Raw genomic sequence first — 144179 nt, 5'->3', positions numbered from 1 at the left:
AAAACTACTAGGGACATAACACAAAATTATTGCTTCTCTTTATATCTCTTTCAGAGTAGGACCAAATCAGATAAAAGCACAGATTTTGTGACCCAAATTGAAAAGGCAATGTACCTTCCTTTTACTTATTTTTGTGAATGAATGGTGAGTGGTGAGTCACGAAAAAGAACTAGTTCATTCCAGTGAGTGACCAGTTCTGATCCAGTCTCGAAAAAGAACTGTTTTGCCCATCTCTACTCCTACTGTACACGCCCCACACCATTACAGAGCTTTCACCAACATGAACAGTCCCCTGGTGACATGCAGGGTACATGAATTTATGAGATAGTCTCCATATCCAGACACATCCATCTGCTCAATACAATTTAAAACGAGACTCATCCGACAAGGCGATATCTTTCCAGTCATCAACAGTCCAATGTCAGTGTTGACGGACCCAACCAAGCTGCAAAGCTTCGTGTCGTGCATTTATAAAAATTACACGAGTGGGCTTTCGGCTCCAAACGCCCATATCGATGATGTTTCGTTGAATGATTCGCACGCTGACGCATGTTGATGGCCCAGCATTGAAATCTGTAGCAATTTCCAAAAGGGTTGCACTTCTCTCACGTTGAACGATTCTCTTCAGTCGTCGTTGGCCCTGTTCTTACAGCATCTTTTTCGGCAGCAGCGATGTCGATGATCTGATGTTTTACTGGATTCCTGATATTCACGGCACACTCATGAAATGGTCATACAGGAAAATTCCCAGTTCATCGCTACCTCAGAGATGCTGTGTCCCACCACTCGTGCGCCGACTATAACACCAAATTCAAACTCACATAAATGTTGATAACAGCCATTGCAGTAGCGGTAACCAATCTAAGAACAGCTCCAGACACTTGCTGTCTTATATAAGCATTGCCGATCGCGGCGCCGCATTCTGCCTGTTTAAATATCTCCGTATTTGAATACTCATGGCTATACCAGTTTCTTTGGTGTTTCATTACACTAAAACAATTCGATGCAGAAAAATTGTAATTCTCATCATCACCACGATAAACAATAGATATTTCCGCGTTTAATGGAAGAAAATGTGATCCAGGAGAGGAAATTAGTAATAGTCTACCAAAGGGCTCCTTCTTGGCCCCTCTATTATTGAACCTATATATCTCCGATCTCCCCAGTACCAGATCTCCGACAAACAGAGACAATTCTTACAGAATATTTAGCCATTATGAGCTTCTATTTTATAAAATGGCGACTTAAACCGAGTACAAGTAAATCTGAAGTATGTACATTCCTTTTCAAAAACAAACAAGCTAACAGAGAGCGCAGAGGGAAACACTCTTTGATATAGCAAGTACTGTAAGTACCTTGAAGTCACACTTGACTGCACCCTTTCATAATAAAAATATCCTGAAAATACCGCTTCCAAGATAAGAATACGTAACAATATAATTCAAAAATTGTGTTTAATGACGGGGAGCTTCAGCAGATACCTTGCACACATCGTCCACTGCGCTGGTCTTCTCAGCAGCCGAGTATTGCGTCCCCATATGGCTAAATAGCTGTCACACTATGTGGTTAATGAGTGGGACAACACTCATTTATTCGCTTCCTCTGCTGAGCAACATCTATCCACCCACAATCCATAGAAGTAACATCTTGCTTAGGGAATACCGCAATCTACAGGAGAACCTGTAATTACCCATACAGGAACACATATCATGTCTACGACGAAATAGACTCAATTCTAGAAACCCACTATTACGGTATCTAGAAGCGCTATATGCCAGAAATATCGAGCTGAGAGACCTATGAGATCAGAACTTCTGAAAATCCTGAAGAGCGTAATGGTTCCGAAAGTATAGCTGTGATAGCGCTGGCACAAAACTCGACAGGAAACTATGAGTCAAGTTGAACAGAGTTCACACAGTATGGTAGGTGCACAGACTCAGCTTACAAATGGTGTGCTATAGAGTCTCCACATTGTGACTATAGGGGTCTGAGTCAGACAATCTAGCACAGTGGAGATGAATGCCTCTTACATTCCTATCAGGGGAGTTGAAGCGAGCACATGAAAATTGACGATATGGCTCTTATACAGATTAGAAACTTAGATACTGACATTTAGTTAGTTTCATATGTAGTTTTGTCTTTCTGTATTCTTGTTACATACATACACTAACGTTATATACCTGTATTTTTACACTGCATTTGAGCCATACAAATAAATAAATAAAAATAAGCCAAAATGGGCATTTATGCGCAACAAAATGGTAGTCAGTGATGCAGCACCAGACTGTACAGTTGTAAGTTGTCTACAAAATTATTGGTCACTAATATAAAAATTATGGAAAAGTAATTACACCACAAACACTTCAAGAACCACGGCACTGGTCGGCAATATGGTGAGTCACTATTAGTCTGCAATGTTTGAGATCTGAGGAAAATGTGTAACATTTTTGTCACCATCAACTAAGAACACACAACTGCTACAAGGCAACAACTCTTGTGTAATTAAATAATTAACTGTATTTTATACAGACCAAAGTCATCTCAGTGCACATGTTCTATTTGTTTAATTTTGATCCATGTAGCTGATTTAATTTAAGTAGTTCTACATTTCAGAGTTACCTATGAATGTATATCATCCTCTCCATCTGTCATTTTGAAAAAATGTAATTTTTTGCTAAACAGTGTTTTCACAAAATGTTGAAATCTGAAACTACAGTGTGGAATGTTGTATACAACAAAGTACTGAATAGAACGAAATACAACTAAAGAAACCATATGAGTGGAACTTGTCACCTCTTTATCAACCTACTACAGTTAAATTTGTTTATGATCAAACAAATATTTAATGTTAATTATTTTCAATAATTATATCAGGTTAATGCCTAAAACTGTATTCGGAATGCTATAAAGTCACAGTGTCTGCTTGTGTCCATCTTGTCACCAACTAAATTTGCAACAGTAAAAGAAAGGCTTTCATTAAAATAATCCATTTCATTAGAAAAACTATTCAGTTTTTGTCCTGTCATGAAAGTTGACCTCCTTGTTTTATTTTAGTATATATTTCAGAAGGCTATGCTAATGGTAAGTTAGTTGCTGCTCCCATCCTAGCTCTTATCAATCATTACTAGTTTGGTGGATATTTCTAAATATCAGAACGATACTGCAGGTAAGACACAAAGAGTATTTAAATGCATATGATAGGTAAATGACCAACCCACATCCACCTTACACTTTGAAATTAAATATACATCTGCCTTTACCAATAAATTCAGTCCAGGTTTAGAAGAAGTTATAAATATTCAATATTGCTACTTGTTACGTATTTTTCCAGTGTAGTAACAATTATTTATCTCTGACATTTATTATAATCAGTATAAACTCTAAATTAATGGTTCTTTATGAGTGTAAATTTACGATACACTTGGAAATCGCTGTCACGAAGTGAAGTCACATAGCCAAACGCTCTGAGCTGGCTTATGTGTTACTGAAATATCATGTACTGTTATAGGATCAGGTTACACAAGATTTGTTACCATAGGTCTGTGGCATATACCTTTCCATATGTTTAACAAGAGGGAAGTGAGTGCAGTTACATGTGGCTGTCTCACGACAGGACTTTACGTTGTTGAGACTGTCGTGAAAGGAGAATTGCAAAACTTGGTAAAATCATTGGCATGAATTCACAAAAGTGTGGTGGAAAAAATTCCAAGACATTGCGCTGAATTGCTTTTGATTGTACACTCCTGGAAATGGAAAAAAGAACACATTGACACCGGTGTGTCACACCCACCATACTTGCTCCGGACACTGCGAGAGGACTGTACAAGCAATGATCACACGCACGGCACAGCGGACACACCAGGAACCGCGGTGTTGGCCGTCGAATGGCGCTAGCTGCGCAGCATTTGTGCACCGCCGCCGTCAGTGTCAGCCAGTTTGCCGTGGCATACGGAGCTCCATCGCAGTCTTTAACACTGGTAGCATGCCGCGACAGCGTGGACGTGAACCGTATGTGCAGTTGACGGACTTTGAGCGAGGGCGTATAGTGGGCATGTGGGAGGCCGGGTGGACGTACCGCCGAATTCCTCAACACGTGGGGCGTGAGGTCTCCACAGTACATCGATGTTGTCGCCAGTGGTCGGCGGAAGGTGCACGTGCCCGTCGACCTGGGACCAGACCGCAGCGATGCACGGATGCACGCCAAGACCGTAGGATCCTACGCAGTGCCGTAGGGGACCGCACCGCCACTTCCCAGCAAATTAGGGACACTGTTGCTCCTGGGGTATCGGCGAGGACCATTCGCAACCGTCTCCATGAAGCTGGGCTATGGTCCCGCACACCGTTAGGCCGTCTTCCGCTCACGCCCTAACATCGTGCAGCCCGCCTCCAGTGGTGTCGCGACAGGCGTGAATGGAGGGACGAATGGAGACGTGTCGTTTTCAGCGATGAGAGTCGCTTCTGCCTTGGTGCCAATGATGGTCGTATGCGTGTTTGGCGCCGTGCAGGTGAGCGCCACAATCAGGACTGCATACGACCGAGGCACACATGGCCAACACCCGGCATCATGGTGTGGGGAGCGATCTCCTACACTGGCCGTACACCACTGGTGATCGTCGAGCGGACACTGAATAGTGCTCGGTACATCCAAACCGTCATCGAACCCATCGTTCTACCATTCCTAGACCGGCAAGGGAACTTGCTGTTCCAACAGGACAATGCACGTCCGCATGTATCCCGTGCCACCCAACGTCCTCTACAAGGTGTAAGTCAACTACCCTGGCCAGCAAGATCTCCGGATCTGTCCCCCATTGAGCATGTTTGGGACTGGATGAAGTGTCGTCTCACGCGGTCTGCACGTCCAGCACGAACGCTGGTCCAACTGAGGCGCCAGGTGGAAATGGCATGGCAAGCCGTTCCACAGGACTACATCCAGCATCTCTACGATCGTCTCCATGGGAGAATAGCAGCCTGCATTGCTGCGAAAGGTGGATATACACTGTACTAGTGCCGACATTGTGCATGCTCTGTTGCCTGTGTCTATGTGCCTGTGGTTCTGTCAGTGTGATCATGTGATGTATCTGACCCCAGGAATGTGTCAATAAAGTTTCCCCTTCCTGGGACAATGAATTCATGGTGTTCTTATTTCAATTTCCAGGAGTGTATATATGTGATAGCAAGATAGGAAAGAGAGTATCATAATTTAAACTGCAAGAAAGAAATCTGAGTAGAATTCAAGATGGAACTGAGCACTGACTCAGGAGTTGGAACCAGTAAGTTCGTTAATGTAGAAGCTTCAGGTGGTGACCAACAGGTGACACCAGCAGTAGAATGTGTGGGTGTGAACGATGTTCTGGACTCAGTAAATAAAGCTAGTTTGTTTCAAATTAAAATTGAAACAGAATCAGGCAGTCCATGTCCAGTTAATATGAAAACTGAACCAGTAAATATGAAGATGCAAAAGAAGAACGGGACCAGAGTATAGTTGAAGTATAGCAGTCATTTGCTTCTGAAATCACACAAATATTAGGAAAAAAGTGTCTAAACAAACAATATGAAGAATAATATGAATATGCCAAATAATAATACAACATGATTTCACTAATAAAATGCACAAGCATAATAAAAACTTGGAGGCAAATATTAACAGTAAGCAAAACCAAAATGAAAGGGATGATGTCTGTGTTAGATACGAAGCTGTATTTACCAAATAGATGTCTCCTTCTCTATTTTGACCAAACAAATTAAGAGAATAAGTGAACTCAATAAGTTATACATAGAAACACCTATCTGAAGCTTAGACTCAATAGCTGATAGCAACAGTTGGTTCGATTCTGATGCACAGAGAACTGAAGAGAGTGTTGAACCAATTACAGAAAAATAAAGCATAATAATCTGTTTCTGCAATTAAAAACTGAAATAAATGTTTGAGTAGATGTGTGTCAACTTTGATATATTGCTTCAGAAATTTTTAATCTGGCAGAGTTGTCACGATTGCAGATACAAAATAGAACGAGTCGTCCACTACTACTGGAACACAGAAACTAACTTTTAAGTAAAGAAAAAAAAATCAGTCCTCAAACGAAGCAAAGGGGTCGATACCCATCAAATTTCATAAAGAACTGTGGCAGAGACTTACTAGATGAGTAACAAGAGGAAATCAACATAGTGATTGATGCTTTAGCAAGCAACGAAAAATGATGGGGCTTAATTTAAACCTGGCGAACCTGTCATTTACCGAATTCAAAAGAAGTTTTTGGAAGAATTTTGGTCTATCTCAAATTAACAGGTGGCTCGAATCTGTCGCCACAAGAAAGTCAGACATTCACAGGAGAAATTTTATGAAAGATTTCTGTGCACACTGGTTTAGGACACCAGAATGTTTAACTGGAAGATGATCAAAGTCAAAAATAGTGTGGAAGTTATGGAAAAAAACTGCCAGACAATTCGAAAAGATATGTCAGAAGTAGTTACAAAATTTAGATGCATTCATTACAGAAATAATGAGGAGCATTAGTATGAAACAAGCAACCAACGAAACTTCAGGTACAATAGTGTATCTGAAAGAGGTGGATGGAGTGGACAACAAATTAACGATGTGAGTTTTGCTAAACATGGCTATGGTAGCTACAGTTTTAACAGCTTACATAGTGACTTTGAAAACTAACAACCACACAGGTTGTAGACTGAATGGGTGCAGTCAATGGTTAATGGCCCATGAGCAACAGAAGGACAAATACTTTCAGAATAGAGACAAGAAATCAAAATGCTGTTACAATAAGAATGGATTTCAAAATAGAAACTGTAAAATGAGTGCAGTGGATGTACAAACTAGGGACACAAGAACAGAAACAATCGCAAAATAAGTACATAATGAAACTGATTATCGATCAGAAGTAATTGTAAATGGCGATGAAAGAACAGAAGTTCAGGACCAGTGTGTGGATATATCAATAGAAGCATATTGTCATGTCTTATGACTATAATTACCAACAAATGAAACATTTAGAATATATAAGAATGAACTCTGTCAGATGTGTGATAGGTTTAGAGAATGGGAAAATGATAAATATAAAGGGGGTTGAGACCAGAGGAAACTTCTACCAAAATTAAAGGGGAGAGAGACTGAGAGAGAGAGAGAGAGAGAGAGAGAGAGAGAGAGAGAGAGATAGAGAGAGAGAGAGAGAGACAGTGCCATAGCTCAAAGGTGTGTGAAGAACATGAAATTATTTCCTTCTCATGGGTTTAATGTGATATCAATTGAGTTAATGTGATAATTTTTTAAGATAATCAGCGTGATTATGGGACAGCCATTTTCTTCTTGATATTTGTGACGTAAAAGCAGAGGTATATAATTATTACAGTAGCTCCAGAAAATTCAGTGTTAATGAAAGATGATGTAAAAGAAAAAGAAATTATTGATGACAATATATGTGGTCAATGGGAAGAAAAGGCTGTAAAAGAAATAGTAGTTAGGAGGTGGAAAAAATCTGCAGACAAAGAGGAAGTGTTAAAGTAGGACAGATTTCATGGAACAATCCTGCTACACAGAGTGCCTTGTTACAGGAAAGTAGCGAGTGCAAACAAATGAACAATTGAATGCAGACAATAATTCCTGCAGATATATGGGGAAACGATTTCTATGTTCTCCTGAAGACATGTGCACAAATTAGTGCAATATCTAGTGCATATTTTGAGATCATTAAGGGCAAACCTTATGCATAAACACTGCCAAAAGTTATTTAGACAAGTTTTTAATAGAAGCAGAACTGACTGCAGAAGTAGTATTAGGAATAAGCTGGTTAATAAAGCAAAAAGTTATTACTTATAAAATCAAAAAGTAATTTTACATTATTACAAGTGGATTTTGAATCCATCAGTGAGATAGAAAAAGTACCAAATTTATGAATTAAAAATTTATGACTGACAAAAATAACAGTTAAGGAAATGTTTCGTGTTGAAACTATTAAAGATCCAGGTGAAGAAGAACATGGTTTTGGAAGAATTGTAAGTCAATTTGGTGAGTTGTCAAAAGAAGAAACAATAGTATTAGATCGAAAGCTAAAGGATAATGAAAAAGTTTTGTTGGATACGCCAGGAAAAGTTGTAGGTTATGAACACTGATTAGATGTCACTGAACTTGAACCATTTCTTGTGCCACCATATCCAGTTCCATTACCTAAGACCGCTGAAGTCTAAAAGAGAGAGAGACAGGGTGGGTGAGTGGAATGTAACTGATGGACCCAATACTCCTCACAACAATTCACTAATAATTGCAAACAAAAAGACAGAGATGTATGAATGGTTAGTGACACTCGCAGCCTGAATAAGATCATAGAACAGGAAACAGATCAATCTGAAAATTTAAATGAAATTTTTTTTAGAAATTTCATAATGCTGGTTATTGGCATCAGAATCTCGAAAGTTCACTATGTTTACAATTGAAAACATTACAATGTAGTGCCCTTTGGGTTTAACACTTCCACACCAGTGTTTACAACAATTTTAGGCAATGAAATAAGTTCAGAGATCTCAATGTATATGGACAACTTAATAATAAGTCACTGAAACCTGCAGAAACATTTGGGGATCATGAACAGACTGTTCAAGGCATTAATAAGAGAGATGACTTGAAAACTTAAAAAGTCTGATTTGTAAAGAGCCAACAGCTGAAGGTGTTAGGAAAGAACCACCATAAGCGTAAGCCATAAGAAATTGTCCTGTACTCAGGACAAGAAAAAAATTTTAAGCCTTTTATGCAGCGTTCTTTTTACTGCAAATACATAAATGCTCAATCAGTTAATCGTCGTCTGTCTGCATAGCTGAGTGTTCAATGTGACAGAATGTCATGCATGGGCCCAAGTTCTGTTCTTAGCTTCGTCGAAGATTTTCGTCGATTGAGGCTGGGTGTTGTATTGCCTTTATCATTATATCATCCACATAGACTCGCAAGTCACCAAAGCAGCGTCAAATAAAAAGACTTGCACCAGGTGACTTGTCTCACCAATGGGAAGCTCTCGCCACACGACATTTATTTTTATTTAAACGTCGAGTGAGCGTGCAGTTTTCTGTAACAAAAGTTGGCACATGACACACTTTGTACACATATATAGAATAGCTGCCTTTATGTTACCAACATAAACGTCTATAAGCAAAATCACAGTTTCAACTTAGTTCCATTGAACACCTATATAATAAATTTACATTACATGAGCTGAAGCTCTGTTTCTTTAAAAAATAATAAAATAAACATTCATTATATTACTCTGTTGCAACATACAAGTGTTACTCCACAGTAATGACCCACTTAAAGCAGTAAACAGTGCAGCTGCATCAGATCCCAGACAACCACTTATTTGGTCACCAATTATCTTGCAGAAGCTTCCTAATTATTAGACTTTGCTGCTAGCTTGTAATGTGGGTCAATTCTTTGCGCAGATCATAATTTTTTTCTTGTGTAGTTCGCTGCTTGTTTTATATTATGGATGCTTGCTTGAATATATGACAACACAGTTTATCACTGTGTTAGCTGAAGCAATCATGAAGGAATAGGTACAGGTCCAAAATCGTACAACAACATTGTTATTTGTGGTTGCCACACTTTCTACACACATGCTCTCTTGAGGTTAACAATCCAAGTTTGAACAACTTTTTGACCACCAATAGCGTTTTTATGTGGATCGGAGAATGTGGTTTAGTGTTCAAAAGATTAAAGCAGAAAAAATTATTTTGTATCTCCTAAATCTGAATGTACCTTTCCACATGGACACAGACAGTTCAGATGTTGCATTTGGCGTTGCCATTTTTCAAGAACACAAGGAAGGAGGAGAGATTGTACATAAACCGATCGCCTTTGCAAGTCATACGTTAAGTACATTTGAAAGAAATTACATTTTTATGGAAAAGGAAGCTATCGCAATAATCTGGGTTTCCAAAAAGTTTAAAAACTATTTGTGAAAGCACAGAAGGATTATCCATACTAATCAAAGGGCACTAACATTTCTGAAAGACTGTTGACTATTACATACTATATTAACTAGATGGACACTGTTCCTACAGCAATTTGAGATGGAAATCGAATATATAAAATTACAGAGAACTAAAAACCACTTGTCTTACCTAGACTACAAGAAAATGTTGAGAATTTAGATATGAACAAGGAAAAGGAAGGCATTTTTCAGATAAACTATTTTAAAGAAGTAGAAGGCAAAGACAACAGTTTGAATATCTGTAAAAACATGGAACAATATCGAAATTCAGACAATTGTCTGAAAGTGGTAAAAACAAGACTTGATAATATAAAAGCTGAAAAATTAAGGTATTTTACAAAATTTATGAAGATGTATAATACCTGGGAAGAAGAAATGATTCCAAAATGTGGAAAGTATGATGGCCTTCCCACTATGATAATGAATTAATTGATTGTTTTCATTCAGCCTATGGAATCTGTGGTGCAAGAAAGTGCACTGATAAAATCTACAAGTACATTACCGTTAATAATTTAGTATGGAAGATATAAGAAGATGTAAAAACTTGTAACCTATGCCAGAAAATGATGCTGCCAGTAAACAGCTGATGCAAACCATTAGATCAACTATTGTAATGGAATTAGTTGCTTTCGATCTGTATGGACCAATACCAGTGACAATTGGAAATTTTACATTCATATTTGTAATACGAAAAGCTTTTTCAAAATTTCTTAAATTTGGAAAGCAAACTCTGAGGCAGTTTATAATAAAATGTATGAAAACTACGTTGTATATGTAGGGAAACAAAAAAGATATTTGCTATACATTAAACCACAGTTTTCTTCAAAATTGTGGAAAGAAGGGATGGTAGAAAAATGAATCCAAGTTTGCAAATATCAGCATAGCATCCCACAAGCAATCCCTCAGTTAGCTATATGTAAGTACAGCCTTGACAATCACAGGTCTTGAGGAAAAAATTATTCTGAAAATGTTATGAATACTTTGAATTGTGAGAGAACAGGTTTTACTCCTGAAGAAATGTTATTGCATGTAAAAACAAAAATTTCGGTCGAAATTTAACAGTTTCCTGGAAGTTAAGGCGTTACTATTGATCAAAAGGAAAAGTTACTTAAAGACAAGATAAGTAAGCAACCTAAAGATAGGATCCACAGATATTATAAATACCAAATGGAAGTTCAGGAATTGGTGTTTGTTAAGATGCATGAGAAACTGTGAAAAAAATAAGTTTAAATCTGTGTACAATAGTCCATTTAAAATCAGAATTATTCCACATTCTGATGCACACTACTTGAAATTTATCAAATCAAAGAAAGATTAGGAGCACAGAACATTACTAATTTAAATCAGTATAAACGTAGAGCAAGAGAAGATGCCAATCAGACTTACAGAGCAGTATTGTCACACACACACACACACACACACACACACACACATGTAAACACACCTACTTAAAATATAGAGGTATAATTATTATTTAAACTATGATGTTTTTCAGGACATATCAAATATTGAATTTAAAAGTTCCTGAACAAATTTCTTAAAATGTGAATGAAAAGAGAACTGAAGCAATAGGAAAGCAAAATTTATAAATTGCGATATAAAGCTACCAGACAAGATGTTGCTTTTATGTGATGGTGTAAGCAGACAGGTTACTTAAAATATGAAGAGTGTTCTTTAATGAACTTGTTTATAGCGTTTAAGGAACATTTGAAGAAACAGTTATTTAACAACAAAACACTGAGAAAGGACTTGGTTAGTTACCAAAAGTAAAAAAGTGATTTATTGTAATAAAAAAATGACACAGGGAGAGGTGTTATCCTCTTAATAGACTGTTAAATTTATGTCATGAGGAAAAGTTATTTTCTGCTTGGGTTTTTAAGTAGAAATTGAAGTATTTGTATACATGTATTTATAGTAAATAAGAAATCGATTTAGCGCAATTTAGTAAAAGGACAGAACTTGTTGATTGGTAAGACATAGAAACTTACAGAATGTGACACTACATGCAGACAAACGGACATGATAGTTGATGATAAGTTAACGTTGTTTTAAATATATTCAGGAATACTTCTGTTAGGTTAAACTTTGTCAGCAAAGAAATTACAATAACATTTTATTGAATTCCGGTGCGTGTGTGTGATAGTGTTTAAGATGTATTTTTAAATATGATTTTGCATGTACATGAAAGAAACATTACAAATTATACATGTATTATTTAAATATTGTTGAGGATACACTTCCTTGAAGCTATACTTTTATTTTGATATTATGATAATTGATACTAACTGGTGGATGAAGTGTATAAAACTATGTTATTGTCTTTGATCTTAAATATATGAAAGATTTATTAATATGCATGAATTAATAATTTGAATACTAGGTGAACATAAGTTCTTAGTTGAAATCTACTGTTTAACTCCCAAGGGGACTTTGTAATGCTGCATTTGTAATTGCAATAGTCAGCCAAGTAAGCCAGAGTACTATACTGTCCTTACCAAGGTGCATTTTTCTGGACTACTTTGGTGCACTTTAGCAGCAAGGAGAGGGTAGAGTCGAGGTTCAGCGATCCCAGAGGGCACTTTGTGGACCCTTTCTATGGTCATTTGCAGAAGTGAGGTAGTTTTTTAAATAATGATAGCAGGAGATCAATATCGTTTCTGTATCAGATTTATGTGACAGACTATTACTTGAATGTGTTGTGAGTTGAGCGAGGCTAGTTAGTAGAAAGTAAAGTCAAGTAAATGACACTCTCAAGCAATAAGCTGAAATGGGCATTTATGAACAACGAAATGTTAATCAAATACCCTTGAGAGAGATGTGGTAACTGTCTGGAGGACAGTGATCACCAGTGCAAGGATTTCAAGACATATGTTCTGATGAAACTAGTCCACCATAAGCACTTAAAGTCCAATATTTGAGACATGAAGAATGATAAATCACGATCCATGGAGATTTCCACTAACAGGAAAGGTATCACTACAAGTTTGTTTCTCAAAAACAATTTTAATAAAATCCTCAGTGTATTATGCAAGTAAAATTTCTTTAAGTCTGAAATTAAACAAAATTCTTAGATGAATGAACAAACAAATAATAGACCTCCAGTGGCAAACACGCTTAAAGTACCTAAATTCCGCAAAACAAACAATTAATTTCTTTAACAAGTGAAATTAATCACAGCACTCTTTAAACGTGTGCAAAATCTTGAAAACTGAATTGTGTGAAGTGCAGCGTAAAGCAAGTCCATACTCTACCTTAAGTTGTAGAAACAAAACAATTTCAAAATATGGTGGCTCTGAGCACTATGCGACTTAACTTCTGAGGTCATCAGTCGCCTAGAACTTAGAACTAATTAAACCTAACTAACCTAAGGACATCACACACATCCATGCCCGAGGCAGGATTCGAACCTGCGACCGTAGCGGTCACGCGGTTCCAGACTGAAGCGCCTTTAACCGCACGGCCACACCGGCCGGCTTCAAAATATCTTACAGTAGCGCTTCAGAGGAGAAGCACCGATGATCAAACAGTAAAGAAAATTTTAAATCCAACAAGATTAGAAGCACAAAGTTAAGAATTAGTACTATCTTGTCAGTGAATAAAATAAAACAGTAGAAATTATACGAAGTGCCAGCTCGCAGTATGCCGATCACAGATAGAGTCCAGATTGAGGAGACAGCGTGCCTCGTGTACCAAAGTACCGTGATGTGTATTTAACAGTATTTTGCAGGATCGTCTTCAGAGCTTCGACACGATGTATTTGTTGTCATTTATTTTAGCGATGTGTTTTTTTAGTGCATTTTGCCATAATGTATTTCTGTTCCATGTGCACCTGGGAAGACAGCACAGTGGTTTGTGTGGGAGTGTACTTCAAACCAATTGTTTAAAGCAACATTTGCAAATGTATTGAGGCGTTAAACACTTTACCTAATATGTTAATGCATCCAAATATTCTGTAGTACTGGAGGAAGACTGAGAGGTTTCACAGGTGTGCCATGATCTCTTTTTAGAGTCAGTGGGTGTACACATTGCTCAATTGAAGCAGATTACTGTGCAGTGATCTTTTTGGAAGTGAATTTAGTGCCATATTCAACTTGGTTCCGTAACTCCGGAAGTACCTCGTGCTCAAATACAAGGGTATTTCTCGCAAGAGGGTACGAAGTGTTTCAGTTTGCTTTCACAAGCGTACCGCGATCTTTTCTTTTAGAGTCTGTGCTGAAGTGTGACAGTGGCGGTATTGCACGGAATCGTTTAAATATTCTTACGTATCTGCAAAGCTCTCCCTTTGTGGTATGGTACATTTAGTTCCTGTGATATCAAGTTATGTATGTGACGATATTCTGCAACACCAGATGCAAGAATTTCCGAAGCAGTTCGTGAAATGCAACACAAGAAAGTGCGTCAGGATGACTGGGGTAGTTTCGAGAACATGGCGGAATCGATTCTCTCTCGCGTGCCTCGAAATTCTGTATGGGTTTACCGGGAACACGCTGCTTTGTTTGCAGTTCAATCTGACCGCGACCAGCGGCGCATGCAGGCCCTGCAGTGGGACTCTGCGGGAGGAGAAATACAGGGTGTCCGAAAAGACTTTCCCTGATTACATAAATTGATAACTCAGGCTAGAAATAAGACACAAATATGAAACTTGTGTCGAATTGTTTACAACAATCAAAGTTTTTTTTCTGTTTTAGGTTCGCAGTACGTAAGTAGTGGATAAGGTGCAGTGCAAAAGAAGCCATGTTAACCAATCAGGAGAATGTACAGTGCGTCCTGTGGTACCATGAGACACGATTTCCAACCGCAGTGCAGAGACTCTTCCAGACAACATTTGGAAGGAATCCACCTGATGTCAAGAGCATTAAAGCCTGGTATGAGAAGTTCAAGAACACAGGATCGGTTGCTGACCTTCCGAGGTCTGGTCCACAGGGTGGAACAGCAGACAGGGTGGAAGCTGTAAGGCAGCCTTTTCTGCGAAGTCCGAAGAAATCGGTGCGCAGGTCCTCACGTGAATTACAGATGCCAGAAAGCTCTCTCCATGACATTTTACACAAACGTACAGTACATGTCGGTATGACTTTGTGGTCGAAATGCTATCACGTATTGAGGACGATGATGGTTATCTCAGACGAATTACCTTTTGCAACGAAGCGACCTTTTTTGTCAGTGGAGTAGTGAATCGCCATAATGTGCGCATTTGGGGTTCACAACCGCCTGGCGAAGTCATGGAGTGCACCAGAGGCAGTCCAAAGGTGAATGTTTGGTGCGCGCTATTGCACGGTCGAATTATCAGGCCATTCTTCTTCGCTGAGGCTACCATCACATCTGCAGTGTATCTGGACATGTTGCAACTGTATGCTGTTCCTCAGCTGCTTCATTATCATCCCGATGTCTTGTTTCAGCAAGACGGTGCACCGCCTCATTGGGGTTTGGACGTCCGTGCCTATCTCGATATGACCTTTCCTAGGCGATGGATTGGTCGTGATGGGCCAACGGTTTGGCCTCCACGCTCTCCTGACGTAACCCATTAGAATTCTTTTTATGGGCTTTATGTCAAGGACGAGGTCTACCGAACACGTGTACCAGATCTTGAAACCCTGCGGCAATGGATAACCACAGTCGTTGAATCGAACCCTCCAGTGATGTTGGCTACTGTGTGGACGGAAATTGAATATTTGCCTAGATGTGCTATGTGCTACCAAGGGTGCTCATGTGGAAGTTAACTGATGTGTCAAGAAAGCTTTTACAGTTTGTAAACAATTAGACGCCAGTTTCATGTTTGTATCTTACTTCTAGCCTGAGTTATCAATTTATGTAATCAGGGAAAGACTTTTCGGACACCCTGTAGAGAAAGAGCATGTGTTTCGGCAGGAATTTCTCGGGAGGTTTTGTTCGGGAATTAGCATGACATCTGGTCTGTCAGTCACTGGGCCCGAGCGGCTACTCCTGGACAGGCACGTGGTGCGGCTGATGATGGACACGTGGCCGCCTTGGGGAACACTGAAGAAGCTGCGTGTGCAGTGCCACGAGCCGGCATTCGGTGTGGGCCAGCAGACAGGGATCGGCGGACGGTGCATACTTTGCAATCGAACGGTTTTTAACAGCGTAATTATGTGTGATGAGTGTTTCATGATGATATTCCTTGCTGGTTGGGATGAAAGGAAATAGCGATGGATTTAATTACTTCTTTCAAAAATGTTCAAAAATGATCAAATGTGTGTGAAATCTTATGGGACTTAACTGCTAAGGTCATCAGTCCCTAAGCTTACACACTACTTAACCTAAATTATCCGAAGGACAAACACACACACCCATGCCCGAGGGAGGACTCGAACATCCGCCGGGACCAGCCGCACAGTCCATGACTGAAGCACCTTAGTCCGCTAAACGACTTTATTGTCATACATGAAATGTAAATTATCAAACTTATAATTTTATACGAAGACATTGTACACTGTATGCTGCAGGATTGCTTGAAAATGGAAAACTGTCGCACACACCCATGCCCAAGGGAGGACTCGAACCTCCGCCGGGATCAGCTGCAAAGTCCATGACTGCAGCGCCTTAGACCGCTCTGCTAACCCAGTGCGGCTTAATTACTTCTTTACAAGACCTGCATCTTCGCAAACAGCAGAGAATGACGAGCAAGGGAGATCCACCCCTGTCAACTGAATGTTTTATAAACAAACAATATACCCTCTGGTATATAATTGAATTTCCTGTCATGAAATTCATCCTCTCCAGCACAGCTCCCAGTTTCCAGGTAGCGGAGGGGCAGAGGGGAGGGTAGGGTTGGGGGTTTACCAGAGGGGGAGGGGTTAATTAATTGATCAATTTAATGAAGTAGACAATCAAACTGATAGAGTAAGAGGGGATATTTGAATAACTCAGACCCTAATGTGTGCCTGTATCAGCGAGGTGGACGGAGAAGGGTTGATGGCTTCCTGAAGTGTTGAGAGGAGGAGGGAGAGTGGGAGAGGTGGGGATCAATAGGTTAAGGACCTCTCAATGAAAGGGAAGGATTATCCCCAGGGGGTCACCATCCACTTAGCAGAATAGTAGTTAAGAACTTTTCAATCAAAAGAGAACAATAGGTATGCCTCTGAGTGCATATTTTCCCCTGATGTAGGCAACTCGCACTAGCAAAATGTCTCTGTGCGTACTTTGACTCCCTGCTTACACGATCCTTACACAATGTTATAGAAGCTAAAGAGGCAAATAGAGAAGTACATCTTCGGGTTGGTAAGAGAACAAAAAGGGATAACAAATGGAAGCTGGCAATGAAGAATATTCGAACCTGCCTCAGAGGTATGTCACCAGCTGCCTCTTTAGAACGCAAGCGGCTGGCGGTGTGTTCATCAGAGTCCTCTAGTATCCTGTGGACTTACATACAAACTATATACTGGGAGATTTTCCATGAGGATATCTATATCATTATTCATTCAATGCATTTTAGAAACTGACTGATGAACAAGAGAAGAGGTTCATGCTTCACATCTTACAGATTTCTCAAGTAGGATAAAGGAAATTTCAGGCATATATATCCTGAGGTGACGAAAGTCATGGGCTAGCGATATGCACATATACTAATGGCAGTAGTATAGTGTACACAAGGTATAAAAGCGCAGTGCTTTGGTGGAGCTGTGATTTGTTCTCGGGTGATTCATGTGAAAGTGGTCCTTAGTGGTTATGACCACACGACAGACTTTGACCGTGGAATGGTAGTTAGAGCTAGACGCATGGGACATTCCATTTCAGAAACATTAGGAAATTCAATATTCCGAGCTCCACAATGTCAAGAGTGTGCTGAGAATACCAAATTTCACGCATTACCTCTCACTATGTACATTGTAGTGGCCAAGGGCTTTCACTTTAGAAGTGAGAGCAGTGGCGTTGGCGTAGAGTTGCCATGGTAACAGACAAGCAATACTGCGTAAAATCAACGTAGGACGTACGACGAACGTATCTGTTAGAGCAGTGCTGCGAAATTCGACATTAATGGTCTATGGCAGCATCCGACAGACACGAGTGCCTTTTCTAATACCACAACATCGCCTACAGCGCCTTTCCTGGGCTCCTGACCAAATCGGTCGGACACTAGACGACTGAAATTTCGTGGCCTGGTCAGATGAGTCCCGATTTCAGTTGTTTAAGAGCTGATGATAGGATTAGAGTCTGGCGTCGACCACACGACTCTATGGACCCAAGTTGTCAACAAGGCACTGTGGAAGCTGGTGGTGGCTCCATAATTGTGTGGGCTGTGTTTACATGAAATGGACTGGGTCCTCTTGTCCAACTGAACCGATCATCGACTGGATATAGTTATGTTCGGCTAATTGGACACCACTTACGACCTTCATGGACTTCATGTTCCCAAACAACGATGGACTTTGTATGGATGCGCCACGTCACCAGGCCACAGTCGTTCGCAATTGATTTCAATAACATTCTGGACAGTTTGAGCCGATTATTTGGCCATCCAGATTGCCCAACATGAATCCAATCGAATATTTATCGGACGCAATCATGAGTTCAGTTCATGCACAACGTCCTGCACTGGCAACATTTTCGCAGTTATGGACGACTATAGAAACAGTATGGCTCGATATTTCTGAAGGGGATTCCAATGACTTGTTGATTCCATGCTACATTGAGTTACTGCACTACACCAGGCAAAAAGAGGTCTGATACGATATTAGGAGATACCCCACGACTTTTGTCACCTCAGTGTATAGTCTTCATGCTTTTGGAATTTTCACAAATGTTAGAATGGTTTCAGACGATGATCTGTTTCGTAGTCAGTGGCAAAGTTTCGACTTTCCATTTGTTCTTAATTCAAATGCACTGTATTTGTTTCTCCTGGCCAGTTACTAGAGTAAGTCACATTTTATTACAATGTTTCACAAACGTACAGATAAAATGTATTTTCGGCAGCAGCGACCACCTGCTCAACTCTCATCACAATAGGGGAGTTCTTCTTCTTGAGGATGACTAGACGGCCAGAACGACTGTGCCACGCGGTTGGCAGTTGCCACAAGCAGCTGTATAAGGTAGAGCACGAAGTACTGGGATGCCCGGACGAAGCTGCTCGCCACCCAACTAGCCGGCTTCATGAGTAGCATGGCGGCACTCAGGAGCTTTTCCACCATGATGGCAACGACCACAGCCGTCGACAGCAGCGCCACCACCGCCACCAGGGCCATCAGCTCCACCAGGCGCACCGCCACCGCCATGATTCTCTGTAATCACCACACACCCATGTGCTTTCCTCTGTAATCTGTGCGCACTTTTCTTTGGCCGATTTTACATGAGGGTGGAGGGTGTGCAAGAGTGACATGAATCTACACTGACGTGTGAGGAAAACCTGCCAACACCATATATTGAAATTTCAGCACTTGTGCGACATACTTCCTGCTGACTGTTTACTGTCACTGAGGACATGAACTCAAATGACGTGTTGGGTAGAAATGGTGGACAGCGATATAATTCAAATATCAAATGAGCAACAGGCGTCTGACTTCTATCAGTTCTTACATTGAGATGATGAGAAAAACTGCACCGACTGTTTGTGCATGTAGGTTGTTTACACACTGTAATCTACAAGTAAGCTGACGTCAATTCAAAAAAGTATTGATTGCAAGAAACCCTATACTAACGGAAATCAATGTTTATTGTCCACTTTTAAGCCTCATAGATCTATGACAATGGTCTTCCAATATTTACTTAACACATAACTCACATTTGAGATAGGGAACCAATGGCCATAAATACATATTTTTTGTGTCTGTACAAGGGAATGAACATGTAGACAATATTATAGACATGAAAGAGGAAGCAGATGAAGATCAGATGGGAGATATCATAATGTGAGAAGAATCTGACAGAGCACTGAAAGGCCTAAATCGGAACAAGGTCTCAGAAATAGACGACATTACGTCAGAGCTACTGATAACCTTAGGAAAGCCAGCCATGCCATAACTTTTCCATCTGGTGTGCAAGTTGTATGAGACAGACCAAATACCCTCAGACATCAAGAAGAATGTAATAATTCCAATTCCAAAGAAAGCAGTTGCTGACAGATGCGAAAATTACCAAACTATCAGTTCCAAAGTCCCATCTTGCCATGGTCACGAATGAGCAGACAACTTTGGACTGCAGGCTTAAATTAGAGGTCAGAATTCTGTCATTACGCAACATTGGCAAGGTATCAGTTTAGTTTACAGCAATGTTGTTGTTGTTGTGGTCTTCAGTCCTGAGACTGGTTTGATGCAGCTCACCATGCTACTCTATCCTGTGCAAGCTTCTTCATCTCCCAGTATCTACTGCAACCTACATCCTTCTGAATCTGCTTAGTGTATTCATCTCTTGGTCTCCCTCTACGATTTTTACCCTCCACACTGCCCTCCAATGCTAAATTTGTGATCGCTTTATGCCTCAAAACATGTCCTACCAACCGATCCCTTCTTCTAGTCAAGTTGTGCCACAAACTTCTCTTCTCCCCAATCCTATTCAATACCTCCTCATTAGTTACGTGATCTACCCACCTTATCTTCAGCATTCTTCTGTAGCACCACATTTCGAAAGCTTCTATTCTCTTCTTGTCCAAACTAGTTATCGTCCATGTTTCACTTCCATACATGGCTACACTCCATACAAATACTTTCAGAAACGACTTCCTGACACTTAAATCTATACTCGATGTTAACAAATTCCTCTTCTTGAGAAACGCTTTCCTTGCCATTGCCAGTCTACATTTTATATCCTCTCTACTTCAACCATCATCGGTTATTTTACTCCCTAAATAGCAAAACTCCTTTACTACTTTAAGTGTCTCATTTCCTAATCTAATTCCCTCAGCATCACCCGACTTAATTTGACTACATTCCATTATCCTCGTTTTGCTTTTGTTGATGTTCATCTTATATCCTCCTTTCAAGACACTGTCCATTCCGTTCAACTGCTCTTCCAAGTCCTTTGCTGTCTCTGACAGAATCACAATGTCATCGGCGAATCTCAAAGTTTTTACTTCTTCTCCATGAATTTTAATACCTACTCCGAATTTTTCTTTTGTTTCCTTTACTGCTTGCTCAATATACAGATTGAATAACATCGGGGAGAGGCTACAACCCTGTCTTACTCCTTTCCCAACCACTGCTTCCCTTTCATGCCCCTTGACTCCTATAACTGCCATCTGGTTTCTGTACAAACTGTAAATAGCCTTTCGCTCCCTGTATTTTACCCCTGCCACCTTCAGAATTTGAAAGAGAGTATTCCAGTCAACATTGTCAAAAGCTTTCTCTAAGTCTTCAAATGCTAGAAACGTAGGTTTGCCTTTTCTTAATCTTTCTTCCAAGATAAGTCGTAAGGTCAGTATTGCCTCACGTGTTCCAACATTTCTACGGAATCCAAACTGATCTTCCACGAGGTCGGCTTCTACCAGTTTTTCCATTCGTCTGTAAAGAATTCGCGTTAGTATTTTGCAGCTGTGACTTATTAAACTGATAGTTCGGTAATTTTCACGTCTGTCAACACCTGCTTTCTTTGGGATTGGAATTATTATATTCTTCTTGAAGTCTGAGGGTATTTCGCCTGTCTCATACATCGTGCTCACCAGATGGTAGAGTTTTGTCATGACTGGCTCTCCCGAGGCCATCAGTAGTTCAAATGGAATGTTGTCTACTCCCGGGGCCTTGTTTCGACTCAGGTCTTTCAGTGCTCTGTCAAACTCTTCACGCAGTATCTTATCTCCCATTTCGTCTTCATCGACATCCTCTTCCATTTCCATAATATTGTCCTCAAGTACATCGCCCTTGTATAAACCCTCTATATACTCCTTCCACCTTTCTGCCTTCCCTTCTTTGCTTAGAACTGGGTTGCCATCTGAGCTCTTGATATTCATACAAGTGGTTCTCTTCTCTCCAAAGGTCTCTTTAATTTTCCTGTAGGCAGTATCTATCTTACCCCTAGTGAGACAAGCCTCTACATCCTTACATTTGTCGTCTAGCCATCCCTGTTTCAATTCAATATTTCTTCTGTTACCCAAGGATTTCTATTAGCCCTCGTCTTTTTACCTACTTGATCCTCTGCTGCCTTCACTACTTCATCCCTCAGAGCTACCCATTCTTCTTCTACTGTATTTCTTTCCCCCATTCCTGTCAATTTGTTCCCTTATGCTCTCCCTGAAACTCTCTACAACCTCTGGTTCTTTCAGTTTATCGAGGTCCCATCTCCTTAAATTCCCACCTTTTTGCAGTTTCTTCAGTTTCAATCTGCAGTTCATAACCAATAGATTGTGGTCAGAATCCACATCTGCCCCAGGAAATGTCTTACAATTTAAAACCTGGTTCCTAAATCTCTGTCTTACCATTATATAATCTATCTGATACCTTTTAGTATCTCCAGGATTCTTCCAGGTATACAACCTTCTTTTATGATTCTTGAACCAAGTGTTGGCTATGATTAAGTTATGCTCTGTGCAAAATTCTACAAGGCGGCTTCCTCTTTCATTCCTTCCCCCCAATCCATATTCACCTACTATGTTTCCTTCTCTCCCTTTTCCTACTGACGAATTCCAGTCACCCATGACTATTAAATTTTCGTCTCCTTTCACTACCTGAATAATTTCTTTTATCTCGTCATACATTTCATCTATTTCTTCATCATCTGCAGAGGTAGTTGGCATATAAACTTGTACTACTGTAGTAGGCATGGGCTTTGTGTCTATCTTGGCCACAATAATGCGTTCACTATGCTGTTTGTAGTAGCTAACCCGCACTCCTATTTTTTATTCATTATTAAACCTACTCCTGCATTACCCCTATTTGCTTTTGTATTTATAACCCTGTAATCACCTGACCAAAAGTCTTGTTCCTCCTGCCACCGAACTTCACTAATTCCCACTATATCTAACTTTAACCTATCCATTTCCCTTTTTAAATTTTCTAACCTACCTGCCCGATTAAGGGATCTGACATTCCACGCTCCGATCCGTAGAACGCCAGTTTTCTTTCTCCTGATAACGACGTCCTCCTGAGTACTCCCCGCCCGGAGATCCGAATGGGGGACTATTTTACCTCCGGAATATTTTACCCAAGAGGACGCCATCATCATTTAATCATACAGTAGAGCTGCATGTCCTCGGGAAAAATTACGGCTCTAGTTTCCCCTTGCTTTCAGCCGTTCGCAGTACCAGCACAGCAAGGCCGTTTTGGTTAATGTTACAAGGCCAGATCAGTCAATCATCCAGACTGTTGCCCCTGCAACTACTGAAAAGGCTGCTGCCCCTCTTCAGGAACCACATGTTTGTCTGGCCTCTCAACAGATACCCCTCCGTTGTGGTTGCACCTACGGTACGGCCATCTGTATCGCTGAGGCACGCAAGCCTCCCCACCAGCGGCAAGGTCCATGGTTCATGGGGGGGTTTACAGCAATACCACCATGCAAAGACAGCAGCACCACCATGCAAAGACAGCAGCACTGGCCTCAGCGTGCAATGCCCTCATGACAGCCATACTGACCCACCCACATCTGACTGCTACCGACTGTGATGCCACTGGCTCCGCTAGGGGCAACGACCTTCATGTAGTTGTGTTAGCACAACAGACTACTGGCAGCATACAAGCAATGACACAGCTTGTTACAAGTCGTTTTATATGGTTGAAAATCAAGAAAGACTGCAATGAATGCACACATATGTGCATACCACATCAGTAACAAGAAGTGGGATGTTACGAAAAACCACCACGTGGACAGGTTACAATACCAATAGCAAAGTTCTAACATGGGCAGCTTGATTTGGTGCGACTCCTCTCTGAATCTGAAGGTTACTGAGACACACTCTCAACCATGGACCATGTAACACGGTGGGTAGAAGCCACCCCTCTGTGAGACAGGTCATCAGACTCAACAGCCAGGACCTCCATAGACACATTGATTATGTGATATGGGTGCCTGATGTCCATAACCATCACCCAAGGCTGACAATTTCAATCTGCCCTGTTCACTGATCTACGTACCATTTATGGCACCCACCATTATTGAACTACACTTATCTCGTTCAAAGCAATGGCCTTGTAGAATGGTGAGTTTTCATATTAAAAGCAGCTTATATGTGCCTTGGTGGACACTGGACAGAGGCTTTGTCAAGTCGTCTTTTAGGCATATACACCACACGCAGAAAGAAACTCCATGCCTACCTCGCTGAAGTCTTGTGGCCCTACTCACCATCTTTGGGCATCAGGTGCTGCCAGCGGAAACCACCGAACTTCCCGCCATTGTTACCAGGGTAAAACAACACATCGCACGTCTGAAAATACTGCCTCCAAAACCTCACAGCTTTCCTAATGTTTTCATCCAGAAGGTCATCGTGGACTGCATGCACATCATGCTTCATAACGATGTAATTCCGCTTGCCTTACAGTCTCTTTATGTATGTCCACAAAAGGTTCTAAAAGGTGGTGCACATACGTATGACACATCAGCCTCCACCAACCAGGCACAATGTGACAGCCATCGACTTTATTGTAAAGCATGACACCAAAGACTTCCGATCTAACGACCTGAGCGTCAAACTGCTTGACAAGTTCCAGGACGTCGAAGGTCAACATTTTGAATTGGACACTGGGAATAGTTTTTCAACTGGCAGTTCACACTGGATTAAGAACTGCCCAGTACTGTCGACGTGGGAGCCGTCACATCATGGAATCTTCCAGCAGTTTACTCACCACCATCATTTTTAAAACATCTCATCCCTTTTACCACCGCAATGAGGGAACACGAAGACCACCCAGTGCCTCAACGAAACGCGTCCACCACCTGACAGTCCACGACAAACTCACTGTGGTCGTATTCAATGCCCTCCCGTGTATCTGCAAAATTACCATTTTCCCAAAACTACCACGAGAACCACAACTCCTTTCCCCTGCGCACCGCTCTTTGTGTGTATGCGTTTGTGTGCTTTCATATACACTGAACCGCATGCGTATTCAAAGACGGAGATATGCAGACAGGCTGAATACGGCGGTGCGGTCGGTGACGCCTATACAGGGTGTTACAAAAAGGTGCGGCCAAACTTTCAGGAAACATTCCTCACACACAAGTAAAGAAAAAATGTTATGTGGACATGTGTCCGGAAACGCTTAATTTCCATGTTAGAGCTCATTTTAGTTTCGTCAGTATGTACTGCACTTCCTCGATTCACCGCCAGTTGACCCAATTGAAGGAAGGTAATGTTGACTTCGGTGCTTGTGTTGACATGCGACTCATTGCTCTACAGTACTAGCATCAAGCACATCAGTACGGTTAGTGTTCATCACGAATGTGGTTTTGCAGTCAGTGCAATGTTTACAAATGCGGAGTTGGCAGATGCCCATTTGATGTATGGATTAGCACGGGGCAATAGCCGTGGCGCGGTACGTTTGTATCGAGACAGATTTCTAGAACGAAGGTGTCCCGACAGGTAGACGTTCGAAGCAATTGATCGGCGTCTTAGGGAGCACGGAACATTCCAGCCTATGACTCGCGACTGGGGAAGACCTAGAACGACGAGGACACCTGCAACGGACGAGGCAATTCTTCGTGCAGTTGACGATAAACCTAATGTCAGCGTCAGAGAAGTTGCTGCTGTACAAGGTAATGTTGACCACGTCACTGTATGGAGAGTGCTACAGGAGAAACAGTTGTTTCCGTACCATGTACAGCGTGTGCAGGCAGTATCAGCAGCTGATTGGCCTCCACGGGTACACTTCTGCGAATGGTTCATCCAACAATGTGTCAATCCTCATTTCAGTGCAAATGTTCCCTTTACGGATGAGGCTTCATTCCAACGTGATCAAATTGTAAACTTTCAGAATCAACATGTGTGGGCTGACGAGAATCCGCACGCAATTGTGCAATCACGTCATCAACACAGATTTTCTGTGAACGTTTGGGCAGGCATTGTTGGTGATGTCTTGATTGGGCCCCATGTTCTTCCACCTACGCTCAATGGAGCACGTTATCATGATTTCATACGGGATACTCTACCTGTGCTGCTAGAACATGTGCCTTTACAAGTACGACAGAACATGTGGTTCATGCACGATGAAGCTCCTGCACATTTCAGTCGAAGTGTGCGTGCGCTTCTCAACAACAGATTCGGTGGCCGATGGATTGATAGAGGCGGACCAATTCCATGGCATCCACGCTCTCCTGACCTCAACCCTCTTGACTTTCATTTATGGGGGCATTTGAAAGCTCTTGTCTATGCAACCCCGGTACCAAATGTAGAGACTTCGTGCTCCTATTGTGGACGGCTGTGATACAATACGCCATTCTCCAGGGCTGCATCAGCGTATCAGGGATTCCATGCCACTGAGGGTGGATGCATGTATCCTCGCTAACGGAGGACATTTTGAACATTTCCTGTAACAAAGCGTTTCAAGTCACGCTGGTACGTTCTGTTGCTGTGTCTTTCCATTCCATGATTAGTGTGATTTGAAGAGACGTAATAAAATGAGCTCTAACATGGAAAGTAAGCGTTTCCGGACACATGTCCACAAAACATATTTTCTTTCTTTGTGTGTGGGGAATGTTTCCTGAAAGTTTGGCCGTACCTTTTTGTAACACCCTGTATAAGACAAGTGTCTGGCGCAGATGTTAGATCGGTTACTGCTGCTGCAATGGCAGGTTACCAAGATTTTCTCATATGACCATTCACCTTGCCTAGGCCCGTCAACACCGACGGAAACATGTTGATGACTGGAAACATGTTGCCTCGTCGGACGAATCTCGTTTCAAATTGTATCGAGCGGATGGACGTGTATGGGTATGGAGACAACCTCATGATTCCATGGACCCTGCATTTCAGCAGGGGACTGTTGATGCCGGTGGAGGCTCTGTAATGGTATGGGGCGTGTGCAGATGGAGTGATACGGGGCTCCTTAAACGTCTAGCTACGTAATCATCCTGTCTGATCACCTGCATACATTCATGTCCACTGTGCATTTCAATGGACTTGGGCAATTCCGTCAGGAGAATGCGACACCCCACACGTCCAGAATTGATACAGAGTGGCTCCAGGAACACTCTTCTGAGTTTAAACACTTCCGCTGGCCATCCAACTCCCCAGACATGAACATTATTGAGGACATGAACATTATTGAGGATATCTGGGATGCCTTGCAATGTGCCGTTCAGTAGAGATCTCCACCCTCTTGTACTCTTACGAATAATTTATGGTCAGCCCTGCAGGATTCAAGGTGTGAGTTCCCTACAGCACTATTTCAGACATTAGTCGAGTCATGCCACGTCGTGTTGTTGTGCTTCTGCGTGTCGCGGAGGTCCTACACGATATTAAGCGGGTGTACCACTTTCTTTGGTTCTTCAGTGTAGAACGGACATGCTCTCCTCATTGGATGCCAGTCACAGAAAATATATTACCATACTGTTCGATGTTGTACGTATCCCTCAGCATACCTACGCCATAGAGATCAATAAGTGTTCTAATATGTTTTTAAGTGTGTCAACTATAGTGTTCTCTGCCTCAGTGAATAAACCGTTTCAGACTAATGTTTCTTGCTCGCAGCCAAGCTCTTCTGTCAGTTTCCTCAACAGGTTCAAATGGCTCTGAGCCCTATGGGACTTAACATCTATGGTCATCAGTCCCCTAGAACTTAGAACTACTTAAACCTAACTAACCTAAGGACAGCACACAACACCCAGCCATCACGAGGCAGAGAAAATCCCTGACCCCGCCGGGAATCGAACCCGGGAACCCGGGCGTGGGAAGCGAGAACGCTACCGCACGACCACGAGATGCGGGCTCTCAACAGGTTGTGGGACCAGAGACAGATAGTAAATAGCTGGAAGTGTAAAACGTAACTAGCGCAAACGTCTTTGTATTTCTAGTTCATCAGCTTGGAACGCCAAAATGTCAGAAAACTATGAAAGAAAATATCGAGATCGACTTTTCAATGGAAACAATTCGGAAATTAGAAATTTCAAATGGAAGGCATTCCAGACGAATTATATTTAACCGAATCTCACTACAGAAGAATTCACGGAAATGGGAAGTTTCCAGAAAGTGACACAGGAAAGGAACGAACTGAAAAAGTCGAAGTGCTCAAAAATCTCTCGAAATATGATAAGAAGTGCCGTTCAACCATAATAGAACAAACTCCGGACAGCCATGTGGAATACATGAACGACCGCAACATTACATTTCGAAAGTGAACAAACTTGTGCAACACATTTGAAAGAAAACCCATCGCTGGTCAGTTTCGTCTACGTAAATAGCTCCTAAAATTGAAGTTAAATTCAGCAAAACGTACAGTGAGTGAGTATTTCATAGAATTTGACATGTTGGTAAGCGATCTTCGATCGACAGGTGCGGCAGCTGAATAAACTGATGCTCTGTGTCACCTTCTGTTAACAATGCCACAAAAATATGATAACATTGTAACTGCAATCGAGACATCTACGGAATACCTTAAGTTGCGCTTCGTGAAAAACTGGCTCGTGGATCACAAAAGTAAACGTGCAATCTCTAACAAGAAGGCTGCAGTAAACTGGGCACACAATGTTTTATACTTACAGAAACAGTTTCAGTCGAGGGAAAACTCAGCGGAAAACAAATTCCTGAACGTCAAAAGCATGGTTCAGACGGAGAAAAACAGTTTAGTTTTAAATGTCGTAGCTTTTGTGAATTTGGATGCAAAAGAACTGACAGTAATAAAGGAAACAGAAACAGGGAAGACCCTGCATATTCGGTAAATTCTGACTCTCACGATGTTTCTGTGAGTTCGTATGCACGTTGTTTTTCGACTAGTACATTTAATGAGTGGGTTTCGTTGTGTTTGGATTCTGGTGTAATTGAGCACTTTATGAGTGACTTTAAAAACGTGATGAAGTGCGAGCGCTTGAAATGCAGGCAGTGTTTTGACGTTTCAAAAGCTGGATCTGTTTTGATGGCAATGGTGAAATGAATGTTGTCAGTTATGTACCATATTTAATTAAAATATTTTATTTGTTCCTGGACTAGCTCACAGGATACTGTCACTGGACAGACTTGAGACAAATTGTTTTAAAGTTACATTTAAAAACGGAAGTGCAACTTTTCAAAGAGAAAAGGATGTCGGTCCCACTGCAAAGAAAAATGAGGTACGCTCTGAAATCATGCGTTTCTTACTGAAATACTGAAAATCTGACATCAAATTTGTGACACTTGACTAGTGTTTGTTTTGAATACAGTCCGGAGACAAGTAGTGCTATTTTCATTGTTTTCTACAAGAAGTGTCTAATAGCCACAGTTCAGTCAACTATCAGCCGCCTTTGGTGAATTAGCAGTCTAGTTAAAAGTTGATTAACTCTCTACAGTAAATCGATTTCTTAGGATGGATAGATATGTGTGACTGCTGTGTACGGACGCAGGAGGAGCTGGCCACTGTTCGCGAACAGCTGAACGTGTTGATGGTCGCGGTCAGCCGTCTTCAGGCTGCTGCCTCGGAGTGTAGCGGCAGTGGGGAGTCTGATGCGTCGCATGGTATACCCCAGGTGTTACATGCTTCGCCCACTGTCCCTGCTGTCGAGACATCTTCGCGGGTACCGGGCGCGGTTGGGCCACTCTCTCCCCAAGGGGAGTGGCGGGTTCAGTGGCGTTCGCGGCGCACGAGGCGGAGGGTCAATATGGAGGCTGGCCGTGTGGCATCGCCCGATCTGCCTGTGAGTGGACATGTGGCCGCTCCTTCAGCAAGGTCCGAGCAGGCACACAAGGGGAGAGGTTTGTTAGTGATTGGGAGCTCCAACGTTAGTCGGGTTATGGAGCCCCTTAGGGAAATAGCGGAAAGGTCGGGGAAGAAGTCCAGTGTTCACTCTGTCTGCTTGCCTGGGGGTCTCATCCGAGTTGTGGAGGAGGCCCTGCCGGTGGCGATAGAGAGCACTGGGTGCACCCGACTGCAAATTTTTGCTCATGTCGGCACCAGTGACTCCTGCCGTCTGGGTTCAGAGGTCATCCTCAGTTCATACAGGCGGTTAGCGGAGTTGGTGAAGGCGGAAAGCCTCGCTCGCGGGGTGGAATTTGAGCTAACTATTTGTAGTATCGTTCCCAGAACCGATCGCAGTCCTCCGGTTTGGAGCCGAGTGGTAGGTTTAAACCAGAGGCTCAGACGATTCTGCGGAGATCTGGAGTGCAAATTTCTCGACCTCCGCTATCGTGTGGAGACATGTAGGGTCCCCCTGAATAGGTCAGGCATGCACTACACGCCGGAAGCGGCTCCAAGGGTAGCGGAGTACGTGTGGAGTGCACGTGTGGGTTTTTTAGGTTAGAGAATTCCCTCCCTAGGCCCGACAAGACGCCTCCTGAGACGCGGCATGGTAGGAGTAGGCAAAATGCAACAGGGAATAACAATATTAATGTGCTAATAGTAACCTGCAGGAGCGTCTATAGAAAGGTCCCAGAACTGCTCTCATTAATAAACGGTCACAATGCCCACATAGTACTAGGGACAGAAAGTTGGCTGAAACCAGATGTAAACAGTAATGAAATTCTAAACTCAGATTGGAATGTATACCGCGAATACAGGCTGGACAGTGAAGGGGGAGGCGTGTTTATAGCGATAAGAAGTGCAATAGTACCGAAGGAAATTGACGGAGGTCCGAAATGTGAAATAATTTGGGTGAAGGTCACGGTTAAAGCAGGCTCAGACATGGTAATTGGATGTCTCTATAGGCCCCCTGGCTCAGCAGCTGTTGTGGCTGAGAACCTGAAGGATAATTTGGAAAATATTTCGAGTAGATTTCCCCACCATGTTATAGTTCTGGGTGGAGATTTTAATTTGCCGTATACAGACTGGGAGATCCAAACGATCATAACGGGTGGCAGGAACAAAGAATCCAGTGAAATTTTTTTAAGTGCTTTATCTGAAAACTACCTTGAGCAGTTAAACAGAGAACCTACTCGTGGCGATAACATATTAGACCTTTTGATGACAAACAGACCCGAACTATTTGAAACAGTTAACGCAGAATAGGGAATCAGCTATCATAAAGCGGTTACGGCATCGATGATTTCAGCCGTAAATAGAAATATTAAAAAAGGTAGGAGGATTTTTCTGTTTAGCAAAAGTGACAAAAAGCAGATTTCAGAGCACCTGACGGCTCAACACAAAAGTTTTGTCTCAAGTACAGATAGTGTTGAGGATCAGTGGACACAGTTCAAAACTATCGTACAATATGCGTTAGATGAGTATGTGCCAAGCAAGATCGTAAGAGATGGAAAAGAGCCACCGTGGTACAACAACCGAGTTAGAAAACTTCTGCGGAAGCAAAGGGAACTTCACAGCAAACATAATCATAGCCAAAGCCTTGCAGACAAACAAAAATTACGCGAAGCGAAATGTAGTGTGAGGAGGGCTATGAGAGAGGCGTTCAATGAGTTCGAAAGTAAAGTTATATGTACTGACTTGGCAGAAAATCCTAAGAAATTTTGGTCTTATGTCAAAGCGGTAGGTGCATCAAAACAAAATGTCCAGAGACTCTGTGACCAAAATGGTACTGAAACAGAGGATGACAGATGATACTAAATGTCTTTTTCCAAAGCTGTTTCACAGAGGAAGACTGCACTGTAGTTCCTTCTCTAGATTGTCGCACAGATGACAAAATGTTAGATATCGAAATAGACGACAGAGGGATAGAGAAACAATTAAAATCGCTCAAAAGAGGAAAGGCCGCTGGATCTGATGGGATACCAGTTCGATTTTACACAGAGTACGCGAAGGAACTAGCCCCCCCTCTTGCAGCGGTGTACCGTAGGTCTCTAGAAGAGCGTAGCGTTCCAAAGGATTGGAAAAGGGCACAGGTCATCCCCGTTTTCAAGAAGGGACGTCGAAAAGATGTGCAGAACTATAGACCTATATCTCTAACGTCGATCAGTTGTAGAATTTTGGAACGCGTATTATGTTCGAGTATAAAGACTTTGCTGGAGACTAGAAATCTACTCTGTAGGAATAAGCATGGGTTACGAAAAAGACGATCGTGTGAAACCCAGCACGCGCTATTCGTCCAGGAGACTCAGAGGGCCATAGACACGGGTTCCCAGGAAGATGCCGTGTTTCTTGATTTCCGCAAGGCGTTCGATACAGCTCCCCACAGTCGTTTAATGAACAAAGTAAGAGCATATGGACTATCAGACCAATTGTGTGATTGGATTGAAGAGTTCCTAGATAACAAAACGCAGCATGTCATTCTCAATGGAGAGAAGTCTTCCGAAGTAATAGTGATTTCAGGTGTGCCGCAGGGGAGTGTCGTAGGACAGTTGCTATTCACAATATATATAAATGACCTTGTGGATGACATCGGAAGTTCACTGAGGCTTTTTGCGGATGATGCTGTGGTATATCGAGAGGTTGTAACAATGGAAAATCCTACTGAAATACAGGAGCATCTGCAGCGAATTGACGCATGGTGCAGGTAATGGCAATTGAATCTCAATGTAGACAAGTGTAATGTGCTGCGAATACGTAGAAAGAAAGATCCCTTATCATTTAGCTACAATATAGCAGGACATCAACTGGAAGTAGTTAATTCCATAAATTATCTTGGAGTACCCATTAGTAGTGATTTAAAATGGAATGATCATATAAAGTTGATCGTCGGTAAAGCAGATGCCAGACTGAGATTCATTGGAAGAATCCTAAGGAAATGCAATCCGAAAACAAAGGAAGTAGGTTACAGTATGCTTGTTCGCCCACTGCTTGAATACTGCTCAGTAGTGTGGGACCCGTACCAGATAGGGTTGATAGAAGAGATAGAGAAGATCCAACGGAGAGCGACGCGCTTCTTTACAGGATCATTTAGTAATCGCGAAAGCGTTACTGCGATGATAGATAAACTCCAGTGGAAGACTCTGCAAGAGAGACGCTCAGTAGAGCTTTTGTTAAAGTTTCGAGAACATACCCTCACCAAGGAGTCAAGCAGTATATTGCTCCCTCCTACGTATATCTCGCGAAGAGACCACACAGAGGCATACCGACAATCCTTCTTTCCACGAACAATACGAGACTGGGGTAGAAGGGAGAACCGATAGAGGTGTCAAGATACCCTCCGCCACACACCGTCAGGTGGCTTTCGGAGTATGGATGTAGATGTAGATACCGATTTATAAGTGCTTGCAAAATACATGGAAGGAATGAACATTGAAAGTATGAAGATATCAGAATCGCGCACAATCTGAGTGAAAGGCAAGAAAACAAAACTTCCACACAATCAGAAGAATAGACAGAGACTTCCTCTGGAGCTACTAGCCCTTCGCAGTGATGTGGATCCTACTCGTATTACTCTCACATCTTACGGTGGGAGAGCGGTAGATCATTGAATTTATAAAAACTTCGCATTTTTCAGCTGTGCATGTGACGTAAAATAAATCCAACGTGCTGGAATGTGTTAAAGAGTATGAAACTATGACAACTGGTCATTTCAGGTTGAGAGTTTGTAGATTTCACTGTGATAATAGAGAAGAATATCTGTCAAACGAAATGAAAAGCTTCTTCATAGGGAAGAGAATCCAGCGGGGCTGATTGGAAAATATTTTTCCGCACAAGAGATTGATCATTTGGCGCCCCACCACTGCCTCCTTTTCCATTGTATACTTCAAACCGTGTCCGATGCCGCTACTAATTATGATGAGCACTATATACAAATCTCGGACATCTTTGCCGTCTCTCTCAGCTTGGCGATCCAAGCGGCTGCTAGTAAACCTAATTGGGATTCGTCATGTGTAGTAATCTCTAGTGCGCCTTACACGCTCAGATATTTGCACTGAGTTGTCTGTACAAACTTCTTTTCATAGGCATATCGCGGCGTGTGAATAAACCGTCTGAGGCGTAGCGCCGTATAACGATCCTGCCTTGGAGGCGGTTAAGTGGGAGATGTGTCTCAGAGCTGGATAGTGACATATGGTGACGCGAGACTGGACACGCACGTAGTTTATGTATCAGCCGCTAGTGGACAATATTGGATAGGGTGACTGTGATTTTAGTTTCGATTGTGCCCACTAGACTGCACTAAAGAAATAGAATGTTTTTCATATACTGTTCTAGAATTTTTATAAAGTGTTATTACGTCTTTGTGTGTGTGTAAAATGTTATGTGTTTTAGCAATATGAATGATGGGTGAGTGTGGTTTAAGGTTAATATGAATATAATTGTTTAACGAGTTATGTAGTAGGATTTAGTGTGGGAACATTTCGAAGGAGTATGGATATGAAAAAAGGGGGTTTTTGTGGAATAGATTTGTAAAGTAAGTTTATGGTAAAGGGAAAGTTAGTTCAGGTATAAATAACAATAGTAAATAACTTTATGCATAAACAAAACTTCAGCATTTTAGATAATTACGTCGGTAAAAGGTGCAGTCGTTAAGTTTACTATTTTGCGATTGGTTACTGATGAAAAACGCGGACTGACGCGGGAGAATGTTGTTTTGCTAATGGCTGTTGAGTAAACTGACCAATGGTAAAGCAATATTCTTCGCGCGCCTTTCTTTGGTGGTAGAGAAGACTTAGAGTATTCTAGAGAGGAGTCGAAGCCTAGCCATGAAACAGATCGGACGTGTGTAGTAGTAGTTCCGATGGAAACCATAAATTGCCGGATCTAGCAGTGTTTCACACATCAAAAGTGTTGGAAAGTGACGGCATAATTATTCCGATGTGTGTGTGTAGAAATTTCGGAATTTTTAAGTGAATTTTGTGATGAGAAAAGACATATATTCCGCGTGGCGTATTGAGCAGTTCGGTGGCTCAAAACTGAGACTGCATTAGGTACCGACAAACTTAATATTTGGTGAGCATTCTCAATCAAAAACAATCAGTATTTTTGTAGCTATTACGTTTTCTGGAAATGGAACACCATAATCTTGTTAACGTGAGTGAAATGGATTATGAGTGACTGTGTTAAGACTAGCACGGGCTTGGCAGTGATACTTGTTCACCTAAGTTTCAGAATATATTAATTGAGGACAAAATTTCCAACCTTTCATTTCGTGTTTCTCCCGAAACTTAGATTAGTGACTTTAATTGCAGCCTCGTTCACGTCGAAGTACAGTAGGTTTCACTCGGCTTTCCTACTGATGATCTGCTGAGACAATGTTCACATGTAGATGCAGGTCCGTCGTAAAGGGACGGAAAGAACCGCGCCGCCGCACGTCGAGTGAAGCTGTGCTCGGATTTGGCCCTAGAAATCGGCATACCCCTGTCGTCGGTTCCCGAGATGTCGTGTAGGTGGATGTGCCAACAGCGTCATAAAGGACAACACGAGAGGTGGTCCCAGCATACAACTGGTAAGGCAGTATTTGTACTTCTCAGGAGTGTCAGCACAGGCGCCCTGCTTCCAAGCTGAACAGTTAGCACAAGGGCAGATCCGTTCTTCATTCACGGAAGATAGGCCCCTACCTCACCTTCGGTAGGAATGCACATTGCGCAGTTGAAGGTCCCAGCCAGACGGATGTGGATTCGTAGCAGTAGACTCTAAGCTGGCAGTGGCTGGTGACACTTCGTCGTATTCACCAGGTCGTCCTGCAACTATAAGGCTGGCCAAATGGGCGCAGCTTCAACAATTCCGCCCTGGGCGCAGGATCATCTCGGTACGGCTCTGCAATGCACAAAGCATCCGGCTACAGCGCAATTGTTGGCAATGGTGGTTCAGGCCCGACTTCCTCCGGTATCCTAATTAAAATGCCATTTAAAGTGTTTGCATCTTTTATGTTGTGATTGACTGTCGACAACAAACTTCATTAGAAAGTAAAATGTACTATGAGACTGCTGTCAGTATGTCCAACTGTTGAAAGAGGGGTCGGATAAAACAGAGCCTTCGATATCATTAGTTGACGTCATAACAACCACCAAAACGCAACAAAAACATGATTTCAAAATAGCGACCAGTGACATTACCCGTTCCGACGGCACCTCTGTATAAACATCCAACACAAAATCGTATAAATTCTTACTAACAGATATTGAAGTTAAAGGGATAAATGCGAGAAACTGGGAGTTTGTGGGGACACACTAAAATAACAACGGCGAAAATCACGTCAATAGCGAAATATACACAACAAAACAACCAGTGAAACACGATACAAGTATTGGTTTCTAGGACATAAAATTAGCTCAAACCAACTTTAACAGGCATCGAAAACATCAGTTGAGGTATGTAGTTCATCTTACAAGACCGTTACCAATACGAAAAGCTACAACTCGACAGCAAACAAAACGTCAAAAAGCGATATCAATAAAGGTATCAAAAATTTCGGCAATAAGCGAAACCAAACAATCGTGAGAACAAATGAAACGCCGTCTTCGAAAACATCACTTGAGCTATGTAACTCAGTTTAAAACACCGATACCAATACAGAAAGTTAAAAACCGATAGCGGTACAAAATGGGATTCTAATACTCCTAGCCAAAACTTGCGACAGTCATCGAAACACGGTATCGAAATTTAAAAAAAAAGGTTTAGAGATTAACATTATTATACTAATAAACAAACTGAGCCTTAATCTTTCAAAACAAGTAACAAATCAGAGAAGAATATTATATTCGAGAGAAAAAAGTATTCGTAAATAAAACCAAATTAATGTAAATTGTAACCATTGGTTTCGCTTGTTTTTTCTACGTCCAACGATAATGTGTAATATCTGACTGATGAATAACGTCACCTATCACAACAGTACTACCATAGTCTAACATATACAGTCACGCAGCTCATTGGTGTGAAAGTTGTTACCGTCCTTCGATCATAAATATAATAGACTGGCCCTGACGTCATTTTCGTGGCTCCAACATCTCTGGGCTAAAGTCACGTGAATGTTGGCAAAACATGGTTGTTTCGTGTTGCGCTTATGGCTGTACTCAGCGTTTTGTCGGGGGAAATGGCATTACATTTCACGTGTGTTTCTATGATAATGCAGATGCGTTTATTGAAATCTGCTGAAGTGACTTTTACATGTCTTTTTACACTTGAAATAGAGTATCACGTAAATTAAAGTGTTGAAAGTGATGCCTGTAAAGTCAGACTCATATTACATTTTGGAAAGTATCTGTGATAATTCGGTTACAGAAGTACGTATAACTGTTTCTCGTTCCTACTCATAGGTTCCCTAAGGATGAAAACCGAAGACAGATTTGGATACAGGCCCTGAAACGGAAAAACTTTAAGCCATCTGCACATAGGCGCCTTTTTGTATATGCAAGTGACATTATAATAAGGTAAGAGCACCTATAGTCGACACATGAAGAGCATTCTTTTCTACCTTCTAATACTATTAAATAAATGTAGGTTCCAAAATTATTTTCTGAAACTTCAGAGTCTCACCTTTCAACTAAAATGTCATTTTTTTAAACTGATAGTTTAAACTTTTGTAAAAATAGTAGGAACTGAACCTCTGAAGTGCACCTAAAATTGATACTCTGAAATGGACCTGCTCCTAAAGTCGACAATTTTGGGACCTATAGTTGACATAATTCCCATATCCCATTTTCTTTTATAAGTGACCTCAAAACGCGGCGAATCCAATATTTAAAGTTTTGACACGAGCCCACTCTTACTGTTTCAAAGAATTTTAACGACATTTTACTTTAACTGATAGTTTATAGTAATTTAGTCCCACTGCCCACCAGAGGGGCCTTCGATATATTTTTTAGATTTTATAAATGGTACTGTGAACAAATCCAGGTCAAATGTAGTTCTGACATAATTTTTCGCAAATAAAAAAGTAATTTTTGTTGGAAGCGTTTGGCAGTCAATTGAGAAATGTGGGTAAAATACGATACAAACACAGGATGGCAGACCGCTCATTTGAAATCCCGCCACGTTTTGCCAACAGTCACGTGGTTTATGTTGGAGCCACACCAGCGCTATAGCTTCTGCACAGTAAGGCCAGTCTACTAGTATCTATGGTCGAAGTTATCGTCTAACACTTGAAATAACACTAGCGCCAGAGTTCTTAGTAAACTAAAGAAAGACAAATGTACTGTTAGTTTTTAGTTAGTACCGATTTTTACGGAGGTACATTCGCTACGTTACAAATCAATATATACGATACTATTGAATTCGCACACATCTGAGATCGCATTCAGAAGTGTAGCTTTCTGTCCGCTTGGAGCGCTTCTGTCACAATCTATAACGAAAGCGAGAGGTGTGCTGTGACTGTACGTGCGAGACTGTGGCAGTACGGCCTGACTCAAATAGACAGACGGTATTTACTGTGGACAACACACAATGTTATTCTTAAAATTTGTGTCATGGTTACACTAATTGTATTTAATATGTAGTTGTTGCAGGACACTAACTCATATTTTTGTTATTCGTTTATACACGTCTTATATTCTTTATTTTGTTTTTCGAGTTGTCGCTCTTCTCGTTCTCTAAAATACGAAGTTACTATCGGATTGCTTTGCAAGCGCAATGAGAACGGGAGGCAAACTTAACCACTATAAGAGTTACATACCAGTATCACTACAACCAAGATGTCAGATGATCGGAAACAGGAGGGCAAGGGGTGGAGGGGCGACTGCACTATCACATTATAGACCTACTTATCTACAGTCATGATGGGTGTTCAGAAGATAAGTTACGAAACAACACTGTCGGTATAAATGAGGCCTTTATTCAAAAGTAATCACCAGAGGCCTGAGAGCAACTACCCCACTGTTGCAAGAGCCGAAGTATTCCCTGTTTCCAGAATTCTTGTGGTTGTGGCAGAGCCCGTCCTTGGCTGTGACCTCAGTTCGTCGTCCGAGTTGAAGCTCTTCCCTTTGAGTTGCTTTTTAGAAGCGACATGTTCGGGTTATAGGGCGGATGCTCACGCTGCTCCCACTTGAACTTGGTTTTACACGTTGTGTGACCTTGGAGAAGTGTGAACGCATGTTATTATGGAGCAGAATCACTCCCTCACTGAGCAGCCCAGGGAGTTTGGCTATCGATGGTCTTGCGTTCGCTACGGATTGTCTCTCAATACACGTTAACAGTTTTTTCATGCTTGAGGAATTCGATGGGTATTGGAAGTCGAAAAAGACGGTGACCATCACCTTGCCTGCTTTGGGCAAAGGCCTCACTACGTTATCCTAAAGCAGCATATGGAACTTTGAACCAGTTTGGTTTTACGTTTCGTTCCCTTTAGTTTGAACACTCATATAATCTGAAAGGTACTCGTTCGTTCTGCGTACCTTGGCTCGTACAAATAAACAAGTCAGTGTGTCAATAACCCCATCAGAGACGAGACCACCGTGACGTATTATGAGAGGAAATGTTCAATCAGTATGACGTTATGCTGTAGGTTTTAGACATAAGACTCAGAAAATTAATAATTTCAGCGATAAAATTGCACGTAAAGTGTCCGCGCCCTTTAAGTCACATGCTGCTGTTGATAAACGCTCCCGTAGTAACCAACGGGAACTGTACAGAGCTAATGGCTCTGAGCACTATAGGGCTTAACATCTTAGGTCATCCGTCCCCTAGAACTTAGAACTACTTAAACTTAACTAACCCGAGGACATTACACACATCCATGCCCGAGGCAGGATTCGAACCTGCGACCGTAGCGGTCGTGTAGTTCCAGACTGAAGCGCCTAGAACCGCTCGGTCACACCGGCCGGCACGGAACTAATCATCAATATGATGTGAGTAGTCAATCATATTGTCGTTCGTAATTTCCTATGCCTCATAAAAGAAGTTAGCTGGTATTTTGTTTCGCTCGCAGAAATTTAAGCTGCTCTATTAGGTTCCACCCTAACTACAGCCACGGAAATATCGATACGGAAAAACAAGCAAATATTTGTGACTACCAAGCTTATGAATTTTGTTGCTGCTCGTTTCACTAGCAGCAATTTAAGCTGTGCTATTATACAGGGTGAGTCACTTAACGTTACCGCTGGATATATTTCGTAAACCACATCAAATACTGACGAATCGATTCCACAGACCGAACGTGAGGAGAGGGGCTAGTGTAATTGGTTAATACAAACCATACAAAAATGCACGGAAGTATGTTTTTTAACATAAACCTACGTTTTTTTTAAATGGAACCCCGTTAGTTTTGTTAGCACATCTGAACATATAAACAAATACGTAATCAGTGCCGTTTGTTGCATTGTAAAATGTTAATTACATCCGGAGATATTGCAACCTAAAGTTGACGCTTGAAACCTCCGACGTTCTGTTGCGTGTTGTAACAAACACGGGCCGCGGTCGGCGAGCAGTGTCATGCGCATGCTGCATCGTCACCGCTTTCACCCGTTTCACGTGTCGCTACATCAGCAATTACATGTTGATGACTTTAATCATCGAGTGCAATTCTGTCAATGGGCATTAACAGAGAATGCGTTACAGTTCTACCTGTTTACCGATGAAGCGGGTTTCACAAACCACGGGGCAGTGAATCTACGGAACATGCATTACTGGTCCGTGGACAATCCTCGCTGGCTCAGACAGGTAGAGCGACAGCGACCGTGGACTGTAAATGTATGGTGCGGAATCATTGGCGACCACCTCATTGGTCCTAACTTCACTGCAGGGGCCCAAACAGCTGCAACATACATCGCGTTTCTGCAGAATCATCTGCCAACGTTGCTCGAAAATGTCCCACTGGAAACGCGTCGACGTATGTGGTATCAGCATGATAGTGCACCTGCACATTCCGCAATTAACCCTAGGCTGACCCTTGACAGGATGTTCGACGGGCGTTTCATAGGACGTGGAGGATGCATAAATTGGCCAGCCCGTTCTCCTGATCTTACACCTCTGGACTTCTTTCTGTGGGGTACGTTAAAGGAAAATGTGTACCGTGATGTGCCTACAACCCCAGAGGATATGAAACAACGTATTGTGGCAGCCTGCGGCGACATTACACCAGATGTACTGCGGCGTGTACGACATTCATTACGCCAGAGATTGCAATTGTGTGCAGCAAATAATGGCCACCACATTGAACATCTATTGGCCTGACATGTCGGGACACACTATTCCACTCCGTAATTGAAAACGGAAGCCACGTGTGTACGTGTACCTCACCCCTCATGGTAATGCACATGTGCGTCAGTGAAAAAGACCAATAAAAAGGTGTTAGCGTGTGGACGTAATGTGCTGTTCCAGTCTCTTCTGTACCTAAGGTCCATCACCGTTCCCTTTGGATCCCTACGTAATTCGGTGCTCTCCGATACACACGATCGAACAGCGGAGGAGTGGTACTCAAGCGTCAACTTTAGGTTACAATATCTCCGGATATAATTAACATTTTACAATGCGACAAACGGCACTGATTACGTATTTGTTTATATGTTCAGATGTGCTAACAAAACTAACGGGGTTCCATTTAAAAAACGTAGGCTTGTGTTAAAAAAAACATACATCCGTGCATTTTTTTATGGTTTGTATTAACCAATTACACTAGCCCCTCTCCTCACGTTCGGTCTGTGGAATCGATTCGTCAGTTTTTGATGTGGTTTACGAAACATATCCAGCGGTAATGTTAGGTGACTCACCCTGTATACAGTCCTAGCCACATCCTCGTAAATCGTCATATATGTCGGAGAAAACGGCTAAATATTAACAAAACAAGATTACCAATGACATTTGGGTCTCATCCTAACCAAAACCTCGGAAATCAAGACATTCTGAAAAAAAAAGATTAGGCCTACATTGAGCAATTCTCATTGGCTACCGTATGCTATCACCCAAATGCAGTAGTTCCCAACCTGGAGGTCATTACCCCCTAAGGGTTAAAATGAAATTTTCTGGGAGGTTAAAACAAAAAGGTTCAATTGTGTTTCGGTAATGAAACTAAATTCTTTTCAATAGATCATTACTTGTATTATCATTTCATACTGACTACTTAACCTAACAAATAACTACATATTTTTCAAATACCAGCATCAACGCGTGACGTAATATTGTGGAAGTTACAGTTTGTAAAAATGGATGAGAACGCCCTCAGGTAGTCAACCCACTAGACACAAAGGCCTATCGTCCACTTTGTATAATGCAGCTATGACAGTAAAATTGAGGCATATGCATTACATTTGCTTAAATATCTCCTGAAAATGCCTACTTCGAATTAACAGATGTTACCCAAAATGGAACAGAAATTGCTTCATTATTTACTTTGAACAGCTAAATGAACTAATGGATAGCAAAACACTACAGTAATTATGAACTTGCTGCTACACTGCTGTAGAGCCTAAACTGTGTTATCGTTATTATTATTATTAGTCTAAGTGGTCACACACAAAGGAGTGGCAGCCTGAAGTCTTCCACTTTCTATCAGTTTGCAAGTAAAGAGCCCAGTAATGAAGTGATGAACAAGCAGTAAGTATCGCGCACACATTTTAACTTGGTTGCTCTTAAATCGGAGTGCATCGTATCGAAGTGAGTGTGAGAAAGAGTTGCGACGCCCTGAAAATTGCTTTATCATTCTATAAGAAAAGGTTGTTAGAAACAAGCAGCACCAATTGTCTCATTGACTCATTACTTCGCGGTTCAATAAATCTCACGCAATAGCTAAATAATGATTTATCGGTTTGTCTTTCGTCATTTTGATAATGAAAGTGTTCAAAGGAAATTGTTTTTCATTCTGAAGTTTGGTAAAATATTAATGTTCGTGGTCGGAGGGGGGCGGGGGTGTTACCAGCAATACACTTACGGGTAATTGTCTCAGAAAGGTTGGAAAACACTGCCCTATTGTCTACGTTCAACGACAACCAATTGGCAACACCAGCACGCAGCGGATGAGCCACGTACACGGTAAACGTACTTTACCCTCAGTGGTGCTGCTATTATCGCGTATTGCTTCTAAAAGCTTCTGTTTAAAATATTACATATCTGTGGTATAACGCACATTCCATAAATATCCAAAATCTAGCTAGCGTGTAGGTATACCGCTCAAAAACTCAAATATTGACACAGAAAATAGACTCTATAAATACGTAACATTTCTTCTGAGACGGAGCGATTTGACATTAATTTTTTTCTATGTACTTACCAAAAATCCGTAGAAGTTAAATTTATTCTTCAGTTGCTGTCTGCATCTTCTTGCGGCATCCTTTCCTAAGTCGCTCAGTCGTAGAAATACGAAGCCACATAGCTGATCATTTTACAGTTTTTACACCAAAACAATTTGTTGTCATTAAGCAATATAATTTATAACGACTCGTGAAAGAAAGAGCACTCAGGAGGAAATTGAGTCTGTGAAACTGATCAATTAGCCTGCGGCGTGCGCTACAGTGAGACGAATAATGTGAACGAACTGTAGCTCATGTGCCGAACAAGTTATCCAACGGCTCCATGTTTCGCCACAGGAACTTTTGTCATAGAGTCCACAACCATGGAATACTTTTTTCCTTCAGAAATCAGTTCCAGAGATAAAGCAGTTTTCAATAAACTGGCTTCACATTTAAGAAAGGGTTGATTCTTAGTCGCTTCTCAGTAACTTTTAAGGATTGACACTGGATAAAAATTTGAGCATGAACGGAAGATTTATTTTTATAGCTGAAAAGTCACTAATTTTAGGTTAGGTTAGTGTTGTTTAACGTCCCGTCGACAACGAGGGCATTAGAGACGGAGCGCTAGCTCGGGTTAGGGAAGGAAATCGGCCGTGCCCTTTGAAAGGAACCATCCCGGCATTTGCCTGAAACGATTTAGGGAAATCACGGAAAACCTAAACCAGGATGGCTGGAGACGGGATTGAACCGTCGTCCTCCCGAATGCGAGTCCAGTGTGCTAACCACTGCGCCACCTCGCTCGGTCACTAATTTTAGGTCCCAGGTCTTGACTGTAGCAGTAGGCTCCGTTCACATTCTTCCACTGACATTAATTTTTTTTCCTAAAATAGCAACTTAACTAAATTACTCCACGTTTCGCAGCAAACGTTTTTATCATTGCTAACCTCAGGCAGTTTTTTTTTCACACGCAGTACGTGAACTACTCTCACATCCATGTTACCGCGTACGATTTATTCATCAGCTCGCTTGATAATAAAATAAATGCACAATAATGTATAGTAATGTAATGCCGGTGTAACACGCCTGAGCGAATGAACATACGAAGAAAACTCGCCAGTGCTCAATACCATTCGTTTGCGTCTGTGAACTAGCGTTTACACAGGAGAGAACGGACGAGGACACCACAAAGCGAGTACAGTCAACGAACGCTGTGGCTTTTTTCTGCTAATAATAGGCACACAGTCCAATACATACAGTAGCGATATTCTCTGCTGAGAAAGTTGTTACCATTCGACAGCTGGCGCGACACTAGCGCCCCAAGCGATGAGAAAGAAGACACACTCGTTGTTTTGCTTCCAAGAGTTAATGTAATATCAGAAGACACGAATTAAACAGCCAAATCTATCTGATGTTGTTACCTGAGGTACTAGCTACTCATGAAGAAATACAGTCGAGTATATGTATAATTGCTGGTTATTCTGTTGATAGCAAGATAATACAAATACATATTTCAAACGTAAGAAGCACATATTTCTAATGTTGCCTGTTCTTATTCCGATACGCACTCTTCTTGACACGTAACAATTATGTATAGTGTTTAATGATTCGCACATTCTTACACTTCATTTGACTTTCTGATACACGAATATTTCTATAAAAGTAATTACTTTCGCTTCAAAAGCGAGTGTGTGAAGATCCTTCTGCCGTTTGCGGCTCAGGCGTAGCAACAAATGCGCAATTGGTGTCTTCTGCTTTAGAAAACAGTTTTATTGGTTTTGGCGTTTTATTATCACGTCTGTGCGGTTTTGCCTTCAGCTGCAGTTGTGGTGGCTTATATGGTACATTGCAAACAAGTTTCCTAAATTTTCAAACGGATAAAAGATGTATTTCTGCAAAAATCAGGCCTTCTGCTGTTTCTTAGCCACTTTTTATGTTCTTAAATGAAAACGACACTCTTTAAGCAAATTCCTGTAGGTTACAAGAAAAGCGTAGATAAACTGTCCTGTAATGCCTCGCTTCACACCTCTCATGTTACCGATTCATACTTCTCATGTTCCTTAGGAAACCTAAAAGAAGACGAGAGTGGTATCTTTATCCTGTTGTTGCTGAAATTTACTGCACTACAAACCAATATAAACAACTGAGATTCAATTTCGCTTTCAGAAAGTCCCGTCGAACTCAACAGCGTGACTTGCTAGCCGTTTGGAGCGCTACTTTTGCAGTGGGTATCAAAAGCAAGATGGCCTCTCGCAGGTGTTTTGTTAGACCGTGATTCAACATTCTGTAGTTAGATACATGATGCTTAACTTTGATATGGGGATTATTTTTCATGTCAAGCGTAGTATTTTTGACGAAGTAAGCAAATGGTGTAGGAAAAGAATAATTTATTCGCTAAATTTGCGGGTGAACATGACATGTCGTGGAGCTATTGTAAGTAACAAATTAAGCCCCAAGTTTCCTTAATATTATTCCAAAACTTCGAACGTTGACACTCTTCACCGGCTTCTCATTACAGTTGGGTAGGAAATTTAAAAGCAGTACTCTAACTGCCGACGAACAACATATTCTGATTAACCATTTAGACTATGGTTATTACCAACTAGAGATATTGTGTTAGAGATGGTTTCGTATTTCAATAACTGTTATATCTCAGGTAGTATCTGCTGTCTGCAGTGACTTACACGAAGAACTTCAAGAACTTTACTACACTGATGGAGTGAAACGGACAACTCGTGAATAATAAAAAGCAGGTGTACGACAACATTTTCAGAAGATGTAAAAGTCTGAGTCTATGTTGCCAACCTAAAGTCAAGGCGTGAGATTCAAAATATGCTAGAAGAAACAAGAAAAATTAACAAAAATAGGCCACATTATGAACCAAAAAACCGAAACCAAGGGGTGAAACAACTTTTTTAATTTTCTGTAGTGCACAGTATCAAACACCTTCTAATGTTCTCATTTTGTACCAATTCTCACGGTCCTATGATGAGCCACTTTTGAGCTAAACCATTTTCCCCTTAAAAACATTAGGTGATCAATCATCATTTTTTAAAACGTTAAAATTAATACCTTATAAACTATTTGGGTTAGAGCTTTTTTCTCGCTTTTTCCAAAATGCTTCGACAAGAAGGCAGAATAAAACAAATTTGATATGAAAGTAAATTAAAAGCAAGTTTAAGTGTAGCATTGAAGTAAGAGATATTAGAAGGTGGTCTTTAATTTTTTGCAGTACTGTACATATGAGGGACATAATGTCAATAAAAAATGATCAATGAAATTTGTCATGCAGTCACATAGGCTATTTGACAAAAATCTGTTATACCGTTTCCTAGAGGACAACTAGCATGATTCCGGGTAATTTATTTTTATTTATCATCAAAACGTCTAGCATAAAATCAATACATCAGTCATGTAATTACTGTTACCACGAACCTAAGCAAAGAGAATGATCAAGTATTTTGTAATTATTTTATATTAATCAGCAAAATAAGTACATAATCTTTCAAATTATTTTTTCCTTTGGCTGTTTTGCTCTGGATCTCGTTGATCGCAGAAGCACGTACGATGTCTATAACTTCTGTTAGCAACATGGCATTCACTTCACACCAATTCGTCGCTCACGCACCTCTTATCAACGACAGAAGCAGGCGAAAACATTATGTACTGCTAGCGCCGAAACGGAGAGGAGACTATCTTTCAAATGATGGTTCAAATGGCTCTGTGCACTATCGGACTGAACTTCTGAGGTCATCAGTCCCCTAGAACTCAGAACTACTTAAACCTAACTAACCTAAAGACAACACACACATCCAAACCCGAGGCAGGATTCGAACCTACGACCGTAGCGGTCGCGCGGTTCCAGACTGTAGTGCCTAGAACCGCTTTTTTTTCCCTCTTCATTTTGTTCGTTGTTGATCGTTGTGTTTGGTCGTTGCGGACGTCACAGTGACATCCGTTCAAGTGTGTTTGTTGACCCTTCCACTCAGTTTTTTATTACAGAGGCCAACCGGCTCTCTGACCGAACACGATGAGCTACCGTGCCGGTTGCATGGCCACATCGGCCCGCGCACTATCTTTGCTTTCATGGTTTGCTAAGAGACTGACAGCCAGCGGAACAGAGCGAACACTAGTGAATAAGAACCGAACACGACTGGATGCAGTTCTCTCGCACTATCACTTAAACAAAAGAATATTTGAGTTTGTTGATGCTCGTCCGCTTGGGTTTGCACCGGCGTAAACAAGGCTTCCTACACTCTAGAACGGTAATTAGCACCAAACAGTCTGCTTCAGCTGCACTCACTTCAATGTTTACGCTAATAAATGAAGCTCAAGTGTGTTACGGGGTTAAAGCCATGAAGCAGTTTCAACAATTTTTTGTTTTTAGAAAATAACGTCTTAGCGATGTAATCTATGTACCATTCAGTGCAATTTATCTACTGAATCAAATGTTTACGTCTTGAGAGAAATCGACTGCATAGTGTGTGGAAATGTTTTCTGTTGGTACTTTATTCGTGCCATCAATTTTTTTCTCCAAACGTTTTTACTTTTCTCACGATAACGAAAGATTTACTGGTGAGCTTACTATGTCTCAGTGGCACATGGCATTCATCTTCAGTTTCTTCGAGTGGGGTCACACCAGTACTTGGTCTACAAAACAACGTCTGAGTACATATTAGTATGTTGTCATTCTTGCTTTTTCAGGTAGGTACGAGCAGGAATCGTGTAGTTTACGTGTATGTCCTTGCCACGTAGGCCACCGCACGGATTTTGGCGTAGGGTCGATTTTTAAGTGAAAGGAGGCCTGTAACTGCCTCTAATGACGTGACATCACACGCACTGGTGCGATGGCTCTAACGCCTCACAGTTTCATTCCCAATATGAAGTTTTTCTGAAAAAGTATAAATTGTCATATATTGTGCATTTCATTTCACACAGATTACATTACCCTGCAAATAAAACGGGAAGAGAGAATAAAAATTACAAACACACTTCAACGTATTGCTTTAAACACATTCTTCCTTCAAGATGATAACTTCCCTTATTTTCGAGCTTTTTTGAAACGTACAGCTTTAGGAGATAGATCTTGCGTCAAAAATACAATGATAAATGGCTTTATTTTCGAACTTTGTGAAATGTGCAGCTTTGGAGCTAGAGCTTGTGTCAAAAATACAGTTTTTTTCGCGTGATACAGAAAAACAAACATTCCTAACGGACAGCTAGTAAGATAATGACAGATCACTACACAGAAAGCTGCATTTTTGACTTCTGTTGGTTACAAGCCGGTCGCTCCTTATTTTAAAATCATTGTTTGCGAAATTATTTCCCAAGATGTATCATGCTTTTTAAAGTGATTTCTTTCGCAACTTTACCATAAGTACGTGTCCGAGGCCAAAACTGCTTGTACCCACATAGAAATGAAAACTTTGAAATATTTCTTTCCTTCTTCGTCCTATAATTTACAGTACAACCAATTACAAGACAGTTACGCTCTGTGTTAAGTACCTAGCACAAGTAACAGACCGATGCACTCTTTCAAAATAAAGGAAAAAACCTACAGCACAAAGTGGAAAAGGGACTTCTTATATAATAGATTTACGTACCTAGCCTTTCTGTCTGTCCGTGGACAGTTGCGTGATACGAAGACACTGACATTTTGAAAAAAGTTCAACTCTTAAATCTCGTACGCAGTCAGTGATCCTTGCGCAAACGTTCGTCAATGACCGAACGCGTACAGCGCATAATTATAGGCCTAAGGGATTGGAAATCCACGTTAAAAGCGGGATTTCGCATAGGATTCACCTGGGTGCTCCACGGTTTCTTGACGCTACACAGATTACCTGGCAGTTGTCACAGGCTGTTTCCTGTACTCTCTGCCTACCTCTGCTGGATGATATAAGGGAAGAAATATTGTCCCTGCATATGTCTCATTTCTGTAATTCTAGTTTTGTGGTTATTATATGAGGTGTTTGTTGAAGAAGGTATATGTTTCTTGACTTTTAATAGAAGATAGGCTTTCAGTATTTTGACAGTTATGCTCTCCATGACGCACAGCACCTTTCTTACTGTGTCTTTGATTTTATTGCATGGAGCATTTTGACACAAGAAAACGCGACGAAGGGCACACCTCTTCTTTGGACATCTCCTGTCTCTTACATTAATATAACATGAATAGGGCCGCAGAAGCGGTGAAGATCCAAGCTTCGGTTCTGGGGGGAGGGGTCACAGCTAGTTACTGTCTCGTCTCCCCTCAAATATAAATCGTCATCGCCCCCTCTTTTAATGTGCCACATTTTTATATCATTTTCATAATAATAATAATAATAATAATAATAATAAAGTATTTAATTACAATGAGATACTAGTGTATAAAATGTATTAATTGTAGTGTAATGTAGCAGATTAGTTCGCCACTTGATCCTCGTCTTTAGTGAGGCATGCGTTCCAAATATACTGAGTATAATGATCTCACATAATCGTACTTTAAATGTTACATGCGTTTTCTAATAACAATATGTAAATTATTACTGTTGGATGTAAAACTGTTTTATGGGGCGTTTTCAAGGTTGCATGAAAACATGAAATTGCTTTAAAATATGTACGATGTGCTAACTGATTGTAATAATTTGCTCAACAATTCTTCTGTATTCTATGAGAAAGTTGGGAACCATAATCATTAAGTAATTTAAGTATAAGTCAACATTAATAAAAAGTAAATGAACATTTGAAGTAAAAAAGACTTAAAGAGCTGCAATCACGAATTTGAGAAAATGAGTTTTAATTATAGTAGGCAATTAATGGTCATAATTTCAATTTTAATAATTTTTATTTGAAAGTTCTGCATAGTAAGGATCTTTTTCGAAAGGAACTTATAAACATTACATTGCAGTAGTATGACAAGCTTGATGAAAGTGGAAATTCAGAGACCCTAAGGTCCATCATTCAATAGTCAGCAAAAAGGTAGTAAAGAGAACAAACGAATAAAAAGAATAGTTTTATGTTCTCACTCTGAAGGTCATTCCTTAACGCTGTCATAGAAACGTTTAGAATTATTCATTGTCACTAGATAATTTGTGTCAAATATTTCTTCCTTTCTACGGAAATGTGTCTTGTAACATCCAGGACATGTAGCTGCATTTTCTTGATCTCCTGCTTTTTTTTAAACAGTGGTAGCTTCCCAGCCGTTAGTATCGCATAAGCTTCTCTTGGTCTTAACTCTTACTCTTTGGAAATGTTTAGTTTTGCTGTGTTTATATCAAGATATGCTCGATGTGCTGCTGTCTTGAAATCTAAGAAGTCAGATGCGTATATGTTACTGACAACAAATGGCTTTACTTATCTTGATTAGTATATCATGTCCTTTACGCCTTCTGGAACAATACAATTAGTAACAGTTTTTCTTTTCTCAGTAAGGTCGAAACTGCTGTCATGACTTAAAAACAATGACCTGACAAAAGGAACTTGTGGATTATTTCTTCAAAAACACTGGTCGTAACTAGATACATCCAAAGACAGTGAATTACTCTGATTTTGTTATGCTCCAACGATTGTCACTCCATATTATCAGCTTTTCCTTTAAAGATGCGCCCTTTTGCAAATATTTTAAACAAACATCGTGTCCTGTCAAACTTCCGTGCCACCAAGTCATCAATGATATCAGCAGTATACACACGAGAGTTGTAAACTGCAAGCTGGCTGAGGTAAAACATTTGACTACATGTCAAAGTTGGAACGAACAGGACTTGTGCGGAAATCAACAGATGCTGTTTAGGTAACATTACTAGGCTTCTGGGATTCATCTTGCTTCATTATAGTCGTAGTGTTTTCAACCTTGTGTTGATGGAACTCCAGCAGGGCTGTCGGTTTCTTTTCCTAATGCTGGTTAATGAGAATCTGTACGTGTAGTCGATCAAGTGTGCCGTGCCACAAGTGTTTGAACGAGGATGGTGAAAAGAGGAGTTAGGCAAATGTTTATTAAAAGTATAACAATACAAACAGTATTCCACTTTTGAATCACTCTTTATGTTCTTGAAGGCTTTGAACATTCGTTATACATTAAGAGTGGACTGAGATATTCCTTTTTTATCTTGCACCTGCAGCGGAGTGTACACTGATGTATGCCAGGAAGTTTCATATTAGCGCACACTCCGCTGCAGAGTGAAAATCTCACTCTGGAAACATCCGACAGGCTGCTGTGGCTAAGCCATGTCTCTACAATATTCTTTCTTCCAGGAGTGCTAGTTCTGCAAGGTTCGCAGGAGAGATGTCTGCTGTTAAATCATTCCTCACTACAACTCCTCTCAACCAATTATTCCATCTACTTTCTGTCATCCTTTAATGGAGATCAACGTCAGTTTAGAAGCAGATGTTTCTCTCTTTCAGGAAAGCATCCAAGACAGCAGTCGACTTGCACATATTCCTGTTACCTCAGTAGACGTGTAGCAGAATGTCGTTAAAAACCATGCAGCAATTGTTTTGCAAGGCTTCCGTTAGCTGACACCACACGGCTTCGATAGGTAACGAGTACAGAAGAGCACATTGTAAATACTGTTTGATAGAGTTTAAAATACTGAGCCAATCATGCACAGGGGAGTCAAATACACGTTGCATTCGGTAGTTGCATATTGCAGTCCCCAAGCTGGTAGGACAATGCTCTTTAGCTAAGGAGAACGCAGAGTTTGTCATAGAAACTTGTTCAGACACTTTATAAAAATCTATATAGTGGTTGCCGATAACTTTGGGGTCGCACCGGGGCTTGTGAAAAGATATATTTAAATTTATTACTCTATATCTGGTGGTCACCCGCGTTAAACAATCTATTCCAGCCTTCTTATTGTGGTCCGTGAAACATTAGTTTTCCGTCATTCCCAGTGCATACATCTCGGCTTTTCCTCGTATTCCTCTTGCTGTCACACACCTGTTCCTAAGTACAAGAATTTTCCTACACCAAGCACACATTTAAGGCTCTCTCATTCCCCTCAATTTTCCTGAATTTTAGCGTGTTTTCCCTAAATTTATACATATTTTCCGTCAGTTTTTGCGACCATAATGTCGTTGTAGCTTCTATGTCAGTGGAAGTTGCAAAAAATCCAAAGAAACAGCGTAGAGTTTTCTTGTTTGGGAAAGCAAATAAAAGTGTCATTAATGAATATCTTCTCAGTCAGCTCCAAGCATTCACCGCGAGACACAAATATATTGAGATCTTTGATCGGAATTTAAAAGTACTGTCCACCACGTACTAGAGAAGTATGTGCCTAGCAAAAATATAGGGGAGGGAAAGGATCCACCTTGGCACAATAAACATATTAGGAAGTTGCTGAGAAAGCAAAGCATTTTTCACAGTCGTTTTAAACGTAGTCACTGCTCCTCTGACAAACAGAAATTATGCGAAATGAAAATAACTGTCAAAAGGTCAATGAGAGATTCATTTAACGAATTTGAAAGCAATATTTTATCTGCAGATTCTAAAAATAACCCCAAAAAATTTTGGTCGTACGTAAAATCTATGAATGCTACAAATAATTCTGTTGCTGACAGGACGGGTAATGTAACGGATGATGATAAACAGAAGGCCGAAATTCTAAACCTAGCTTTCAAAAACTCGTTGACGGTAGAGGACTGCAGCACCATTCCCCCTTCCAATTATAGAACAAACGCAAGGATGGCTGACATAGTGTTTAGTGTATCTGGGATTGTAAAACAGTGAAGATCCTTAGAGGCCAGGAAGGCATCTGGCCCAGACGGTATCCCCGTAAGATTATGTGTTGACTATGCTACAAATATAGCACCATTCTTATCCATCATCTATCAGATATTATTGGAAGAGCGGAAAGTTCCACGGGACTGGAAGAACGCCCAGGTCATAGCAATCTACAAAAAGGGTAGAAAATCGGATCCACATAATTACCGGCCAATTTCACTGACATCTATTTGTTGTAGCATCATGGAACATATTATGTATTCAGACATAATGACCTTTCTAGGCTTTGAGAAGCTCATCTGCAGAAACCAGCACTGTTTTAGGAAACAGCGCTCTTGCGAGACACAGCTGGCCCTCTTTGTGCATGATATACAACAGGCTCTAGACACTGGTTCCCAGGTTGATGTCATATTTCTCGACTTTCGAAAGGCGTTCGACCTAGTTCCGCACTGTCGCTTGCTCCAAAAAGTGCGCACTTACGGTCTATCTGGTGACATATGCGGTTAGATAGAAAGTTTTCTAACAGACAGGGAGCAATATATTGTCCTGAATGGGGTGACTTCAACAGAAACAAGCGTAACTTCAGGTGTGCCCCAGGGCAGCGTAATAGGTCCGCTGCTTTTTACGATTTACATAATCGATCTGGTTGATGGTATTGACAGCGCCATTAGTCTGTTTGCCGATGATGCTGTAGTCTATAGGAAAATAGTATCACACGAAAGTCGTGAACAAATTAATGAGGATTTGCAGAACATAAATGCGTGGTGTAATGACTGACAGTTATCTCTCAATATTAGTAAATGTAACCTATTGCGTATAACAAGGCAAAAATCCCCATTAACGTACGAATACAAAATAAATGCCCAGTCTTTGGAAGCAGTAACATCCGCGAAGTGTCTGGGTGTGACTATTCGAAATAATCTCAAATGGAATGATCTGATTACACAAGTAACAGGCAAGGCGAACTCTAGGTTGCGGTTTATTGGTAGAATTCTGAAGCGATGCAGTCCTTCAACAAAGGAAATTTCTTAAAATACGTTAGTTCGTCCAGTCTTGAAGTATTGTTCGTCTATATGGGACCCTTACCACTTGGATCTGATTCAAGAGATCGAGAAGGTCCAAAGAAGAGCGGCAAGATTCATGACTGGTACATTTACCCATCGCAAGAGCGTTACAAATCTCACAACAAGTTTGAAGTGGGACACACTTGCAGATAGACGGCGCGCTAAACGGAAGGAGCTGCTCATTAAATTACGAAATCCGTTCTTCGCCGAGGATGTAGAGCATATATTATTATCACCAAATTTCAAATCGCGTAATGATCTTCATTCAAAGATAAGGGAAATTAGAGCACGTACTGAGGCGTTCAGACAGTCGTTTTTCCCTCGCGCGATCAGGGAGTGGAACAGACCGGGGGGGGGGGGGGGGGATATCACTGGCACGATTTGTGTCCTCCGCCACACACTGCTTGGGCGGAGTATATATATGTGGATCTAGAATTTTCTTAATTTTTCGATTTTATGTCACTTCTCCTCATGTGATCATGAACTCATTCTGGCCATGTATTCGGAAATTGCTTGTAAGTTTAGTACAGTTGTCAACAACTAGCGCAACGGTAAAAGTCTCTCCGGCCTCTGAGTATCCGGAACGATCAGTGTGTGGCTTATATCTCTCTGACGCCAACATGAGTTCAATGAAGTCCAAGTGCACTTGGTGGAAACCATTGTGCAGTATATCGAAGATGCAAAAAGGCGTTGGCGCATGGCAGACCATTTTACTGCACTGTCACTCGAGACACGTCTGCATCCATGTACAGTAACTGCGCCTGTCCAAGAGAAGTGTTCAGTGACGTGCTAGATCGTAAGTCGAACTCCCGTATGAGACGATCAAAGACTGGCTGTCGCTTCAGTGTAGGGAGGAGCAGTCGAAGATCGTGTTGGGACACATGGCAGAGGACGCTGACCTCTCCAAACTGGAAACTGATTTGCATTCAGTTTTGAGATTGCAGGAATTGTCGTCGTGTAAGGCAGAAATTGTTGGGTCTCACTCTTGTACTCAGCCAGTCTATTGTAATCGAGAGTGAGGGAAATCGTGTGCATGTGTGAGAGGTAGTTAGTGACAATGTTTTCTGCTTTGTGCAGATGCGCAATGAGAACGAGATGGCGAAATTGTCGTGGCTTGACAGTCATTGACAGGTGACATATGACATCTGCCAGTGCTTTGTGGTCAGTGTGGATTACAATGTGGCGACTTTCAATGTCTTCCCAAAAGCAGCCTTTTGTACAGTGAGATCCTCACACTCAAATGTCGACAATTTCATTTGGGAGATCGTGAGTTTATTGGAGAACAAATGGAGCGGTTGCATGTCACCTGTGACCTCTTGCTGGAGGACTGCACCATTGGCCAAATTACTCTCGTCCATGGTGATGATAATCTGGGCGTCTGGTATACAGTGCGCCAGGTAAACAGCCATCACAAGACACTCCTTGGAGTGGTCGAATGCCTTTTTTATTTCCGTAGTCCAGATACGTTACACTTTGTCCTGTGTTTGTTAGCCTGCAAGGGCGTAGGCCTGGGAAGTGTCACCAGTAGAAATTCAGGATGCACAGAAACTGGCAAAGGTTGTGATAGGATCGAGGCAGTGGCCACAGGTGAACGAGTCTAGCATGGTCTGGTGTTGGTTTGATCCCATTAGCATTGAGGGTGTCCGAGAGAAATTTCACCTCCAGCTTCCGAAATTGCACTTTTTCCTCGTTGATGGTCAGCTCTGCATCACAGAGGGCAGCGAGAGTGAGTTTGAGGTGTAGTTCATAGCTTTGAGAATTGGTGGAGAAAATTATAATTTCATTTAGATACATGTAACAGCAATCAAGTTTGAAAAGCGCCCCATGAATAAATCAATAAATCGTTACCATGTCTGAGATGCATTCTTCAGACAACGGGAACTCAAACATGCCAAAGGGTGTAGTAACAGCTGTCTTGATGACAACGACCGGATGCAAGCGGATCTTACAATAGGCCTTACCGCAATCAGTAACAATAAAAATAGCTGCCCACATGAGAAAATGCGTGAAATCTTGGATGTAAGGGATGAGGTGGCTGTTAAGAACCACGTAGGAGTTAAGAGTGCTATAGTCACCACAGAGCTGGATGGAACTATGTTTTTTGGGGACCAACTTTATGTGTGAGACCAAGTTCTCTCTGACAGACGAAAGATACCCAGGTACAACAGTTCATCCACCAGCACCTTAGCTGCATGGAAGATAATAAGTGCAAGACACCATGCTTTGAGATGAATGGCCAGATCCAGGGTCACATTGATGTGGTATGTTCTACCTGTTTTGAGAACCCACTGACAGAGCTTAATCCAAGATGTGTTGTGTGGGAGATGGGATGTGTTTGCTTAAACAGGAGGCATGAAGCAGAAAGTGCTGTACTGAGTGAAATGATCGTATGGCATTGATGGCTGGGAGACCCTACCTGGGGAAGTTCGTCCACTAAGTTCAAAGTCTTTTCAGCTGACGCCACATTGGACGACTTGCGTATCGATGGTGATGAGAACACCACCTATTCCCCAAGTGGAGAAATCTACGACCTGGCCAGAAACTGTATGGCAGTCAGATGCGCTAACGACTCGGCTAAGGCGACAAACCAGGGCTTTACTGACCAGTGGCGAGTGTCATCATTATGTGTCCTGCGGGGTGGCTTCATCAAGCTGCAGCGAGGGGGTGTGCCTGGATGTTGGGGACATGGTCAAATTGCCAGAGGAAGCTCGCAAATATGCATGAGTGCAAGAGACTTCTATTGTATCTGTCAATGTTGGTCATTAACAATGGGGCACAGCAACCATAAGTCACTGTGGGCCGCAAGGACAGGTTCCTCGATTGTAGTAATAGCTTCAATGTTGCAACACACTCTTGAAGACTTAAAGAACACTTGGATTGGCAGTGACGTAGGTTGCAGGTGAGTACATGGTGGAGCTGGGGCAAAAAGCCCCAAGATGGACTGATGTGTCGTCATGTGGTGGAATAAGGAAGCATTCTTGAGATCTTGGGAGAGACGAAATCTGTGGAGAAAGTCGATCTCCAGAACAGGTTCAGCAACATTAGGAATGGAGAAAGTCCAGGAACAGCATAAATTGTCCATGAATTGTATGACATGATCCACAGTGCTGTGCACATGAATGCTAACATTGTTAGCTGCATGGGCCTGAGCCCAAGGGCTTCAGAGTGCAGTTCAAACATTTGTCGAGGCTCTGTGCATACATTTGAAATTGTGTCAATAAGAAGTACATGTTTGTAGATTGGTAATAAATATGCAGACTTCCTTCAGCAGATGTCGAGTCGTGGAAAAGAGGTAACTTAATGTTTTGGTGCAAGCCAGTGCGCAGACTGTAGCCCATGTCTGCAACTTTGGGAAAGAACAGGAGGGCTGCTCGAAGTTGCGAGCGGTGGCGCCAAATTACAAGTGGTACCAATCAGGGGAGAAATCACCTGCTAGCGGTGTGGCATCATGTGCATTCCACAGTCCACAACAGGTATCCATGACATCAGCTTCGCACAGAGTTGGGACCGCAATGGGTTTATTTGGGGTGCGTGTCAGTTGACAAGGGGGCAGAGATGGGCTCTTCCAGATTGATGTGCTGACTATTCTGCATAAAACACAAACATAGTGTCCGCTAAGGCCAGTATTTAGTCCCGTGATTTTGCCCCATATGCGATCATGGTTAGCTGTAGTTGAGGTGAAAGTTTAACGATACACAGCGTCCAGGGCGTAGTGTCCTGTATCAAACCGGGATCCGTCAGGGAACGTAGTTGGCGCCGCAATTGGGAAGGACCTCCCCCCCCTGCGAGGTGTTCATCATAGATGACTTGGCGCACATGTTGCTCTGTGATGCAATGAGGCTTTGTAGCAAGGCTGCCTTCGCTGTGTTGCACTCGTTGCAGGCGGGAGGGCCGAGTTTGATGTCGCTAATTAGTTCAGCATATTATCGAGAAGGCAGATCAGCATTACAAACTTCGACCTGTCATTCACTATGCCGAGCGAAGAAAGGACGCACTCTACTATCACAAACCAGAATGTCACTTTGTCTGGATGGAAAGGCGGAAGTTCAGGTTGAGGCGTAGATTGGCATTGTGCTGTATATTCTGGTGGTGGACGTATCGAGGGAGCTGGAAAGTAAGGTAGGAATGGGGGCCACTAATGGCATCAGCGACATGGTTGTAGTACCAAAAATGGCGTCGACATTGGACAGTGGTTGTACATGAGAACAGTTTGCATCGAATGACAGCGATCACGATGCAACATGCGTGGAAGACGAAGCTGGTACAATATCTGACCACCTGAACACTGACGCGGTGTATCGCTGAAACTTGCCAGAGTATGTTGAGAGTGCTAGTTCATTAATAGTGGCTCTCCTGGCGGCCATTGTTGCGTCACACTTACTGTGTCTTACGGAACAACATTTGCACTGGCATCCTGGTCGGTTTTCCACATTGTCTGCTGTTGAAGACAATGAGACCACTGAGTTGTGGCACATCCTGATGAAATCAGAACAGTGGAGCCGTTTAGGGCAGTTAATGTAACAGGTTTCTTGTCTAATGGCTGCATTTTTAACACTCAATAAGGCGACTCAGGACTAAATTTCACGATTATGGCGCGGCATTCACAGTAGCTGGGGTCACCAATGCAGCTACTCGTAGTTTCCTTCTTATAGGATAGTAATATACTGGACACGATACATGGATACAAAGTTTTTGTTCACACACGACACAATAGAATGCCTACACCTCATAACATTTTATAGAGTGAACTGCCTCTCACATACCACACTTCCACGTGAGAACGCTGTTCAGCGATACTATTTGTGGCGGTGTTCCAACGCATTGTTGGCAATAGAGGGAATCGATGTTCATCATCATTAACACGGAAAAGCACGGTGAATTTTGCTTCAAAATTGATTCAAAAGATAACGTTGTGTAGATGTTAAGTTTTGAAAATTCTCTTTCAGTGATGTTAAGTTGTGCAAAACTCTACAATATCTCACATGTATTTAATGTCTCATATGTCGAGTTTTGTTAAATTTTAACAAGTTCAATCGACTCCTCTCATTTTAAAATATAGGAATTCAGAAACAAATCAAAATCGAAAATTTTTTAGATGTTAAGCTTTGTTCTCCACTACGTCTGTGGTAAGAAGGGGGTGAAATTTGAGAAAAGACAACTATTTAATACACACAACAAGGTGCTGAAATGGGACTGTGAACGATCGCTACAAATCTTTGAGTAGTCAAAGATTCACTCTAGTTAATCTTTGAATTTACAGTTTTCAAGCTGGGGTGGTCTCCTTTCTTTATGCAATATAGCAAAGGCCGTCATCTTTATGTTATAGACTAAGACCATCTAATGATAATAGCTTCAGATGTTATGAGCTGGGAAAACTAGTAGTTTGAGTTGATGTCTCTTAGAAGCAGCGGCCATCAGCTGCCGTGTGGGATATTCCTCGGCTGCAACCCCGCTACTGCCTCTGGCATCTGCACGTCGCGCCCACCAACAATGGCCCCTTTCAGGCGTCTTCTCTGACAAAGACGCCTTCTCTAACGTCTCTTAAGGAAGTCTCGTAGTTTCTTTTTGGTTCTGAATGAATAACGCCTCACTATTTCTCCGTATGATGTGCGAAAGCACTGAGCGTGTCCATCTTGGTATACTTTAGGTACATCGAGTAGGTGGTGCAGTGGTTATCACACTGGATTCGCATTCGGGAGGATGACAGTTCAAACCCGCGTGTAGCCGTCCTCATTTAGGTTTTCCGTGATATCCCCAAATCGCTTCAGGTAAATGCCGGGATTGTTCCCTCGAAAGGGTACGGCCGATTTCCTTCCCTAATCCGAGCTTTTGCTCCGACTCTGATAACCTCGTTCTCAGTGGAACGTTGAACACTTATCTCTTCCTCCTCCTCCGTTAGCTACGTCGCACAATGATAGGTAAAAAAACTTTTTTAAGACAGTATAAATATCATTACAACAGAACTCTATAAACTCAACATTCCAGCAAAGTATTCTTTGTGTATTATGAGTCCATTGAGACCTATGTGGTGAATTCGCAATAACTTTCGCAGTCACAAGGGCATCACATAATTCTATAGGGATATTCTTCACAATGTTCACAATACACAATAGGCGTGTTTGCTTGACACATTCATCTGAAACAGAGGCCGATATGGTAGTCTCTCTTCAAGGAGCATTGTCCTTTAACAGTATAATGTAGCACAAAGTTCATATATCCAGCAATGTTGATGAACTGCATGTAAGATCTCAGAGGGAAAACAACAGCTCACAGAGTTGCGTACATATGGTACTTACAAAACAAATCACGTATATAGGCATACTCGTTATTTCTGACACTGGACTCCATCTCAAAGCGTCCTATAAGCGATATTACAAATGTCTGGTTATCGCACCATGGAGTAATTTGTGGCAAGAGTCAATGGCACACAGACATTTTTCTGTAGACTGCAATGTAACAGAACATTTGATCGAAGAGACAAGTGGGTAGACTGGGCCAGTTCTGGTGCAAAATATGGCACCGATGACATCACTCATGAATCATCACATTTCTGCACCCCTCCATCCTCCATGCATCTGTCAAAGGCTCATTGCCCTATGTATAAAATGGGGAGAAGTACAAATATTGGTGGAAAATGGAAAAAAATGGGTTTTCTTCCTACTCCAATGAGTCACTGTGGAAGTAGGTCTGTTGTCCTAAGTATGAATTGCAGGAAAATTCAGCAATCGAATACGGGACTTTGTCATGTTGGTGGAAGCTGACACTTGTTCTAAGTATAGAATTAAAGATGGCCAACTCGGGATACAGGTGCAGCTCTATGAAGTCAGAATCCAAGATGCTCCCACTAAAGGAAGTAACGTGCCTGCCAGAAAGCGTCCAGTCCTGTAGAGACCTGTTGGGTTACTTATAGCATTCAGGTCACTTGTTCCACATCTGGAATTCATCTACATCTACATAGATAGTCCGCATGCCACCACATGTTGCGTGACGGAGGGTACCTTCTACCACTATTGCTCATTTCCTTTTCTGTTCCACTCGCAAGTTGAGCGAGATGAAAACGACTATCTACACTCCTGGAAATGGAAAAAAGAACACATTGACACCGGTGTGTCAAACCCACCATACTTGCTCCGGACACTGCGAGAGGGCTGTACAAGCAATGATCACACGCACGGCACAGCGGACACACCAGGAACCGCGGTGTTGGCCGTCGAATGGCGCTAGCTGCGCAGCATTTGTGCACCGCCGCCGTCAGTGTCAGCCAGTTTGCCGTGGCATACGGAGCTCCATCGCAGTCTTTAACACTGGTAGCATGCCGCGACAGCGTGGACGTGAACCGTATGTGCAGTTGACGGACTTTGAGCGAGGGCGTATAGTGGGCACGCGGGAGGCCGGGTGGACATACCGCCGAATTGCTCAACACGTGGGGCGTGAGGTCTCCACAGTACATCGATGTTGTCGCCAGTGGTCGGCGGAAGGTGCACGTGCCCGTCGACCTGGGACCGGACCGCAGCGACGCACGGATGCACGCCAAGACCGTAGGATCCTACGCAGTGCCGTAGGGGACCACACCGCCACTTCCCAGCAAATTAGGGACACTGTTGCTCCTGGGGTATCGGCGAGGACCATTCGCAACCGTCTCCATGAAGCTGGGCTACGGTCCCGCACACCGTTAGGCCGTCTTCCGCTCACGCCCCAACATCGTGCAGCCCGCCTCCAGTGGTGTCGCGACAGGCGTGAATGGAGGGACGAATGGAGACGTGTCGTCTTCAGCGATGAGAGTCGCTTCTGCCTTGGTGCCAATGATGGTCGTATGCGTGTTTGGCGCCGTGCAGGTGAGCGCCACAATCAGGACTGCATACGACCGAGGTCACAGGGCCAACACCCGGCATCATGGTGTGGGGAGCGATCTCCTACACTGGCCGTACACCACTGGTGATCGTCGAGGGGACACTGAATAGTGCACGTTACATCCAAACCGTCATCTAACCCATCGTTAACCATTCCTAGACCGGCAAGGGAACTTGCTGTTCCAACAGGACAATGCACGTCCGCATGTATCTCGTGCCACCCAACGTGCTCTAGAAGGTGTAAGTCAACTACCCTGGCCAGCAAGATCTCCGGATCTGTCCCCCATTGAGCATGTTTGGGACTGGATGAAGCGTCGTCTCACGCGGTCTGCACGTCCAGCACGAACGCTGGTCCAACTGAGGCGCCAGGTGGTAATGGCATGGCAAGCCGTTCCACAGGACTACATCCAGCATCTCTACGATCGTCTCCATGGGAGAATAGCAGCCTGCATTGCTGCGAAAGGTGGATATACACTGTACTAGTGCCGACATTGTGCATGCTCTGTTGCCTGTATCTATGTGCCTGTGGTTCTGTCAGTGTGATCATGTGATGCATCTGACCCCAGGAATGTGTCAATAAAGTTTCCCCTCCCTGGGACAATGAATTCACGGTGATCTTATTTCAATTTCCAGGAGTGTATATGCCTCCGTATGAGCTCTAATTTCTCGTACCTTATGTTCGTGGTCCTTACGCCAGTCTATGTTAACAGTTGTAGAATCATTCGGCACTCAGCTTCAAATTAAAACTAAACTCCTCCCGCACAGGCCATGATGGCCCAAAGGTACCGACTGGCCGCCGTGTCATTCTCAATCCACAGGCGTCACTGGATGCGGATATGGAGGGGCACGTGGTCAGCACACCGCTCCCCCGGCCGTATGTCAGTCTCCGAGACTGGAGCTGCTACTTCTCAATCAAGTAGCTCCTAAGTTTGCCTCACAAGAGCTGAGTACACTCCGTTTGCCAATAGCGCTCGGCAGACCGGATGGTCACCCATCCAAGTGCTAGCCCAACCCGACAGTGCTTAACTTCAGTGATCTGATGGGAACCGATGTTACCACTGTGGCAAGGCCGTTGGCTCAGCTACAAATGCCAGGTCTCTAAATTTTCTCAATAGCGTTTCTCGAAAAGAAAGTCGCCTTCCCTCCAGGGATTCCCATTTGAGTTCCAAAAGCATCTCTGTAACACTTACATGTTGCTCAAACCTATCAGTAACAAATCTCGCAACCCGCCTCCGAACTGCTTCGATGTCTTCCTTCAGTCAGACCCGGTATGGATCCCAGACACTCGAGCAGTACTCAAGAATAGGTCGCACCAAGTCCTATATTCGGCCTCCTTTACAGGTGACCCACTGTTTCCTAAAATTCTCCCAATAAACCGAAGTCGACCATTCGCCATACCTACCACAGTTCTCACACGCTCGTTCCATCTCATATCGTTCATGGAATGTTACGCCCAGATATTTAAACGACTTGACTGTGTCAATCAGGACACTAGCAATACTTTATCCGAACATTACAGGTTTGATCTTTCTGCTCATCCGGATTAACTTACATTTTTCCACATTTAGGGCTATCTGCCATTCATCACACCAACTGGAAATATTGTCTAAGTCGTCTTTCAGAGTCACTGAACTTTGACACCTTACTGTGCACCATGGCATCATCAGCAAATAACCGCAGAGTGCTGCCCACCCTGTCCGCCAAATCAGTTATGTATGTAGAGAACGAAAATGGGCCTATCACACTTCCCTGGGGACAATCATGACGATACTCTTGTCTCTGATGAACTCTCGCCGTCGAGAACAACATACTGGGTTCTACAATTTAAGAAATCTTCGAGTCACTCACACATCTGCGAACTTATTCCATATGCTCGTACCTTCGATAACAGCCTGCAATGGGGCACCGTGTCAAATGCTTTCGGGAAATCTAGAAATATGGAATTTGCTTGTTTCCTTTCATCCATAGTTCGCAGTGAATCACGTGAGAAAAGGGCAAGCTGTGTTTCGCACGAGCGATGCTTTCTAAAACCAAGCTGATTCGTCGGCATAAGCTTCTCAGTCTCAAGAAAGTTTTGAAACGTCCCCTTAGAAGAATTATACATGACTGTGCTAAAACTGACACACAATATTTTTTAGCGCAACGCTATCTGACTTTCAAAAATCCCTACAAAAGAATGGCCCTAACTAACATTAACCTATACCTTTCACAAATCACTTACCTCACAAAAATCTTCATTACTCGAACTACTGCAATACAGCGAGCGCCACTGCTGCCAGCTAAATAAAAGATTCAAACTATGGAAGGCACTAACTACTGATAGGTATAGTTAGCAAATGAAAGATTTTAATAGAGAACAAACAATGTATTTACCTTAATAGTGTTCAAAAAAATAAGAGAACACATTAACATAGCACTGAAAAATGATATCTAATTAATTGCAAGCGCAGCTGCGAAATACTTAGTGCAAATTTACATACGTGCCACACCTGTTTTACTGTACAACAATGAAAGACTGCAACTACAAAGGATATTCTCTCTACAATTACGCGCTAGCAGTAAACAAAATCTACACTAATTACACAAACTACAACTGCCCAACGCTACAATGGCAGACAACAATGCAAACTAGCCACAGACTGCACACAGCACAGCCAGTGATTTTCATACAGAGCGCTACGTGGCGTTACCAATATAAAAACCTAAACAGCCTACTTACAGTTTATTATATTCGAACTGAGAACATGTTCAAGGATTCTGCAGCAAACAGAAGTTAGGGATATTGGCTTGTAATTTTGCGGGTCCGTTCCTTTACTCTTCTTATATGCTGGAGTCACCTGCGCTTTTTTTTTCCAGTCGCCTGGAACTTTGTGCTGGGCGAGAGATTCACGATAATGCAAGCTAGGTAAGGAGCCTGTCTGGTCGTAACTAAAAACTGCTGTCACCCTAAGTTAAAATTAGTCAACACATATGTCTTACAGCATAATGTTGTTCCAATTTAAAAATCAGGAGCCCATATTTTCCCCAAGTCCACTTATACTATGCAAATACAGTCTTCCCCAACTCTTCGGCATTACAGTATAAAGTAATCGCCTTCCACACCAGTTACCATAAGTTCAAAATGGCGAGAAAACCAACGTAAAAAAAGTTTAAAATAATTGGGATGTCTTCTGGCTGTCAAAACTATGGAGCAGTGGTCCTAACTTTAAAACTGAATATACTACTGATGCAGGCCGCTTAGTTGTCAGCATCATGTTTGGTAGAAATAGGAATTCATCACACTAGGGAGGCTCTCTTCTGTGAAGTTCGCCACCTGTGGACCATGAACTACCGTCTGCACTCATCGGGCACTGCTGGAAATGCCGTTGCCGTGCTCCACAATCAGCCGCACCCACTGCTGCCTGACTTCAGCTGGTAGTCGCTATCACCAGGAACCTCAGCTGTGCTCCACATGACGTCATGCAGCGTCTGAGTGTACCCCTACAGATAGGGTGCTTTCACCTATGTGACTAGAACAGTGAGCACCACGTCATATGGTTAGTTGTCCCAATGGACATACCTCGCCTTTCGTCCGGTACAGGCTGTGTGACCCCAACACACTCGGCACACTCAAAAAGATGACGCAGCTTTCAGACATATTCCTAAGACTACACGATCGTACTCTTAAACTTACACTAGTTTTAGAACAGGACTGCATCCTGTTGTGGTAGAGGAAGGCTATGTAACAGTTCCGAAATTCTGCAGCTGGAGCAGTGTACATGAATCTCTCTAGAATGTTATTTAGTTTTCAACCACTGTTTGGTGCCAGTTCAGTATAGTTATCTGATGGTTTGAGCACCCCCTTGCCTGCATGATGAAATACTCTAGCGCCATTTGTGATAACTGTTGAAGTCATGTTAATAATTTTTTACAGATGAAGCCTGAATCCGATTCAATGAAAGTATACACCACCCATAATAAAGATCTATATTATCTTTAACTATCGCCGCTTTTTATTGTATGTGTACAGTATGAATAGCACAAGTGAACATCTGATTGGCATATATTTTACATCGAGTATAGCTATGATTCTGCGTGACCTAGGCCCTTGGTAGGTTTCTGGAAATATAAGGATTCAAATGGTTCACGAAATTCATGTAAATTCCATGCGCAGAGTGGTATCCCTGCAGAATGGGTGGTGACTTCAAAGAGAGAAAAAATTAGGACTCGTATTCTGAAGCAGACACTGGTTTTCCCCACACTTAAGTATCGTTACTTTATGGTTTGATAAATTTTTACGCAAAGTGCAATGACGTCAATGATATTAGACACTGATTGTACAAGGAGGGAGCATGAGACCTAAGACAATCATTGGGAACGTGTGCTGAAATCCGAATACATATGCGATTTATTGCCAGGTCCATGGCAGTTATGTCACAGAACTTTTACAACTAAGGGTTCCAGTTTGACTATGTGTCTTACACTGCACGCATAGTGTTAGACGTAGCTGTAGAATTTCTAAATGCAGGCAGCTAACACACATACAGGAAATCATAGAATTTTCACGTCAGTTATGGTGAAATCAACGAATAATGTATCCAAAAAAAAATGAAATTTCAACTTAAATAACTGTTAAGTCCCTCTCCAATAGTAGTCTTACGCTTTTGAAACGAATATTGAACCGACGACAACTGAATTTTCCATTGAAAACCGAATATAGTTCCAAAACCAATGAAATTTGTACTTAATGAAGCATAAAGTTAGGGATATTGGTTTGTACAGCGAGTATTTTACCGACAGCACTGAAACTTGCCTTGAAATCAGTGAATATACTATAAAATAATATTCTACATAAATCAGAAATCTATCAACCTCGCATTGGAAATATGCATCAAAGAATGAAATGTAGGTACCCACTCGGCAAACGACACATGACAGCAACTACGTAACAGAATTTCACATCTACAGGTTCCCACCTCACCATGTGTTCCACGTTATACAGGGTGTTACAAAAAGGTACGGCCAAACTTTCAGGAAACATTCCTCACACACAAAGAAAGAAAATATGTTATGTGGACGTGTGTCCGGAAACGCTTACTTTCCATGTTAGAGCTCATTTTACTACTTCTCTTCAAATCACATTAATCATGGAATGGAAGCACACAGCAACAGAACGTACCAGCGTGACTTCAAACACTTTGTTACAGGAAATGTTCAAAATGTCCTCCGTTAGCGAGGATACATACATCCACCCTCCGTCGCATGGAATCCCTGATGCGCTGATGCAGCCCTGGAGAATGGCGTATTGTATCACAGCCGTCCACAATACGAGCACGAAGAGTCTCTACATTTGGTACCGGGGTTGCGTAGACAAGAGCTTTCAAATGCCCCCATAAATGAAAGTCAAGATGGTTGAGGTCAGGAGAGCGCGGAGGGCATGGAATTGGTCCGCCTCTACCAATCCATCGGTCACCGAATCTGTTGTTGAGAAGCGTACGAACACTTCGACTGAAATGTGCAGGAGCTCCATCGTGCATGAACCACATGTTGTATCGTACTTGTAAAGGCACATGTTCTAGCAGCACAGGTAGAGTATCCCGTATGAAATCATCATAACGTGCTCCATTGATCGTAGGTGGAAGAACATGGGGCCCAATCAAGACATCACCAACAATGCCTGCCCAAACGTTCACAGAAATTCTGTGTTGATGACGTGATTGCACAATTGAGTGCGGATTCTCGTCAGCCCACACATGTTGATTGTGAAAATTTACAATTTGATCACGTAGGAATGAAGCCTCATCCATAAAGAGAACACTTGCACTGAAATGAGGGTTGACACGTTGTTGCGTGCGGTAGCGTTCTCGCTTCCCACGCCCGGGTTCCCGGGTTCGATTCCCGGCGGGGTCAGGGATTTTCTCTGCCTCGTGATGACTGGGTGTTGTGTGACGTCTTTAGGTTAGTTAGGTTTAAGTAGTTCTAAGTTCTAGGGGACTGATGACCATAGATGTTAAGTCCCATAGTGCTCAGAGCCATTTTTTTGACACATTGTTGGATGAACTATTCGCAGAAGTGTACCCGTGGAAGCCAATCAGCTGCTGATGGTGCCTGCACACGCTGTGCATGGTACGGAAACAACTGTTTCTCCTGTAGCACTCTCCATACAGTGACGTGGTCAACGTTACCTTGTACAACAGCAACTTCTCTGACGCTGACATTAGGTTTATCGTCAACTGCACGAAGAATTGCCTCGTCCATTGCAGGTGTCCTCGTCGTTCTAGGTCTTCCCCAGTCGCGAGTCATAGGCTGGAATGTTCCGTGCTCCCTAAGACGCCGATCAATTGCTTCGAACGTCTACCTGTCGGGACACCTTCGTTCTGGAAATCTGTCTCGATACAAACGTACCGCGCCACGGCTATTGCCCCGTGCTAATCCATACATCAAATGGGCATCTGCCAACTCCCCATTTGTAAACATTGCACTGATTGCAAAACCACGTTCGTGATTAACACTAACCTGTTGATGCTACGTACTGACGTGCTTGATGCTAGTTCTGTAGAGCAATGAGTCGCATGTCAACACAAGCACCGAAGTCAACATTACCTTCCTTCAATTGGGCCTACTGGCGGTGAATCGAGGAAGTACAGTACATACTGACGAAACTAAAATGAGTTCTAACATGGAAATTAAGCGTCTCCGGACACATGTCCACATAACATCTTTTCTTTATTTGTGCGTGAGGAATGTTTCCTGAAATTTTGGCCGTACCTGTTTGTAACGCCCTGTATATGTAAATCACATGTCCCCATACAATTTACAAATCTAGGTTTCTGACATACATACAGAAAATTCTTGGGTGTACGTCAAAATTGGCTAATTTTGTGTTGAAATAAAAAAAATATAGTACCGTTGGGGCGGGGGGGGGGGGGGCGGGGAGCGGGGGGGGGGGGGGGGAAGGGGGGGCAGCAGTAGTCACGGGAATGTACGGTCACAAGAAGACCGGGCTCCGGACGGCCACGTGGTACTACATAGAGGGAAGACCATCATGTTCGGAGTACGGCTCTGGCGTATTGTACTGCATCTGCAGCGGCAGTTGACACCACAGTGACACAACGAACTGACTCCAAACCACCGCCTTTGCGACATCAGTGAAGTCAAGCGAGAGCTCACAAGAGGCCAGGGTGGAGGTCTGTTGTGTTCTATGATGAAAGCTGGTTCTGCTTCGGTACCAGTGATGCTCGTGTGTTGGTTAAGAGGAGGCCAGATGAGGGCCCGCAACCAACCTGTCTGCACCGCTATACACATTGGACCTATACCTGGTGTTATCGTCTGGGGAGCTATTTCGAACGACAATATGAGCACTCTCTTGGTTATACCACGCTGGCTGACTGCAAAATTGTACGTCACTCTGGTGATTCGACCTGTTGCGCTGCCATTCATAAACATCATTCCAAGGAGGGTTTTCCAACAGAGTAACACTCGCTCACATACCGCTCTTGTAATCTAAAATAGTCTACAAAGTGTTCATATGTTGCCTTGACAGCTCGATCATCAGATCTATCTCCAATAGAACCCCTTGGAACACCACTCGATGACAACTCAAGCGACTTCCGCAAACAGCATTAATTCTTCCTGTTTTGACTGACCAGTGCAACAGACATGGAATTTCATCCCAAAAACTGACATTCGGCATCTGCACGTTTGCATGCGGCCAATCAACATTCTGGTGGTTACACCTGCTATTACCGGACCAGCATTTCACATTTGCAACCGCTTATTTCGCCCTCTCATTGACCTGTGATCTTGCAATGTTAATCAGTCAAATATGTTACCTAGACAAATTTATTACCAAAATTTCATTACTCTACATTAATTATTTTCTGGTATTCCGCGTTTTTCCGTCAGTGTATAGACAGTATCTTTACAACCATGTAAAAAGCTAAAAGCTTTCTCCATTGTGGCAAATACACCCATGCTCATAATTTAAGGATAACTGCAGAATGTGGTGCCACACAACATGGCACTACACCAAATTGGCGCCAATAGCATAGGCACATAGGGAACACACACGACACAGATCTGTAAGTCCACGGTATTGGTGATGAGTTGAGAAAGCCGTCCCGAAACATGCACCGCGACGTCAATATGGGATATGATCGCCATGCACACGTAACGGGCCGCACAAAGAGTTGGCTTACTCTGGATCAGGTACTCGAGCAGCTGCTGGAGTATAGCCTCCCATTCTTGCACTAGTGCCTGTCGGAGCTCCTGAAGCGTCGTAGGGGTTTCAAGATGTGCAGCGATACGTCGACCGAGAGCATCCCAGACGTGCTCGATGGGGTTTAGGTCTGGAGAACAGGCAGGCCACTCCATTCGCCTGATATCTTCTGTTTCAAGGTACCCCTCCACGATGGCAGCTCGGTGGGGCTGTGCGTTATCATCCATCAGGAGGAAGGTGGGACCCATTGCACCCCTGAAAAGGTGGACATACTGGTGAAAAATGACGTCCCGATACACCTGACCTGTTACAGTTCCTCTGTCAAAGACGTACAGGGGTGTACGTGCACCAATCATAATCCCACCCCACACCATCAAACCACGACCTCCATACAGGTCCCTTTCAAGAACATTAAGGGGTTGGTATCTGGTTCCTGATACACGCCAGATGAAAACCCGGCGAGAATCACTGTTCAGACTATACCTGGACTCGTCTGTGAACATAACCTGGGACCCCAGTTCCAATGACCATGTACTGTGCTCTTCACACCAGGCTTTACGGGCTCTCCTGTGACTAGGGGTCAGTGGAATGCACCTTGCAGGTCTCTGGGCGAATAAACCATGTCTGTTCAGTCGTTTGTAGACTGTGTGTCTGGAGACAACTGTTCCAGTGGCTGCGATAAGGTCCCGAGCAAGGCTAGCTGCAGTAATCCGTGGCCGTTGCGGGCACTGATGGTGAGATATCAGTCTTCTTGTGGTGTTGTACACTGTGGACGTCCCGTACTGTATCACCTGGACACGTTTCCTGTCTGCTGGAATCGTTGTCGTAATCTTGAGATCACAGTTTGTGGCACACGGAGGGCCCGTGTTTCGACCTGCTGTGTTTGATCAGCCTCCAGTCGCCCTAGTATTCTACCCCTCATAACGTCATCAATATGTGTTCTTTGAGCCATTTTCAATACACAGTCTCCATTAGCATGTCTAAAAATGTCTGCACACTTACTAGCTGCACTGTACTCTGACATGTACTATCACACCTCTGCGCATGTGGACTGCTGCCAGCGTCACCGCCCACCAGAGGGTTGTATCACCATGTATCAGCATTATCCTTAATTTATTAGCATGAGTGTAAATACTAAACTAATAGTTTGGGTCTGTGAGAAAATAAGCTATAGAATATCAGATATTATAAATACAGTAAACAAAGTATTGATGTACCACTGAATACTCCATACCTTGTACACCAATAATAAGCTTTCCAAAATACTGCTACGCAACATGAAAACAAGACGTGATAAATTTTCGATCGTCAGATTTACAAGAGTTAATTTGAAAAGTAGGATGTTTTGGTTAGAAGTACAGTCAGATTACAAGAGCATCTAAAGGTACTCTGATAGAACACACCGTATACATCTGCAATAGGCAGTGTTATGAATGACCTGTGACTCATTTTCTATGCCATTGACAGTAATGGTACAGATTAAGCCAAGGTCACAAAATGAATATTTCTTAGTAACTTGAGACTGTCGTATGGAACTAGAGAAAAACAGCATCAACCTGAGGTCCGCAATGAACTGCCTTCTCGATCTCTTGAGCCAAAAGATCAAACTGAATTTCACATGAGTGTTGCATGAGGAAATGGATCCCGGAGTGAAAGTTGTTCGCTCTGCAGATAGGTTATTACAAACAGGCACCGTTTCCGTGAACTATTTCAGCCGAGCACCACCTAGGAGACGAACTGCAGCAGGATGATGGTATAGCTGGCAATGGTGGCAGCCATGGCGGTCAGCAGGTGGGCGTCCACGGTGAACAGGCGGCAGGCGCTGAAGGAGACGGGACGGTGGCGCGCCTGCCGGGACAGCTGCCGAAGCTGCCGACACACCTCGGGGCCTGTGGGCAAACACAGAGCGCAGGCAAGTGCTGTGGTCGATGTAGAGCTGCTACACTGTCAGCCAGACGAATAGCAAAAAGTGCTCAATATAGTTAAAAACTTTATGTATACTTATTTCCAAAAAAATGTTCAAATGTGTGTCAAATCTTATGGGACTTAATTGCTAAGGTCATCAGCCCCTAAGCTTACACACTACTTAACCTAAATTATCCTAAGGACAAACACACATACCCATGCCCGAGGGAGGACTCGAACCTCCGCCGGGATCAACCGCACAGTCCATGACTTCAGCGCCTTTGACCGCTCGGCTAATCCCACGCGGCATACTTATTTCCTATCGTGTCGTCAGTAGCATTGTCAGTAGGTGATATAAGCTATATCAACTGTTCAAAGTTAGTCGACATAAAAGTCTTGCACCAATTACGTAAATGCTAACGTGTATAGATTCAAGAAAACCGCCAGATAAATGAACAAACTGCAACAATACACTACTGGCCATTAAAATTACTACACCAAGGAGAAATGCATATGATAAACGAGTATTCATTGGACAAATATATTATACTGGAACTGACATGTGATTACATTTCACGTAATTTGGGTGCATAGATCCTGAGAAATCAGTACCCAGAACAATCACCTCTGGCCGTAATAACGGCCTTGATACGCCTGGGCATTAAAGAGCTTGGATTGCGTGTACAGGTACAACTGCCCATGCAGCTTCAACACGACACCACAGTTCATCAAGAGTAGTGACTGGCGTTTTGTGACGAGACAGATGCTCGGCCACCATTGACCAGACGTTTTCAATTGGTGAGACATCTGGAGAATGTGATGGCCTGGGCTGCAGTTGAACATTTTCTGTATCCAGAAAGGCCCATACAGGACCTGCAACGTGCGGTCGTGCATTATCCTGCTGAAATGTAGGGTTTCGCAGGGATCGAATGAAGGGTGGAGCCACGGGTCGTAACACACCTAAATGTACGAGGCCATTGGGATCCAGCACGGCGTTCCGTATTACCCTCCCGAACCCACCGATTCCATATTCTGTTAACACTCACTGGATCTCGACCAACGTGAGCAGCAATGTCGCGATACGATAAACCGAAATCGCGACTGGCTACAATCCGACCTTTATCAAAGTCGGAAACGTGATGGTACCCATTTCTCCTCCTTGCATGAGGCATCACAACAACGTTTCACCAGGCAACGCCGGACAACTGCTGTTTGTGTATGAGAAATCGGTTGGAAACGTTCCTCATGTCAGCACGTTGTTGGTGTCGCCACCAGCGTCAACCTTGTGTGAACGCTCTGAAAAGCTAATCATTTGCGTATCACAGCATCTTCTTCCTGTCGGTTAAATTTCGCGTCTGTAGCACGTCATCGTCGTGGTGTAGCAATTTTAATGGCCAGTAGTGTATAAATGCGAGTGTGTGTGTTAGTATGTTCGTTACTTCTTCACGCCGAAATGGATGGATGGATGCGGATGAGATTTGGTATGGAGATAGCTTATCCCTGACTTAACACATAAGCTACACACACACACACACACTAAATTCAGGATAATTTTTTCCACTTAGTACAAACTATAAGGATTGATCGATGAGAGGATACGGAACAAAAAGGAGGCGATAAACTTACGTCCGGAAAGGCATGGTTTCCATGCTAGAGACCTTTTATTCAATTATACTTTGTTACAGATACTGTGGTCTAATACGCGCTGTACCATGCAACCACAGTGAAATTATGCATGGTTTCTCTAGTACCTTCCACCACGGAAGTCGAACACGCGACAGAACAAATGGACGTGGTCAGCCCATAGAGTGCTCCGCCTCCACGGCGGCTATTCCGCGCAGCGGCTCTTGCGCAGCGAGGGCGCCACCGCTAAGCCACGTGCAGACAGCGGCCAATAGCCGCTCCCTCTGGTTTCGTATATAGGGACCCGCTCTGCCCTAGTCCAGCCTTCACCTTCACCCCCCCCCCCCCACCACCCTCGTCTAACTCTCCCTCCCATGGTACAACAACCCTACCGTATCCTGTACCACAACATTCGCTCCCTGCCCACCCACGAACTCCTCTTCCTCTACACCCTCCGTCAGCACCGCGTGGATACCTTCGTCCTAAATGAAACCTTCCTTCAACCCAGTATCTCCATCTCCACGGCTCCTTACACCCTTCACCGCACCGATAACCCGTACCCTCTGGCGCGTAGCGGAGTTGCTATAGGCCACCTCAAGCACCTCCATGTCCGGCCCCAACCTCTCCTTAACAATCCTGCCGATCATCTCACCCTCAGCCTCTTCTTCCCCACCCTTACCATCACCTGTGCCACCATTTATGTCCGCCCTCGCACCCCCATCCTGTACAATTTCCTGGCCCACATTGACCGCACCTTCTCCACTTACGTGATTGCCGCCGACCTCAATATCCACAGCCGTGATCCTGCCGACCTCCAGCGGAGGCATCAGTTTCTCACCACCTTCCAGGGAGACCCGGTTCCCCTGCCTCAGCACACCCGACCCGAATCCAACACCACTCCTGATGTGGTCCTTGCCTCTCCCAACCTCCTTGGGCACATCACCGCAGATGTCCTTGACCTCATTGGCAGTGACCATGCTCCTGTTCTCCTCACTATCACTAATGGTCGCCATCCCTGCATTGCTCCTCGGCCTGATGTCCCTGCTAAACTTGTCCATGATTACTCTCGTGCCAACTGGGATGCCTACCGGGATTCCATTCACACCCAGGTTGACGGCCACGACCTTACCCTCCAATCTCCTGATGACATCTCTCGCACTGCTGCCTTCCTGCACCAGACCTTGTCTGACGCCGTCGCCACCCATATCCCCACCAAAGCCATCCACCCTCACCGCCCTGCCCTGCTTCCACAGGCCGTCCTTCTCCTTCGAGAGTCCCGCCGCCTCTACCGCTCTTTTCTCCGCACTCATGACTGTTATACACTTACCCGCCACCGGCAATTACAACGACACATCCGCAACCTGCTTACTGCGAAGAAACGCCGTGCCTGGCGCCAGACATGTACACAACTCAACACCATGCTCCCCATAAACTCTTCCAAGTATTGGTCTGCTTTCCACCGCCTTACTGGGAACCGCCCCACCCCCCAGTACCCTCTCCTCCTTAATGACCGTCCCTTTCCTGACAACCTCAGTAAGGCCAACCACTTTGCCTCTCACCTCTCCGAAGTTTTTTCCATCCAAGATTATCCCCACTTTGATTATTCCCTCTTCCCTGACGACATGGACCGTACGAATACCTCTGTTCCTCCCCTTGCTCCTAGCTTCCAGTACTTGGGCCACACACCACCATCTGAACTTAACATTCCAATCACTACACAGGACATCAGCCTCACACTCCGCACTAAACGCAACACTGCTCCTGGCCACGACTGCATTACCTACCGCCACCTCCTTCCTTTCAATCCTTGCCACCCCCTACAATGTCATCCTTGCCACTGGCTTCTATCCCGACCTGTGGAAAACCTCCCGTATCCTGATGTTCTCCAAACCCAACAAGCCTCCATCTGATGCCTCTTCCTATCGTCCTATCTCTCTCACATCGGTGTTCAGCAAGCTCTTGGAATCCATCCTTTCCCGGCGCATCCATCACCACCTCCGACAAAACCACCTCCTCCCCAACACCCAAAGTGGCTTTCGACCTTCCTTCTCTGTTGATTACCAACTCCTCTGCCTCACTCATCTCCTCTCCCTCCAGCTTAACTCCCGTCACTCCACCATTTTTGTCTCCCTTGACCTCGAAAAGGCCTACGACCGTGTCTGGCATCCCAGTCTCCTGTTTAAACTCCAAACCTACGCCCTTCCTATCAACTACATTCGTCTGATGGCCTCCTTCCTCTCCCACTGCCCCTCCTATGTTACTATCCATAATGGCAATTCCCACACCTTCTACCCCTCTGCAGGTGTGCCCCAGGGCTCTGTCCTCTCCCCTCTCCTATACCTGCTGTGCACGGCAGATATGCCCCAACCCCCCCTCCAGTACACCTCTTGCAATATGCTGATGACACCGCATTCCTCCCCCTCGCTCCTACCCTCCAACGGTCCCAACGCCTTCTCCAGAATCACCTTGACCTTTTTGCTGCATGGTGTAACCAGTGGCTCCTGAAAATCAATCCTTCCAAGACCCAGGCAATCATCGTAGGTCGTACCACTCCCTCCTTCCGGCTCCTGGATTTCTCCCTTACTGTCTGCGCCCGTCCTGTCTGCCTCACCCCCACCCTCACCTACCTTGGCCTCACCATTGACCGTCACTTCACCTGGATCCCTCATCTCCGCTCCATCCAATCCAAAGCCCACAACCGCCTCAGACTCCTCAAACTCCTCTCTGGCCGGACATGGGGGTTGCACCCCTCTACCATCCCCCACACCTACAAATCCTTAATCTGTCCCATCCTCTATTATGCCACTCCTGCCTGGATATCTGCCCCCCCCCTAAATAAGTCCCTCCAGATCCTTGAGCGTCAAGCACTCTGCCTTGCCTTCCGTATACGCCTCCCATCCCCCACATGGATCCTCTATGATCTCATTCCTTTCCCCCATCTGCTCCTATTCCTCGAACATAGCCGCATCCTCTACACCTCCCGCCACCTTGAACCCCCTCACCCCCTGGTTGCTCCTCTCCTCTCCCATCCCCGCCCCCTGCCACTTCTTCACTGTTGTGTCCCCCATACCCTCCATCTCTAAACCCTACATCTCCTTTCCCAAGGTGGCTTCCATCAACTGCCCCTCCCGGATGATGCCCTCTCTCCCTCCATTTATCCCTCCTATCAACTCTGATCCTCACTCCCCCTCCTTTCCTCTGTCCTTTTCCCGGGCTCCCTCTCCCCCCTTCCATCCTTTTTCTTCCCCACCTCCCCTCTCTTTGCCCCCTTCTCTCCCCCGAGTCCTTTTACATTTCCCTCCTCTGCCTCCTCTCATTCCCTCTTGCGTCTGCCCTTCTCCCCCTTTATTAGTCCTCTCCCTCCTTGGACCCCCCCTTTTTCGTTTTTTTCCTTCCTCCCTCCTTGTTCTTCCCCCTCCTCCAGGTCCCCTCCCCCATCTACCTTTGGCTCGGAAGGAAGTGTCATCTTTGTGCCGCCACTTTCGTGCAGTGTTCTACATTGAGTGTTCTACAGTGAGTGTTTTACAGTGGGTGTTCCGTGTTGTGTTTTTTGGGAAGTGTTGCGAACGGCCATCATACTGTCGCTGAGTGTGCCTTTTATCTCTTGCGAACAGAAACCAGACTGTCGCCGTGTTTTTTAATTGTGTGTGTGCGATGTTACTTGTCTGATTCCTGTGTCTTTTACTAACGTTGCCAACCACTTTTGCTTTCTGTTTTAACTTTCCGCATTTTTCCGCCATTTTACACTTGACATCACCGTTTTATCGCCTGTTTTTCTTGTTTCTTTTCTTCTTCCGTTTTTTAAAATAAAAGTCTGTAGGCTGTAGAGCAGCGTACTAAGCTGCTGCCAGCCCGGCTCCTTCGGGGGGAATTGAAAATCAATAAAGGAAGAAAAAAAACCCTAGTCCAGCCAGTCTGGTACTCGCTCTGGATTTGGTTTCTATCTCGGCGGTACTGCGTTCTGGTCGTTGCTCGTTGTTGACATTTGCCTGGCTCTGGTTCCGAGTGGATTTACGTTTGGTGTTTGGTGTTGTGGTTTCCACAAGCCTCCGTTGTTTATCTGTTCCTTGTTATGTCGCTCATAGTCGGTTGTGGTCGGTTGTTGTCAGTTGTCGTTGGTCTGTCGTCCGACTCGTCCTGTGTTTTCCCGGTGGTGCGTGCTCCATCGCCGGTGGCTTCCCCGTCTGGCGGCTCCGATCCGCAGCCTAAGGCGTTCCCGCTGTTGATTGTGGTTACAACATTTGGCGACGAGGTAAACGGAACATAGGAGTATGGAAGAGAAATTACTCACTCTCTTAGAACAACAGCAGCAGCTCATGCGACAGCAGCAGCAGCAGTTGGAGGTCTTACAGGCCTCACTGCAGTTGCTCTCGGACAGGGTCAATAAGCGGGATTCCCTTCCACCTCTTTCCCCAGGTGCCCCACTTTCAGACACGTTCCCACGTCCGCCGTCGCTCCCACCGTTCAACGACGCAAAAGAGGATTGGGAAACGTACCTGCATCGTCTGAAGCAACATTTCACGGACTTTCAGGTGTCGGATGACTCTCTGCAGCGGTCGTTGTTCTTGTCTTGGGCCTCACCGGACACGTTTTTCTTGCTCCGCAAGTTGGCACCGTTGGCCGACCCTGTCGCTCTCTCCTTTCACGAGATCTGTGTGTTGCTAACTAACTATTATTCCCAGCGATATCACATGGTTGCGTCTCGCTTGGAATTCCATCAATACCACAAGCAGCCGGGTCAGTCCTACCATTCTTGGGTGACGGATTTGCAAGGTCTCAGCCGCAAATGCAACTTCACGTGCACCAATCAGTAGTGCAAGGCGTCATATGCAGATTCGTTAATTCGGGATGTGGTCGTTCAACTGGCGCCCGATCCAGAGGTCCGCACTGCGGCGTTAAAGTTGGACAACCTCTCGTTGGAAGACATTCTGCGTGTTGCCCATTCCTTCGAAATTGCTCAAACGGCGAACGAACGTCTCATGGCGCGGCCCCAGGTGGCAGCGGTCGAGTCCATTTCCCGCTCCACTTCTTCTCGCCGTCGACGGGGCGCAGTCTCCAGAGGGCACCGCCGTCGAGATTCCTCGCTGTCTGACGTCTCTATGGCGTCCAAACCGCAGGTCGCCCCTCGACGTCGGCCGCGTGGCCCCCTCCCGTCGTGCCCCCAGTGCTTCTCGGCCCACACTCGAGCTGACTGTCCCCATGGCTGGAAGACCTGTTCGCTCTGTGAGAAAGAGGGCCACCTTCGATCTGTCTATCGTAGCCGCTCGACCCGCCCCCGTCCCGCCCCTGCGGGTCAACAGGAGGCCGTCCATGCTTTACACGCAGTCGCCCCTCGGACCGACACATTGGCTCAAAAGTTATTCCTCACCGCATCTTTGACGAGGACGTCCGTTTCCAGGTCGATACGAGGGCCACAGTTTCTGACGACATATGCACGTCTCGGGTCTCCAGAATTGTCCCCACCCTCTCGGAGGTTGGTCGCCTACAGCGACGGTTCCATCCCTCTCCGTGGGCAGTTTTCTGTCATGGCCATCTACAAAAACGTTCCCTGGCCCCTTACCCTATTTGTGGTGGACCACCCGTCGGCTTCGGACATTTTTGGACTAGACGCGTTTACACGGTTTGGCTTTTCCATTCAAGACAAAGTGCAGTTCGTTTCAACTACGGTTCCATTTCAGGACCTAGACGATCTGTGCGCGTCCTTTTCCTCCTTGTTCTCGGCAGACCTGGGCTGCGCTTCCGATTTCCAGGCACACATCACTTTACTGCCGAACGCACGGCCTCGCTTTTGTCGGGCTCGGCCTACCCAGTAGCTTTGTGTGCGGCCGTCAAGCAGGAACTCGCTCGGCTCCAGGCTGCGGGGGGTTATCGAGCCAGTACAATCGAGTGCCTGTGCAACGCCCTTAGTGGTCATCAAGAAACTCAATGGATCGCTTCGTCTTTGTGGCGATTTTGGGGTTACGGTCAACACTCAGTCTTTGGTTGAAACTTATCCCATTCCTCGACAGGAAGACCTTCTCGCTAAACTGGCAGGTGGCGAGTACTTTTCTAAGATTGATCTGGCAGAAGCCTATCACCAATTGCCGTTGGATGAGGAATCGCAGGCCATCGTCGTCATCAACACGCCTTTCGGTCTCTATAAATACAAGCGTCTTCCGTTTGGCATTTCCTCTGCCTCTGCGATTTTCCAGCGGTATCTCGAGCAACTTACACAACCAATACCGGCTTGTGTCAATTACCTCGGTGATATCTTAGTCACGGGGCGCGCGCTAGGAACATCTGGGCAACCTCAGTAACTTATTTCACGCCCTGCAGGCTGCGTGTTTACATTGTCGACTGGAGAAGTGCAGTTTTTCTCAACTGGAAGTGGAGTACTTAGGAGATTGGCTTAGTAAAGATGGCATTCGCCCTTCGGACCGCAATGTCGCAGCCATCGATGTCCTTCCCCGTCCACAAAACTTATCCGAACTCCAGGTATTTTTGGGGAAAGTCAATTATTACTTAAAGTTCTTACCCCAAGCCGCTCACGTCGCGCATCCCCTAAATCGCCTGCGTCGCAAAGTGGTACCTTACACGTGGACTTCTGCCTGCGATCAGGCTTTCACCCGCCTGAAGACGATGCTGAAATATGCCCCTTGCCTGACGCCTTTCTCTCCGGATCGTCCCTTGGTGGTGGCGGCCGATGCCTCAGCGTACAGGATTGGGGCAGTCCTGGCACACAGGAATGAGGATGGGTCGGAACAACCTGTGGCATATGCATCCAAGACATTAACCCCTGTGCAAAGGAATTACTCTCAGATCGAAAAGGAGGCTCTTGCCATTATTTTTGCAGTTCAGAAATTTCACATTTACCTGTCTGGGGCGCAGTTCACCCCCCTCACGGATCACAAGCCCTTACTGTCGCGTTTCGGGCCCCATTCGCACCTCCCAGAACGGACAGCTCAGCGTCCTCAGCGCTGGGCGTTGCTCTTGCGTAATTACACTTACACCAGTCAACACACTAATGCAGATGCCTTGTCTCGTCTCCCAGCAGGACCCGATCCGGCGTTAGACCTTCAGGAAGTCCTGTGCTTCCACATCGACTCTGCCCGCCGGGAAACTATCGATGGATTTCCTCTGACAGCCACGCAAATCGCCGCTTCCACGCGCAGGGACCCCATTCTGCGGCAAGTCCTCCGCTATGTGACCCATGGTTGGCCTCCCTACCTTACCTGCCGTTTGAAAACTGACTTCAGCCCGTGGCGTCACGTCTCACACAGATTTTAGGTGATGAGGGACGTCCTCCTGTTGTCCACGGACTCGGACGCCCATCGGGTGATCATCCCTCCAGACTTTCGCCACCGTGTCCTGCACTTATTACACTGCGGACACTGGGGGATGTCTCGCATGAAGGCGTTGGCTCGACGACATGTCTATTGGCCAGGGATTGATGGAGACATTGATCACCTGGTCTGTGGTTGCACAGTGTGTGCGCATCATCAGTCTAGTCCTCCACAATCTTTCGCGCCCTGGCCAACACCCAGCCAATCCTGGGACAGGATCCATCTCGATTTTGCAGGCCCCTTCTTAGGCTCCATGTGGCTCCTCATCATTGACACCTATTCCAAATACCCGTATGTGGTTCACATGGCGTCCACCACCACTGACGCCACCTTCACCGCCTTGGCCCAGGTGTTGGCCATTGAAGGCCTTCCTCAGACGTTGGTCACAGATAATGGGCCCCAATTCATGGCGTCCTCGTTCCAGACCTTCTGCTCCACTAACGGCATCAAACACATTCGCTCTCCCCCCTTCCATCCTACATCCAATGCCGCGGCGGAACGCCTGGTCCGCACTTTCAAACAGCAGCTGGTGAAATCAGTGGAGCCGTCGGCCACCACCTCGGCCCTCACCTTGTTTCTAAGCACCTACCGCACTACACCGGTGGCCGGTCATAGTCCTGCTGAACTCCTTCACGGGCAACAACCTCGGACCCTCCTCCACCTGCTGACACCATCCCCTTCTGGGCCCCACTCTCGCTCCTCCCGGCGCTACGCCCCGGACATGGCCGTGAGGGCCCGCTCCAATGGCAGCACACCTGCATGGACGCCTGCTACGGTGACAGCGGCTCATGGGCGGCGAGTGACGACCATACAGACACACAGAGGGCTCGAGCGTCGCCACCATAACCAACTCCGCCCTCGGGCCCCTGCCTTGATTCCTCCCCCACTGTCTTCCCTGCTTCCTGGTGCGGACACGTCCCTCGAGGTGGAGCCCTTCCCTTCAACCTCCATCTCCTCGCCGGCTCTGCAGACACCCCTTCCGCCTCGCCGAGGTATAGAGACGCCCACTGACCCCCTGCCCTCTGGTGACACCTTGATGGATGCCGCAAACAGTCTGCCTCCCCTCCCCCAGTGGTCCCTCCGGACATTTCACAACCCGTGTCCTCGTTCCGCCCGCCTCGGCATCGTCCGGGGCAATTCCGCCCCTATGCACTAATTTCGGGGGGGGGGGGGGGATCTAGTACCATCCGCCGCGGAAGTCGAGCACGCGGCAGAACAAATGGACGTGGTCAGCCCCTAGAGGGCTCCGCCTCCGCGGCGGCTATTCCGCACAGCGGCTCTCGCGCAGCGAGGGCGCCACCGCTAAGCCACGTGCAGACGGCGGCCAATAGCCGCTCCCTCCGGTTTCGTATATAGGGACCCGCTCTGCCCTAGTCCAGCCAGTCTGGTACTCGCTCTGGATTTCGTTTCTATCTCGGCGGTACTGCGTTCTGGTCGTTGCTCGTTGTTGACATTTGCCTGGCTCTGGTTCTGAGTGGATTTACGTTTGGTGTTTGTTGTGGTTTCCACAAGCCTCCGTTGTTTATCTCTTCCTTGTTATGTCGCTCATAGTCGGTTGTGGTCGGTTGTTGTCAGTTGTCGAGGTCTATCGTCCGACTCGTCCTGTGTTTACAGCGGTGCTGCGTGCTCCACCGCCGGTGGCTTCCCCGTCTGGCGGCTCCGATCCGCAGCCCAAGGCGTTCCCGCTGTTGGTTGTGGTTTCAACAGTTTCCTCCTGGAGGATGATACTGTTTCTCATACTTCATGTGCTAGCACCAAAAATGTCCAAATGTGTGTGTATTCCTATGCGACCAAATTGCTGAGGTTATCGGTCCCTAGACTTACACAGACACTTATGCCCGCGGGAGGACTGGAACCTCCGCAAGGAGTGGCTGCCCGATTCGTGACAAGGCGCCTCTAACCTCGCGGCTCACAGCGCGGCGTGCTAGCACCCTCTCCTGCCGCGGTACGTGGGTTACCCAGAAAGTAACACACCGCATTTTTTTTTCTCAGCTAAAAACAATGCTGCGAATGCGAAACGTTGCGTATATAGTATCTGAAGTTTCCTGAATGAGCGCACCAAGTTTCCGTCACTTCTGACAGATAGTGTAGCGGCAGGTCAGTTTCAAAAGGGCGTCAGTAGATGATGTACATTACAAGCAACGTGCCATCACTAAATTTCTCACTATAGAAAAAGAAACTGCGGAGAATATTCACAAACGCTTGTGCAAAGTCTGTGGAGCACCTGCTGTCGACAGTACAGTTAATCGCTAGGCACGGAGGGTGAGGTCATCAGAAGGTGGTTCGGCGGAGCTCCACGATTTGCAGCGGTCGGGAAGACCATCCACGGCTGTCGCACCTGACATGTTACAGCGAGCTGGTGTCATTCACGGGGACAGATCCATTACGACGCGGCAGTCGGCGCTACATCTGTCAGTCAGCAAAGGAAATGTGGATGCAATTATCCGCACTCTTGGATATTCGAAAGTGTGTGCAAGATGGGGTCCAGCGGTGTCTAACGGTGGATCGCAAATCGCACAGAAAAAGCATTTATCTTGACTTATTGCAACGTTTTGAAGCTGAGGGGTGGGGCCTTCTTGTGCCGGATTGTGACAGGTTATTAAACCTATTTTGAGCCTGAAACAAAACTACAGTCGATGGAGTGGAGCCATTCCCACTTCCCACCGAAGAAAAAATTCAAAGCAACTGCTTCCACCGGAAATGTCATGATCACAATGTTCTGGAAGTGTGAAGGTGTGATTCTCATTGATGTGATGCCAAGAGGCGGTACCATTGAGTCAGAAGCGTATGTCAACACATAAAAAAAACTCAAAACGCCCTTCTGGCGACTTAGGCGCCGCAGCAACCCAGGAGATGTTCTGCTGCAACACGATAACACTCGGTCCCATACAAGTCTGAGGACTGCTGAACACATCGAAAAACAGAGTTGGACGATGTTACCCCATCCACCCTACAGCCCTGACCTAGTCCCCTCGGACTTCCACTTGTTTGGGCAACTAAAGGATGTCATTCCTGGAAGACATTTTGAGGACGATGAGGAGGTGATTCACTCATTATCAGTGAAGCACTGGCTCCTCGACCAAGACAAGGACTGCTACCGACAAGGCATGCACGCCCTTGTTTTGCGCTAGAGGGAGGCATAGAACGGGGGCATAGAACGGGATGGAGATTACGTGGAAAGATAGGGTGTGTAATTCTCAGTATGTTCAATAAAGAATTGTTGAAGAAAAAAAATTCGGTGCATTACTTTCTGGGCAACCGGTAATGTTGCTTCTCTTTCTGATTCACCATGTAATGGTACACAGTGGTTCCGTATTCGAATCGAGAGTATGCCGATATGGCGTTTTGTTTCGAAAAGGCAAATGGCAAAGGGCAGTGGTCAGCAAGGTTGTTTCAGGAGACCTATCCCCGCGGAAAACAACCACCGCATTCAATGTTTGCAACAGTGTTTCGCCGTTTGCCTGAGACAGGGTCGTTTCAAAAGCAGGAAATCGGAAAGGACATACCCGAAATGTTGGGACTCCAGACGTGGAGGTAAATGTGGTTAACACTGCGGAAGGCGACAGCCGTGTCAATACCAGGCAGTTGGACCGCCAGTAGGATAGACGAGACGATCGTGTCAAACGTTCTCCACGACAATTGGTACTAACCTTATCACGTACAGTGTGTGCAGGGCTTAGTGGCGACAGACTTCTTACATCAGGAGCAGTTTCGTTACTGGTTTCTTCATCACACAACTATGAGTCCAGGGTTTGCGCCATCCATCCTATTCACAGATGATACCACCTCTACACAGAGTGGTATCTTCAACTTTCATAGCCGGCCGCGGTGGTCTAGCGGTTCAGGCGCTCAGTCCGGAACCGCGCGACTGCTACGGTCGCAGGTTCGAATCCTGCCTCGGGCATGGATGTGTGTGATGTCCTTAGGTTAGTCAGGTTTAAGTAGTTCTGAGTTCTAGGGGACTGATGACCACAGAAGTTAAGTCCCATAGTGCTCAGAGCCATTTGAACCATTTGAACCAACTTTCATAATAGTCATCTGTGGATAGCACGCAGAAGCCCCATGGCATGGTGACAGCAAATCATCAGCATCGTTGCATCTGGAATGTGTGGTTCGGTATAATTGGCGACTGTGTTTTGGGACCAGTCTTCCTTCCACGTCACCTAACAGCCCTGACGACTTTGCCTCTCCGGCAGGAAGAAGTGCTATTCATGATTCGCAGGGTTACGTGGCTGCTACATGATGGCGCGTCAGCCCACTTCACTGTTTAAGTCCTGATGCATCTCAGTCGTGTCTTCCCTGGTCGATGGATTGGACGAGGGAGTCCAGTTGCATGGTCAGCTCGTTCATCAGATCTCAACTCGTGCGATTTGTGGTTATGTGGCCATCTCATAAGTATCGTATCGTATATGGAGAACCGATTCCAGATGTGGAGATACTGAAGCAGCGTGTTCGTGATGCCTTTGACACTGTTCACATGCAGCCTGGCCGATGAGAACGTGTGGGACAAAACATGCTATGGCGTCTACATGCATGTGTTGAGGCACATGGAAACACATACTGTAACTGTGGCTGCTTGGTGCAATCTCTGTAACAATGTATGACTGAATAAATGGTCTCGTGCAAGGAAACCATGCATTTCTGGACATGAGTTCATCAGAGTTTGTACACAGTGGAAAAATAATCACCCTGGGTATAATTCTCGAAGGGGTGGGATGGGGGTAAAAAGGATGTGTAGCCCGCAACACGTGAATGCCCTCACTTTATTCATTCAGTAATTGAGAATGAGAGCACTTAGTGATTTGAAACGTACTTTACACATAATATAAAACATTTTCGGTATTCACAAAACTGTTGCACGAAGTATGACATTTTAACTTATTACTGTTTTACTACTAATTGTAAGCACGACCCATTTTGTATACAGTGTTTACATGTACCACTGAATGTTCCAGCAAAATTATTTAACCGTAAAACAAGTAGTTCAGGAGATATGACTCATAAACACTGAGGTGTGTGAAAAGCTGCCGCATCATGTATGACGTTTAAACTTGTTATTTCTTTGCTACTAAGTCTATTCGCAACACATTTCGCAGACAGTATGCACATATGTCACTGCACGTACATACAAAAATCTATTATTGTATGACACATAGTTCAGGAGATGTGACTCCGTAAGCAGCGATATGCGTGAAAAACTGCAGCATAATGCATGACGTTTTAATATATTATTTCTTTACTACTAACTGCATTCACGACACATTTCGGAGACAGAAGCCACATATACCAATGCATATATACCTGTAAAATAATATCACTGTACGGCACATAGTTCAGGAAATGCAGCAACATAAACATTCAGCTACGTGAAAATGAAACGACAGGGCGGAATTCTCCAGAGATACAGATGAAATATGTGTAAATTACGTATGAAACATTTTATCTATATCTGAAATAAATTTTACATGTGCGTAGGCTTTCAAACCAACTTTTAAAAAGCTCGTCCTAAATGATTTCAGACAAATTTGGTAGACATATTATAAGGAGCAATCAAAAGGTTTCCGTTTGAGGGCGTTGCTTCTGATGTGGGTATATAAGCACCGACATGTAGGCAAGGTATAAATCAGGCATTCACGTATTTCGAATGTGCATGCAGTAAATGCACAAAAGTGAAATTGTGGCGACGTTATTAACAAATGCAACCAAGCGGGACGAACGTGCTGTTATTCATTTCTTGCCAGTCGAAGGGCAAAGACCGGTAGACATCTATCGGAGAATGGAGAATGGAGAATGAGAATGGGGCAGCACATCTGTCGATAACCAACATTGTGGAATGGCGCACCAAGACCGTACAGCTTCATGACAATGCATGTCCCCATAGTGCAAATGTCGTAACGCAGAAGTTACACCAATTCAAGTGGGAGACACTTGAACACCCGCCTTATACTCGTAGTCCTGACTTCACCCCATGCGATTATCACGCTTTGGTCCCTTAACAAAAGGCCTTGAAGGGTCGACAATTCCTGTCGGAAGAGGATTGTAGCAAACAGCTGCGGACTTCTTTGCGCAGCAGGACGTGGTGTTTTACGAATTTGGTACCTCTAATTCGGTGCATTGACGGGATGATTGCCCCAGCGCTCAAGGCGATTTTACGTGATTGGCATACCGATTCTGGACTGTACGGCATTCGAACGGAAACACTTCGACCGCCCCTTGTAGTTACAATCTGGAAAAAAATATTGTGGGGCAAGAACCATCAGCCTCCTATTGAGGTCATGGTGATAACATGGAGAGAGAAAGGGGAGGAGGAGAAGTACAGACAGAATGTGGGAAGGAGGAGATGGACACAGTAGAGGGACAGATAGAGGGGAGGAGAGAATGGACAGAGAAAGGGTTCAAATGGTTCAAATGCCTCTGAGCACCATGGAACTTAACATCTGAGGTCATCAGTCCCCTAGAACTTAGAACTACTTAAACCTAACTAACCTAAGGACATCACACACATCCATGCCCGAGGCAGGATTCGAACCTGCGTCCGTAGCGGTCGCGCGGTTCCAGACTGAAGCGCCTAGAACCGCTGGGCCACTGCGGCTGGCAGGCAAAGAAAGGGAACTTGAGTATATGCAAAAGGGAGTAATAGGGCAAAGGGGGTGCGGCCCCACTCTGTATTGTTGCCAAATTTATTCAAGATGGCGGATACAACGTTGCACCAACACCATGGTGGTAAGCTCAAATTTTGGCAGGAAAATAGGTTAGTTGAGCTACCTCCACTAACCTAACCACATCTCCCTCTCCTCCCCTCACCCTTCCCTCCCCCATCTGGTAATTGGCGGTAAAATGACTCAGTCTGTGCTGGGTTGCTGGAAGTCTTTATTTTGTATGCATTGTGGTATATTGTTTATTTAAACAGTTTGAGTTGTCATAGACTATAGCTGCATCCAGTGTGTTCACCCTGAGGTCTGGAACCCAACTGACCTAGTTCACAACACCACCAACAGAGGACGCTGTTGGCCTCCTCCCCACCCCTTCCCTCTGGCTCCCATCCCGTGATGTGATCCAAGATGGCGGTCTGGGGGAAAATGGTGGACAATTCGCTCAGTTTGTGCTGACCTTCCCAAGAGGATGGATGCAATTTTACTATGTGTTCAATGGATGAGATGTCTTTCCTGTAAAAGGAGGAGTCTAACAGGTATGTGATCTGTAATCATGAAGTTTATGATTGTGTCACAATGCTTAAAAAGCAATGATATTTGGCAACTGTATGAAGAACTAATACTTAGTATGTGTTGGGCGGCTTTCGTGATCGAGTGGATATTTGAGAAGAATGTGTATGGAAGTGTGTTTGAGCTGGAGTGCTATTTCCTCCCATGTAAATTGTTTGGTTGACTGCTTCTGCACATTTCGCATCTTTATTTAATTGAGAGAAGATCGATTGTGGTGTGTGCATCTGGCATATGGAAGACACGTTTACCTGTTCTTTAGACATGGGAATGACCTAAGTTGACTTGTAAATTATAGGGAAGATTTGGAATCTGTTACATCACCGATTTCGGTATTCGAGAATGGAAATATCAGTTTCATCTATTTGTTTCTAGTTACTCAGTGGCTTACAGCACGCTGCACCTTGCTAAAGTTTGGGGTTTGTAGAGAAATAATTTCCAGTCTGTATCTTGGGAATTATGTTGCACTAGCGATCGGTAGGATGCTGCCTAGTGCTTGATATCGAGAAGTACTGTACAAATGGTATAATATTATGGTGGACCATGCGAAAATACGTGTGTCCTTGTAATCCCCGAGTCTGGCGATGTGCATAGAAAAGCAAGCGAGCAAGGAAGCAGGTTCAGAGCAGAAAGAGTAACGTGTTCATGCCAAGGGAAAATGAGTGCACGTTAGTACATGTTGTTCCCGTTGGGACAATTTAGTGTACGTTAGTACACGTTTATGTACGTTAATGTATGTGACACTCTTTCCTTGAAATATACCACTTGGAGTTCATTCTATCATGAAGCCACTGTAGCTCAATATTCAAGCTCCTGTCCTCAGTGGGAGAGTAGTGTAATTGAGTAAGAGTCTTTCCGTATTTGACGATATCTATGGCACTTTGCGAGGTTTAGTTGTCGGTTCAATATGCTGATCAGTGTAAAATACGCGCTGAAAATCTCGTCTCCAGAAGGAGAAAAGGCAGACGGTGCTTCAACACCGGGGGCATCAGTAATTCGGCGGGTAAACTCGATAAGAGCCAATCATAATGCTCGATTCATTCACATCCTTTGTGATGGGATATAGGAGCCTCTACATAGTGGTGCAAACATTTGCATATGTTGAGAGCAGGAAGGCTATCACGTTAGGAGCTCTGGGAAGAGTGCCTTTGATGTTAGTTTCGTAAACAAGTTATGTTAGAGCAAGAATTTCCGTGCATACAAGCCGAGACATCAAGAAGGCGAACGTTAACTATTTCTGGGGCACTATACAATTCCTGTTATTATTTTTTTACAAACCCATGTGACGTAAGAATAACATTGAGAACCTTTTAGACGACGAGTCGCCACACGGACGTTTCGTGGCAAGGTGTCAGTCACGCTGGGGTGGGTACGGACAGCTGAACGCAGCTCGTATGTTCCATTAGGGGGAAAGCAGTCTGTGCTTTTCTGTCATCAACAGTAAAGACAAGTGCTGTCCAAAGGTGTCTCGCATATGGGTGTTGCGCCTTGGAGTTCTGTGAGGTCAGTATAACAGTGACTTTATACTCGAAAATAGAGTTTTGGGTTGGGTTGTTTGGGGAAGGAGACCAGACAGCGAGGTCATCGGTCTCATCGGATTAGGGAAGGATGTGGAAGGAAGTCGGCCGTGCCCTTTCAAAGGAACCATCCCGGCATTTGCCTGGAACTATTTAGGGAAATCGCGGAAAACCTAAATTAGGATGGCCGGACGCGGGATTGAACCGTCGTCCTCCCGAATGCGAGAAAATAGAGGCAACTTTCACCTGTGTCCAGCGGCGTCTCGTGGCTGCGCTCCTGCCCAATCACGTCAGCAATTTATCTGGTGTCAAGTATGAAAGGGATGTCGCCGTCTCATGCGTGCAGGTCCCTGTGTGTAGTTTGACAGCTGACAGCCGCGTCACTATGTGTGGGTTGCTGCTAACCCCCTTTGCGCTCTACTGGACAGGGGGTGGCAGGTGGTGCTTGCGCGCATTGATTGCATTATTTTGCAAGCGGGTCTGTAGGCTGTGCTGTGCGCAATTTGGACAGTTTACGAGTACTGAGCATGTCTGCACATCTGGGTACTGCATTATTTAGGAACAGTTTGCAGGTTGTACTGAAATTATTTCGGAAAATTAGGAGTTGTTTGCGTGTCTGCAGACTGTGTATTGTGACCCTAACATGTGTTTTGTGTTGGTGTGATAAATATACTTCATCCCTAAATATAATGTTCCAAAATAAATTGTGTGCACTCTTTCCCTATTCTTCCTAGCAGCCCAGAGCAGTCTGAGTCATTTTCAGGAAATTTTCTCCCTCCAGGCAACCATCTTGGATTACATTACAGGAGGGGTGACAGCACCATCTTGTGGCAGTACTGTGTACTAGGTCAGTTGGAGTCTAGATCTCGTGGTGGAGGGACTGCCTGCAAAGTAAAGACTCATGTCCAGAGTCATTTTCCCACCTTCCCCCCCCCCCCCCTACCATCTTGGATTATGTCACAGGAGGGATGACAGCACCCTCTGGTGACAGTATTGTGTACTAGGTCCAGATCTCATGGTGAACACAATATTTTCCGCCATCTTGGATAATGGTACTTGTATCAGCAGTTGACATCAAGGCTGTCATCTTGGACGACAGACGACAGCGCCCTCTGGTGCTGGTAGTGTGTACTAGGTCAGTTGGGGTCTGGAGCTCGTGGTGAACACACACACTGGATGGCTGTACTGCATGAAATAAAGACTTCAGTCAAAGTCCTTCCCCCCCCCCCCCTCCAGTTCATAGGAAGATGTAAGGTTAGTTCAAGTGCCCTTTCTTTCCCACCATTCTCTTAGCAGTAGTAGAGATACATCAAAATTCAAACTTCTCATCAGCTCCTAGGATGAGATGACAGGTTAGTGGAGGTGACCCAAGTGCCCTTTCTTTCCCGCCATTTTCCTAGGTGTGATGCATTGTCCTGATGGAATTTGTACTTCCCGCCATTTTCTGGGGCAGGGGAGGGGAGGAGGAGTTAGGTTAGTGGAGGTATCCCAATTTACCTATCTTCCCACCCAAATGCGCCATCTTGAATGACGTCACGGAATCCATCTGGGATGATTTCACGGACCCCATCTTGGATAACGGTACTTGGTGTGTCGTTGTTGTTGCCCCACTACTGACTGTAACTACAGGTCCAGTGTGTCTAACACAGAGATGGGTTGGTTGCAGTCCCTCACTTGGCCACCTCCTCCTGACCAACACATGGCCATCACTGGTACCAGCGCAGAATCAGTTTTCATCATAAAACACGACTGATCCCCACCCTACCCTCTAGTGAACTCTCACTTGACTCTACAGACGTCGCAAATGGCGGTGATTTGAGATCAGTGGAATGGACTGCAATGGGAGTCTGGCTAGAATCTGTCCTTGAAGTAACTGATTTGTAACAGTTCTTTGTGTCACTGTGATGGCAACTGAAGCTCGAATTGCTGCTTCAGATGGTGTACGATGCGCCACAACTATACACTGAACACGATGGTCTTATCTCTCAGTAGTGCCACATGGTCGTCTGGGGACCGATCTTCCTGCGACCGTACCTTGGTTGGTTGATTTGGGAAGAGGACCAAACAGCGAGGGCATCGGTCTCATCGGATTAGGGAATGATGGGGAAGGAAGTGGAACTTAACCTTTCAAAGGAACCACCAGCATTTGCCTGAAGCGATTAAGGAAGATCACGGAAAGCGCAAATCAAGATGGCCGGACGCGGATTTGAACCGTCGTCCTCCCAAATGCGAATTCAGTGTGCTAACCACTGCGTCACCTGACTCGGTCGAACGTACCTTCCCGTGACCACTGCTGCCAGCAATAATGTGCAATGGCTGCATTCCTGCCAAGTGTTTCTGCAGTATCGCAGAAGGAACATCCAGCTTCTCGTAGTCCTGTTACAGACCTCGTTCAAACTCAGTAAGGTGTTGACGACGGTGTCCGTCGCATTAGAAGCATTCTTGACTAACATCAACTCACCACGTCCAGTCTCAAGGCAACTAACATTCACGCCCTTATAACGTGTCCTGAAAGCAAATCTGATTCGCATCCTCATAGCGGCGTTACTAGCGCCACTCATGCGACTGATGCGAAACTTCATCATCTTTCAGATGAAGAAACACGCCTACCAATTTTCATTTATTTCGCACAACTTCTTGTTGGTGTTGCGATTTTTTTTCCGTCAGTGTACAGTAGTTCCGAATGTTGTCCCTATGAAAGATCACCATGACCTCACTTCTCTGATACTCCAGGTTGTAAGCGAGCAGGTACACCATTTTATGTCAGCCAGAACTGTCGGACTGAGTAATCAAGAGATGGCAGCCATGAAATTCGTGTCCATACGTTATAGAAAGAGAAAGAAGCAATTTCTCTGACAAGTCTAGCGCCCTGCAGAAGAGACATTTGGAGGACGGAAGTGGACACGCAATATGTTTCCACTGAGGACACCTTTGACATGTCGCACGCAACTGAAGAGAAGTGGAGTTCCAAACGACTATTACACTTCAAGACGTGCACCATCACAATAGTCCTATTTACACCAGTCAACTGCAAACGATTATAGTCGATCTGTGGGAGGAAGACCATTGCCGTACCCTTGATGAGGTCACTGTCAAACACACCGTAACCGTTTCCCGTCACCGTACAAAGGTGCCAGCCACTCGTCTAGCAGCCGTACTGAGGAAAATTAAATGACACAACAACCTTTAGAGGTAAGGCCGCCGGAGATAAAAGTCCTCCAAGGAGGACAGTTACCAAGATGTCAGGAAATCTCATCGACCTTGTCATTAGCATCCAACCTGTCGACTCAGAGGTTTCTTTTTCTGTAATAAATTTCTTTCCTTTTCGTCCATAATCATAAAATTGTTTAGTCCTTAAATTTGCGGTTTCGGTCAGCAATGAAATCTTCAGATCTGCAGCAAAACATGGAAAAAACATAAATACCACTAGTGGATTGTCTACATCTTAATAAAATAGGCCATAATGAAAAGTATTACTGGCATACGACGAGAAAACATGCGCTTTAAATATGACGAGGCGTATCTGCTTTAAAATATATTCTAATGTAATGAAGTCGTAGTGGCACCGGCAAAACATAAACACAAAATCGGCTTAGCGTCACCGCACATATTTAAAATTTGGTATATACTAGGCCACATTTTCGGTGGAGTCATCTTATAGACCGCGCTACTGTTCGTAACAAACTGCTGTGCATTGGCCGCAAAATGTTTGTGTCGTAACCTCGTTAGATGTTTCTTTTTTAGGTATACGGTACACAAATTCGTCAATTATGTAGCTACATGATATGGAGGAAAAAGAAGCATTCAATAGGTGAAGTCTATAGTGGGCTTACCAGGTGTATAAGTTATTACAGTAATAAAATGTAATAAATTAGAAACACGACCATAGTTAAATCGTTAAAAAGGAAAAAGTTAAGTGACAATAATTCTGATATGCTCTTGTAGCGAAATTAGATAAAAATATACACTCCTGGAAATTAAAATAAGAACACCGTGAATTCATTGTCCCAGGAAGGGGAAACTTTATTGACACATTCCTGGGGTCAGATACATCACATGATCACACTGACGGAACCACAGGCACATAGACACAGGCAACAGAGCATGCACAATGTCGGCACTAGTACAGTGTATATCCACCTTTCGCAGCAATGCAGGCTGCTATTCTCCCATGGAGACGATCGTAGAGATGCTGGATGTAGTCCTGTGGAACGGCTTGCCATGCCATTTCCACCTGGCGCCTCAGTTGGACCAGCGTTCGTGCTGGACGTGCAGACCGCGTGAGACGACGCTTCATCCAGTCCCAAACATGCTCAATGGGGGACAGATCCGGAGATCTTGCTGACCAGGGTAGTTGACTTACACCTTCTAGAGCACGTTGGGTGGCACGGGATACATGCGGACGTGCATTGTCCTGTTGGAACAGCAAGTTCCCTTGCCGGTCTAGGAATGGTAGAACGATGGGTTCGATGACGGTTTGGATGTACCGTGCACTATTCAGTGTCCCCTCGACGATCGCCAGTGGTGTACGGCCAGTGTAGGAGATCGCTCCCCACACCATGATGCCGGGTGTTGGCCCTGTGTGCCTCGGTCGTATGCAGTCCTGATTGTGGCGCTCACCTGCACGGCGCCAAACACGCATACGACCATCATTGGCACCAAGGCAGAAGCGATTCTCATCGCTGAAGACGACACGTCTTCATTCGTCGCTCCATTCACGCCTGTCGCGACACCACTGGAGGCGGGCTGCACGATGTTGGTGCGTGAGCGGAAGACGGCCTAACGGTGTGCCGGACCGTAGCCCAGTTTCATGGAGACGGTTGCGAATGGTCCTCGCCGATACCCCAGGAGCAACAGTGTCCCTAATTTGCTGGGAAGTGGCGGTGCGGTCCCCTACGGCACTGCGTAGGATCTTACGGTCTTGGCGTGCATCCGTGCGTCGCTGCGGTCCGGTCCCAGGTCGACGGGCACGTGCACCTTCCGCCGACCACTAGCGACAACATCGATGTACTGTGGAGACCTCACGCCCCACGTGTTGAGCAATTCGGCGGTACGTCCACCCGGCCTCCCGCATGCCCACTATACGCCCTCGCTCAAAGTCCGTCAACTGCACATACGGTTCACGTCCACGCTGTCGCGGCATGCTACCAGTGTTAAAGACTGCGATGGAGCTCCGTATGCCACGGCAAACTGGCTGACACTGACGGCGGCGGTGCACAAATGCTGCGCAGCTAGCGCCATTCGACGGCCAACACCGCGGTTCCTGGTGTGTCCGCTGTGCCGTGCGTGTGATCATTGCTTGTACAGCCCTCTCGCAGTGTCCGGAGCAAGTATGGTGGGTCTGACACACCGGTGTCAATGTGTTCTTTTTTCCATTTCCAGGAGTGTAATATCACACACGTAAGAACAAGCTTACGGAGCTAACAGACTAACACAAAAATGAGGAAATAAAGAGGGAAAGAAACCAAATGGATGAAACAACATACTGTAGCAAATAACCAGCGATCTCTGTTGGCGTCACCGTCAGAATGCCGCGTAGGCGAGAAGTAACCAGAGGAACCAAAGGGCGCCTTGCACCCTGCGACATGCCGTCCCAAGAAAGGAATGATAAAACACAGTACGAGTCAGTTAACAGGATTATCTAGTTAATGAAATATATAAACTGAGAGGCAACAAGTAAACACGAGAGTAATACGATCGACACAAGAAAACGAAACGAATATGTAAAGCACTCTATACAATGTAAAGACAAGGACAAGATAAAAGCGTTCACTTTCTTCATAGTTGATGTTAATGGTCGCGAAAGTGGAATATTTTACACGATCCAAAATTGATTGTGCTGTAAGTCACAAATGGTAAATACGTCCAGGCGATAGAATAACTATCGATAACAGACCACTGCCCTTCGAATTTGTGGTTTCAACAGAATGTTGTCATGATCTAATTGTCGGATGAGTGTTCTTGCAAGCATCACAAGTGGTCATAGACTCTGTAAGATCAGAGCTACAGACTGACGAAGCTGTTCCAGCAGTACAGATTACGAGGATTGCTCCAGGTGGTTGTTTGCCATTGTGTTAGTTTACACGGTTTTCATTCGGAAAGTAACGAACGTTTTCTTCTACAGAAATTTTTATTTGATCTAATTAAATGGAACTGCCTTTTGCATGCAATTTGCTAGCCTTGCTACTTTTCTACATAATCACCGTTCAAATGTAGGCACTTGCCATACCGTTTTACCAGATTTTCTGTGCCTTCTGCATACTCAACTGCTGCCAAGTTGTTGAAACAGTGACCAACGGCTTCTTTAAGTTCATCATCACTCCTGTAAGGTTGTAGACTCAAAAAATCGTTCAGTTTGGGAAATAAGTGATAATGACTTGGGACTAAGTCCGGACTGTGTAGTGGATGTTGAAACATTTTCCACTAAAACCTTTGAAGCAAATCTTGTTACTCCAGCTGCGTGCGAACGTGCATTATTGTGAAGGAGGATTACTCCATAGCCGGTCGGAGTGGCCGAACGGTTCTAGGCGCTACAGTCTGGAACCGCGCGACCGCTACGGTCGCCGGTTCGAATCCTGCCTCGGGCATGGATGTGTGTGATGTCCTTAGGTTAGTGAGGTTTAAGTAGTTCTAAGCTGTAGGGGACTGATGACCTCAGAAGTTAAGTCCCATAGTGCTCAGAGCCATTTGAACCATTTGAACCATTACTCCATAGTTTAGCATTCCGTCCCGCTTGGTTTTAGTGGCCCAGCGAAGTCTTTGGAGTGTCTGACATTAGGCTGCTGCATTTATGGTCTCACCTCTAGGTGTGTAATCCAAGACGCTCTTACGAACCTAAAACACAGTAATCTTTCTGGAACTCAAAACTTGTTTTGCTTTTTTCGGTTTTGTTAGGGATTGCGAATGATGTCGTTCCATTGGTTGGCGCTTTGTTTCTGGTACGAAATGTGTTATCTCAGTCTTATCAACAGTGACAATGTGATTCAAAACTTCAGCACCATCCTTTTTATAGCGGGCTGAGAAATGTCAATGCTGCTGTCATTCGTTGGGTTTTGTGTTCGCCTGACAAAATTCGCGGAACGCACCTGGCACACACTTGTTTATAGCCTAGATCTGCCCTAACAGTCTTGTACAACACAGTTCTGAAAATGTTTGGAAGGAATGAGTGCTGTCTAGTGATTGTAAAACGGCTATCTTCTTGGATATTTGTGTCAGTCCTTGCTCAGAGTCCGTCAGTCACTACTGAGGGCCAGCCCGAGCAATCTTCGTCGTGAACATTCTCCCATCCGCCATAAAACATGATACACCAAATCCAAACTGACGCTCCGTTCATCACATTAGCTTAAAGCGCAGTTATCTGTCTACAAGAATTGGAACTTATATAGTGGCAACTATTTATTCACAACCGATACAAAAGAGATACATGTTTGCACCTGTTACTGTCCTTCAAAGTAGTCACCAGCGTTGTCTAGAACCCATTTCCAGCGATGCGGAAGGCGTAGTATACCGTTAGCAGAGCTTGTTCTGATGATGGTGCGAATGGAGCGGTCTACTGCCTGTCGAATCTCTGCAACAGTTCTGGAGCGAATGCCACGAAGTGGCTCCTTCATCTTCGGAATTAAATCTTGAGTACTGCTCGAGCGTTTGGGATCCCTATCAGGTCGGATTGAGGGAGGACATAGAAGCAATTCAGAGGCGGGCTGCTAGATTTGTTACTGGTAGGTTTGATCATCACGCGGAAATGCTTCAGGAACTCGGGTGGGAGTCTCTGGAGGAAAGGAGGCGTCCTTTTCGTGAATCGCTACTGAGGAAATTTAGAGAACCAGCATTTGAGGCTGACTGCAATACAATTTTACTGCCGCCAAATTATATTTCGCGGAATGACCACAAGGATAAGATAAGAGAGATTCTCGTACAGAGGCGTAGAGGCAGTCATTTTTCCCTCGTTCTGTTTGGGAGCGGAACGGTGAGAGAAGATGCTAGTTGTGGTACGAGGTACCCTCCGCCACGCGCCGTACGGTGGATTGCGGAGTGTGTATGTAGATGTAAATGTAGATGAAGTTCCCAGTCCCATCGACCGAACAGAGCAGCCACAGCTTGCGCTGTATGCACCCGCGCATTGTCGTGCAAAATGTTAGGTGGGTTGCGCAGAAAGTGTACCCACTTCTTTCGCAAAGCTGGTCGAGGGTGATGCTCCAAAAACGAACAGTAATACTGTGCACTGACGGTCTGTCGTGATGGAACGTAATGCGTTGGGAGAACACCATCACAGTCGTACACGAGAATCACCACAACTTCCACCATACTGGGGCTCTCACGCACTTACGACTTCCGCGGCGACCCATAATGAGGCCATTCGTTGGATTGGCGTTTCAGTTTTGGCTTCGTGGCATTCCAGAGATTCGACAGGCACTAGATCGCTCCATTCGCACCATCAACAGAACAGGTTCTGCAAAGGGTGTACTACTCCTTTCATATCGCTGGCAACGTGTTTTACACAACGCTGGTGACTACTTTGAAGGAGAGTAACAGATGCAAACAGGTAACTCTTTTGTATCGGTTGTGAATAAATAGTTTCCAATATTTAAGTTCCAATCCTCGTACAAATGTCGAATGGTCGAAAGATTGTTTCAAAAGCGAATAACACTGCGCATCCCACACTTGGCGGGATCGTCAATTTTGTCGTACATGTTTACGTCGCACAGCTGAGAAGTATTCAATCGTACTGGATCGTAACTGCCGAAAAACTGAAGAGGAATGAGTACCAAGGTCAGTGGTCCGTCGACTGTGGTGGTGGTGGTGGAGGGGAGAGGGTATTAGGGGGGCGGGGGGAAACGAACACGTGTAAAAAAAAAGTTCTTTACTTTCCGAATGATCGTACTGTAATTCGGTAATGTAAATTTGTTTCACTGTATTCCACTTAAATCAAACTAAATGTACACTACTGCCCATTAAAATTGCTGCATCACGAAGATGACGTGCTACAGACGCGAAATTTAACCGAGAGGCAGAAGATTCTGTGATATGCAAATGATTAGCTTTTCAAAGCATTCACACAAGGTTGGCGCCGATGGCGACACCTACAACGTGTTGACATGAGGAAAGTTTCCAACCGATTTCTCATACACAAACAGCAGTTCACCGGTGTTGCCTGGTGAAACATTGTTGTGATGCCTCGTGTAAGTAGGAGCAATGCGTACCATCACGTTTCCGACTTTGATAATGTCGTGGATTGGCAAGACAGCCAACCCACTATGAGAGGAAGCCGAAAGGCACGCGTTTTAGCTCACGCAGGCTGGCGTGAGGTCTCAACAGGTCAAGGAAATGAGACTAGCAAAAAAAAGGGACGTATCTGTGGAATACTTAACTTTAATCCATAATTGGTGAACATCGCTCTTGACGGTACATGTTTTACAGCATCAATAGTAACTGGTAATGGCGCCTTGCTAGGTCGTAGCAAATGACGTAGCTGAAGGCTATGCTAACTATCGTCTCGGCAAATGAGAGCGTAATTTGTCAGTGAACCATAGCTAGCAAAGTCGGCTGTACAACTGGGGCGAGTGCTAGGAAGTCTCTCTAGACCTGCCGTGTGGCGGCGCTCGGTCTGCAATCACTGATAGTGGCGACACGCGGGTCCGACGTATACTAACGGACCGCGGCCGATTTAAAGGCTACCACCTAGCAAGTGTGGTGTCTGGCGGTGACACCACAGATAAAAGTCGGATTGTAGTCTATCGCGATTGCAGTTTATCGTATCGCGACATCGCTGCTCGCGTTGGTCGAGATCCAATGACTGTTAGCAGAATATCGAATCGGTGGGTTCAGGAGGGTAATACGGAACGCTGTGCTGGATCCCACCGGCCTCGTATCACTAGCAGTCGAGATGACAGGCATCTTATCCGCATGGCTGTAACGGATCGTGCAGCCACGTCTCGATCCCTGAGTCAACAGATGGGGACGTTTGCAAGACAACAACCATCTGCGCGAACAGTTCGACGACGTTTGCAGCAGTATGGACTATCAGCTAGGAGACCATGGCTGCGGTTACCCTTGACGCTGCATCACAGACAGGAGCGCCTGCGATGGGGTACTCAACGACGAACCTGGGTGCACGAATGGCAAAACGTCATTTTTTCGGATGAATCCAGGTTCTGTTTACAGCATTGTGATGGTCGCATCCGCGTTTGGCGACATCGTGCTGAAAGCACATTGGAAGCGTGTATTCGTCATCTCCATACTAGCGTATCACCAGGCGTGATGGTATAGGGTGCCATTGGTTACACGTCTCGGTCACCTCTTGTTCATATTGACGGCACTTTGAACAGTGGACGTTACATTTCAGATGTGTTACGACCCGTCGCTCTACCCTTCATTCGATCCCTGCGAAACCCTACATTTCAGCAGGATGATTCGCGACCGCATGTTGCAGGTCCTGTACGGGCCATTCTGGATACAGAAAATGTTCGACTTCTGCCCTGGTCAGCACATTCTGCAGATCTCTCACCCATTGAAAACGTCTGGTCAACGTTGGCCGAGCAACTGGTTTGTCACAATACGCCAGTCACTACTCTTGATGAACTGTGGTATCGTGTTGAAGCTGCATGGGCAACTGTACCTGTACACGCCATTCAAGCTCTGTTTGACTCAATGCCCAGGCGTATCAAGGCCGTTATTACGGCCAGAGGTGGTTGTTCTGGGTACTGATTTTTCAGGATCTATGTACCCAAATTGCGTGAAAATGTAATCACATGTCAGTTCTAGTATAATATAATTGTCCAATGAATACCCGTTTATCATCTGCATTTGTTCTTGGTGTTGTAATTTTAATGGCCAGTAGTGTACTTCCTCATCCCAGGGTCCACTCTCCATAGGATCCAAGGAATACAAGTGGTGGAATGTAACAAGGTAGCCCTGCCAGCGTCTGCTTACCTGCGGAATTCGTGAGGCAGCGTTCGTCTGAGATGGTCGCCGTCCTGCTAGCCTGCGCAGCGGCCGTGTGGCAGGCGGCCGCCATGCAGACGAAGCTGGCCAGCGTCACAACCACGTAGCTGGTGTTGGTCAGCGTTTCAAACAGGTCCGCCTTCTCCCGGTGTAAGGCAGCCCCGAGAATGTGAAATATGACGTGGTACGAGACGGTCAGCGTCTGGAGCGCACTGGCTACCATCGGGATCCCGTACATCCTGTTGACGGCCGCGGCCACTTTGGACAGTCGCATGTAGGCGAGCCGAACATCTACCAGGATCGGAATGGACATTAAAGTTATAGATTCTTCCGGAAAGCTCTTCGCAGGGTGAGTACGTCTACTTGGCAACATCGGTCGACGATTGTTTGTCAGCTGGCCGAGTTCATTCCACTGCATGACAGAAATGTTGTCCGACATGCGGAGGATGGTGTCGTTGAGTAAGGAAAATCTGTGTCCTAGTACTGCCACGAGAGTTGTGAACTGGAAAACGATGAAAACTGTCAAACAGTTAGCGACGTACACCATTACAAAGGCGAAACTGTTTAAAGAAATCACTTGAAAAGCGATAAACATACTGTAGTACGTTAGTAACGTTGCTGCTAGCAGCAACAGGCACAGAAAGGTTCTACTGTTTGCTCGCGAGGCGCGTTTGTGGAACAAAACGTCGACGCGCTCGATCTCGGACACGAGGGAGAGGAACCTGTCGCCGTTTCCGGCCAGTGAGGAGAGAATCGACAGGGCAGCAGTGACTGTTATGGTGATGATGGTGATGAACCCGGAGGCAGAGGCGGCAGCGAGCTTCTGCTCGACTTCGGCGCCGGCGACGAAGGCGGCGTCCATGGAGCAGAAGCACAGGACAGCCAGCGCGATGGCGAGGCTGTAGGCTCGGGAGGCGGCGCCGCGGAGGCAGCAACAGCGGGGGCGGTGGGGCGCCACCCCCAGCGCTGTGGACACCACGATCAGCGGTCGCAGGCTCCGCCACAGCGACGATGGCTCCAGACGGGCGCCCGCCTCTCTGGGAGGCAGCCAACACTGCTTGCGGTGCGCTAGTGGATTCAGTAAGGTTGCCTTCATCACTGTACTCCCAACCAGACTCTACGCGTGGAAGTGGACTCCGGATGAGTTGTTCTGTTCATTGATATATGTCTCGTCCTAATACAGCAGAGTCCATCTAGATACTTCGCAAAAGCCGAGTCTGTTTGAGTGGACTTTAGCCCTTTTTGGGTGTCTGGTCTCACTACTGCAACATCCAACTGGGCACTGTCTGTAAAAACGAAAACTTTTTGGAGTGTGCTGGTGGTTCATGCATATCAGGTCACAAAGCACTTCTCTCAGTTAGACATTTTTCGCAAATATTAACTGGTTTTGGACTGCTTTTAGTTTTTCCATCTGTGGGGTCTCATTGATGGATCCAACTAGGCACTGAATGCAAAAACTATCACTGTTTGGTGTGTTACGGTGGCATCCGTGTGCCCGTTCCCATCGCTCAGCTTCCGACTAGGTGTCATGCGCTTAAGCTAACACAGTTTGTTGTATATCTAGTATCATTAGTGGTACTATAACTATATGCTGTCTGGGGATTTGCTGCTGATATCATCACTACCTGCACAGTCTATATAAGTATTACAGTAATACAAGAAACTGTGGTTAGCTCACTTCAGTTCGACACTTTTAGTAAATATTACCATGTTTGGGACTGCTTTTAGTGATTCCATGTATATGGTCTCATTACTGAACGCTCTAACTAGTCACTGAAAGCGAAAATCATCACTGTTTGGGGTTTCATGGTGGCATCCACACGCCTGTTCTCATCATTGGCCTTGAGACTAAGCTTAAGCTAACACCGTTTCGGATACGTCCGTATTTGCTGTATATCGAGTGTCATCAGTAGTCCTAGAACTAGATACTGTCTGTGGATACGCTGCTGATATCATCACTGTACTGTAATAATGCAAGCAACGGGGGGGGGGGGGGGGGGGGTAACGAAGGCAACGGAAATTGTTAGTACGTAGAATCAGCACAAGTAATCCATTATGACGTCACTCTAGCGATTTATCGACGGCAACAGGAATTGAGCAGCTCGCGTTTTGGTCATCCCGTGCCAGATTCAGTAAGGACCATTAGAAGAAATGTGTTCCTAGACGCCCAAGATAGCAGATAGCAACATTAAGTCACAGGGGAATATAAAATCAGATGTGAAACAGAGTAACAATTCACACAGATGTTATTACATCCGAATTGGAGCCATCTTGAAAAAAGAAAAAGTTGACAGGACCAACAAAGTACTCATCTGAGAAAACCATGAACGTTATAGAGCATGAAATATCAAACTAGTCGTATTATTTTCTTGTCGCATTTTTCAGAGGTCTGAGTGTCACAAGAAACAAACTCTGGCACATCGACACGGAACACAACTGCACAATGCATTACAGCTTCTCTATGTAGACTGCTTATAAAAGTCGTAACACTCTTCATTTTTATATTTCGGTCTGTTGCTCAGATAATATCTACTGTTACTAAATTTACTGGTAATTTTGAAGTTTCCTGTCTGAAGTCTTTCATACTGCTGCACGTCACTGATACAACCTCCGATTTCGACAGGACGTTGAACAGACTTTACTGAGGGAGACACGTCAGCACTTCCGCCTTGACGAGGAGCTGCAGTATGTCGTGTGGTAAGTACACAGCATCCTCGCGGCCTCACGAAACGGCCTCTGCGGCCTCGCGTGTCAGACTGATGAACCATCAGCACGGCCGCAGGCGTCAGTATAAACGCCGTAGTTCCTTCATTAATGGCCCGCGTGTTAATTTTCTCTCGTCCGTGGCAATATTGTGTGATGAGACCGCGATAATTCGCTGCACTGCGCCGGGCTGCCAAAGTCCCTGGAGACCGCTGTCAGCCGTTTCTGTCGTTATCCATGCTTCACAGTGTCCATCACCACTTCTCCAACCATCATTAGTTAGGATACCTACAACATTCGCTAGTATAATACAGGGTGTATATAAATGAGTATTGGAGTTTTAACGCTTTATAACATTTATTACATTAAACTTACAGTTATAAACGATATGTCAAATGAAAGAGCAGCTCAAATAGTTTTACCAAGAACCTTATAAATGTTCACTGGCATAGTGAAGTACGCGATTGATTGAGCTCCACTGTACCCAAGCGCTGGATAAGCCGCAAGGGTACCAACGACAGTATAACATCCACGATATATGTATATTTTTTTATTACGAGTGGCATATGAACGTGTGGAAAATTACGTAACTCAATAATATTCATTCAATTATGTGATTATTTCTTAAAAAGATGTTAATTACGTAAAACAGAGACAATATTAGTCTCACATTCTTTGTTAATTTATGTCATTCTTTTCTTTTGTTTGGTACCCTTTTGTCATCTTCTTCTGATGTACGTCGCCGACTCAAGACCTGAATCGATTTGAGGTCTGTTGAATGAAAAACATTTAACGTAAAATTATTGTACTTTTATGTTCATTTGCTGGTAAAAAAAATAGAGCCAAATGCGTTAAACCTATTTATGATTAATTATTGAAAAATCACTTCCTCTTTTAATTATAATTTTGTATTAATTGTTTTATCATAGCTGCAAGAAGCGCAGCCATTGTTAGTTGCGATTATATAGCAACTTCGTCTGTACTTCTGGTCGAAATATCAAGGGTTTATGTTAAACTAATTTACAAAACAGTATTAATAATTTTTATGGTGGCATCAATTTAAATGATTAATTATTTATTGACCAAAGGAAAATCTTAATTAAAAAAGAAATCCTCTATCTTTTGTTGGCCGCTATCTTAACTTTTATCTCAGCGGCAAATTTAAATTACTTGAAACTGCAAACAATATTCCGATGTGTAAGAAATAAATGTGCACCGGTGGTACTGAACTCTATAAAAAAAATTAATCGAATCAGATTGCATTTTCTAAGAACAGTGCTGATGGTATTTATTGTTGAACAAGATCTCATTGCTGATGTATGGGGCCAAAATTAAACTACGCACGAATCACGGAGAAAAATATTTCTGGTAGCATACGTCAGTGTTGTGTGTATTCTGTGGTTCCTTTTCATGATCAATTTGCTAAGAATAATTAAATCCATCGAAGATAAAAATTATAAAAGCTCTGATGTACGATCTGTAATTTTAGTGATATGAACACAACTTACAGTCAACATTATTACACTACGTCAGGTCGAATTCTTGTGCAATTTTAACAAAATAATTATGCGGGAGAAGTTGTAGCATGAATATTGCATTATACATGTGTGTAATATTGTCAGTATCATTTACAAAATCAAATCAATGCAACTGCTAAATATCAGAGTGAATTCAAACCACAGAATACCACAGAGTATCGTATCATCCATATTCATTGCATTTGTCCATGTTGATGATACGCAAAACCGCCACAATAGGGCTTGCTTTGCATGCCCTCCACATTCACCCGACCTAACGCCATGGGGTTTTTTTCCTTTAGGGCCTCATCAAGGATCGTGTATACGTGCCTCCGCTACCAGCAGATCTCCCTGAATTAAGAAACCGGACTGAAGCAGCTGTTGCTCCAATCACTGAAGACACACTTATCAACGTTTGGGCAGAACTCGGCTATAGACTTGATGTGTGTCGTGTGACAAATGGTGCTCACATTGAACGTTTATAAGGTTCTTGGTAAAACTGTTTGAGTTGCTCTTTAATTTGACATATCATTTATAACTGTAAGTTTAATAAAGTAAATATTATAAAGAATTAAAACCCCGATATTCATTTATAAACACCCTGTATCATCTTTAACTCAAATGTGGCCGGGGATTAGATAAATAATCAACTATTGTTACTTGCTTGACTACTCCTACAACTGAAGGAAATAATCAACGAAAATAAGTAATTATGAATTTAACTGTAAGCCACTTGAAATTGATTTTTTTTCTGAGTCGGAAGGTTCTCATTAAAGTTCAATTGAATTAAAATTGTTCGTTATTATCTATTCAGAGAAAATACAAATTCCCTTCACTGTCTCGAATCTCTTGATTACACTCCTTCCTGTATGTCGTCGAAAATTCAGTAGTCCCTGCCGAGAATTACTAAGACAGTAATTAACGGTGCTCGACGATCTCGTTGCGTGGGAGTAGCTGCAGATATTGCCGGTCGCCTGTAAATTTCTGATATTACTTAGGACTTTGTATAGAAGCTTCGGAAACTAACCAGTGCAGTTCAGTTATCATGTGGTTCGACGATGCGTAGTCAGACAGCAGATTACTTCAATCATCGGTAAAAACACCTCCCGATGTACCCTAAGAGTGTCATGCAGATTCGTCAGCAGACGTCGCAAACCGAATGTCCGTTGGTCCGATAGAAGCCTTGCACATAAGTTCACTCTTAGAAATCCAACGTTTATAAAACGAAACTCGTTCAAATACCTTTTCAACGCTGTGTTAAATCCTTGAGGAAAATTAGTCTCTTCTCTTCGGTACTTTTAAAACATCCGTCACAATAGCAGAGTAATATAATATTGCCTTTAATGACGGACAACAATGAGTTACAGTTCTGTGCAAGTTTTGTACACGTTGATTCTCAATCCCATACCTTAACACAGTGTGTCCACTATCTTTGCTTTTGGCTTTAGATACAGCTCTCCAAGTAAAACTACAGTTCAAAGAGCAAATCCGTCTCTGCCACAGGTGGAATACGGTACATAGCCGTGTTTCACAATTTAAAACCATTGAGAGTTCGTTGAACCCAACACGTGATCAGGTTCCTAAACAGAAGTGAAACAAATACCGTATGCTAGCACGGTCTCGGGAGCCGGGATGAAACACCAGTATTCGTTACTAGCCTTATTTATCAGAATTATTTATCAGAAACGATCTACGTCCAACGTACAACGAAGTATACCACTCATTCTCTCAACTGAGTTACGGGCTACTACTTTTCTTCAAAGTTCCGTTATAATGTCTTCTCGATAATTTTCAACTTCTTTCAGCACATTTTTCTGTTTCATAGTATACCCCGCTAGAACAATACAGGATCACAGCATATTGATAGGGAAGAGGGTTATACCTAGAGGATAGCGTAACTGATGTTTTTTGCTTAGTACTTCAGTCTATTAGTTGAGTTTAGAATGACATGAATGCACACTGGAGACCGACATAAGCACTTTCCACCATTTTCTCGAACTTTTGTTGTTACTAGACAAGAAGTGGTGTTTTGGGCAGAAGCGTAAATATTTCGTGCACTACATATTAACTGCTGTATAATATGTTAAAACTATTTGGAATATGTTGTCAATTCTTCAGTTACAGAGTTTTTTGGCAAGTAATTTTCCACATTTTTTTAAAAACTGCCTTGAAATAAAACAACGTCTTTCACCATGGAACATGTCATATTTGCAAATTAACTGAGTTTTGTCAATGTCTTGACAATTTTCCTTACTTGCAAATGCAAATATGAGTTAGTTTCCAATAGCTTCAATAGTAAAATGTATTTAACACTTAACTTTTTTATAACATTTCTGCTTAATTTTGCTTCACTTACTGATTATTGATATGCAGCGAAGTAATAATGAAACAAACAGACGACTAAATACAGTACGGACCAGATTTTCTCGATTGCAACGCTATTGCAATTTCAACAGAATATTTGTTGCTAGTTACATGACTATGATGTACCTTGCAACACGTTTTCAGATTTGAAGAAGCTTTAATGTTCCGGAGCAATTTTTGTTTCGCCTGAAAAACGCTGCAGCACATAAAAAGTGAATGGAACCATTCAAAAATGGAATTACAAAATATAGTATAGTACTGGCTAGAGGTGAAAGTCTGAGTGTTTCGTAATAAAACCCTCCACCCTAATCGTACTTCGCTTACTTCTTCTAGAGCAGGGGTGTCCTACCTTTTGGCTTATTTGGGCCACATTGAAAGAAGACGAGTATTTTTGTACCGCGCTTTACTTTTCACTAACAAAAGTCACTGAGCAAGAAATAAATAAATAAACAAGAACTGGGATAGGCCAATGAAAGAACTGCATCGTGTGAGAGGAGTTTCAGAAGCAAAATATTCAGTTTATCGTTACTTTACATAAGCGGAATTTTATGGATTTTTTTTTTTTTTTTTTTTTTTTTTTTTTTTTTTTTTTTTTTTGCTTATTTAGCGATTGCCTGATAGATGCTCACTTCCTGTGTTGCACTGAAACGTGTTTGGGCCGCATGAGACTCGCGGGCCGCGTATCGGTCACCCCTGCTCTAGAGGATAAACAGCGGGCATAATTTTTTGCATTCACCGTACGTACGCAGAAGTCGAAAAAATTTATTTCTTACTGTGTAGCATAACAGCCTGACACGTCCGAAAGCAGGTCGATACCTCATTCCGCAAAGTGTACAACGTTATGGGTAAAACTAAAATAGTTCGATAATCCACTTGATGAGAACAATGTTATTGATTACTGCGTTTCTGTCTACCGTCGAATTGTGTGGCGTGAATTTACGACTTAATCCACTGAGAACATCAAGCATTCAAAATGTTTAAGGCGGGTCTGGCAGAAAGGTGAAATGTGAAGTATCATGATTATGTACTTACTGTATAATATACCACCATAACATTATTCTACAACAGATGATTTAATTAAGAACTTGCTGATTAGTAATTAACCATCAAAATATTTTACAAAAACATGTAGCAAAGTGCCCTTGCACTTCCCTCATGCCCCATGCTTACGCAGTCAACACTTCTCGTCGCCACTGACAAATGCTATTGTCGCGTACTCCCATTCATAACACTCCATCATAGTTTATTACAAATGAAAGAATTTGTGCTTCTACTTAAGCACAATGCTATTTACGAGTAATGCCTATCGGCTATGGCAATTATGTTCAGTTCACAATATTTTCAGTGAACAGTAAAACTTGGTACGTTCTTATCAGTATTGAAAAGATTCTGTTTTTGAATGTCTGCATCTGTTTTCTGCAAACGATTGTAAAGCGTGTAGCGAAGGGTAATTTTCGTTCATTTTTCCTATTGCTGCCATGGATGAGCTACAGGAAGAAGGATAAGAGATGTGAATATAAGTTATTAGCTAGGTTTGTACATTGAGGTAACAAAGGTCATGGGAGCAACTTGCCCATATAGCTACAGATGGCATTAGCATCACGTACACGAGGCATAAAAAGGCAGTGCACTACCGGAGCTGTCATTTGTTCTCGGGTGATTCATGTGAAAAGATTTCAGGCGTAATTATGGCCTCACGAAAGGAATTAACAGACTTTCAACACGGAATGGTTGTTGGTTCTGGACGCATAGGACATTTCATTTTGGAAACCGTTACGGAACTCAATATTCTGTTATCCGCAGCGTCAAGAATGTGCCGAGAATACCAGATTTCAGGCATTACCTCTCACCATGGAAACGCAATAGCCGATAGTCTTCATTTAACGACCGAGAGCAGCAGCGTTTGCGTAGAGTTGTCAGTGCTAATAGGCAAACGACACTGCCTGAAATAACAGCAGAAATAAATATGAGACGTACTACAGAACGTGTGTGTTAAGACAGTGCGACGAAATCTGGCGGTAATAGGCAGTACGATATCGCCTGCAGCGCCTGTCCTGGGTTCGTGACTATATCGGTTGGACCCTAGACAACTGGAAAACCTTGGCCTGGTCAGATGACTCCCGATCTCAGTTGGTAAGAGCTGATGGCAGGTTCGAGTGCAGCGCAGATCCCTCGAAACCATGGATCCAAGTTGTCAAGAAGGTACTGTGCAAGCTGGTAGTGGCTCCATAATGGTGTGGACTGTGTTTACATACAATGGACTGGGTCTTCTGGTCTAACTGAACCGATCATTGACTGTAAAGGGTTATGTTCGAGTACCTGGAGACCATTTGTAACCATTCAACGAAGGAATTTTTGTGGATGATAATGTGCCAGGTCGCTGGGCCACCATTGTTCACGATTGGTTTGAAGAACGTTCTGGACAACTCGAGCGAATGATTCGGCCACCCAGATCATTCAACATGAATCTCTTCGAACATTTATGGGACATATTGGAGAGGTCAGAACGAGAGATCAGTTCTTGAAATTGTGCGAGTAGATTTTCGGGAGATGTTATGTATGCGTCTGTTGTTGTTGAGCTTTTCCTGAATTCCGATTACGCAGAAAGCAAAAAAGCCTGTGACCATTCGCAGTGCCCCTAATCACGTAAGCTCTGTGGTGCTATGCGAGTGTTAAAATCTTTTCCAAATCACGCACTGGCAGAATTCCAGTACAAGACATACATTTATTTTATAAGAGGTCTCTTTTGTAAAAAGAAAAAAATACATTTGCTACCAAGAAATCTAAGCCTCCCATTTGATCTATAGAGAACTGAATCTGATGCCATCATACCACTTCACATACTCACACCTTCCCAGTATTTACGAAATTTGACTGATTCCAGCCGTGACTCGTTTATCGTGTAGCCAGAGAATAATAAATTTTTATGTTTCGTAAAGGCCACAACCTTACATCTATCAAGATAATGCGACATTTCTGGCGTTTAGCATCAGTCTGGTACAATGTCAGGATCTGACTAGTTATGACTACAACGTCTACGGGACATTGACCTTGAAAGAAAACATCGTCGTCTGCAGGAACCAAAAGTTTGTAACTAAAGCTGCGAGCACTTTATCATACTTCTCAGGAGCATGCTTAAAAAATTTACGATAACAGAACGTATCTCGACCGACGATCAGCTCTTTCTGTGACGAACGTGCGAATGTCTTCATACGAATCGTCACGATTTCAGATAAAGTATTTATTGATTCAGAATCCTTCACAAGATTTCTTTCATGGCGCGTGATTTTCATATCGGTAAAGGAACTATACAGTGGCGGCACGTAAATATGCATTATGGGTGTTCACAAATTTTTAGATTCAGTTAAATATGAGAATATGAAATTAATAGCATCTGCTGTATAACAGCTATGCATATCAACATATTCATACAACTGCCGTCACTGCCAATAATAATAAGAACATTAATAATTACAGTAATACACATAACTTGTCTAAAAAAGAAAGAATTATTTTTGTGGAATTTTGTTGTTTGTACACAATTAAGTAGAGTTTAGGGCAAGAACGAATAGTGTTTAAGGTTTCACTAATCTTCGTTTCGCATTTATGTGCAAATGGGTGTTTTCGTGCTTTTTTATTTTTTCTGACAAATGTACAAGATCATTAACACATGTATTAGTTAACGAACCAGCTTCCGGGCTGAAAATCAGACATTCTTACGTTGCATCCACATTACAACTTACGCTTATTATACATTCCCTTGTTAAATATTTGCTTGTAATCATTCTTATTTCATTTCGTGGCTTTCTCAGTCGACGGGTCTGGTCTGGGAGGCCCTAGTTCTTTTGTGTCTGAATTTTTCTGGTAATCTTTTCCGTGAGAATTTCAAACAGATTCAACAGAGATCACGTTGACACTGCACACGAATGCCGATTCCTGTATGGTAAACAATCAACTCAAAACAGAAACTGCCGTTTGTGGAAATGATTAAATACAAGTAAGTACTGTCTACTAACAAAATCATTTGACTAGAACACAAACGAGGTGCTGAGAATCATAAAGGCCAAAAAGAACACCGTCGTTAACCCCGCATTTAAGTGAATGTCAGAGAAACCAGTGAGACAGCTTTTCAGGAATGTTCATACATACAATGTACGCCTAAAGCACAGATAAATCTGTCGCACCGTAAGACCATCAGATATCAGAAGCATGGATTACTGTACGATAAAATCCAAAACTGATTACACTGTATCTCATTCAGAAACCAGAAAATAGATTTTTCTATCAGTATATCTGCAACATATACTGATGTTCGATCATGTAGTGAGTGAACAGGCGTACCTGAGGAGTGTGCTGTCATCTACGAGGACTTATTGCCAAGCGAACAGGGATAAAAGTTCGTCCCAGTGTGCTACCACTTGGTGGCATTGACATGAACTTGAAGTTGAGTGGTAAGGATTAGCTTTGCACGCCGTGGACTGTGCACATTGTTTATCAAATCCGTATATATTTGGCCCTTAAAGCAATTACGTCAAGCCAGTCGCGCATGTGCAAGAACTCCTTAAAATGTGCACAACTGAAGGTGTGCTCGCGACCCTGATGTCAAGTTTCATAGAGTCTAGAGGAGTTGCAAAGTGCCACAGTGCGGTAGATTTAGTGCCGTATATTTCAGATTACTGCATTTACGTTACGTTTAACAGTATTCAAAGAAAAATAACCAATACATTTGCAAGGTGTCAAAAGCTATCGTGTTCACGTGCTCTTGTGCTCCAGCCACAACTGGATTTATGCCAATACTGGGAAACACGGCAACGCTTCGCAGCTGCTAACTATGTATGGAAATTGGATATACATCTTACTCTCCTTCTCCCCCTCCCCCCCCTCTGTCTGACCTGTCACGTTCTCTGCCATTTCTCTATCTCCTTCTGGCCCTATCTCCCTCCACCACCCACCTCTCTTTGTCCATCTCCATCTTCGCCTTTTCTGTCCATCTCCCCTTCTCTCTCTGAGCTTCAGCCTCGTTTATTGTTATTGCAAATTCGTATTCCGTACTACTGTTCTAATAATAAGCTCATAAGCCATGTACACAACTTTTCCCCTTTCTGTGGAAACCGATTTCGAGGAGGAAAACAAAATTATACATTTTTGTGTACACATTTCTTTTAAAAATATGTATAATTAGAAAGAACATATATGAGAGAAACAATTTGTCTGACTGTGTGAAGGAAAACATAACCGCGCATTTTCTAGCAGAACACAACACACGATTTTCTTTCTCGGAGTCTATTTTAACAGAAAACCTGTACATCGTTGTTTAAAAAATATGTAACACGTCTCCGTCCGAATATCCGTTAGTGTGTCAAAAAAAAGTTCGAAGTAAATTGGTCAAGAACTTTCCGAGAATTTTGGCAACATTTCTTCTTCATGTATTACACATACAATCATACATTAGAAAAGTGTATAGACTATGTTCGTCTGAATGTTCATTTGACTATCATGTAAAAATCTGAAGTAAATCGATCAGGAACTTCCCGTGATTTTTGCTAAAAAACCCTCTCTTTTATGAAGTATATACCGGGTGATCATAAAGTCAGTATAAATTTGAAAACTGAATAAATCACGGAATAATGTAGATAGAGAGGTACAAATTGACACACATGCTTGGAATGACATGGGGTTTTATTTGAACCAAAAATATACAAAAGTTCAAAAAATGTCCGACAGATGGCGCTTCATCTGATCAGAATGGCAATAATTAGCATAAAAAAGTGAGACAAAGCAAAGATGATGTTCTTTACAGGAAATGCTCGATATGTCCACCATCATTCCTTAACAATAGCTGCAGTTGAGGAATAATGTTGTGAAGAGCACTGTAAAGCATGTCCGGAGTTATGGTGAGGCATTGGCGTCGGATGTTGTCTTTCAGCATCCCTAGAGATGTCGGTCGATCACGATGCACTTGCGACTTCAGGTAACCCCAAAGCTAATAATCGCACGGACTGAGGTCTGGGGACCTGGGAGGCCAAGCATGACGTAAGTGGCGGCTGAGCACACGATCATAACCAAACGACGCGCGCAAGACATCTTTCATGCGTCTAGCAATATGGGGTGGAGCGCCATCCTGCATAAACATCGTACGTTCCAGCAGGTGTTTATCAGCCAGGCTGTGGATGATGCGATTCTGTAACATATCGGCGTACCTCTCGCCCGTGACGGTGTTGTTGTTGTTGTTGTGGTCTTCAGTCCTGAGACTGGTTTGATGCAGCTCTCATTTTACTCTATTCTGTGCAAGCTTCTCCATCTCCCAGTACTTACTGCAACCTACGTCCTTCTGAATCTGATTAGTGCATTCATCTCTTGGTCTCTCTCTATGATTTTTACCCTCCGCGTTGCCCTCTAATGCTAAATTTGTGATCCTTTGATGCCTCAGACATGTCCTACCAACCGGTCCCTTCTTCTTGTCAAGTTGTGCCACAAACTCCTCTTCTCCCCAATTCTATTCAATACCTCCTCATTAGTTATGTGATCTACCCATCTAATCTTCAGCATTCTTCTGTAGCACCACATTTCGAAAGCTTCTATTCTCTTCTTGTCTAAATTATTTATCGTCCATGTTTCACTTCCATACATGGCCACACTCCATACAAATACTTTCAGAAACGACTTCCTGACACTTAAATCTATACTCGATGTTAACAAATTTCTCTTCTTCAGAAACGCTTTCCTTGCCATTGCCAGTCTACATTTTATATCCTTCCTACTTCGACCATCATCAGTTCTTTTGCTCCCCAAATAGCAAAACTCCTTTACTACTTTAAGTGTCTCATTTCCTAATGTAATTCCCTCAGCATCACCAGACTTAATTCGACTACATTCCATTATCCTCGTTTTGCTTTTGTTGATGTTCATCTTATATCCTCCTTTCAAGACACTGCCCATTCCATTCAACTGCTCTTCCAAGTCCTTTGCTGTCTCTGACAGAATTACAATGTCATCGGCGAACCTCAAAGTTTTTATTTCTTCTCCATGGATTTTAATACCTACTCCGAATTTTTCTTTTGTTTCCTTTACTCCTTGTTTCCTTTCGCTCCCTGTATTTTACCCCTGCACTTCCAGAATTTGAAAGAGAGTATTCCAGTCAACATTGTCAAAAGATTTCTTCAAGTCTACAAATGCTAGAAATGTAGGTTTGCATTTCCTTAATTTTTGTTCTAAGATAAGTCGTAAGGTCAGTATTGCCTCTCGTGTTCCAATATTTCTACGGAATCCAAACTGATCTTTCCCAAGGTTGGCTTCTACTAGTTTTTCCATTCGTCTGTAAAGAATTCGCGTTAGTGTTTTGCAGCTGTGACTTATTAAACTGACTGTTCGGTAATTTTCACATCTGTCAACACCTGCTTTCTTTGGGATTGGAATTATTATATTCTTCTTGAAGTCTGAGGGTATTTCACCTGTCTCATACATCTTGCTCACCAAATGGTAGAGTTTTGTCAGGACTGGCTCTCCCAAGGCCGTCAGTAGTTCTAATGGAATGTTGTCTACTTCCAGGGCCTTGTTTCGACTCAGGTCTTTCAGTGCTCTGTCAAACTCTTCACGCAGTATTGTATCTCCCATATCGTCTTCATCTACATTCTCTTCCATTTCCAGATTATTGTCCTCGAGTACGTCGCCCTTGTATAGACCCTCTATATACTCCTTCCACCTTTTTGCTTTCCCTTCTTTGCTTAGAACTGGGTTTCCATCTGAGCTCTTGATATTCATACAAGTGGTTCTCTTTTCTCCAAAGGTCTCTTTAATTTTCCTGTAGGCAGTATCTATCTGACCTCTAGTGAGATAGCCTCTACATCCTTACATTTGTCCTCTAGCCATCCCTGCTTAGCCATTTTTCACTTCCTGTCGATCACATTTTTGAGACGTTTGTATTCCTTTTTGCCTGCTTCATTTACTGCATTTTTATATTTTCTCCTTTCATCAATTAAATTCAATATTTCTTCTGTTACTCAAGGATTTCTACTAGCCCTCGTCTTTTTACCTACTTGATCCTCTGCTGCCTTCACTACTTCACCTGGATGAGGGGGAAAACCAAGGAGGGTCTCTCCCTCATTACAGCTCCTTTTATATACGATTGACATGCGCAGTCATGACGTTTTGATGTCCAGCGCCATCTGTCGGACATTTTGTGAACTTTTTTTTTTTTTTTTTTTTTTTTTTTTTTTTTTTTTTTTTTTTTTTTTTTTTTTTTTGATAAATCCCCATGTCACTCCAAGCATGTGTGTCAATTTTTACCTCTCTATCTATTCCGTGGTTCATTAAGTTTTCAAATTTATACTGACTTTTTGATCACACAGTATATTTTTACATATCCTATATATTTAAGATATGCATAGCCTACGTTCACCCGAACGTTTATTAGAATATCATATAATAATTTAAAGTCAACTGGTCAACAACTTTTCGATAAGTTTGCTAACAACGTTAAACTCCGACTTGTTTTTATGTAGTTATATAGATACCTCAACGCTGTCAGAAATGCTGCGCAGAGATGTCATTTATCAACAATGATTAAGCGAAACAGCTATCGTCACATTATTTAAAAATACATTTATTTTCAGTCGAGACCAGCCATGTTGTTCGTAAGAAGCAATCGAAAAACTGGAAGCGAGAGCGCAGTGCCGTGTGTATTTCTCTTTGTATCGCACGCGATCTGCGTAAACATTGCTGCCCACCAGCTACTTCATATTTGTAGGCGGTGCGCAGTGGCTGCCGCACACGCAGTTTAAGTGGTGTGCCAGGGGCGACCCCGCACGCTGCGTGACCCGCGGAGCGCATCATATTCTGCGATAAGTGTTCACCACTCAACGAGCAGATCGTCATCTGAGACAACGTGCACGTATAAATCCACAGGGTGTTTCAACTAGCACGTGCAACCTGAAACGGCACGTAGCATGACAGAAACGAAGGTACCTGTATAAATCCTCAGGGTGTTTCAACTAGCACGTGCAACCTGAAAGGGCACGTAGCATGACAGAAACGGTGGATTACTAACAACAACTAATACGTTGGCGATAGAGCAGTATGTGACAGAACGTACAGAGCAGTGTCGGACAAACTGTTTTGCCCAAGAGCCAGCCAGCACTGTCACTGTGAGGAAGCACCTCGGACCACATATGTATTGATTTCATTATTAATTGGTATCCTACATAAGTAATGCCTCCTATTTTTATAAGTACATAGACCTGTTTATTACTACAATGGTTTACATCAGTTTACAGCTTGAACATTCAGCTACATCTACATCTACATCTACATGATTACTCTGCAATTCACATTTAAGTGCTTGGCAGAGGATTCATCGAACCACAATCATACTATCTCTCTACCATTCCACTCCCGAACAGCGCGTGGGAAAAACGAACACCTAAACCTTTCTGCTCGAGCTCTGATTTCTCTTGTTTTATTTTCATGATCATTCCTGCCTATGTAGGTTGGGCTCAACAAAATATTTTCGCATTCGGAAGAGAAAGTTGGTGACTGAAATTTCATAAATAGATCTCGCCGCGACGAAAAACGTCTTTGCTTTAATGACTTCCATTCCAACTCGCGTATCATATCTGCCACACTCTCTCCCCTATTACGTGATAATACAAAACGAGCTGCCCCTTTTTGCACCCTCTCGATGTCCTCCGTTACTCCCACCTGGTAAGGATCCCACACCGCGCAGCAATATTCTAACAGAGGACGAACGAGTGTAGTGTAAGCTGTCTCTTTAGTGGACTTGTTGCATCTTCTAAGTGTCCTGTCAATGAAACGCAACCTATGGCTCGCATTCCTCACAATATTATCTATGTGGTCTTTCCAACTGAAGTTGTTCGTGATTTTGACACCCAGGTACTTAGTTGAATTGACAGCCTTGAGAATTGTACTATTTATCGAGTAATCGCATTCCAACGGATTTCTTTTGGAACTCATGTGGATCACCTGACCCTTCTCGTTATTTAGCGTCAACTGCCACCTGCCACACCATACAGCAATCTTTTCTAAATCGCTTTGCAACTGATACTGGTCTTCGGATGACCTTACTAGACGGTAAATTACAGCATCATCTGCGAACAACCTAAGAGAACTGCTCAGATTGTCACCCAGGTCATTTATATAGATCAGGAACAGCAGAGGTCCCAGGACGCTTCCCTGAGGAACACCTGATATCACTTCAGTTTTACTCGATGATTTGCCGTCTATTACTACGAACTGCGACCTTCCTGACACGAAATCACGAATCCAGTCGCACAACTGAGACGATACCCCATAGGCCCGCAGCTTGATTAGAAGTCGCTTGTGAGGAACGGTGTCAAAAGCTTTCCGGAAATCCAGAAATACGGAATCAACCTGAGATCCCCTGTCGACAGCGGCCATTATTTCGTGCGAATAAAGAGCTAGCTGCGTTGCACAAGAACGATGTTTTCTGAAACCATGCTGATTACGTATCAATAGATCGTTCCCTTCGAGGTGATTCATAATGTTTGAATACAGTATATGCTCCAAACCCCTACTGCAAACCGACGTCAATGATATAGGTCTGTTTTCGACATAATCACCATTTCTGTCGATGCATTTTTGTAGACGCTATGGCAGTTTTTGTATGCCCATGTCATACCAGCTCGCAGCCATGCTGTTCAGAAAGTTATGAACCTCTTCTTTCACTTCGTCGTCGGTGCTGAATCGCTTCCGGCCAAATGTTCTTTTAACCTAGGGAACAGGTGATAGTCAATGGGCGCCAAGTCAGGACTATTGGGTGGGTGGGTGATTATGTTCCACTGAAACTGTTGCAGGAGAGCAACGGTTTGCCGAGCAAAGTGTGGGCGAGCGTTGTCATGGAGAATTGTACGCCCTTGCTCAACATTCCTCTTCTCCATTTCTGAATTGCTCGTTTAAGTTTTCTCAGAGTCTCACAGCACCTGTCAGCGTTAATTGTGGTCCCAGCGATTCAGCTCCGATGACGAGGTGAAAGAAGAGGTTCATAACTTTCTGAACAGCATGGCGGCGAGCTGGTATGACATGGGCATACAAAAACTACCACAGCGTCTACAAAAATGCTTCGACAGAAATGGCGATTATGTCGAAAAATAGCTAAATTTTCAATCTGTAAAATGAAGTAAACCATTGTATAAATAAACAGGTCTACGTACTTATAGAAAAATAGGAGACCTTACTTTTGGGAGTACCCTTGTATGTTATGAGCCACCCAGTAAACCTGGGTATTGTAAGTGCACAGTAAGTTGGTTGCCGGCCCCCAAAGTACTGATCGTTAAAAGTCAGCACCATACGGAACACTTCGTGTTGACTGTTATGTGTGTCAGACTGCTCCCACCATCACCAACCCCAAAGTTGTGACACTGTAATCGTCTGCCGAAGTGTTGTTGTGTTGGTTGTGTCAGCATATGATTAACTCATTCATAACAGAAGCTGTACTTATATCTAAATGCATTCTGCAATTTGAGACACGACACGTTTACTAAATGTTTTGAATGTCACTTTCCTTCTACGCATTGCTTTGTATTATAATTTAATTTCATATTCCTTGCTACAAATCAGCACCGCATTGAAGATGACTGTCTCTGTAATGCGCATACATCAATCAATTTATTCCATAGCAGCCGACATCACGAGTCGTGAACGCCTCTGAGTTGCCAATACTGAAAAACAAACAATAATACATTCCCCCTCTGACGTCCCACAGGGTGACAATTATTGAAGTATATCAAATAAAACTGTCATAACTTCTGAACGGTTTGCGTTAGGACGTTAAAACTGCACGATTGGCCGCCGGGCATGATGGGAATTAGTGTAATTTGGTTTTGCGGCGAATCCCACTTACATTTGGATGAGTTCGTCAATAAGCAAAATTGTCGCATTTAGAGACTGCGAATACGCATTTCGCGATCGAGATGTCTCTTCACCCTCAACGGGTGCCTGTGTGGTTTATGCAAGACGGAGCTCGGCCCCATGGAAGCACGAGAGAGACTGATGTCCTGAAGGAGCTCTTTGGCGACCGCATTCTGGCTCTGGGGTACCCAGAGGTCACTGGCATGAGCCTCGATCGGCCACCTTATTCTCCGCATCTGAACACATACGAGTCCATTTTGTGAGGCTACATTAAATACAAGGTGTACAGCAACAACCGCAAAACCATTGTTGAGCTGAAAACAGCCATTCAGGAGCTCATCGACAGCGACGATGTTCCGAGACTTCAGCGAGTCATGCAGAATTTCGCTATTCGCCTACGCCACAGGCATATCAAAAATGTCATAACCTAAATCCGAATATTTGTAGTGACGTTTACATGTTGAATAAAGTGTGTGCACGCAGTAGTTTGTCAGTAATTTAAGTTTTTTTTCATATAGTTCAATAGTTGCCACCCTGTATAAGCAGCAGTGGTCGCATGACTAACCCCTCTGCCCTTGAGGTAAGCGGCCAGTTTTACTTACAACTGACGGCCGGATTCACCAGCGTCAATTAAAATTAAGCACGTCTTAAAATATTGCTGTCCCAGTAAGTATTCTTATTTGTTGCTGAGCTGGGAAAGTACACTCTTAAAGAATGACGTTGATGAAAACCACACACTATTTCAAAAATACACCAAATCCACAGTTTTGGAGATACGGCAATGAAATTTTGTACCACGCTTTACATATTTACATATAAAATCCTTTGATTATATATATTCAACTTTTTTCAATGAAATTTGAAGTTTTATTTTCAAAAAATAATGTATGTTCCTTTTTTTCAGAAAGTATTCAAGAGATTTCTACAAAAAATTTCTGTGTTTCATCTCTTTATGTGTTGCAAGCTTCTCTCATGAGGCTTTTGGAATAGGTCAAATGGGAGAATTTTCATATTTTTTAATTATAATTCCACAAGTACAATTTGAAATTCATGCAAAATTCCAAGCATTTTCCCCATATCTCAGCTTGCAATCAGAATTTCAAAATTTTCTCTTGACACAATGTTTATTTGGTTTGCAGAAATATATGTACAAAATTTCATAATTCTAGCATTCATAGAATCTGAGGAAAAGGTACATAAACTTTAAAAAACAAACTTTTCAGGAAATGCAATTTTAAGTTCAACCTAACTTTTTTCCTTATGTCACTTCTTCAGAAGGCACCACATTTGCACTCTGGGTCGTCTTTCCCTTCAGAGCTTCTCTTCTGGTTTCTTGTTGTCTGTCATCTTTCCTTTACTAGGTCTTCAACTGGCTTTTCAGCTGCAGAGACGCTGTAAATTTATTTTTCTCAGGTTGTCTTGAGTTAAATTTCCTATCTTGAAGACCATTCTTTCTAATACCTTCCTCCTCCCGACGTTCCCATCATTAAATACAATAATTGAATGAAGGAAGAATCGAACTCTTGTATAAATCTCCGTCAGTATCACAAGGCAAAAAAAGAATTGCTTCGTCATAAACGAAGCAGCTAGTTCGTTATTGTTTATAATACACGGAACAGAGTCAAAGATGATCTATAAAACCAAAGATTATGTATCGCGGCCTTCTAGAAGTATCCCGCACACGTTTGGTTGAAAGTAATACACAGAATCGTTTTCCACTGAGCTGGTATTGAAGTGCTGCTTCAAAACGTGGGCGTGGCAGGGAGGCCGCGTCAAAATTTTAATTAATTTTCAGGTACTTCGGATGCGATTTCAACATTGAAACAATGGTAACTTATTGTCCATGAGTTGTACTGTTTGTTTGTTGTGGTCCTCAGTCCTGGGACTGGTTTGATGCAGCTTTCCACGCTACTTTATCCTGCGCAAGCTGCTTCATCTCCCAGTACGTACTGCAGCCTACATCCTTCTGAATCTGCTTAGTGTATTCATCTCTTGGTCTCCCTCTATGATTTTTACCCTCCACGCTGCCCTCCAATAATAAATTGGTCATCACATCATGCCTGAGAACATGTCATACCAACCGATCCGTTCTTCTAGTCAAGTTGTGCCACAAACTCCTCTTCTCCCCAATTCTATTCAATACCTCCTCATTAGTTATGTGGTCTACCCATCTAATCTTCAGCATTCTTCTGTAGCACCACATTTCGAAAGCTTCTATTCTCTTCTTATCCAAACTATTTGTCGTCCATGTTTCACTTCCATACATGGCTACACTCCATACAAATACTTTCAGAAACGACTTCCTGGCACTTAAATCTATACTCGATGTAAACCAAATTTCTCTTCTTCAGAAACGCTTTCCTTGCCATTGCCAGTCTACATTTTATATCCTCTCTACTTCGACCACCATCAGTTATTTTGCTCCCCAAATAGCAAAACTCCTTTACTACTTTGAGTGTCTCATTTCCTCATGTAATTCCCTCAGCATCACCAGACTTAATTCGACTACATTCCATTGTCCTCGTTTTGCTTTTGTTGATGTTCATCTTATATCCTCCTTTCAAGACACTGTCCATTCCATTCAACTGCTCTTCCAAGTCCTTTGCTGTCTCTGACAAAATTACAATGTCATCGGCGAACCTCAAAGTTTTTATTTCTTCTCCGTGGATTTTAATACCTACTCCGAACTTTTCTTTTGTTTCCTTTATTGCTTGCTCAATATACAGATTGAATAACATCGGGGAGAGGCTACAACCCTGTCGCACTCCCTTCCCAACCACGGCTTCCCTTTCATGCCCTTCGACTCTTATAACTGCCATCTGGTTTCTGTACAAATTGTAAATAGCCTTTCGCTCCCTGTATTTTACCCCTGCCACCTTTAGAATTTGAAAGAGAGTATTCCAGTCAACATTGTCAAAAGCTTTCTCTAAGTCTACAAATGCTAGAAATGTAGGTTTACCTTTTCTTAATCTTTCTTCTAAAATAAGTCCTAAGGTCAGTATTGCCTCACGTGTTCCAACATTTCTACGGCATCCAAACTGATCTTCCCCGAGGTCGGCTTCCACCAGTTTTTCCATTCGTCTGTAAAGAATTCGCGTTAGTATTTTGCAGCTGTGACTTATTAAACTGACTGTTCGGTAATTTTCACATCTGTCAATACCTGCTTTCTTTGGGACTGGAATTATCATATTCTTCTTGAAGTCTGAGGGTATTTCGCCTGTTTCATACATCGTGCTCACCAGATGGTAGAGTTTTGTCAGGACTGGCTCTCCCAAGGCAATCAGTAGTTCTAATGGAATGTTGTCTACTCCCGGGGCTTGTTTCGACTCAGGTCTTTCAGTGCTCTTTCAAACTCTTCACGCAGTATCGTATCTCTCATTTCATCTTCATCTACATCCTCTTCCATTTCCTTAATATTGTCCTCAAGTACATCGCCCTTGTATAGACCCTCTATATACTCCTTCCACCTTTCTGCTTTCCCTTCTTTGCTTAGAACTGGGTTTCCATCTGAGCTCTTGATATTCATACAAGTGGTTCTCTTTTCTCCAAAGGTCTCTTTAACTTTCCTGTCGGTAATATCTATCTTACCCCTAGTGAGATACGCCTCTACATCCTTACATTTGTCCTCTAGCCATCCCTGCTTAGCCATTTTTCACTTCCTGTCTATCTCATTTTTGAGACGTCTGTATACCTTTTTGCCTGCTTCAGTTATTGCATTTTTATATTTTCTCCTTTCATCAATTAAATTCAATATTTCTTCTGTTACTCAAGGATTTCTACTAGCCCTCGTCTTTTTACCTACTTGATCCTCTGCTGCCTTCACTACTTCATCCCTCAGAGCTACCCATTCTTCTTCTACTGTATTTCTTTCCCCCATTTGTGACAATTGTTCCCTTATGCTCTCCCTGAAACTCTGGTTTAATCAGTTTATCCAGGTCCCATCTCCTTAAATTCCCACCTTTTTGCAGTTTCTTCAGTTTTAATCTACATTTCATAACCAATAGATCGTGGTCAGAGTCCACATCTGCCCCTGGAAATGTCTTACAATTTAAAACCTGGTTCCTAAATCTGTGTCTTGCCATTATATAATCTATCTGTCAGTATCTCCAGGCTTCTTCCATGTATACAACCTTCTTTTATGATTCTTGAACCAAGTGTTAGCTATGATTAAGTTATGCTCTGTGCGAAATTCCTCTTTCATTTCTTACCCCCAATCCATATTCACCTACTACGTTTCCTTCTCTTCCTTTTGCTACTATGGAATTCCAGTCACCCATGACTATTAAATTTTCGTCTCCCTTCACTATCTGAATAATTTCTTTTATTTCACCATACATTTTTTCAATTTCTTCGTCATCTGCAGAGCTAGTTGGCATATAAACTTGTACTACTGTAGTAGGCGTGTGCTACGTGTCTATCGTGACCACAATAATGCGTTCAATATGCTGTTTGTAGTAGCTTACCCGCACTCCTATTTTTTTATTCATTATGAAACCTACCTCTGCATTACCCCTATTTGATTTTGTATTTATAATCCTGTATTCATCTGACCAACAGTCTTGCTCCTCCTGTACCGAACTTCGCTAATTCCCACTATATCTAACTTTAACCTATCCATTTCCCTTTTTAAATTTTCTAACCTACCTGCCCGATTAAGGGATCTGACATTCCACGCTCCGATCCGTAGAACACCAGTTTTCTTTCTCCTGATAAAGTCGTCCTCTTGAGTAGTCCCTGCCCGGAGATCCGAATGGGGGACTAGTTTACCTCCGGAATATTTTACTCAAGAGGACGCCATCATCATTTAATCATACAGTAAAGCTGCATGCCCTCGGGAAAAATTACGGTCGTAGTTTCCTCTTGCTTTCAGCAGTTCGCAGTACCAGCACAGCAAGGCCGTTTTGGTTAGTGATACAAGGCCAGATTAGTCAATCATCCAAACTGTTCCCCCTACAACTACCGAAAAGGCTGCTGCCCCTCTTCAGGAACCACACGTTTGTCTGGCCTCTCAACAGATACCCCTCCGTTGTGGTTGCTCCTACGGTACGGCTATCTGTATCGCTGAGGCACGCAAACCTCCCCACCAGTGGCAAGGTCTATGGTTCATGGGGGTAACAACTAAATGGCTAATGGCTCTGAGCACTATGGGACTTAACATCTTAGGTCATCAGTCTCCTAGAACTTAGAACTACTTAAACCTAACTAACCTAAGGACATCACACACATCCATGCCCGAGGCAGGATTCGAACCTGCGACCGTAACAGTCCCGCGATTCCGGACTGAAGCGCCTAGAACCGCATGGCCGGCGAAACAACTAACAAATAAAAAATAAATCGAAAATTGACACATTTTTGGTCAATTTCGTCAACGTCCCCCCTTAAGGAGCACGTAATGTTAATGACGTTTTCTGATTTCACTTACTTGCTGGATGCATATTATTATAAAATATGGCTGAAAACTACGGGCCGCAAAATTACTTATAAGGGCCGCATGCGACCCGTAGGTCTGCTGTAGAGGAATCGTTCACAAACAATGGAATTAAAATCATGGTGGTATATATCTCCATGAGTAAAACAGCGATTGCAACTTGGAACCATTTCTTCCTTGAAACAGGCCCTCGCCTGAAAACTGTGCAACATTAAACGTTGCAAAACTGCCATAAAAAATTCGCTCATTAGTCAGAATACTACAACGGGTCATTTAATGTTAACCTTTCATTCCCTAGCCAGGAGACTGAAGTAGACTGTTTGAGATAAGTCGAATTCCAAGGTGTTGGGAGTGATGCAGAGGGTTTCCCAAACGGAAAAAATTACTAGAGGTTTTCCAGTTCCGTCGTTTAAGTAACAATTAAGAAAAATCTTCCAGAAACCTCAGTTAAAACCGAAAGGTTGAAGGTATTTTTAATATGTGACTGCAAAAAAAAATCACAAACAAATATGTGAAGGAATGGTCTATGCATTGATCTCTGTACTACCTGGATGTCGAATTCCAGTTGTCTGAACATGTCGGCCCAAGACGTTCGTATTTCGTTTTTTACCTAATTACAGTATGGCTGCTACGAAATGTCACGAAAACGCAATATGAAAACACTTTTCAATTTTGCTACCACATCAGCCTTTTACATCGGATATTGACACAAAGAATAAAACGATAAATAAGAACATAATAAGGGAAATGACCGATTTTTTGACTTTTGCGAATTCCTAACCAGGAGGTGGCAGGGGTCAAATACAGGGAGCGAAAGGCTACTTACACCGGACGCGGTGGCCGAGCGGTTCTAGGCGCTTCAGTCCGGAACCGTGCGGCTGCTACGGTCGCAGGTTTGAATCCTGCCTCGGGCATGGATGTGTGTGATGTCCTTAGACTAGTTAGGTTTAAATAGTTCTACGTCTAGGGGACTGGTGACCTCAGATGTTAAGTCCCATAGTGCTTAGATCCATTTGAACCATTTTAAGAAAGAGGAAGAAAAGAAAAGAATGAAAAAATAATAATAATATGTTACATTACAAGTCACAATTTTAATAACTTGTTACCTCACATTCACACTGAAAAAGAAGACACAAGTATGCGAAAATTCCTGGTTGGTTGGGTCATTTGGGGGAGAGGACCAAACAGTGAGGTCATCGTTCCCATCGGATTGAAAATTTCCTTTCTTCTGCTTGGACCTGTAAGAGTCACCGTAAGAGGTGCACTGCTCTGGGTAGAAGATATTGCAGGACGTTGTCAAACGTATGAACAGTTTGAGCAAGCCTTTTTAGACAAGTTTTGGTTCACTGGTGTTCAAGAATGATTGCAGTGAGAAATGTTTGACCTGCAAAGGTTCAACAGCAAAGATGGAGGATTTCAAAAATAATTTAAAAAATATATACATAAGATGATATATAAGTGAGTGAGACAGGGTTGTAGCCTCTCCCCGATGTTATTCAATCTGTGTATTGAGCAAGTAGTGAAGGAAACAAAAGAAAAATTCGGAGTAGGAATTAAAATCCATGGAGAAGAAATAAAAACTTTGCGGTTTGCCGATGACATTGTAATTCTCTCAAAGACAGCAAAGGACCTGGAAGAGCAGTTGAACGGAATGGACAGTGTATTGAAAGGAGGATATAAGATGATCATCAACAAAAGCAGAGCGAGGTAATGGAATGTAGTCTAATTAAATCAGGTGATGCTGAGGGAATTAGATTAGGAAATGACACACTTACAGTAGTAGAAGAGTTTTGATACTTGGGGAGCAAAATAACTGATGATGGTCGAAGTATAGAGGATATAAAATGTAGACTGTCATTGGCAAGAAAAGCGTTTCGGAAGAAGAGAAATTTGTTAACATCGAATATAGGTTCAAGTGTCAGGAATTCTCTCCTGACAGTATTTGTATAGAGTGTAGCAGTGTATGGACGTGAAACATGAGCGATAAATTGTTTAGATAAGAAGACAATATAAGATTTCGAAATATGGTGCTACAGAAGAATGCTGAAGATTAGATGGGTAGATCACGTAATTATTGATGAGGTACTGAATACAATTGGGAAGAAGAGGAATTTGTGGCACAACTTAACCAAAAGAAGGGATCGGTTGGTACATGTCCTGAGGCATCAAGCGATCACCAATTTAGTAATGGAGGGCAGCGTGGAGGGTAAAAATCGTAGAGGGAGACCAAGAGATGAATATACTAAACAGATTCAAAAGGATGTAGGGTGCAATAGTTACTCGGAGCTGAAGAAGCATGTGCAAGAGAGAGTAGCATGGAGAGCTGCATCTAACCAGTCTCTGGACTGAAGACCACAACAACAACAACCAGGAGCGAATTGTAAAGTTTCATCTGTTTGCTTTGTTAGTTTAGTTCCTTGAATTCCTGCTTGTTAATTTACTATTTAATAAGCACAGTTCTAGCGTCTTCGTTTGTCTGAAAGTAAACCGCCTTTGTGACATATTACCAGTTCCTAATCAGGAGCGAATTATTTAGTCTCACCTGAGCACTTTGGTAGTTCAGTTTTTGAATCTCTGCATATTAATCTAATTTATTAGACACAGTTTTTGAGTTTTCCTCAGTATCTACAGTAGAGTTCCATAGCGCGTGTCGATAGTCCTTTGTTTGTCTTTGTAGTTGAGCTTATCACGGTCTTTAGCGTGGATAGGGCCTGTGATTGCCGTGTGTGGACGCGAGCCGAGTTGGCGACACTTCGGTCTCACCTCCAGGTTGTGATGGCGTCGGTTACACGGCTTGAAGCTGCAGTGGATGGACATCATCGTTGTAGCACGGCTGTAGGGCTCCAACGGACGTCCAGCACGTCTTAGAACACTGATCGTTCCGCACCAGTGGCCATCCCAGTTACTGCTCACACTGAGGTTGACCCATCACCTGTGGTTGAGTGGCAGGTCGCCTTGGTACGTGGCATGTGGCGAAAGACTTTCCAGGGGGACGAACGTAAGGCCTCCCCAGATAGTCTGACAAACAGGTACCACATGCTGTCTGTGGCTGACACTGTCCCTCAGCCAAATGCAGTCGCCAGCCAGTGTGGCTGAACGGTTCTAGGCGCTTCAGTCCGGAACCGTGCTGCTGCTATGGTCGCAGGTTCGAATCCTGCCTTGGGCATGGATATGTGTGATGTCCTTAGGTTAGTTACGTTTACGTAGTTCTAAGTCAAGGGGACTGATGACCTCAGATATTAAGTCCCATAGTGCTTAGAGCCATTTGAACCAAATCCAGTTGATTGTCCTGTTTCAAAGAAAGCCTCTCAGCCTACAAGATCTGGGCTATCACAGAGGATGGGATTATTGGTAGCTGGGACATCAATATTAGGTGCGTTATGGGGCCCCTTAGGGACATGGCTGCCAAAAAGAGGAAGAAAGCCAATATACACCCCTTGTGCATACCAGGCGCAGTTATTCCAGATGTGGAATGGCTCCTTCCAGATGACATGAAGAGCAAAGAGTGCAGCCAACCGCAGGTGGTGGCTCACGTTAGTACCAATGGTTCAAATGGCTCTGAGCAATATGGGACTTAACATCTGAGGTCATCAGTCCCCTAGAACTTAGAACTACTTAAACCTAACTAACCTAAGGACATCATACACATCCATGCCCGAGGCAGGATTCGAACCAGCGACCGTACGGTCGCGCGGTGGCAGACTGAAGCTCCTAGAACCGCTCGGCCACACCGGCCGGCTTTACCAATGATGTGTGTCACTATGGACTGGAAGAGATTCTCTCTGATTTCGAGCAGCTATCAAAAGTGGTAAAGACTGCCAGTCTTGTTTGCGAGGCGAAAGCAGAGCTCACCATTTGTAGTATAGCCAACAGGACAGACTGTGGTACAGAGCCGAGTGGGGGGTCTGAATCAGAGGCTCAGACGGTTCTGCGACCATGTGGGCTGCAGATTCTTCGACTTGCGCCATAGGGTGGCGGGGTTTCTGGTTCCGGTAAATAGGTCAGGAGTCCACTACACGCGGCAGGCTGGCTACACGGATACCAGGGGCTGTGTGGGGTGGACTGGGTAGTTTCTTAGGTTAAGGGTCTCGCAGAAACACGAAGTGTCAAAGAGTGCACCTCGAAGTCGGGAAGAACGTAGATACAGGAACCATCGGCATAACAGCTGTAAATTGTCGTAGCTGTGTTGGGGAAGTACCAGAGCTACAGTCCGCTCCCGGTAGCTGAATGGTCAGCGCGACAGAATGTCTATCCTAAGGGCCCGGGTTCGATTCCCAGATGGGTCGGAGGCTTTCTCTGCTCAGGGACTGGGTGTTGTGTTGTCCTAATCATCATGATTTCATCCCCATCGATCCGCAAGTCGCCGAAGTGGCGACAAATCGAAAGACTTGCACCTGGCGAACGGTCTACCCGACGGGAGGCCTTAGTCACACGACATTTATTTCACCAGAGCTCCAAGGGCTAATAGAAAGCACTGATGCTCGAACGTTATAGGCACTGAAAGCTGATTAAATCCAGAGATACGTTTAGCCGAATTTTTTGCTAAGAACTTCACAGTATTCAGAAAGGATAGATTACACAGCTGGCGGTCGCGTGTTTGTTGATGTTAGAAGTAGTTTATATTGTAGCGAAATTGATGTAGATAGTTCCTGTGAGTTAGGACGGGTAGAGGCCATTCTTGTCAACCGCAGTAAAATAATAATTGGATCCTTTTACCGACCTCCCAGCTCAGATGATACATTTGCTGAAAGGTTTAAAGTAAAGTTGTGTCTAATTTCAAATCCGTACCCGACTCATACAATTATAATTGGTGGTGACTTCCAATTTACCGTCGATATGTTGGCGAAAATATGTGTTTAAATTGGAAGGTACCCATAAAAAATAATTCGAAATTGCGCTAAACGCTTTCTCTGAAAATTATTTCGAGCAGTTAATTCTTCAGCCCACTCCAATAGTAAATAGTTGAGAAAACACACTTGATGTCTTAGCAACAAATAATCCCGAGCTTATAACGAGCATCAAAATGAATACACGGATTGGTGAACACAGGGTTGCCGTAGCGAGAGTGAAAATTGTAAGCCCCCAAATCCTCCAAAAAGAAAAATCTACTTGTTCAAAAACCAGATAAAAATTCACTTGACGCCTTCCTGGGAGACAATCTCATTTCCTTCTGAATAACAATGTATCGGTAAATGTAGACCACATGTGGCTTGAAGTCAAAGAAATTGTATCGACAACAATTGAGAGATTTATACCAAACAAATTAACAAACGACAGAGCTGAGCCCCCTAGTACACAAAGCGGGCCAGAACACTGATACAGAATCAACAAAAAAAGCATGCCAAATTTAGAAGAACACAAAATCTCCAAGATTAGCGATCTTTTACAGAAGCTCGAAACTTAGCGCGGACCTCAATGCGAGGTGCTTATAATAGTTTCCAATACAAAACTTTGTCTCGAAATCTGGCAGAAAATCCAAAGAGATTCTGTTCGTATGTATGTAGCGGCAAGACACAATCAATGCCTTCTCTGCGCGATATCAATGGAAATACTATCGACGACAGTACTGCTAAAGCAGAGTTAGTAAACACAACCTTCCGAAATTGCTTCACCAAAGGAGACGAAATAAATATTTCAGAATTCGAATGAAGAACTGCTACCAACATGAGTTACTTATAAGTAGATATCGTCGGAGTAGTGATGTAACTTAAACCACTTAATAAAAGCTAGTCTTCCGATCGAGACTTCATACCATTTACGTTCCTTTCAGATTATGCTGATGCAATAGCTCCTTACTTAACAACCATATACAACCGCTCGCTCGACAAAACATCCGTACCTATGACACTATTTGTTTATGGTACATCTAAATTTTTTTAATAATTGTTGGCTTTAAAATTTTCTGGTATTGGTACTATATTTTCTGTATATGTAAAGTGAAGTGTGCTATACTGGAGGTTGAAATTCTTTGCATTGTATGTAGGTAAATTATGTAAAATACTATGTAAATTGTTTGTTACATTAAATAATTTTCTGATGACATTTTATATTTAAAAATATATGTGTGTATAAACTGTTCATGTTAGTAGTAGGGCAAGGTTCATGTCACCCCACTCTCCATTGTTGCCAAATTTATTCAAGATGGCGGCGATGACGTCATCCAAGATGGCGGCATGTAGAGTTGGCAACAGTGCATGACGTCATCCAAGATGGCGGATTTTGGCGGGAAAATGGCCAATTGTGCTATGTACACTAACCTAACCTCAATAAAAAAATTGCGCGAATTTTGAATTTTGGCGGGAAATTAGACCAATTGTGCGATGTCGACTAACCTAAGCCTCCAGAAGAAAAAATGGAGGGAAGTTTGAATTCCAACAGGATAATGCATGTAAAAACCGTACTTATCTTTATTATGTTTTCGCTGGACACGCTGGAACTTGCCGAGTTTGACATCACAGCGGTCCCTTGTCCGCTCACCACGTGTATTCGTCGCCTCCACACGTTTCCCGCCAAAATTGTTTGCCTCGGAGCTGAATCACACAACGGTCGGCTGTTCCCTGCCACACTTCTGGCGCCAAAGTTGTTTTCCTGGGCGCATTCAAACCTATCGATGCCGACCGCTCACCGTCCACCACGTGTCCCTGTGCGAGCGAGAATGCAGTGCTACACTTTTGGCAGCAAAGTTTGCTCGACAGTGGAATCCGCCATGACTATATAACAGTACGTTTGGACCACACTAGAACGAGCGCTAATTGAAATGGATCAAATGGCTCTGAGCACTATGGGACTCAACATCTTAGGTCATAAGTCCCCTAGAACTTAGAACTACTTAAACCTAACTAACCTAGGACATCACACACACCCATGCCCGAGGCAGGATTCGAACCTGCGACCGTAGCAGTCCCGCGGTTCCAGACTGCAGCGCCAGAACCGCTAGACCACCGCGGCCGGCTGAGTGCTAATTGACTCTCTCTCTCGCGCGCGTAATAACTGTACAATCGCCGAATAGTTTATAACTCTGTGTTCCATTTCTAGCGATTGGTCATTTTTGCACACAAGTACGGGATCACCGTTGTCAGTGCAAGCAACCCCGGAAGTTGCGGTCAACCAACCAATATTTGTCCCCCAACTCAAGCAAGCATTGTCAGTCAATCATTATGTCGTACCCACTGCACAGACACGATGGATAAGACACCACCGATCTACTGTAATATTATCCATCACAGCTGATATCGCGAAGTCCAACACTGGCCAATCATGTGACAGCTTGTTTTCTTAATTTCAGTATCATAGCTAAACCATACATCCTCTACTTTGCAAGTATCATTGCGAACATTCGTAGATGACCGCTCAGCTCTTCCATTCACACTTAATTCTCGAACACACAAAGACGATCAAATTATACCAGACAACGGTATACATATTTCTAAGACCTCGCGCATAGTATTCGATCAATCTCTCTGCGTATGGCGGTCACAGAGCTATCTAGTCCTCTTACGTTAAAAGATCATCCTCACCTCGGCACTGACCAACCTACCCCGCAACATCGCTACCCAATTATTCCTCAACCGAGCAGACGAATACAGCTACACTCCACGTCTCTTGACTGAATAGAGTTTTCCTAGTCCTAATCCATCCAAGTGCACCACATTTCTCGAAATGTAACCAAGTCTTGGAGCTTAGCACACCATAACGATCTATAGTAACAGATCTCAAAGTGCCTTAATTTAATAGCATACACTTAAGGAGAACAAGAACGGAGCGATATTTATACACAACGTAGTTCGATACATTTTTAAGTAAATCCACCAATCTATCATGTGTAAAGTATTGTTCTAGAGTCCATGATCGGTGCATCGAAGATTCCGGTAGGAGAGAGAGAGAGAGAGAGAGAGAACATAAACACACACACACTCCTAAGACTAGAACGTTCAGCGCTTAAAAACGGGCAATAATCTTAGATCGCTTACTTTTCCGTCCTGTCAGACATACATCCTTCTCCCCGGTCACCCTACTCTGAGCTATCTCTACCCTAATCGTAAAACTTTTCCTTTCTATGATACGAGCCCAATATAGCCCTGTGGACACGTCTAGCGCCCAATGATCACACCAGATCACGAGTCGGAAATAATACTATTATTCCATCAGGTCTATATAAAAATGATAGTTATTAGCAGCCGGTACATCCTACAAGCAAACAGATACGCATAACAGCAGCGTTCAACATGTGAAAATTACAAGTCATCCCATCACCAACTCAGTAAACACCCGTCTGTCGGGTAAGTGTGTACACAATGATTACAGTCCCTCACAAATACCCACAGCTAACTTAGTTATGACGCTGAAGTCTCGATTTTACATCAAGATTACGATTGGGGTAGGGGATCGCGTAAATCAAAGTGTGTTTAGAGGAATGTGTCAACTTTCATCACACATGAGATGGAAGTCCTTTGATGACCGACGGGCGGACGTATGTGTGTGCTTTGACCGCTGACGAGCGCGTTTATCGCGCCAACTCACGCTTGCGGAAGCCGAGCAGGGGCTGTGCGAGGTCTGAAATCAGACGGATGGGTGACTTCACGATCCTGTGGGCAGGGTGCGGAGTGGGGAGGGGGGGGGGGGTACCTGCGCACGTCTGCTGAGTTATTTTGCGAGCGGATCTGCAGGCTCTGTTATGCGTTATTAGGATAGTTTACGAGTACTGAGCGTATCTACACATCTGTGTGAGGAATTATTTAGTAGCAGTTTGCTATAATGTGTACTGAAATTATGATTGGGTGCGTGTCTGTGGGCTGTGCAACATGGCCCAGGGAACATCTGGGTGGCTTTTTTGTGATAGCGTGATAGATATATTGTATGGTTAAATAAGTTGTTCGAAAAAATAAATAGAGTGTTCTCAATGATTACACGCGACTGCAGCGCAGATCAGAGTGATTGGTTTTCCGCCACCATCTCGGTTGCATGCGAGTAGTAAATGTTTTCCCGGCCGCGTTAATCGTGTGTGTCAACGAGTGTATGAAGCTATTTTGACAATAGACGTGAAGGCAGGTCCAGACCTGAGACGCCGGCGGTATTTGTGCTCTGTAATACAGTTATTAAATTTAATAGATTTCAGCGGTGTTGCGTGCCGTTTGTGGCGAAATAACGACTTAATAAACTTTTGTAATCGTTCGCTCGCTGTGTTTTAGAGAGTTTTCAGTGTGTTGAAGTCGTTAATAATTTTCGTGCTTTAGTTTTCAATTGACGTTTATTATTCTATCTAGTGAAATATTTCAGTAAAATTTTCAAAAATGGCTCTGAGCACTATGGGACTCAACTGCTGAGGTCATTAGTCCCCTAGAACTTAGAACTATTTAAATCTAACTAACCTAAGGACATCACAAACATCCATGCCCGAGGCAGGATTCGAACCTGCGACCGTAGCGGTCTTGCGGTTCCAGACTGCAGCGCCTTTAACCGCACGGCCACTTCGGCCGGAAGTAAAATTTTCATATAGTGTTTTAACTTCGCTTAGTGTTACAGTGGTAGTTTTCATTTTTTTGTTGTAGCCAATAATTTTGTGAAGTTTTGCTGGTATTGGTATCGGCTGTGTTGTAGTAGTATTAATACAAGTAGCTGCTTTCTTAGTAGGCAGAGAATTTCGAGACCATTTTTGTTAGTTCTTAAATAGTTCTACTGGTGTAACTGAACTTTGGTAACGTAGACGTATAGTTTTTTTTCAGTAACTGTAAAATTTACCATGAGTGAAAAGTGCGGCCTCTGTCGTAGGTTTGTGAGTAGTGGATTACGGTGTGGGATTCGTTCAAAGTATTTTCATTGGGGGGAATGCAGTGGGGAAGCCAGTGGTCATTTTAGGGAGATCCTCTCCTGGGAATGTAGAATCTGTAGTAGAAACAAGTTAATAGAGGAGCAGGAGCGTAAGATCTGTGCCCTTCAGGTGCAGTTACAATGGGCAAAGGAGGAACTAGATAGGTTGAGGAGGGTGAAGGGTGGTAGGGAATGGGAACTGGCAGTTGGCAAGAAGATAGCTAGGAAGAGGAGGTCCTCAGACAGTTTTACTTTGCATACATGCAATAGATACGACCAACTGTCAGAGTTGAGTGGAGAGGAGCCTCGTGTAGCCGTAGATGTAGGTAACTTGCAGCAGTCCTCAGCAATTAGGAGGCCTAGGTTAGTTGCAAAGTCTAGCAGAAAGAAGGTTCTGCTGCTAGGTAGTTCCCACGGTAGAGGTGTGGGCCAGCAGTTGCAGGAAGTGTTGGGGAGTGAGTACCAGGTCACCAGCATTGTGAAGCCTAGTGCAGGGTTGGCTCAGGTGACTGAAAGCATAGGGTAGTTATGTAAGAATTTTACGAAAGAGGATCAAGTAGTGATAGTGGGTGGAGCAGGGAACAATCTCGATAGGGACGGGGAATATGATGTCAGTGGTGACTTGGTTAAGATAGCTACTCAAACTGGTGGTACTAATGTGCATTTCGTGCAACTGTTTCAGCGTCATGATCGGCCTCACCTTAATGCGGCTGTTAGGCGCGTTGATGTGGGGCTGGGGAGGGCACTGATGGCGGAGGGCATGGATCACATCTCAGTGGTGCCAGTTGGGTCTATCAGTAGATGGGGTTTCACTAGGCATGGCCTGCACCTCAATAGGTATGGAAAGGGGAGGCTGGCTAAGCTTACAGGTGACAGTGTAGTGGGTGGTGGTGGTGGTAGTGGTATCACTCATGGAAAAATTCCTATAGTAGTTGGTGTTAGAGCTGCACCTTTTCTAGACTGAAGTCAGCTGATAGGTATACCTGCTTAAAGGAAGTGCCTCTAACTAAGGGCTCACCTCCAGAGGATGTAATGTTTCCAAGTAGAGAAGGAATTAGCATATTTCATCAAAATATAAGAGGTATTAGAGATAAAGTTAGTGAACTGCTAATAGATGTTAACTCTGAAATTATTGGTATATCAGAGCACCACTTAAATAATTTGATAATTCAGAGGCTTCCTTTACCAGGCTACAGATTAGCTGGCTGTTTCTCAAGGAGTTCCTTGCGGGGTGGGGGAGTGGCTCTGTATGTAAAAAACAGTATTTCATTTGAGTCCATAGACGTATCACGACACTGCACTGACCAGATATTTGAAAGTTGTGCAGCATTAGTTGAATTTAGTGAAACTAAACTTCTAATTGCTGTTGTTTATAGGTCCCCTAACTCCGACTTCGGAGCATTTTTGCTTAAGCTAGAGAGGGTTCTTTATTCACTTTGTAGGAATTGCCAGAAAGTAGTTCTATGTGGTGACTTCAATGTTAATTTTGTACATGATTGTGCAAGAAAAAGGATGCTGGTAGATCTCCTAAATTCATATGATCTGATGCAAACTGTGTTTTTTCCAACTAGGGTGCAGGGGAACAGTAGTACAGTCATAGACAATATTTTTATTCATTCTTCATTACTAGATGGGCATTCTGTTAGTAAAAGGGTGAATGGCCTTTCAGACCAAGATGCACAAATTTTAACACTAAAAGGTTTTTGTACTCTAACCAATGCCGTATTTAATTACAAACTACGTAGGAAAGTTATTCCAACAGCCGCTACGGTCGCAGGTTCGAATCCTGCCTCGGGCATGGATGTGTGTGATGTCCTTAGGTTAGTTAGGTTTAAGTAGTTCTAAGTTCTAGGGGACTTATGACCACAGCAGTTGAGTCCCATAGTGCTCAGAGCCATTTGAACCATTTTTTTATTCCAACAGCAATAGAGAGTTTTTCAAAACTTGTCAAGGAACAAGAATGGCAAGATGTTTATAGTGCCGATAATATAGATGATAAATACAATGCTTTCCATAACACATTTCTCATGCTCTTTGAGAGTTGCTTTCCATTAGAACATTCTAAACGGGGTACTAGCAGTAATGGACAGCCCAGTTGGCTGACTAGTGGGATAAGGATATCATGTAGAACAAAGCGGGAATTATATCAAAATGTTAGAAGTAGTCATAATCAAGCTACAGTAGCCCATTACAAACAGTATTGTAAGGTGCATAAAAATGTTATTAGCAAGGCAAAAAGTATGTGGTATGCAAATAGAATAGCTAATTCACAGGATAAAATTAAAGCCATATGGTCAGTTGTGAAGGAAGTGTCTGGTCAGCAGCACAAGGTTGACGATATAAAGTCAGTTTGCAGTAATAATATTTCTATTACTGATAAATCAGATATATGTACAGTATTTAACAACCATTTTCTGAGCAATTCTGGTGAATGAAATAAAAATTTTGTATCTACAGGAAATCATATAAATTTCTTAGCAAATGCCTTTTCGAGATTGACGTCTGAAATACTCCTCTGTGATACAGACAAGAGGTAGATTGAGACAATAATCAAATCACTGAAGACGAAGGACTCTCATGGTTATCATGGAGTGTCTAGTATAATATTAAAGTACTGTGCTGCACATGTTAGCCCTGTATTTAGCCATATTTGTAGTTTTTCCTTTAGGAATGGTCAGTTTCCTGAGCGATTAAAGTACTCAGTAGTAAAGCCGCTTTATAAAAAGGGAGAAAGGGATAATGTAGATAATTTTAGACCTATTTCTATGCCATCAGTGTTTGCAAAAGTTATCGAAAAGGCTGTGTATGTAAGGTTAATTGATCATTTTATATCACACGATTTGCTATCAAATGTACAGTTCGGCCTTAGAAGTCGTTTGACAACTGAAAATGCTATATTCTCTTTTCTCTGTGAGGTACTGGATGGGGTAAACAAAAAGTTTCGAACGCTTGGCGTATTTTTTTGATTTAACAAAGGCATTTGACTGTGTTGATCACACAATATTGCTCCAGAAGTTGGACCATTACGGAATAAGGGGAGTAGCTCACAACTGGTTCACCTCTTACTTTAGCAACAGGCAGCAAAAGGTCATTATTCACAACGTTGATAACGGCTGTGATGTGGTATCTGAGTGGGGTACTGTCAAGTGGGGGGTGCCCCAGGGATCAGTGTTGGGGCCGCTCCTGTTCCTCATTTATATAAATGATATGCCATCTAGTATTATGGGTAACTCTAAAATATTTCTGTTTGCTGATGACACTAGCTTGGTAGTAAAGGATGTTTTGTGCAACATTGACTCGGTTTCAAGTAGAACAGTACATGACCTCAGTTCATGGCTTGTAGAAAATAAACTAACGTTAAATCATTGTAAGACTCAGTTTTTACAGTTCCTAACACACAATTCAACAAAACCTGACGTTTTAATCTCACAGAACGGGTATATAATTAGTGAAACTGAACAGTTCAAATTCCTAGGTGTTCAGATAGATAGTAAGGTATCGTGGAAAGCCCACGTTTAGGATCTTGTTCAAAGACTTAATACTGCCATTTTCACTATTCGAACGGTATCGAAAGTGAGTGATATTTCGACACGTAAATTAGTCTACTTCGCTTATTTTCATTCACTTATGTCGTATGATGTTATGTTTTGGGGTAACTCTTCCCATTCTAGAAGGATATTTTTGGATCAGAAACGGGCGGTTCGGGCAATAAGTGGTGTGAGTTCACGAATCTCTTGTCGACCTCTTTTCACGAGTCTGGGTATTTTGACATTGGCCTCTCAATATGTATAGTCGTTATTGTCGTTTCTTGTTACCAATATTAGTTTATTTCCAACAATACGCAGCTTTCACTCGGTTAATACTCGGCAGAAATCAAACCTCCATTTGGATCGGACTTCCTTAACTCTTGTGCAAAAAGGTGTGCAGTATACTGCTGCATCCATTTTCAATAAGCTGCCACTCGAATTAAAATAATCATAGCAGTAATCCACGAGCTTTCAAATCGAAACTGAAGAGTTTCCTCAAGGGTCACTTCTTCTATTCTGTCGAGGAGTTCCTTGAAAAATTAAGATGATTCTCATTGTATTGCTGATAGCGTTTGCTTAAACTTATGGACTGATTTTCTTTCAGGTTCATGAACATTTATTTTTATCTGTTATTACTTTTTATGTTGTAAGTTCATTTACTGACACGTTCCATGACCTTGGAGATTTGCTCCTCAATTTGGTCCTACGGAACTTGACATTTAAATAAATAAATAAGCAATGCAGCTTTCACGTATGTGAGGGGGGGGGGGGGGGGGTTGCCCTTTGTGGTCGGCTGTCACGAGCGCTCGGAAGCTGAACTTGAGTGAAGGCTCTGGAACGCCGGACCGCAGCCGACCGCACGCACGCCCGCGCGCGGCCTGGGCCTGCCTTGGAGTGTAATCTAAGGCACATAGGCGATATCAGTTTCTCCGGTGTTAGGCGCGAATGCGACTGTGTTGAGGTCATGTTTGGGGGGAGGTCGAGCAGAGACTTTTGGTCGGTTTGGCAGCTGTGGGTGTTTGGGCGCGTCTGTTGCACTATTTTGCGAGCATGTCTGTGCACTGTGCTGTGCTTTATTTGGAGAGTTTAAGAGTACAGAGCTCGTCTGTTGATATTTTTTACTGCATTATTTAAGAGCTGTTTGCTATTGTGTGGTGAAATTAGGAGCTGTTAACGTGTTTGTGGGCTGTGTCAGATGACATCAGTCGGATCAGTGCCGGTGTTTCGTGACAAATATACTCCTCTACTAAATGAAAGGGCTTGAAATAAATAGAGTGCAGTCCTTCCTTACTTCCCCGAGCAGCACAGAGCTGTTTTTGCGCAATAACGGCAATCTGGTCAGAATGTGAGTGAGCAGACAAATAACTGGACAAATTTATCTGTAGAGGAGTTACAGGTCTGGATTGGAATGAATATCTTGATGGGTGTGGTTGTGTTGCCAAGTGTAGTGCACTACTGGAGTTCAGAAACTGCCTTATGTCAGCCTTACATATCGAAACCTATGAGAAGTAAAAGTTTCAAAAAGATATGTCGCAAATAAATAAAGTACACTCGTTCCTCCTTCCATCAGCCTATGCACTGAAATTACTTCCGAAAATTAGCAGTTGTTTGGCTATTTGGACTTAAATGTTTTGCATTATTTACGAGCGGTTCGCATGTCTGTAGGCTGAGCTATGAGTTATTTTTAACTGTTTACAATTAGCAAGCGTATGTCTAGAGCATTATAAATGAGTTATGTAGGAGTGTTTTGCAGGTGTGTATGGTGTGGAACATGTCTCTGTGATACATATACTCCATTCCTAAATAAGGTAAATTGGTTCCTCCATCCATGGGCCTAGTGCAGGGTGAGTCCTTTTACCCGAAACGTGTACGAAGAGGTTGAGTGCTGGTGGCTTAGTTTAGCGGTGATGAGCTTGATTTGCAACAATTTTTTACGTTGGTGGCGGAAGCGCCAGTGAGCTTTGTTTACTGTCAGATTTCAAACTTGGCGCTGGTTCCTAGGAGGACGTGGCAGTCGGGTTGCTGAGGTTAGTACAAGTGCCTTTTATTTGCAACAATTTTGTTAGGTTTGTAGAGAAAGCAGAAGTGACCTTTCTTTACTGCCAGAATTGAACTCAGCGCTGGTTCCTAGGAAGAGGTGGCCGTCTGGTCCTCGAAAAGTAGTTGAAATTAGGTAGTTGAACACCTTTGCATATGTATATGAAATTGTAAATTGAATTATTTAATATGATTAAAAACGAAATGGAATTAAGTACTTAGGTATTTACAGACGACTAGGTCCGTTGCGTGTATGGAGTGTATGTGACGTAAGCGGGGCGGCGGCGCAGCGATTGTACAGTTATTACGCAAGCGCGAGAGAGAGTCAATTAGCGCTCGTTCTAGTGCGGTCCAAACGTGCTGTTATATAGTCATCGCGGATTCCACTGTCGAGCAAACTTTGCCGCCAAAAGTGTAGCACTGCGTTCTCGGTCGCACAGGGACACATGGTGGACGGTGAGCGGTCGGCATCGACAGGTTTGAACGTGCCCAGGAAAACAACTTTGGCGCCAGAAGTGTGGCAGGGAACAGCCGACAGTTGTGTGATTCAGCTCCGAGGCAAACAATTTTGGCGGGAAACGTGTGGAGGCGACGAATACACGTGGTGAGCGGACAAGGGACCGCTGTGATGTCAAACTCAGCAAGTTCCAGCGTGTCCAGCAAAAACATGTTTACGACGTGGGAACGATCGCTGGGCTCGCCCCCCAGCGTACCGGCAGTCCAGCACGGGCGGCCGCCTCACGTGACAGGCGTCAGCAGTGTCTCCGCGCGCTGGCCAGGGGGTGGCGAGGATTTGAACTAATTCAGTTGGAGCGCGGACGTCGTGGCGACTGCTCTGCGATATCAAAGATGTGTGTGCGGACTGTGTTGGAGAACAAGTGATGACCGTATGCTTGAAATAAAGTCTTCAGTCCCTTGCCCCCTGCAAAACCAAAGGACGTGACTTACATTACTATAAGAGCAGTTTATTATTTGACGTGATTATGATAGGCTATCAGTGAAAAAAGATAAGTGACGGAGAAAGTTCGTACGTGTGATCAATTATGGTGTTGGGATTTGAACTTGTGATAGATTTTTGTTATGGATGTAAGGAAAACGGCTTTCTCGCCGAGAAAATCGGACTTCTTGAATAACTAGTAAATGATAATAATAAATAGAAGTACAGTCTTCGAGACATTATCGTGTTGGAATTTGAATTTGGCGCTATTTTCTAGTGGAGGTAGGCCTATAATAATAAATAATAATAATAATAAATGATAATGAATGATAATAAATGATAATGAATGATAATAAATGACAATGAATGATAATGAATGTTAATAAATGATAATGAATAATAATATAAAGTAAGGTTTTGCAGCCATTATCATGTTGGAATTTTTATTTTGGAGGGAATTTTCTAGTGGAGGCAGGTCAATAATAATAAATAATAATAAATGATAATAAATAATAATAAACGATAATGAATGTTAATGAATAATAATCAATAATAATAATAATGGTAGGTACGGTTTTTGCATGCATTATCCTGTTGGAATTCAAACGTCCCGCCATTTTTTCTTCTAGAGGCTTCGGTTAGTCGACATCGCACAATTGGTCTATTTTCCCGCCGAAATTCAAAATTCGCGCCAATTGGCCTATTTTCCCGCCAAAATCCACCATCTTGGATGACGTCATGCATTGTTGCCAACTCTATATGCTGCCATCTTGGATGACTACATCGCCACCATCTTGATAAATTTGGCAACAGTGGAGAGTGGGGTGACACGAACTGTGCCCTACTACTCATGTTGATGTAAATTTAACAGTTGTAAGCAATGGTCACGCTTAGGAACAATGTAAGAAATAGATGTTATGTAAAAGCCATTGTGCTTTTGTTTGAAACGAAAGTGGCTCTGGGGAGTGGAAAAGGCGGCAAGAGCATATTGGTGCGCTATCTAGAGCAAGCGCGGGAAGTAAGACACACAGTCTGTAGGCAGCAGTGATTGAGGCAACACCGTCGTGGAGCAGAAGAAGCTTTGCCTGCAAATGTGCACAAAAATGCCTCGGATGAAGACTGAAAATGGCTTACGGCATAGCTGCGAGTTGTTGGGCCACTGTATGTAATGAAGAGGAATTGAGCACATAGAGCAAGATATTTGCATTGCGTACTGTGGGTAGTGTAGCAGTCATAATTTTTCGCCACACCCAAGCCTTCAGCCACCAGATACGATTTTTTTTATTTTACTTTTGCACAGCGTGAACCATTAATTTAAACTGTGTGTTATTAATGAATAATCATTCTTGAACTTTCTACATCTACATGATTACTCTGATACTCACGATAAAGTGCCTGGCAGAGGGTTCAATGAACCACCTTCAAGCTGTCTCTCTACCGTTCCACCCTCTAACGGCACGCGGGGAAAACGAGCACTTAAATTTTTCTGTGCGAGCCCTGATTTCTCTTATTTTATCGTGATTATCATTTCTCCCTATGTAGGTGGGTGCCAATAGACTGTTTTCGCAATCGGAGGAGAAAACTGGCGATTGAAATTTCATGAGAAGATCCCGTCGCAACGAAAAACGCCTTTGTTTTAATGATTGCCACTCAAATTCACGTATCATTTCTGTGACACTATCTCCCCTATTTCGCGATAATACAAAACGAGCTGCCCTTCTTTGTACTTTTCCGATGTCATCCGTCAGTCCTACCTGATGCGGATCCCACTCCGCACAGAATACTACAGAATAGGGCGGACAAGCGTGGTGTAAGCAGTCTCTTTAGTAGATCCGTTGCACCTTCTAAGTGTTCTGCCAATGAATCGCAGTCTTTGGTTTGCTCTACCCACAATATTATCTAAGTACTCCATCCTCGGTGGAGGATGCGGATAGGAGGGGCATGGGGTCAGCACACCGCTCTCCAGGTCGTTATGATGGTATTCTTGACCGAAGCCGCTACTATTCAGTCGAGTAGCTCCTCAATTGGCATCACGAGGCTGAGTGCACCCCGAAAAATGCCAACAGCGCATGGCGGCCTGGATGGCCACGCATCCACGCCCGACATCGCTTAACTGCGGTGATCTCACGGGACCCGGTGTATCCACTGCGGCAAGGCCGCTGCCCGTATTATCTATGTGATCGTTCCAATTTAGGTCATTTGTAATTTTAATCCGTAAGTATTTAGTTGAATTTACAGCCTTCAGATTTGTGTGACTTATCACGTAATCGAAATTTAGCTGATTTCTTTTAGTACTCATGTGAGTAATTTCACACTTTTTCTTATTCAGGGTCAATTGCTACTTTTCGCACCATACAGATATCTTATCTAAATCATATTGCAAGTCGTTTTGATCATCTGATGACTTTACAACACGGTAAATGATAGCATCATCTGCAAACAATCCAAGGCGGCTACTCAGATTGTCTCCTATGTCGTTAATACAGATCAGGAACAATAGGGGGAGACCAAGAGATGAATACACTACGCAGATTCTGAAGGATGTAGGTTGCAGTAGGTACTGGGAGATGAAGAAGCTTGCACAGGATAGATTAGCATGGAGAGCTGCATCAAACCAGTCTCAGGACTGAAGACCACAACAACAACAACAACACTTCCTTGGGGAACGCCGGATATTACTTCTGTTTTACTCGATGACTTTCCGTCTATTACTACGAACTGTGACCTTCCTGACAGGAAATCACGAATCCAGCCGTACAACTGAGGCGATACTCCGTTGGCACGCAGTTTGGTTAGAAGACGCTTGTGAGGAACGCTGTCGAAAGCCTTCTGGAAATTTAAATATATAGAATAACTTTGACATCCCCTGTCGATAGCACTTATTACTTCATGAATGTAAAGAGATAGTTGTGCTTCACAAGAACGATGTTTTCTGAATCTGTGCTGACTATGTGTCAATAAATCGCTTTCTTTGACGTACTTCATAATGTTTGAATACAGCATATGCTCCAAAACCCTACTGCAAATCGACGTTAATGATATAGGCCTGTAATTCAGCGGATTACACCTACTTCCCTTTTTGGGTATTGCTGTGACTTGAGCAGTTTTCCAGTCTTTAGGTACGGATCTTTCTGTGAGCGAGTGGTTGTAAATAATTGCTAAATATGGAGCTATTTCATCAGCATACTCTGAAAGTAACCTGCCTGGTATACAATCTGGACCGGAGGCCTTGCCTTTATTAAGTGATTTAAGCTGCTTCGTTACACCGAGAATATCTACTTCAATGTTTCTTATCTTGGCAGTTGTTCTTGATAGGAATTCAGTAATATTTACTTCGTCTTCTTTGGTGAAGGAGTTTCGGAAAACCGTGTTTAATGACTCTGCTTTAGTGGCTCTGTCATCACTGACTTCACCGTTGTTATCGCGCAGTGAAGATATTGATTGCGTCTTGCCACTGGTGTGCTTTATGTATGACCAGAATCTCTTTCGGTTTTCTGACAGATTTCGAGACAGTATTTCGTTGTGGAAATTATTAGAAGCATCTCGCATTGAAGTACGCGCCATATTTCGAGCTTCTGTAAAATTTGCCTATCTTGGGGATTTTGGGTTTTTTTAAATTTGGCATGCTTTTTTCGTTGCTTCTACAACAACGATCTGACCCGTTTTGTGTACCATGGGGGATCAGTACCAACACTTATTAATTT

General features: G+C 43.6%; 1 protein-coding gene and 1 pseudogene across 1 annotated transcript; both read right to left on the bottom strand.

Moving 5' to 3' along the window:
* Nucleotides 1–62506: 62506 nt before the first annotated feature.
* LOC126089795 (5S ribosomal RNA) lies at nt 62507–62624 on the bottom strand (annotated as a pseudogene).
* An 8845-nt stretch (nt 62625–71469) lies between these two features.
* Nucleotides 71470–101368, bottom strand: LOC126088440 (gustatory receptor for sugar taste 43a-like). Its single transcript, XM_049906583.1, has 2 exons — nt 100261–101368; nt 71470–71633 (listed from the first exon to the last, which is right to left on the bottom strand). Exons 1-2 carry the CDS (start codon nt 101366–101368, stop codon nt 71470–71472), a joined length of 1272 nt encoding a protein of 423 aa, XP_049762540.1.
* Between the last annotated feature and the right edge of the window lie 42811 nt (nt 101369–144179).

The sequence above is a fragment of the Schistocerca cancellata genome, chromosome 6 (assembly GCF_023864275.1).
Source record: "Schistocerca cancellata isolate TAMUIC-IGC-003103 chromosome 6, iqSchCanc2.1, whole genome shotgun sequence".
Lineage (NCBI taxonomy): Eukaryota > Metazoa > Arthropoda > Insecta > Orthoptera > Acrididae > Schistocerca > Schistocerca cancellata.
The sequence above is the reverse complement of the archived record's forward strand: the minus strand, read 5'-3'. Positions and strand labels throughout refer to the sequence as shown.

What these genes read in the sequence shown, in the direction of transcription:
- LOC126088440 (XM_049906583.1), bottom strand. Translation starts at nt 101,368, where the DNA reads ATGAAGGCAACCTTACTGAATCCACTAGCGCACCGCAAGCAGTGTTGG. An exon ending in CTGCCTCACGAATTCCGCAG is followed by an intron (nt 71,634 to 100,260) that starts GTAAGCAGACGC and finishes GTTTGCCCACAG; the next exon opens with GCCCCGAGGTGTGTCGGCAG.